At 38.1% G+C, this 144179-nt stretch overlaps 1 protein-coding gene across 1 annotated transcript; it reads left to right on the forward strand.

The window, feature by feature from the left end:
- Positions 1–2173: 2173 nt before the first annotated feature.
- FTO (FTO alpha-ketoglutarate dependent dioxygenase) lies at positions 2174–106768 on the forward strand (the record flags this gene model as incomplete). The annotated part of the gene is given in 11 exon segments (XM_079541211.1): positions 2174–2245; positions 2248–2313; positions 2315–2395; positions 41300–41377; positions 46396–47056; positions 52556–52699; positions 59740–59819; positions 61413–61556; positions 67313–67432; positions 98625–98749; positions 106747–106768. Coding segments are annotated over 11 exon segments (1593 nt in total).
- Between the last annotated feature and the right edge of the window lie 37411 nt (positions 106769–144179).

Genomic DNA, 144179 nt, shown 5'->3' on the forward strand with positions numbered 1-144179 from the left:
TTTTCATTTTTTCTGGTTTCACGGAGGTCAAGAACTCAAACACTTTACAACCACCACTCCACAATGTTTGTGGTCTATTAAATCAAGCTTCAAAAACTTCAGCACAGTAACAGCCAAGGGGGAAAATGCTGATTTTGCACTATTTGTCTCCTGCAAAAAAAAAAAACAACCAAACAAAAAACACCCAACTTTGCTACAGTAATACTACAGGTATCTACCTGCTATTTTCAGTATGAAAGAAATCCACTCACTGACAACAAAGAAACCAAATGAGCAAACAATAGCAACAACTAACCAACAATCAAACACACATTTGTTCGTTGCATAAGTAGACAAAACTGTGTCAGCAGCAATCCATTACCAGATGCAACAAAAACACAGAAATAGTCAAATTGTAAACAAAGATAGCAGGGCTGTGCATGAAAGCCAGTTTTATTAGCAAGACAACGTGACTAGCAAACAAATGGCAAAATAGAGCTGTTATAAATCTAAATTCCAGTAAACTCAGGTAATATTCTCGATATTCTCATGAAAAGTTAGTTGTTTCATAATGAAGAGACAGAAACAAAACATTCAGCTTTCTCCTGTGTCCAAAGGCAAGTGAAAAATTTCACCCTTTTTAATAAAAGTATATTTTAGATACACATAGTTTAAACTTGTAACCTGCTTTTAGGCAAAATAGAACTACAGACATAGCATCTGACATTAAAATTCATTCTGTTACTAACATAAAATAACTGGTGTCTTTACGTTTATTTTCTTCCTTGGGGATCACATTGAACAGCAAATCTGCCCTACAGTTACTTTGTTAATATTAACACAATCTGTTAACATTACTTACTTCCAAGAGACTTATTGAGTCCTATTCAGTCCTCTTGTTCCCCCCCCCAAAAAACCACATGAAATTAACTTCACACATAAAGAAAGGAATTTGCTCCATGTGTCTGGAATTAAACTATGAGAATCTAAAGTAAAGAGGTTAAAGGGCACAAGCGAGAATAAAAAAGGGATTAAAGTTACAGAAACACCAAATTACACACTACAGCAGCTACAAGCCACTACTATCTGACAAATTGCTGCAAAACAACACAAGCAAATTTACAGTGGTGTGGAAGAGCAGATAGCATTAAGCATGAGTGCTTGAAGTAGTGAAGCTCATGCTATAGGCCCACGTTCTCACACAACCCACAAAGCACACTGTTCCTCTACTATGTTCCAATGGGGCAAGAGTGAAGGCGGGAATGTGGAAACTTCCAGAAGCTCTCAGCTAGGGGTGCAATAAGGGGCACTTTCAAGCGATATCTTTAAGACATAAACTTAATTCTTTCAACAAATTTAGACTTTTGCATGCCTTGGCCACAGTTGGGATGATGCTTTCCTCACAAAACCACCACTGTGCCTCTGCTAAAAGGAAAAAAAAAGCAGCCCAGCCTATCACAGTGTGCTCCCAGCCTGCCTGCCTCCTCAGCACACTCCTAAAAGACAAATGACTGCACTTTATTAGCCTTCTCAACTATAACAGCCGCACTTTCTGCTTGTTCAGAGCACACGCTTTCAGCTTCTGGGCATCCTTACAGTGGGCTGCTCTGAGGACAGAAGGTTGCCATGGCTGCTAAGGGGCGGAACGCCCCGCCCTGCTGCAGCTGAGGGGAAGGGAGCTCACCGCCCTGCCAGCCCTACAGAAACACCAACACCAAAGCCCGCCTCTCACCATACAGTCGCTCCTCGGGTTTTTCAGCCCTGCCTCCGATGCATCCCGAGGGGCGGAGGGACGCGGTCTTATTTCCTCACGAAGGCACAGAACGCTCTGGACTTATTTTTACCGTTAGGCGCAGAAATATACCCCTCCTCGAGTCCTACAGTGTTGGCTTTACTAGTTACACGTGTGCCAGGCACCATAGCTGAGAAGGGCCTCAGGGCTACTTCAACAGCACAGCACAGCTCGATGTCAGCATCTGCTTAGGGGTGGCGGGCGCAGCCCTGCTCCTCAGTTTTCTGCGCAGGCGGCAGGTGGCACGGCGTCTCCTCAGCGCCGTTGTTCTCGCGCGGGAGACGCCTGCTCCGTACTCACAGCTCCCGCTAGACCGCGCCGCGTCCTAGCGCTCCGTTAGCAACAACGGCGGTTCCTAACCGCTCTTTTCCAGTTCCGGAGAGCGCGGCAGCGCGCTGCCTGATGGGAATTGTAGTTCTGGGCGGGGCCGAACGGCGCAGCGTCGTTAGGGCCGGCGGTAAAGCGGCGCTTCCTGCGTCCGTGCCGCGATGTGTGCCGGGAGTTGTAGTGCTCTGAAAGGCGGGAGGTGGCGGAGCGGCGCGTGGGCGGGTTGTGCGCGTGACTGCTGCGCGCGGAGGCGGCAGCATGAAGAGAAGAGCTGGGGAGCGGGAGAAGGAACTGAAGGTACCTGCGCCTTGCTTCCTGCTCCCTTCCTACCCCTAGGAAGGCAGTGAGGGCGAGCCCCTGCCCCGGTGCTGCTGCAGGAGGATGGGCAGATCGGGGTTCGCTCGCTTCCGTGTCCCTATAGCAGCAGTAACAGCAGTTCGGGTAGGAGCTGTAGGGAGCAAGGCTCTTGCTGTACGCGCTCGTCCCGCACGCAGCTTTGCTCCGCGGCACTGAGGCGGGCTGTGCGGAGCGGGGCCGAGGGGCCGCGCTGAGCGGAGCGCTCGGGGTCAGCGAGCTGCCGAGGCTGAGGGTTCCGCCACGTTTAAGGAGGGTGAGCAGCCTCGCACCTCGCTAAACGTAAGGGATTTTGCTCGTGGGGCTTTGGGTGTTTCCATTAAAAAGGAGCGCCAGGTGCCGCGTGCAGGAATCGCTGCGGTAAGTGTAAAATCTTGTCGACGACGTGTTGCGTAGCTACACTTCTATCAACCAACTTAAAGCACTGCTTCTGTCTGCTAAGCCCGTCCTAAATAAACGCTTCCAGATCTCCCGCGTTCACGTAGCGCCGTGACCACGCGCCCGGAGCAGCGCTGTTTCGCGCGTTGCAGTGTGCTGCGATCCCCGTGCAGCGCTGTGTTTGCACGGAGCGGCGCGTGCGGGAGGTGCGAGTTTGCAAAGTGATCGCAGGGCGGTGCTGAGCGGGAGGCTCGGTCTGCTGCACGGTTACTGAGAGGTTTCTAAGGTAACGCTTCAGCTTGCTTGCGTGGGATGCACGCTGGTTTTGGTGTTGCTATTAAAGTCTTGCTCTTAGTTATTTCACTGCAAGGATTTGGTCTCGCAGATTGCATCTAAATGCTTTAGTAAATGGAAACTAAAAGGGCCCATTTTCTAATTTGCTTCTTAGCTCTACAGGGCCAAGCTGGCTTTCTTCCTCACAGTCCTCAGCTTTCCCTCTCTGCTGAGAAGTGTTTCAATCCTGTTGTAATCTTTATGTATTTGTAAAAGCACGCACATGTAAACTGTCCCATCTAGTCCAAGCCAATTAAACTGCAAGAAAAATAGACTTTTTTTTCTTTGTACATCCAAGACCAGAATTCAACTATTATTTCAGAGTTTATCCCAAACACATTTGGGAATTAGGATAAATCCTTATTGTTGGTAGGTTCTGGGTATTCTGAAAGGGCAACAAAAGGAGACCTCAAAACGCCTGAGAACAAAGGGTGTGGAAGCAGGAGGGGTTATATGGAAACAAATGAACCCTTTCTCTTAAGGGATCATTGTCCTCCTGCAGTAATACAGACTGGTATTTTTTTATGCTCCTTAACTACCGCTGTTATCTTCGGGCTCCTTGGCACCATGCTAGGTTCTCCCTTCGGTCCCTGAGTTGTTATGTTGTCCACCAAAAAGTCATAGAACTACAAAATGTTTTGGGTTGGAAGGAACCTTAAAGCCCACCTGGTTACAATTCCCCGCTGTGGGCTGGTTCCCAGCTGCTGCCCGGGATCCCATCTGACCTGGCCTCAATCACTTCCAAGGGTGGGAAATGCACACTGAAGGTAGAGGAAGTGTGTTCCTACTGCATTAGCACCGCCAGGGGTTCCATCAAGAGGTCCTAATCAAAAAATGTTCTTCGTTCGCCCCAAATATGAGTGAGGTTAACCCAACCTCTCCTGGAGAGCAGGACTGAAATGCGAGGGAAGCGGTTGGACCAAGGGGCCGGTTGGGTTTGTGCTTCTCCTGGCAATTTTTCTTGTCTGAAGAATTAAATCTTGAATAAAAGTTTGCGTTTTGCAATATTTGTGCGCTGCTAAATGCTGTCTTTCCAAAGCCTGGTAACTGGCTTTAGGTCTGTAATTACGTGATATGCTTCTTTTATATGGTAAGCTGTTCTTTCTCTTAAATTTTCATGGCTATAACCAGTTTTGATTTATGCTGTTGTAGAGGAGCATTTCAGTTCCAAGGATGTGGTAGGGATTTCTTCAGAGTGCAGTGCCGTTATGTAGCATTTTCCAATTTGTGAATCACCCCCATTGGATTGAGTAAAATGGAATGCCCAGTTGAAATTGAACTATATGTGGTGATCCAAGCCCAGGACGGCTCCTTCCTGTAGAAGGATGCAAAGTCATTACTGGGAAGAGGATCTGAAAACAAGCTGGGGAATCATAGCTGGAAGTGATCTGTGCAGCTGTGTTAAGCTCCATGTGTTGGTGGGTTGATGGTTGACGGACTTGGTGAGCTGAGAGGTCACTTCCAAGGATTTTATGACTTTCTTATTCTATGATTTTGTGTTGGGGATGGGTCACAGAGCACATGTCGCCTTTGGGGATGTTGCATACTGTCAAATTCTCTAGTCTTTCCCACTGCAAATGTTATTATGTATAGAAACAGAGCTGTTAGAGGAGATGTTACTCATTAACAGGAGATGCTTTAAAATTCAGTTTTTATTAATCACTTTATAGTTATTTTTATTCTCTTTGCGTTGTTGTCAGAGCTCTGTTCAGCTTCCAGTAAGCTTCTGGTTCCCATGTTAAACAAAAGCAAACGTAAGTGTCTTGGTGGGGAGTCTGATTTTTTCTTCTTAGACTTGGCAAGAAAGCTGCAGTGCTGTTAGACTGTTATCTTGATTAGTTCATCTGTAACACATGGCTGGTTTCAAGACTTTGGTTGTCAAAAATGCTTGAAGTAAGTTTCAGTATGATATATGCCAAGTTCTAGGAACTACGTCTATATACTTCCTCTTGCCACTGTTTGCATATTAAGGCCTTATGACATTGCGGTAAGAAAAATGGGATGCTCAGTTAGTCTGGAGTATTATTTTCCTTTACTTGAAAAGGATTACATTGATGGCCCAGTTCACAATTACCTTGTGTAGCTGTTTATGCTAATTCACATTGCTGGGAAACCAAAACCAGCTTCAGAGAATTTATTCTGCAGACATTGCTGTTATATTTGTACAGCTCCCAGTGCAGCTGGGACCCCAATCCAATAAAGTTATTGCTATACAAATAATAAATGCATCAATATGCACATATCTGAATATTCACAAGGCTTTTACAAAGATATTCATGTGTGATTTCACATTTGCGAGATGTTAGACGAAGTGACAAGGCAATATAAAGCTTTAAATAACCCAAAGCTTTGCATGTGTTTTATTTACAAGGAGTAGCAGGGAACACAGTAGCTTGGCTAGATTTTGATGAAAAGTTATGTTTCCTGCATCATCTTCATTTTTACTGGCTGGAAAAGATTACTTATTTGAGATGAAATATGTTGCTTCAACATATTAATTCCAAGGGGCAAAAAAAAGTATTCTCAGAATACTTAAGAGATTTTAGGATCAGTGATGAGAAATATTACCCAGACCATGAAGTGCATCAACTTCATCTGTTCAGAGTTTGTTCAAATATTTCATTGTTTTCTTGTTTTTTCTTATTCTGCCTTTTAAGACATAAAACATTAAATTTTCCAATTGACAGACTAAATGGATTCCTTTAGGAGTTGTATTTGGGCAAGTTAAAGTTAATGAAACAGCTTAGATACAGTTAAATAAGCTTGTTGTCATGTCATATTTCTGCTTAGGTATGTGGTGTGCGGGTTTTTTTGCAGAATCAGCAGCCAATATGCCAGCAGCAATTTTGGTGGTAATCACATTATTGGTCCATCTCATTATTAATGGGACAATAATTAAGAAATAGTGTTGTTTGTAAAATAACACACGATTTGTGTATTGGAAATGGTCAGGTAGAAACCTTGCATATGCAGAATAAAATATAAGAAAGAATGAATGGCAAATGTTCCTCGCTTTTAAATTCATCACGTTCCTGCTGCTTAAATTGCCTCAGCTGCTAATGCTGGAACCATTACAGTAATGGACTTGGCAAATGAAGGAGAACCAAGACATACACACTTTATTACTGGAGGGGTAATTTTCTCTTCATCTGTAATAGCAGCAGTGCCTAGTATTGATCGGACCATCAAGATACTAATCCTCTGTAAAATTACTTGTTATAACTGAAAATGTGTAAATCCAAATCAGTCTGTGTCCTGACTTTCTACTTACTCTGGAATCCGGAGTGGTAGATGGTTTATTTTTTGTGATTTAAGGCCTTTATGTTGATGGTAGTAAGAGCTTCCTTTGCAAGAGTGAGTGCTTAATCTTAGCAATGGCCCAGGGTTGTCTTTTTGTTTTAACTAGAACATCACCCACTTAATTAAGGAGTGCGTGTCTATCTTCCTTCTCTGAATTATGTTGGTACTTAAACTTCCCAGATTTATTAAACAAGTTGTTTTACATCCAGTCTCTTGTTTTTTGCTGTAAATAAGAACAGATCTATGTTTTACGTCTTGTAACATCTTGGAGCTGAGAATGCGAGAAGAGTGGATACTGAAAACATGAATTTGTGTTTTGTTGTCTGTAGCCCGTAAGGCCATTGCATGTAAGAGGAGCATCAGAGGAATCAAATGCCAGAGGTCTAAGAGGCTTCAGTTTGCTTTGATGCTGGTGGTGGTGACAAAAACTAGCGAATGGGAGCTTTTCTTAGCATGTGCTATATGTGGGTATGCCCTCTTGGACTGGTTATTAAATTTTTTTTTTTTTTTTTTTAGTTTTTCACCTACATCATCTTTTTTCTCATTCATAGACGAGTGTTAAGATTATAAGCACGTCTCTGATACTTGTTACAGCCTTTAACCAAGTGAAATTTTGATTTTTGGCTGAGTTGTGTGCCACGACTATAATCACAGTTACAGTGTACCAGCTGAACAGGTGAACCTCATAGGGCATGGCTCCATTAATCTTGACCCTTCTTCAGACTTAAAATGGACTCCTGCCACATCACAGCAATGGTAGGTTAGGGAGTCCATGCTGGAGGTTCTGGAATTGGGGTGATAAGCAGAACTGGATGATGATTTTGAAGAAATAGGTACTGTGCCATGCATTTTAGGAATTTTTGTTTTGTAGCATCAAGTAGATAAAAAAACATGTTGGTTTTGCCAGAGCATTTATCTGCTTATTCCCTCTCCTTTCTATTTCTGCCTTAATTGAACTTAACGTTTTCTGAAAAGATATTGTGGTACTTTTCTGGGCAGCCCTTCTCTCTACGAGAAGTAAACTTTTCTTCTGCAACTTTACAGGCACTGGTGAGCTCTGCTTTCTGTCAAATAATAAAAGACTAAATAGGACCTTAGCAGATGTTTACAATCCAATGTAAATTCAAGTTTTGGTATTCTACAGTAAGAAGACAGGCAGTGCATTCTGAATATTTACTGCATTTTCTGGTTGTGAAGGGGATTTCCTGTTACCTGCCTTTAAGCAGCTGTGGGGTTGGTTATAATGACTGGTGGTATTCCAAGTCTTTCCCAAGCCCTAAGTGAAAGTGCCAATCGTGGCAATGCAACAGAAGTAAATCCAGGAAAAGCAAAGCCCTTTCCTAGGTTTCTTGCAGTCCGTCAGCTATATCTGTGAGTGATTTCAAGGGAAGGGCAGACGCAATTCCTGAAAGATGAGATTTGCTGATTACTTCAATTCTTCGTGTGCCTCAGAACACTGAACTTTTTCCCCTTCAATTAACGTGTAAACTGAGCAGTAGCTGTTAGCCTAGTTTCAGTTCATGTGTCAAACAGCATCTTCCCTATAACTTTCTGGAGTACAGCAGAGCTTCTTGTGTGATGGTACGGTGGTTTGGAGCATTTTCTTAAATGTACTGTTCAAGTCTTCTGGATAGAAAATGATAGTACTGTAATTAAAACAAGTGTTTTTGAAGTTATTGGAGCGTTACTATGGGAGGAAACTCTTTTACTCTATTTAGTATTCACTTATTTTGCCTTCATACACATACAGCACTTTTAATAAAAGAGTGACATCTATACCTGCTAGAATTTGCTCGGTTTCATTTTGCCCTTTTGTTTGCTGCTCATCCCACCACTTTTATTTAAGACTGTAAAGTTACTTCAGTGTAACTGCGGTTGTCACCTTTGCCCTCAGCTAATCAAATAGTTTACCTTGAGGGAAACATTTATCTCCCACTTTCATTATTATTATTTTCGTAGCTGTAAAGATATATATTTTATGTCTGCAGAAGGCTGTAACAGTGAAACGAGGTATTGATCTGCTGTATTTGGCAATTTCTTTCCACCTTGCCATCGATATCATGTCAGCCTCTGTCTGTACTGTGGTTGACCTCACAAATAGCTCTTTATGTTCCCATTGGATTCAAATGATATACTATTCTCAAAACTAAATCAATGAATGATTATAAAGTTTTTAGTATTATTTCATAAGCCCCAGGCAACTGGTACTTCATGTGGTGAATACTTGAAAAGATATCTGATTAAGAGATGTTGCTGATTCCGTTCAAAGATTTAAAATTGTGTTGAAATCAAACAACCCATCATACTAAGTTCAGGATCTGGTTTGCATATTTCCTTACAGATACTGAAACTACTGAAGCTTCTGCCTGTAATTCACTGGAGAGACTCCAGTCTACAATGGCAGGAGATTTTACTTCAAGCTAAACCACTGCTTCTGATACGTGCTGTGATGAGTGCAAAAATTTAATGCACTGGATCTTAGCAGTCAAAGGTCATGAGTGGTAGTACACTGTGTGCTGTGCTTTGAGGGGGGGAAGCTGAAGTAAAGATCAGAAAAGGTTTTAGTTGCCAGAAAGTGAACAGTAGTAAGTGTAAGCAGCTCTGCAGCAGAAAGCCATTGCTCATATTGCTGTGTAGTCATACACTTGGAGTGTGCTTTTTTCTTTTTGGTACTGTGATGACTAGTTCAGTGGACACGTACCTTTTATGTATGTTCACTGCTCTGTTTTTTGCCTCTGGCATATGAAATGTATACCATATTGGTGAGACTGGTTCTTTTGTTTAGATCTTAGCTCTTTTCTTCGTAACAATGGTGATAGTGAAACATTTGGGCAGGAAGAGGACCTGGAGAAATGTTAAGTTAGCTCTAACTTCTCCCATTCCTTACAGCAGAGTCTATTAAGCTTGGCAACCTTTTGGTATATATTCTTTCATTTCCTAAACTTAAAGCTACTGTTGCGTGAAACATAGCCCTGTGATACGGTGGCACTGACACTGTCTTCATAAATCACCTCTGTGGTAGGGAATTTTTTTTTTTTCCTCTACAAGTTAAAGTACAAAAGGAAGTCTAGGAAGATATTGTTATCACAAGTGAATGGATGGCTGCGGATATGTTGCTTGCATTCTTTATGACTCAGTTGTGTGTATGCAGTAACTCCTGTTCCTTTTGGACAGGATTGGACTACCTGAAGTTCCTGAATGTTGGAAAAACTTCTGAATGTGGTGAAGTATTGGAACAAGCTGCCCAGGGAGGTGATGGAGGCAGTGTCTCTGGAGCTGTTTAAGAATAGCATAGGTGTCATTCTGGGTGATACGGTCTAGAGCCATCATGGGTTGATGGTTGGACTAGATGATCTTAGTGATCTTTCCAACCTTAATGATTCTGTGGTTCTCTAGGTGCTGAGGTGTCCCTGTGATAAAAGAGTCAGGAAGCGATGTAGATGTGCAGTAATGTTATGCTTTTCATTAATGAACAGTTAAGTCAGGATGTCCAGAATTGGGGTCTGGAAACTTCAGAAAAATGCAGAAATATTTCAGGCTTGATTTGAACCCGATTGAGAAATGAAATAGAGGAAGTGAGTGGGAAAAATAGAGATATGATAGCGATAACCATGCAAGTCCCCTCCTGCCCTTCTGGGGTATAGAATGCCTTGATGAGATTTTCCCACATTTATTTTTGCTTTAGATAAGGCCTGCTAGCCTATCTATGTAGGAAAGCCTTGGAATTTGTCCTTTTGTCTGAAATCCATTGGATTATGATTTTATGCTTGTGGTTTCCTTAAAGCCATTCATTGTGTTCAAGAAAGGAAGTTAGTCATCACCTTTCAGTGAAGTGTTGTCTGTATGGTTTGTGCCATGGAATGTGGGGATGTCATCCCTGCCTTAAGGTTTGAGAGGTGCACGTCTGCCTACGTGCCAGAACAATGGCTTTAATGCTCCGCAATCTAAATGTGCTCATCCTAAATACTGAAGTTTCACTTTCTCTTCGGTTTGCGATTCAGAGCTTGTGAATACGTTCCTTAATGCATTGGTGCCATGACAGCAGTTGGCACAGAGCAGTAGTGTCACAAACAGGGTGATGCCAGCGACCCGGTGCCGAGGAACAAGCCGTTTGCATGTCGGTCTGTTGTTCCAGGGCAGTGCTTGGCCCTGGAGGTGCGGGAGAGATGGGCTGCTCATGAAGAGGGCACGAGGAGTTAACCTGTATGATCCTTTGTCAGCGTGATTAAATTTGGTGTCAAGCATGGGTTTGTATGAAAGATGAGAGGCATCACTGTTTATCTAATAATAAAAAGTGTTCCTATTTTTCCTGGAGTCTTTTATATGTTAATAGAGGCGAATGTGAATATGGGCACATGATTTAAATGTATAAGTAAAAAATATACGTCTTTACTGCCAATGAGTTAAAAGTAAGACGTATGTTTTATGCAAAATACTGCAATTTCATTGTTAATCACATTGTTCAAGCCATAACTCCACACCAAACAGTGCTTTTAAGCAAATAGAAAATACTGCTATTGGACCATTTATAACAGAAAGGCTTGGGATATTTAGAGACTGATGCAAAGTGTTTATTTGCGTGCCTTAACGTATTCCTGTGTGGCAAAATTAATATAAAATGTAGGATTACAAATCCAAGTGATTTTATTAACCCCAATTAATAAGGCGCTCCTTTCTTCTTGTAGAGGAATCACCGTTATTTAATAGAACAAAATATTTCCCAAATTATATCTATCATAAAGGCATCGCGTGAGAACTGAGAAATTATTGTAAAATATTTGAACGTTTTTAAATATTAAAAGAAAGAAGTAAAAAAGTTTGGATGTCTTTCTCCTCTCTCCTTCTACTCTGCCAAATCTGGCTTGTTTAAAACAGCTGCTGAGAGTTCTGTTTAACGTTGTACTTTGCATGCATTTGTGATTTGAAATAAGAAAAAGAGAAATTTATGACAGACAGTTTGAATGGCATGCTGTCAGTTTGGCTCTTCATGAATTGGCAGCGGTCTCATTTAGGACCTTGAGATACGTGTCTGCCTGGACAGAATGAGAGCGCTTTGCATGTTCTGCGGAAGACAGCCACTCCTTGCTGCCTCGCAGCACTCACTGGTGCATGACAGTTGCCCTTCATTGCTGTCTGCGCGGAGCTTAACCTCTGACCGCCCACTTAGTGGCTGTGCAGCGGCTGGAGCAGGCCAGGCTGCTGGTGAATGACGGGCATCGGCCTGCAACGTGCCTGTCATTATCGGGCTGTCAGGAGTAGCCTGCCGTTGGGCTCCATCACGGCTCGAAACCCATGTGCAGCAGTCCATAGTCCTTAACTTCCAGGACTGTCAACAGAACGCTCAAATGTGCATAAAAAATGCGTATTGAATATGTCTTTGATCATAATATAGGAAGATATTTTTTGTGTGCGCTAAATGTATTCGTGCGGCTTTCACGGGGCCAAGAGGTTGAATCTGCTGCCATGGTAAGAAGTGAACTGTTGTCTCCTGTGGTCTGTTTCAAATAGCACAATTTAGATTTGAACAGCTCTGCCAGTTAAACCCTCAGCTTGTCTTGCGTATCCTATCAGCTCTGCAGCCAGCAGTGTAAGCAGCACGGTGCTCGACCAGTGGTGCCTGAGGTTAGCTGTCAAACGGCTCTGTTATTTGGGATCTTGCTGTAATGTAATAGTATAGAAGAAGTTCAGGCTACGTGATTTGTGAAGTGGTTGTGAGAAGTTAAAATGGCTGAAATTTATTTCAGGTGCCCCCCCTCGCTTTCTCCCCAGCAGTGTGAGAGAAGATAGGATTTTGCATAATAAAGTAAGAAACTCAAGGCAATGTAAAAGTCTTTTTTTTTTTTTTTTTTTTTTGTTTCTCAAGTACAGAATGCAGTGAGTAAAAGAGCATCAGAATTAATTGCAAAGAGATAGGAAGGATGGACTTCACTAAGTAATAAATGCTTGCTGTTGATAATATTAAACGAGCAGATATATTTTCTAATAACGAATGCTAAAGGCTTTGGGGCTGAACCTCACCCTTAATTAAATGACAGAATTGTAGCACTGCACTAGTTAGGAACGTAAGCTTGGTCTGCAAGTGAATCCTTTTAACTAACTATCATATAGTAACAAATACGGAGAGTGGTTTCATGTTTGGAAGGGTCATATCCTGCTCTAGCATAATATTTACTAGTCACTTGGGCAGAACAAGCTAGCTGCAGTTTATTTGTTCAGTTTCTTCAGGCATCAGATCAGTTTATCTTCTCTAAATATCCCAGTTTCTTCTCATATGAAATGTTTTATCGAAATGACATCACAGTCAATAAATATCATGGTCTATCACAATTCACTGGAGCTTTGTCATAATGGGCAACGTATCCGAAGTGCAATGACTGCATTATCTTGCTAATTGCCTGTAAGATGCATTTTTTTGCCATTTTGAAATGTTTCCGTGCTAATTAAGCAAAGTCAACAAAATCGTAGGAAGTGGTTAGGCTGGTTCGTAGCCCTAAGTTTTCCTTTCATTATATTTTGCTCTCCATATATTTTAAAAACCAAGTTTGTGGTTTCTGTGCTTACAATATCACTTGCAAGAAACATCACGTGCACTGATCTAATATATTAGTCTTAGTTGAAATAGCATTGTTCTTTAATAGCAGTCCAACTCTTTGACTTCAGTCTTTGATGCATTAATGTGCCTCGTCTGAAGTATAAAATGTGTATGTCTGCATCAATGTGCGCGTGTATGTATGCATAAAATAAATGTACAAAGTTCTTGGACAAGAAGAGTGGTTGGTTAGTAGGCATGGAAATAACATTCCTCTAAATAGCTGAATAACAGCAATTATTATTTTTTTAAGTTTTAGTTGATGTTTCTCTCTTAAGAGATCTGTACCTATGGATTACCTCCTGGTGAAGGATAATTAAATTTAGGCTATATATTGTATATAATAATAATAAGCACATAAACAGTGAATGCTTAAATGATGAACCACTGTATTTGATGCTGTCTCTAAAGACAGAATTCTTTGTTGGCCTACATCACTAGAAATATGTTAGCAAAACTAGTAGAAAGATTGCCTGGACTTTTTCTCAAAATAGTGTGTTCTTCCCATTTCAGGAAGATGATTTTTGTTGTTTCACTGTCCAAATCAAGCTTGCATTTCTTGTGGGAGTTAGTTATACTTCTTGTAGCTGTGTTCCTGGGGGAAAGAAAAAGCAAACACATTCTTAGAATCTTTAAGTACTAATGCACTATTTCTCCTAATCCAGGGTTGTTCTTTTGCCATTTTTGAAGTAACATTTCCTTCTACTGCATGGAAGAAACTGACCATCATTATTCAGTTTATTGCATCTTTGAAATTTGTTTGAAAGAGAAGTCATTTTGTTAGCATTGTCCACATATGAAGAACCCTGCTATAAAAGCATCTTCCAACTTTTAGATATTGGAATTGAATGTTTAAAAGCAAAGGGACAGTGAGTAAAGATAACTGGCGTTGTTTTGTTTTGCTTGTGGTTACAGTATCTGGACTGAAAGCAAAATGTTTTAATCAAGCAAAGAAGCTCCTGAAGTTAACTTTGGCAGGGCAAGAGATGAACATGGGCTTTTTATTCCTACTTCCAAAAATGTTTGGAAACTGCATGCATGCACTTGAGAGGTTAGGCATCTGTGATCCTCTTTGGTGTTATAGGAGAAAAATAAATCCTCTAATGCAAAATAAAGGAGGGCTGGATACCTTAAGGGAAGTGCTTTGTTGTCACCTACAATCGCTGCGGTACAAATATCAGCTTGTCACAAAGGTTGAGACCTTTGTAGTGCATTCTTTCAGGATACAAATCTTCTCTCTTCTGGCTTTAATGCAATAGCTGTGAAATATCTGTATTAGGTAAAATAGAGGTTAAGGCACCTTTAGGGCACTGAATTCTTATCTCTTTTTACTAGCAGTGGTGTCAACATGCACTAAAATGTGGTGACCTACTCTCCTCTTTGATAAAAGGAAAATGACCTGTCTACTGTGGTCGGTGATAGACTTGCCCAAGGCAGATTGTATTGTCACCTTCTTTAGTATTGGCATGTAGGAAAATAAAGAAAGGCCGGGATATTTCTGTTTACTGTAGAAGTATTTGACATTTCTAGCTACTGATAAAACACACTCAAGGGTAGAAAGAGGGAACTGGTATATGCATCTAAACAAGACTGCAAAGAAATGCAGAGATATTTTTATTGTGTGAGCCCTTGGTGTCACAGGACACATGATACTTATCAAGAGATTCCTTCTTACAGCTGCAGACACCCAAGGTTCAAGTTGTGCATTTAACCCTGCTTTTTGCTTGTCTGTGGCCTTTTTGTACACAGAAAGCTGACATCTCTTGTGTGGTCTTGAACTTGTGATGTAACTGTGTACTGTGCAACAGACAGAGCTTAATCATGGATGTAGCCGGTACCAGCAGCTTCATGTTTGTGATGTCGTGGAGACAGTTGTTGTCTGATCCTGGATCATTTCTTCTGTAACACTTACAGTTTTGTAACAATTAATTTAGCAGTAACTATGAATCATTGCTTGTAGCTGTGAACAATGCGATGTATAAATAATTTAGCTGGTTTAAGCTCTAGACTGGAAACATCTCAAAGCATTAAATGACTTCAGCCTCTAAGTAGAAGGTCTACAGTGTTCTGTGAATTAAATGAAGGTGGTCTTCATGTTAATTTAAGACTGAAGAATTCTGTTATTCTTTTTATTGATATTTAAGGTGGAATATGTTTTAGAAATGGTTAGCACCTTTGCAAGATGGTGATGTAACGTATAAAATCCTTTTTGTGTGAGTTCCTGCATAATAATTTTGTCTTTTGTTGGGAAGCTCAAAGTTTTTTTTGTTTTTCCTGAAGTGATGAAACAGACCCAAATGAAATGTATTTACAGCATTCTCTTATGAATACAACGTCTTCCCATCACTTAGGAGCTTTATGGGCCGTGTACTTGAATTGGTCACTTGTATCATTTGTTACTTTTCAATTTATTGCCTCAGATGTTCATGTTTCTTAAATGAGTACTTTAACAAAGTAATGGAAAGTGTAAAGTTACTGGGAAAATTGAAAAATAAGTTATTAAGATCTGTCCCCTTCAATGAGCTAATTTGGTTCTTGCTGATGAACTAATGTTATAGGAGTGAGACTCCACTGCACAGCACATTGGCTGCTGACATACCAATACTTCTGTTGATGCTGGTTTGAATTGCAGTACAATATAATTAAACTAGGAAGTTCATATTAATTCTTATTTAAAGCAGATCAATGCAGTGTCGTGTTTAATCCTGAAAGTTCTGGCATTTTATTCCGTTTTTGTAGCCAGAACGATATAACTGTCATTTTCCCAAACACGAAAGCAACAATTTAATCCTTTCTCCTTTCATTACAAGCATGAATTAAAATACATGAATTAAAAAGAGAAAGAACAGTGGAGATGTAAGAAACTGGATTTATCTTGTGTTAGGAGTGTTTCTAAAGGTATCCTAGGAGGTAATAACTAGAGATGGCTTTGCAGAACTTTCATCTTGAAATTTCTAGATGTATATGGAACTAAATAGTACATTGAGTACCACTTTTCTGGTCCTTGTTTTATGTAACTTGATTGAAGGAGCCATTTACGTTGCCAAGTTCAGGTATTTATCGTCATTTTTTCATAATCAGTATTTTTGCTGTGTTTTTTGTTTTGTTTTGTTTGTTTGTTTTAAATATTGGTGCATTACAGAAGTTACGTTAAGAACTGGAGATAATCCAATTCCTAAGAGTAATTTGGAGATTTGAGTCAGTAGCGGAGCTGGGCAATGAGCAATGAATGAGCAGAACAAAAGCTACCAAATAGGGACTTGCTGGAAGATGCCAGAATGTTCATATGAGGTAGTATTTATTTTGGGAGATGATTAAATAAGTGGAAAACTGACACAGCTGAGTGGTGGAGAATCAGTAATATGTGAATTAAAATGCAAAGCAGCTATTGGGTTCCGGTGTGACATTGTAGCACTTATTTGACTGGAATGCAAGCAGCGTTGTGTAAACTATATCATACATGCATTTGCGTGTGTCTTGCTTTCTATAAGGCTTGCTGTCACTCTGAGAAGGAGCTAGTGCTGCAGTGATGAGTGGAGGGCTCAGATGCTCCAATTTCAGTTCTGATCTGTCTGGAGTGACTGCTGTGCTGAAGAGGGCAGGAGGAACAGCTCTTCCAAACCCAGAGCAGGAGAGCACTTCTGCTCCTCTCTTTTTCATTTTTGTCATCTGAAGTCTTATTGGAGGTGGCTTTTAGAAAAAAGATTGTGGTTATGCTGTGTTTTATATTTGCATGAATTCAGATGAGGCTATTTATCATGTAAGTAGATGAACGTCTTTAAAGGCAACTCTTTTTTCATCTGGGCATCTGTTAATACTTGTGAAAGATAACGAGCAGGAGAAGTAAGTACTTCTTGGGGGGGAGGAGTGGAAGGGCTATTCAGGGGTGAAATGTTACCATAGTTAACCAAAAATAAAGTTCCAAACATATTGCTCGAGAATTCTTATGGCCTGCCTGTGTGTAAGCCCCTGCAGGGACTTGGCCATGGAGTCCTTCTGAGAGACACCTGGCTGGAAGTCTGAATGGCTCAGAGCCTCTTCATTTATTTCTTGAAAACTTCTTTTGCATATGGAATCATCCCTTCCCCTGTGACCTAGGCCTAGTTTTTTCTCCTTTCCTATTTACTTTTGGAAATCCTTGGGATTTCCACATTCTATCTGTATGTGCAAAATTGCAGACCTTTGCATGCATAATAAAAGCTCAATGACTTCTTGCCAGTGCTGTGATTATTTCCCATGCATAATACATTCAGTCATACTGTGCATATGCAGTGACAAAACAAGCAAAGGGGAATGAAGGATCCCTATGGATGATGTCTGGGAGAGAGTTCCTGTCTCACTGTCAAACGTTTGCCTCTCTGAACTCCCTGTAGATCTTTCTCCTTGGGCTCTATGCCAACAGCAGCATCCTCCCCATCTGGTCTGTATTGTGAAGCTGGAGCTCACCTCAGTCTTTTTAGTCTCTAACTGGAGAGTTTTGCAAATCTACCAAGAGATAGAAAATGCAGAAGAGGTGGCGTTTCCTTCAAGCACCTTTCTGTAACAGGACCTTTGTATTTGCCACTCTTAGTGTTTTCCTGTATACGAAAAAAAAGTAGCACACTGATTACAGAAACGCTGCAGAAATGTTGGTCAGTTGACTCAGTGCTAAATTCAGGGCTTCTGTTGTGACTGTTCTTCAAAATGTGCCGGACTCTTCTTGGTTAATCTTTGAGCATTACTCAGTTGTGTTTATAGCAGGCCGTATTGTTCTCTGTGCTTCTACAAATGATTTCTAGGCATTACCAAATGTGCAGTAGGAAAAATGTTAAAATATTGGAGGTAATAAAAAATTTAGCTAAGACCGCTGAAGCTCTCAAACTAGAAAATTACCTCAATCTCTGTTCTGACATGAGCAGTCACTGTTGCAGCCTCTAAACTGGGATCACATGCTGCCTGTAAATGTTAACAAGAAGCCTTAGATAACTTCTACTGACAACCCAGTACAGCTTTGTGACATTATGCTGGCAAAACTGTGTGTCGCATTTGTAGCTACATATGTGGGAAGGTACCGAGCGTTTTGCTAACTGTAGTGTTGAGGCAGGTGTCGTGATACGATGTCATGCTGCACGTAACTGCATCCTGGTGAACAGCTTATTTATCTATTTCTCATTAAGTTGGTAAATCAAGTAGTTTTTGCTGTTGTTTTAGATATGAACTGACAGGGATAAAATATAATCTGAATTCTGGCTGGTTTCCAGCGTTTATCAGTGATGAAAAATTGCAGATTAGTCTGCTTATATAATCAGAACATTTACACAAAGGATATATTGTTACAGTTGTCGGTTTAGTTCTGATTATTACTCACTATGTCTATTGCAATTTTCTCATTATTATTGTTATTGAGCTCCATGTGTAATAGATGGAATTACTTTGTCCACCATTTATTTTATGAATAGCCCACAGAAACATCAGTGTTAATAATAATATCCACTTAATGTACACAACAATTTATAGTATGGGTAGAAGAATAATGTGATGCACTGTTCAAATTTTGTTGGCATGAGATAAATGGATCTAGTGCATTTCTATTGGTAAATGCACTGTTAAAATTCAGGGGGTTTAAAAAAATGCAGAAAAAGTCAAAGTGATTGCAACTGCTGTTATCTAATATGTGAGTGAAATGATACACACTCAAAACCATATATTTTTATGTTGGGAGAAAATTTTCCTTTTTGAAAGAAGGAAATGAGCGCATCTGTTTTGCTTATTTATTAAAGATATATTCTGCTAAATAAGTGAAGTAGGTGGGAGAACTTAAGCGATTTGGCTTCTTTGCCCAGTAGTGCAGGAGGTGGATATTAAGTGTAGTTAAGCTAAATTTAACATCCTGGTGAGTTTTACATACAGCTCCAGTTAAATGAGCACCAACAGCAGGCTGTGGAGGGGGCGAAGTAAGGCCTCAACCAGTGTTCCATCATTTGGAATCCTTCCTTTGGGGATTCCAAAAATTCATCTTCTCTCAATTTTCATTTCCCAAATATACAGACTTGAGCAGTCTGAACAGCAGTATCCTTTCTTCAGTCAGTTGGTTGTGCTTTTTTTTTTCCCCACCTAATTGATGGTAGTGGTTTATGTATTTCAGGATAAAAGAGACTGGACTGCCCCTCTAAAGCAGTACTTGAAGATTTCTGTAGGAAGATGTATCAGATTGTACAGTTCTGCAGTTTTGGGACTCCTGTTTGCATACAAGATTTGTCTATTTATCACCCATCTCTGGTTCACCTTTTCCTTTATTTTCTAAGAATTTTAGCTAATTGTGTCATTGAAGCAGAAGTTACTTTTGCTTTTTGTGAATCTCTTGCACTGGAAGACAGGCACCAATCAAATTTTAGCTAAGTAGAAATGACTTTTTGGCAGTCAGCAGAAGCTTCTTAGTCTTTTCTACCTGATTCTGTGGAGCTTCTTCATCTTTAAGATGCCTTTTTGATAATGTCTTACAGGTAGTAAGGATGTGCCCTGGTTTCGTGTAAGTGCATTGAAATATTAAGTCAATACATAGAAGAACAACGTTTAATAACCAGGAGTGTTTTTTTTTTCCCTGAATACAAAAGTATTTAAACAAAATCTCCATTGAATGTTATGTAAAAGCTATGCTGTTTGAATCTGAGAATGTAAAGATAAGGCTTTTGATGTGTTGAAGTATATGATGTGAGAGTAGCAGTTCTGATATCTTCTTTGCTTGGTTAAGACAAGCTTGATAGGTAGAGGTAATAAGTATTAGATTGACTTGTAAGGTTATAAAAGTGTTATACTAGGCTGAAGAAGGGCTTTTGTATCCAAAAATCTAGTTTGACATTCTCCAGCGATTTTGGTTGATCTTACAGAAGACCCAGCTATTACCTTGCCTGTAGCCAGCATGGCCACACAGCAGCCCAATGTATTTTGGGTTACTTGGATCTCTGTGTCCCCTTGTTACATGTTAAATACATAGACACCAGTATATACTTCCCAACAGGCAAGCTGTGCTATGCAGGCTAGTAATTTTTGTTGCTGAAATAGTATTATTCATCTATTGTTTAACTGTGTAGATGCCAAATGCATCTCAGAACTTGATTTTTTAATGCAGTTTACAAGTTATACTTCAACTGCAGTCGTTTGGTTTCACTGAAAGTTTGTTCAGGAAAGTATATTCTCATATCTACTAAAGATATATTTTTTTAACTAAATGTCTACACAATCTTCTTGCCATAAGAGGTCATAAGGACATCTTCAGAGTTGACTTTCTTGGAAGTACTCATAGCAGATTAATCTGGCCATTCTGAGCTGCCTTTTAGTTCAGGGATTTCTATACAGCAATTATTTAGTAGAACTTTGGACTGGCCAGCAGATTGCAGAGGGCTATGTGGTGTGCTGCTCTTAGCCCCCAGAAGTACCTCATGTTTCAGTAGGAGCTGAAATGTTGTGCTCCATGTGCACATGCTTTGTTTCCAGCCAGTTGTGCAGTATTGCCTACTGCTTGTTTGAAACGATCAACAATTCTGTGCAAAGTAAAGGTATGTGGCCATTATGTAATAATTAAAAAAAAAATCACAGCACACATCTGATACTTGAGCAGAATTTTTATTTTCAGTGTTGTTTGGTTACTCTATCAGCTCTTTTCATGGATTTTTTTTTTTTTTTTTTTGCTTACCACAGAAAAATTACATCAAATGCAGGATAACAGAACACTGTCAAATGAAGAAGGTTTTATATGGACAGCATGAGACAGGAACAGAAAGATCCAGTGCACTAATAGGCATGCTCACATGAGCTACCTAGTCCATTGACAGTTTTTTCCTTTGTTCTCCCTCTCGACCCACTTTCTGCCAGTGATTTGTGACATATTTTGCAGGAGATCAAATAAGCCCTTGACACCTGATTGCAATGTAGTGCTTGTTTACAGTTGCATTTTTGAAGGACCTCTAGACAAGATGGAAGGTTTTACTTAAAGTAATTAAATTTGCATTTGCTCTGTGACAGGAATTTTCTTATATATGCATCCTGTTGAGCAACTTTTACTGTAATTGGCCATGAAGTACCAAAAGAAAGATGCAGGTAGACAAAATCATTTTTGCCTACTACTAAAATCTGTCATTGTATTTCAGAAGGACCGGCTTGTATCTGGGTTTGCACCAGGTTCTTTGAAATACAGGAAAGCCTACTTTTTGGAAGGGGGAATGGAGAGAGTTCCCAAACATTGGACCTTGCAGTGATCCCCCTACACTACCTTAGTGGGGCTAAATTTCTATATTGCTTGTAATTAACAGTAATCTCATTTATAATTACTTCTGCCTTCTGAAGCATTTGTTACTGTTTTGCAGTTGTCTGTCTTTTTTTTTTTGGGCATGGCTGCCTTTTGTCTTTGGGCATCTTTTTTCTTTTGTCATCTTGGTTTTCATGATCATAAGAGGTAGATCTGATGTGAGGTGATGCAGCTGTGCCAAGTACTGGCAGTGTGCTCCCTCAGGTTGGCTCTAGGTTGGACCAGATGTGAGTGCTCCTACTTATATCTGCAAAGCTTGTTGTTATAGACAGGCTGCATTTATATGCTGGTTTAGGCAGAATGGATTTTAGATTGAAATCATTCATATGGAAATTTCTTATTTTTTCTTTTCTTTTTTTTTTTTTTTTTTTTTTTTTTTTTTTAAGTTTTGAAGCAATCTTGAAGAAAGAGGACTGGAGAAATAAGCTTTAGTAAAACTGATCATATTCAAACAGGAAATTGGAATTGGATAACAGATTCTTCTGACTCCTAATCTGTACTGACCAACAGGAGATCCTTTAAGAGCTTGCTAATCATAATAGCAGTGATGGAAAAAAAGTAAACCTTTGGCTAGCACTACAGCAATACAAAAGAATGTGTTGTTTTTCCTTCACTCAGCCATTTGTTACTTTAAGTGTTTACTTGTCTTTTTGCCAGCAAAAAATTCTGGAGTGGGCTCTGGCATTAGCTGTCAATTGTGCTTTGTTTGTTAGTTGATGAGTAGGCTAAGAACTCTGCTGAGGCTTTGCTCGGTGGTGTTCCCGTTTTCATCATACAGTCACTCTTTGTGGCCCGAAATGGGATGTGAGTCTCTGTTGTTCTCGGTACTACACAAATGATCTTTCCCAGATATGTGTGAAATGCTGGTGTTGTAACACATGGAATAGTTTGGTTAGTGTTACACAGCCCAAAATTTCTGTTGTCTTTTTTTTTTTCCCTCTTCATGTTATCATTTAGCCATTTAGTTCAGGTGAATAAGCACCAGGCTGTTGTATGTTGGCAGAAATTTCAGTATTTGACTTCACTTTATTCTAGAACCAAATAAATAATTAAGCAAGCATTTTATTTGGGGAGATAGGACTTCTTGCATATCCGGTCCATCACAGAGTCTTTAGTAGTCTGGTAGTTAGCAGCAAGCTTCTCTACTGATTCTCCAGGCAGTACTTAAAACAATCACTGAGTTACTGAGTTTAGTTCTTTACTGAACTGCTCTGTAGCAATGCATGGCTCCCAGGATTCTCACGTTTGCTTTCAACATGAGAATGTCTTAATGTGCTACAGGTCTGTGCTAATTCTTGTAAATCAGCAGCTAAGATGCACTAAGCAGATTAAATGTAAGTGAAGATCGCTGTATACAGTTCCAAGTACAAACTCTGATTTGAAAAATAAGCTGGACTTGATTAAAAGAGTTCACTGTTAGCTTCTTGAAAGCGAAAAACTGTTTGCTGTGATTAGCTCTTAGCAACTTTTGGTGACATGTTATGGCAAGATGCAACCTATCTGGGTGGAGTAACATAGCTGGTACTGCTGGGATTTCTTCTGTCAGTGAAATTTGAAGTAACGTGTCCTGATGTCCCCTAATACCATTTAAAGTGGTTTTACGAGGACCAAGAATTATTTGTGTCTTGCATGACCTGTCCTTATTGCTACTTTTGAGTACGACATAAGTTAGAAGAAGTAATTATTTTCAGCCCGCTGACTACAAGCAAGATTAATAGCTTCTGAAAGGGCTGTAATGAAAGGCTGACCCAACTGGCTTTTGTATTACTCCTTGTTTATCCTGCACTCGTCTCTATCACCTTTGGGCTACAACAGAATGTAATTTATGTTAGCAGTGCTTCGTAGAAGGTGAAAGGGTGAAAGGCCATATTTTTAATGAGGATAGCCCTGATTGGGATTCAGGTTTAGAAATGTTGTGTGGTGGATTACAGTCAACAAAATTCATGTAAACAATGTAGTTGTAGAAAGGAGCAAGTAACTTATCTGATAGGAAATGGGACCTCGTTTTCTTACTGGGCATTAGCAAAGCTCAATTAGCAGAAGTTAAATAACAAGGAAAAGGGACTTGACTATCATAGTGCATAGGTTTTCAAGTCCAGTATACATTTTTAGTTTCAGTGTAGTGTTGGCTTTTTTGTCTGCAAAAATAGGGTGGTTTTTTTTGTTGTTGTTTTTTCAATACAATCAATTTTTTTACTCACTTTGATTCACTTTGCTAAAATACAAAGAAAAAAGCCACAAGCATCCAAAATAAATAAAGATGTGTGTATATATCTGATTTCTGCATGGAACAAACAAAATGACCACTTGTCACAGAGTCATACAATCATGGAACGGCCTGGGTTGCAAAGGACCACAATGCTCATCCAGTTCCAACCCCCTGCTGTGTGCAGGGTCACCAACCAGCAGACCAGGCTGCCCAGAGCCACATCCAGCCTGGCCTTGAATGCCTCCAGGGATGGGGCATCCACAGCCTCCTTGGGCAACCTGTTCCAGTGCCTCACCACCCTCTGTGTGGAAAAACTTCCTCCTAATATCCAGCTTAAACCTCCCCTGTCTCAGTTTAAAACCATTCCCCTTTGTCCTATCACCATCCATGCTTGTAATCGGCTGTTCCCCCTCCTGATTATCTGCTCCCTTCAAGTACTGGAAGGCCACAGTGAATTAATCTTGGACCCTTCTCTTCTCCAAGCTAAACAAGCCCAGTGTCCTCAAGCTTTCCTCTCAGGAGAGGTGCTCCAGCCCTCTGATCATCTTAGTGAAGATCACTGCCTGTCCCCAGAGCAGATATGCTGCACAGCCTCTCTGAGCTTGTCCCTGTTGAGAAAGGTTAACAGCAGAACTTTGGGAACTTTCCTTTTGGAAGGGAAAGTTACATTACATTTGTGAGGTATGAGAAGAAGAGAAAGATTTCTACTCTGTGTAGTCAGAAGCTGATTTTAAAGAACTTGTAGGATTTGGGTTTTCATCACTCAGGTACCCACCCTGAGTGAGTGCTGCTTCCCATGAAAGCTCCATCTCGCCTTTCATTTGTGCAGGTCTTCTTGCAAGTGACAAACTGCTTCAGTTATGTTTTGAAAGGGAACAGGAAACATTTCTACATTTGTGAGTTTCACAAGGAAACAACTTCTAACCTATATACACATCACCTCTATGCAACATACGCACAGGGAAGAATGTCTGAGTTGTCCCCATTAGTTATTTTGTGGACAACTTTGTCTCTCTGGAAGATAATGTTATGAAAAACTGAGCTTTTGTTTGTTGTTTCCTACCATTTAATAACTTCTGTGCTAGAACAGAAAATGATTGTTAGCTTTTCCTTAGCGTAGTAACTGTTGATAGTTGTGGACCATGTAATGGTAACAACTGTTGCGCTAACCAAGACGGGTGTAGGATTTGTGTGGGATTTCAGTACAGAAGTTTGAGAGAGCAGCAGTTTAGGTTGCATAAGCACTGCAAGACTTCAGAGAGCTGCTGTGCTGGAGCTTTTCTTTCTGATTTCACACTTCATGCTGTATCGTGCTGCGTCAACACTGAATATTGGTTTGTGCACTTCTATGACAAGAACTTTTTATTTCATGGTAAAACGTGGAGACCCTCTTCTAGTAGGTGGGACACTGGGCTCCTGCTCCATCTGCAGCCATTTCTGCCTGTCTTTGTTGAGGGGTCAGCCTCCCTCTGTCACACTCTTTCTCTGCACTGCTCTCCCCTGGGCCTTCCTGCTCTGCTGTCTGTTAGCAAGGAATAGAATCACACAGTTACTTTAAAGCAACATAATGTTGGGACTCCCCTTCTTTTCTTCAGTGTCAGTAGGTCTTGAACTATTAATGCAAATCTTCAAAACGATTCTTTTAAATTTACACTTGTTTTACATTATTTTATAATTAAGTTGTAGTTTTTAAAGAGAAGAAAGGAATGGAAGTTTTTCAAGTGATTAAATATTAATTTTATTCACACTTAACCCTAATTTACATTAAGAATGTTAACTGAAAGGCAGATCTTGTGAATTCAACGTTTTCATTTCCTTCTAGTCTTGTTGATGAATAGCTGGATCTTGTCATATGTTCATAAAGGGTGATTGTCCTCTGGGATAGAAGGAATAATTGTGCTGGCTTGCACTTCCTATGACTGTCTGTGATACTTATGTTTCCTAATTAAAAAAAAAAAAAGTCAGTGGGGTTGTGGTTTTTTGTTTTTTGTTTTTGTCTAAACTAAAGCAAAGATTTCAAACAAAATTTTATTTTGGACCATTTAAACATTTTCCTAAGTCTCATATAGTTAATCATTCTTCTTTCATTCTCTTAAGAACTACGACAGATATACATTTAAAATGCTTAAAGATTTTTCTTTTGTTCTTCTGAATGAGATTTTTATAAGCTCTACTTACTTAGTTGCTTCTGTAGAAGTTTTACAAGGCCTTGAAAGCCCAATCACTCCTGTATTGCCCTCATTTTTGTATGTAGGCAAAATTAAGACTGGAGATATATAGTTCTTGAGTTTATATATTTCATATCTAGATTTCACACTCTCATACAAACTTAGAGGCTGATCTGAAGAGATCTGTTAATTCTTGGTAGGTCTTTTTACAGACATGGCAATTTGTCTTGTCCTTGTCTTTGGTCCCTAGTAGGACTCTTGGAAATCTGATGTCTAAGGAATTTTCATGGAAGATGCATTATGGGACAATGTTTATAGAATAATATTGTATTTGAACGCTAGCAAGTGATAGATCTATTACATACAATACTATGAACATGGCTAAATAGAAAAATGTTACAGTGCATGCAACTGCATATAAGGGACACACTGACCTTTTTGTTTTGTTTTCAGAGAATTACATAAATTAAAATGCACCCAGTATACTCTGACTTTTACTAGAAGTATCAGCTGCTATGGCCTATTGCATGTTCAGTGTGTACATGCACTGGAGGCAAACACTTGTGAACAATATGCAGTGTCATTACTTAAAAAAACAACAACTTTTTATTAGAGAGATACTGTAACAGTTTTTCATACTCTACAGTTAGACATTCTCACAAAAGATACAGACCTTTGCATGGTGTTTAATGAATTATTGAACTTCAAAGAACCTTTGAGAAGTAGGGTCTGCATGGGATGGAGCAGTAGACATGAAAAAATGCTGTCCTCAAATGTATCTAGCAGTCAGTAATAGATGCTTGATCAGACAATACGAGCACTGAGTGAATGACGGTAATAGCATTAAATATTTACATATAGCAAAAGCCCCTTGACAGCAGAAAAGAGACAGTTTCAGCAATAGGGTGAATAAAACCCAATGCAATATAGTAGCCTTTCTATATGACAGCCATCCGTTAATAACAGCCAGTATTTTTCCATGAGATGCATGTTAAAGTAATTGCTTGGGACTTACGGTTGTATTTCAGTCTAGCTGTTTTATGTGGCCCTTCAGGAGCCTGTAAGTAATTTCTATTATGCAAGACATCAGTGTAATCTAGTATGGTTGATATTTGAATAAGAATTAATAACTGCATAATGATAATGTTTAATACTAAACAGAAGTACTTTTTGGTCTGTCTATTACTAAAACTCAGCATTGCTCTGCTTTAGCTACAATTACTGTAGTTTTACACTGCAGCTGGTAACAGGAGCTGTCATGTGAATCAGCTGTTCATGTCCAAAAGAAAGCTGCTCTATGGCTGTACTCAAAAGAATTCCTGCAAGAAAGCAGGAAGCAATATGCTTTTCTCTCCTTCCCTCTTCTTCTAGAGCACTTTGATGGAAGTGAACCTGTTCTATTGGTGTCCAGCATGCCCTCATTTCATATTTCTGGGAACTACAAACTACAGCTGTAGAACAGTTGGTATTGCTTGTGCTGTGTTTTCCAAACTGGGTCCCACTTGCTTATCACGTGATTTAGGAAAGAAATTACTGTATCAGAAACACAGTACAGCAACTCAATGTTTATATTAAAGTGACAGCAGATGAATTGTGTTGAAGTTTCCTATGCTCTTTAATGCATTCTGAATTGCTATTGGCTACAAAAAAGAAACATGACTGTAAATTGATTCTTTTTTTAATACTCTGAAGCTTGTATTATTATGATTAACCTAGTAACAGTTAATGATCTGTAATTTCTAATAAAAACAATGTTGAAAACAAAGTAAAATGGAGCAACAGCAAGCCACTTTTTGTTATATCAATTTATTTGTGATAGCAAAATGAGGTAGATTTAAGTGATCATTAAGGTTGTTTGATTTTTTTTTTTTTTTTTTAAATATCATCTAGTAAAGAGAATTCAGTGCAAATGTGTTTTATGTTTTTACTTAGAATTGTTTCCCAGCTTGATGATTTTGTTGTATGAAAGCAATTCATTTCTTAATACGTGGCTGCCTGTGCTGAAATCATCCATGTTTGTAAGTAATCAGCGTCTCTGAGACTATGATCATGAATGTGGAAAGTCTAAGGCCTTGTTTGTTTGAGCATTGATTAGTCATCGTAGATACAAGAGCAGATATAAATCTTTATGGAAAGAAACCTTAATCCTGGAGGCGTAATTTGAGAAGCCACGAGTAGAATTCTCTAACATGTAAGGAATAAGATTATTTTGTTCTTTCATTTGCCATATAGAGTAGGGGCAGTATTGATTCTTGTGGTAGCAGTTCAGGTCCTGAAGTGTGGTGTGGATCAAATATACATATGTTTGCTCTACAGGTTTCTGATCTTTGTTTAGTACTGTAAACTACTGTCTACTACTGAGTGAAGCTTTCTCAGTTGTCTTTCTACGGGATTTTTAATCCTGCAGTGTCAAGGCTCTTCGCATCACAAAATCATATCATTCCAGCTGAAACGACCCTAAGTTGATCTAGTGCAACCATCAACCCATCACCACCATGGTCACTAAACCTTGTCCCTCAGTACCTTTTGAATTTTGATTCAATTGGAAAATAAGAATTCCATTCCAAACAGCCTCAGTAAACTTTCTCAATCCAAGCTTTCGCTTTCAATTTCATTTATAATTATACTGGATTATTTTAGCATTTCTTTTGCATTCTGTGCCTTTTACTTGACCTGAGCCCATTAATTTCTGGGTTTTGTTACCAGTAGGAATTTGTGCTGGAGTTCAACCTGCATCAATCAGTAGTCAGCATAAAATATTTCAGCTTCTTCCTGGACTAGGTTGCACCATAAAGTTCATTCAGTTTGCATTAAGCTAAGAATTCACGTGCAATACTCAGCAGAAGCACAGCAGGACAATGGAAATGTGAAATGGCTGCAGTCTCCATTACAGTAATAAGTGCAGCAGCAGAAGCATACAAAGTGTCAAAATGCAAACAGGGAATCAATGTGCTTAGTTTGCAGTCTCTAAAACACTTAAGCTATGAAACCACTCCGGATAATAAGTCTATTCAATTAAGGAAAACAAACCTTTTTGAAAATGATCTCAGTTGAAGGTTTAGATAGAGAAATCAGCGTCATAAAATACCCAAGTTCTCTTGGGCATAGCGCATGTACTTCGGTACGTACTATTTTCTGTTTCTGGAAGGTGTTTCTCTTTTATCTAGAAGAGCAACTTGTAATAAAAATGTTTAGAACTCCTTATCAGCCATTTAAGTATCTGAATGTTAGAGGACGTGGAGGAGGTTGTCGCATGTGACCCCACGTGCCTTCCCTCTGCAGCATGGCTGCTCCCTGCTGCTCTGGGCTCTCTGCTGAACTGCGTTCGCTTTTGAACTCTTGGTGTCCCATAAATCCTGAGAGACAATCAAGTTAAAGTGCACGTCACTAGGTGGCACTGAAACATCGCCGTATGCCAAGTACAGTCGTGAGCTCTTCATCTGTGCTGCTGGAGCTGCCTGGATTTGTAAGTGTCAGTGATTTGCTTTATTGTTAGGGGGCACTGTAATGTATTCGTCTCCATTCAAGGCAGCCATTTAGTGCCCCGAAACATGCCCTCTTACTGCTCTGGCCTGTTGACTGTGCTTATTTGGTGTAATAATTAGCAGAATTTCTCACTAACAGTGGTACTTACTAACACCTCACATTTTCCACAGTGCTTCTGTACGTGATGGATCGTGCATTCTGTGAATGAAGTTAAGCGGGTCATAGCCTGAGCCCTGTACAACACAGCTATTTTCTGCACGATCGTAGTGAATAGATATATATTAACTTCTCTTTAATTCCCACTGTGTGTAACACAAACAAATGTGAGTCTTTTTGTAATGGACTATTGAAAACTTGTAAGTGTAGAACAGTTAACTTGTCAACTTTCAGAATAAAAGCAAGTGAATGAGCAGCTGTGGAAGGTAGAGTACACTGACTTTTAACAGTGGCATGCTTTAAGAGCCCGTGTAATGCACTGCCAAGGTTTGTACAGATTGCTGTGCTTCATTTTGGTGCAACAGTTCTCTCATGCACATTAAGGGTGACCTTTTTGCTACTGATGTTCAAGCACTTATTCTAGCATTTGCAAAAAGGAAAAAAGGACTTTTTTTTGCTTTTTATTAGCTGGAAATGAATGACTTGTAGAAAATTATTCTGGTGGAAGTACTGTGGTAGGGATCCCTCTCACCTTGTGTTATTTTTTTGCAGATATGGTGGCAAGAACAAATGGAAGTTAAAAATTCCCCAAGAATCAGTAGGCAAAGGTAGATGTTTTTAGTTCAACTCCTAAATAAAAATCTAATGAAACTGCTAAGCAGTGAATTCATTCAGGTTACAGTGATTTGAGGCATTTGTCATATAGAAGCTTAGCTCTGTGTTGAGACAACCGAGGCATTTCACACAGGGCCTCCAACAGTTTTCAGACTGTAAAAGCTTTCTCATTTCTAGTTAAGATGGGGTTTCGAGCGTATGTAGTATTAAACATTGGCCATTAACTGTTGCTTTTGTCTGATAGCACTGAATTTTAAAATCCTCCCAATAAATATATTTATTTATTCTATGTTGATCTTTTTTTTTTTTTCCCCCACCTCTTGTGAGTTCTAGTTACCAGTGAAGTGATTCTCCTTTAAAAAGCAAATAATCCTGCAGTGAATCCAGCAAATAAGAACAAAGGTGACTCTAGCAGCTTTCTCTTAACGTCAGTTCCTTGCCCTCAGCCTCTGTTATTAATGCATCTGCACTGCTGTCACTCAGATAGTTTTAACACATGCATACTATGTGTCAAAAAGAGTGGCCTAGATTTTAGAATTTCAGGTTGAGAGTACCCCAACATACAAAACCACTGCATCGAATTATGAAATGGTTGACTTAAGGTACTGTAGATGTTCTGAGGAAAATGAAATTTATTTTCATATTGAGAATATCCTCCAAGGAAGCAAGAGAGTTGAATTTGAAGTGTTCATCTATTCTCTTAGATAGAGACCTGCCTGTATGCCTTTAAAAATATTTTAATAGTTCAGAACAATCCTTCTCTGTTTTACAGTCATATTTGATTTTTTTTTCTTTTGTGGATTTGTTATAAAGCCCTTTTTCTTTATCATTCCAATTCCTTCACTTGTTCTAATTTACTGTGTGCTTTTGTTGTTCTTATATGTAATAATTTACTCTCTATATTTTAAAAGTGCCCAATTTGTTTGTACACTTCGCTTACTGGATCACTCCATGGGTTCAATTTTTAGCGTTTCCACGGAGTTGACTGATCATGTGCACTATTTCCTATCAATCTGAATGCAGCTTGAGAATCTGTTGCAGATCAGTGTGGCTGCCTCTCTTCATTTGAGAACCAAACAAAGTTTGATGAAGTTAGCACTCCATTTGTAGGAATTGTTCACTTGTTGAATTTGGCAGTTGGGATATTGGGATGTTCATTAGTATAAATCTAGTTTATCTTGTTTATCTGAAGAGACCAAATGGGACAAAGGAAAGCTGTGAGGAAAATTGGAATGGTCTGCTCACCTGTCTTTCTCACCTTCAGAAATCCTATTTGAAAATACAGTTTGGAGAGGGAAAAAGTAATTTTTGAAGAGGAAGAAGACTTGACACCACCAAGCTCCTTCTCATTTGTACAATGCAGGCAGTGGCAGCAACAGGACTATCTTGACTTTTAGGCCAGTTGGGAATATAAACATACGTGGAAAAAGAGAAGCCAAATGTCTCTCCTGAACAAATGTACACAGAAGGCTTAAGAAACAATTTTTGCGCATGGCTGCTTTAGCTGAGTGGCGCTTTTGCTCTGCACAATTAGAGCTGATCATTGCGAGCATTAGAAAAACTTGATAAGAATGAAGCCTGTATATGCAAGAGGTAAAAGTGAAAACAGTCTTCACAAAAACTAGGATATTTTCTTAAAAGCTTCAGTTGGGAGGAAAAAAACCACCACAAAGTAAACAGTTCTCAATTCTGCTCAACAAATGTATTCTTAAGCAAAATGTTGACTTACATTATGAAGTGCTCCTTGGTTTGGCACAAAGCAAAAGGCTCAACAGTTCTACTTCTTTCAGAGTAGATTAGTGCTCTCTTGTATTTTATCTGTTAGCACATCCTATGCTTATTCTTTAAATTGTGCAATGATTTAAGGATGAAATGTGAGTGAAAGAAAACTGAAGAATCCTTTCTTTTACTGTAATACATTGACTTTATGATTGTGCTGTCAAGATACCAAGTAGAATGGAATACAGATCCCGACAACTCCTGTCCAAGCTCATTTGAGCTGTGATGCAGAAGAGTTCTTAATACCAGCTTTAAGACTCCAGTGAACTATGTTCTTACAGAAGCAGGCCAGTGCCTCCTGATTCACTGACCACAGGTACATGGCTAAATGATTGAACAAAACCAAATGGAGGAATAAGATGCATCGAACTTACAATCAGCGTCTCTACTGCTTGCAGTTTATTTGGCTAGGCTGTATAAGCAGAAGTGAAGGAAATATGGATGATTCATTGCAGTCTGTTGGGAACCACTGAACTAAAACGTATCATTTAGAAAAAACATCCGAACTTGATATAAAAAGAATTCTCTTGATGGCAAATTCATCTCATGCAGTGGTACTCCTCTCCAGTGCTAATTATCCTTGCTTTTAAATTGAACTCCCTGTTTTTGGTCTGAACTTGCCTAGTGTTCTTTCGGACTCTGGGTTTTGCTAATCGTCTGCCAACTTAATGTTAAATGTTAGCTTTCTGTTCCCCATGTGGCTTATTATGGAGGCTGTGAGCAAAACAAAGCCGTCAAGCTAAACAAAATTAACTACAGTTGAATTTTGCACTACATCTGAATTGTTCAGTTTGAGGGTTTTTTTTCTGTAATTCATTCTTGCTACAAGAAGAAATCCTCTTCTTTCAATGAATGCAATACAGAAATATCCTTCTTCAATTTGGATGCCCAAAATCAGTAGGGTTTTATTAATAGTTGTCTTATTATGCCAAGGCAAGAACTGCGGTTTATAGGTTTAAGTGAGTGTTATTGTCGTCATTTCACCAGTGGTATTGGTTATTAATATTAGATTATTATTATTACATTAAATTTATCTACCTTTTGTTTTCCCTTGGCTGTAAAGGATGACAACACCATATTGGCTTTGTACTCGTGCGTAGCTTTAAAGATGTTATTTGTTGACTGTGCTTTTTCAGAAGAATGTTGACAATCTGTATGGCGCCACACTTGTGAACTGTGATCGCAAATCCACAATAGCTGCCTTTAAATGGTTTTGAGGACTGGACAGGTGACTTGCACAGAACTTCTGCTCAAAGGCTTTTCTAGCATGAGAAACATTTATAGGAAGGTGTTTATTGTGTCCTTGGAAAGGACAAAGTACCAGGATTGCAGGGAAGAGGTGTCAGGGTGCTGCTTCTGCAGCTGAATTCTGGGGGACCTTATGTACCCTTCTGTTGTCTGCAGTGATTTTGTGAAGTATGATATATAGTCTCAAAAATAATCTCAGAAGTAACATTTAAAAGCTCTGTATTTGGTGAAATGCGACTAATACATGAGGGGAGTGTTCCTGGAACACATTTCTTGTTACCCTTAAGGCTTTGACGGCCTTACCATCTTTTTATTATGGAGTGAAGAAGCCTCTTAAATAATTAAATATGATGTCTAAGCTGGTTGTAGAAGTCTTCAAATTTTACCAGATTTGTGAGTGCTTTTATACTTTTTGTGGTGCCTGTTCTACTAATAAAATCTGTGGAAAATAACATTTATTCTGTTAAAAAAAAAAAAAAAGCCCTACGAAGATGTTCAAGTACTATGTAATAGACATGACAGTTACAGTTTGTGAAATTTAATGCTCTAGCTCCTTATTGATCTTTCCTGCAGATGACTTCATGGCACAAGCATTTGCACTTAGCACCTGTTCTTTCTGCATTAACACTATCTTTGGAATTGTTATCAGGGGAACATTGGAAACCAAACTTGATGCTAAACTTAGGGACTTCAGGATTTTTATTTTTTTCCAAGCATCCATTTTATTTTCAGTTTACTTTTGACTGCTGTTTCTTCTGGGGGATATTTTAACACGTAAAATATAGATATGGTTATAGACCAGGATTCCTGCGAAGCCCAGTATTTCCTGGAAATGATAAAAAGCTGCAAGAAAGTTCATTGCATCTTTGATCTTGCAGGTGGTTCTGATAGTTCATCTGTAAGCGGTGGTGTTTGCCTAGATCACATGAGGAATCTTAAGAATCAGCTTTAGTAATTTGAATGGAAAATATGCAATAGGATAAAAGGCTATAATCAACTGTACCCACAACAGAAATTGCAAGTTCAGTCTTGGTTTATATCTCAATTTCAAAAGGTATCACCTTGATCAACAGGTCTAAATTTCCCACAGGAATATGGTATTTTCTTTCCTGCAGCCAGTTTTCTTTCGCACGCTGGTTGGTGGAGGGCATCTCCAAAGAGGAGTTGTCAGAAGTCATAGCTGATCGCATTCCTTGTAGTGACTTCAAAGCAATTGTTCTCTCACGACACAAATCCAGATGTCTGCTTATTATGGGGCATGCCTTCATGCATACATCTTCTTTTATTATGTAAGCTTAGTGCTTTGAACTATTTCTGTAGAAACCAAAGGTTCCATCTTAAGTGAGGTACAAATGCATTGGAGGGAAAAAAGACCTCATCTTAACAGTGTTGTTCAGTGTGCAGGCAGCGCTGCCAAATGTATTCTCTTTTCACTGTTGACATTCCTTATAATTTATTTTTACTTTATCTGGTTTTAAAGTTTATTGAATCCTTTTCTATGCTAAAGGATTGCTCAGGATTTCACACCTGATCAAACCACTGTACTTGATTCCTTGGGACTGGGTGGATTTTGAGGTATTTTTGATGCATTGTGTAAAATCAGCTATTGGTGACAGTCACTAAGAAAGGTCTCTGCCTTCCAGTTCAGTGGAGGTGATCTGATTACTTGGTTAAGAAATGTGGTTTCCCAACGTATATTAACCATTTTTCTACAAAACTATGCAAAGTATGGCAAGCAGAAATGCCATAGTATCCTTAATCAGTTCCTTGTGATCCACAAACAAGATATTGATCCTAAAAATATCCACCCTTTTAAGTATTTTCTTTGATGCTTGTGTGCTCTTGCCCACATATAAATGTGAATTAAAAAAATTGGATACCTGATGGAAGCTTGGTTGTTTTCACCTGAAGTTGGAAGGTTCTTCTTGTCAGATACAGCTGATCTGTTTGCTGAATGATGCCCATTGGAAGAGGATACACAAATGATACAGGGAACAAGGAATGCATGTTGGTATCAGTATGATTGCGGGGATGGTAGAGGTTTGAGAGGTATGCTGAGGAGGCTCAGGGACATTTTGTCAGCAAAAAGAGGCTGCATTTGAATGATTTATCATTTAAAATTTCTATTATAGTTACATAAAGTACTAAACCATGTGTGACATATCTACGCTCAACTGGATGAGAAAATTGCCAGTCCTGTTCCATTAGCAGCCACTGGCCAAAAGAGTAATGTTCCTGTAGGTTAAAACAACAATTAAGGGGCACTTAACATCTCGAAGCGGTCAGAGGGGGGATACTGTTAGCAAAGACACTTTTCACACATTGCTAAGCTGCCTCAGTGCATAAATTAACTTGTGGTTCAGTTACATCAGTCAAGTATGTTGTATGTATGCATGACTGGTCTGTGTGTGTGCCAGAACCTGGGCCTGCTGATTTATGAGGGAGGCGAAAAGAGGCTGAAATGAGTAAGTAAAGCCAAGCAGCACCTTCACAGGAGAGAGCATCGAGCAGTCCTTTAGACAGCTGCTCAGTTACAGAGGTTGGTGGTAGGGCTGAGGTCTGCTTGCATCGCAGTGGGAGAGCCAGATGCATGGTGTTGTATTAAATGACCAGCAGGCTCAAGTACAGTGTTGTTCAGAAATGGAGTTATGGGCTGTTAAATATCGCTAGTCATAGATAATCTGAACATTTGTTTATAGAGAATAATATAAATTCTTGTCATTAAGATGAAAATGGGTTTGGCATATAGTATCGTGGGGAGGGTGGAGGAGCTGTAGGATGCAAAACACAGAATAGCGTGGTCAGATGCCTGCCAGTATTTCTGACAGAAGGAATGTAGCACAGGCACGGCTGTTGGTAAATCTTGACTATAATGAAGGGTAATCTGGAAACATAACATTTTCATGTGAATAAACGGTGCTGTAAAATTGGCCAGTCCCTTAAGATCTTTTAATGAGTGGCATTTACACAAATAATTGGAAGAAAAAAATTCTGAAATCTAATATATGTGATAATGGAGAAATAAAAGCTGTAATAGTGCACTTAGAATGTATTTTTTATTACTCTAGGTTTGCTTCTGACAGAACTGTTCTTAGTGAGCCACTTGAAGGATCTTGGTTGCTCTGAAGTTTTAATAGGTAACACTTGGAAGGCTTCATACTTTAAAGAAATGTCAAATTCAAAAATCACATTCCTACCTTAATAGATATACCAAAGTTGGTTGTGGGTTTTTTTTTTGTTTTTTTTTTTTTTTTTTTAAATAATCATGTGAAAGAATGTTGGGGGATAAGGCTGTGGAAGTTCCTGTGAAGTGATTGCTTTTTTTGTAAATGGGATCTTATTATGGTATCACGGAATTTTGACCATATAAATTATTTAATCTTCCTCTTTTCTCTTACTTGAGAGGAACCCTTTTCTTCATCAGCAACCTGAAGTAAATCCTCATTCTGTAACAGTTAGCTTAAAAACAACAACAAAACCACACAGACCCCACTGTGCATCTTTATGGAAGGAAAAAGTTAATAGAAGGGAAGGGCTTATGGAAAGGCAAATGTTTGTGTCTGAGCTTGAGGTTGAGTTCTGTTGTGAGAGTATGAGTTTTGTGTGGGGGAAGTAAGGGCTACCTTTCTAATTCTGATAACCTCCTGTGAAACGAAGAGCTACTGATGAAAATAATATGGAGGTGGAGATGATACTTCTTTCATCGTTGATTAGAGGCCTTCAAAAAACAAACAAACTTGGACCAAAACAACTACAACCCTGGGAATTTGTTGACAGTACTATTTTCAGCATACCTGGCACACTGGTACTTGCCTGAGGAGGTGATCCAAGCATTCAGCCTGTTCTCAGCCTTTTGCAGAATATAACAGATGGTCGGTCCTCAGCTTATTGAGTATATGATATCCTTGCCAATAATGAAAATATGACTGAGTGAAAATCAATAATTGTAGAAACAGGAAGACAACAGGAAGATAAATGCAACAGTGAGATGTTTGGTTTGCCTGAATTATCTTTCCATGCATGTTCTCTGTAGTGGGATTCATCTTCTGCTTTGTTCTCTCTAATGCTGACTGTAAGGTGAAGGTACGTACCCAACAGCTGAATGCAAATTGCTTGCATATGCTGCAAATGCACTTGTCTGAAGTTTCAAATTGCCCTCTTTTCTGCAGTATCTTTTGTGGGGGGAATAACGAGATGTACCTTTTCAGAGCAATGAGGAACAGCCATGTTTTTGGGAAACGGGCTAATTAGAATAAATCATATATTGTCACTGCTTATAAGAGGGAGTGCTTGTTGTAGAACTGAAAGCCAACATGTCTAAATATTTGATAGGCATTATTGTCTGTCCATGTCTTGGATCTGCGTCTGACTTTTTACATCTGTATGGGATGTTGCTCCAGGCCCGGAGAGATTACTTGGTGTAGTAAAGCTGATGTTTTCCCCTGTGTTCATGGGAAATGCAGGGCAGCAAACAGCCCTGGGGGTTATCTTGGAGGCGAATCCTGCTGGCATTGCCTTAAGTTGGCTTCTGTGCATAATTGCAACTTCTACAATAATTTCTTGAGTGCATTTTATACTAAGTACTGGAAAAACAACTTTTCCGCTTAATGCTTCGAGATTGTTTATGCGTTAGAAGTTGTTGAGATGTTATGACCTTAAATTTGTTTTCAGCAGTAATTTCAGTAGTACTTGAGTGCAGTTACTTTTCAATACGCTGTTTCAACCAAAATAATGATCAGTCAATTGGAAGGAGAAGATTTGATGAAACTCAATAGAAATTCTACCTTTGAGACAAACCTTTGTAGCATAATTATTGAAGTTCTCTTTTACAATGAAGTGAAACCTTTTAAGAATGGCATTGACAACCTGCAGGAAAATGTCAGCTGCAAAAACAAACTATGTACATGATACTGTATTTTGATATGTGACTTTGGTGTGGATTGGCTTTGTTGTAATTCCTTCTCCCGTTCTGTAATGTTCAGTGCACAACTTCTGGTGCCATGAAATAACTTGTACACATTTTGGTTGAGAGATTCTGCTTATTGCTATTCCATGTGCTGAATTTTATACCCAATCATCTTATCAGTATATCCGTTTATTACTAATGCGTGATCAGATACTGTTAGTATCTCCAGGAAGTTCATTGGATGCTCTAAAATTGAGTATTAGTGTTTTGATATTCATTCTGGTCTCTGAAGCCCAAGTGCAGCATTCCAGAAAGTTCCCTGGAGAAAGCACAACGTGTGCTGATGTTACAGGGATGGTGCAGATGGCGCTGGTTGGTAGTCTATGAAGCTGTTCAGCAAGTAGTGCATCCTATTTTATTACACTGGCCTATAGCAGCAGAGGTTGATGCTGGTGTTACGGCAGCAGAGGTTGATGCTGGTGTTACGGCAGTAGAGGTTGAACTTTCCCACCAACATTGTGTTACGTTTTGTTGCTGTGTGACAGATGGCAGCAGAGGGGCAGTCTGACATGAAAGCGCGTAGGAAGAGAAGGTGTGTCATTGAATTACTCCACGTGGAAAAAATGGCGCCCATTGGCATTCATCAACGCTTGCTGAATGTTTATGGAGGCCAACAAGTGGATGTGAGCACAGTGAGTGGTGGGTGGTGCGTTTCAGCAGCGGTGACAGTAGTGACCTTTGCTGATGCAGATCGTTATGAGCATGGCATGCGGGCTTTTATTCGTGGCTGGCCGCAGTGCATAGTTAATAGTGATGACTGTGTTGCAAAACAGCATGTTGTAGCTGAGAATTTGCTGGATCAAATAGTGCTCTTTGTATCTGTTGTGGTTTCCATGGAAGTAAATAGGAGGCATTACTTTCAGAGTGGCTCATGTATGTGTAAAAATCTGTTGTTTAAAGCATAAGAAATGATGTGGATGTGTGAATAAACTGTTCTGGCATCAATAGTTTTTAAAATGTAGGAAAAAAAAAAAAAAAACAAAAACAACAGTTTAGCAGTATATCTTTAAGATACCTTCAAGGAAAGGCAATTTTTTGTATGCGAGGGTTTACTTAAGGATTAGACGCGCTCTGTGCAGTGCTTATGTAGCAGTGCTTACACTTGGCGTCAACCAGCTGGCGCAGCTAGATCTTCAGACTTCCTTTTTTTGACTTTTTGGAGGTACTAGAGAGTGGCTGATGCTTCTGACATCCGTGTGACAGCTTCTCGCATAGGAGATGAGCAGTGCGTTCCACCACCCAGCTGTGTGTATTAGTCTGTACATCAGCTGAGGCGCGGCACTTAGCCAGATCTGACAATCACATGTGAGCGCGTACTACCTATACACAAGAGTGCATTTCAATGTTGTGTGTGTTTTTGCCAGGAGGCTGAGACTTGACAAAGAAATTGTCAGAATCTCTCTTCTTCCCACCTCTTTTTCCCACAGTCGAGCCCATGTTTGAAATGCGGGATTTTTTTTTTGGCTGTTTAATGGGTTTTATTTTACAGCTGACAAAAGCAATCTAATGTTCTCAGTGATTTCATGTAATAAAATTGTAGCAAGCTTTTCATAATAGAAAAGAGTTATTGTTTTGGAATATACAGCATATTAGCATGTCATTTTCTGCCAACATAATCTGAAGCTGCATTATGCTCTGCTTCACTTGATGTCAATATATAATGTGTCCCCAATGGAAACTAGAGACCTAGAAAAATTACAGTTCTGCTTTCCAAATTCCAGTGCTGCTGTGTTGTCAGTCTTGTAAGAAGAACAGCAGATTGTGAATGAGGAGATGAGTATGTGAGAACTGTCTGCTCAGATTTCTATTTGGCTGTGCTGGTAGTTATAAACCCTAAAATCTCCTACACTGCTTTTGTAATTTAAGTCTGTCAGTCCTCTGTCTTGGTGCCTAAATTTCAGTTGTTTGCCACCACTGAATAAAACGTGTTAGCGTTTTTCATAGTTCACCTGTCCTTGTGTAGGTGTTTGTTATGAGCCAGGAGTTGTTATGTATACTACTTCCCCTTCTTCCCTTTTTATAATAGGATTGCCAGAATGTAAAAAAATCTGTTTTCAGTGTAATGTTCAGTGGAACATACTAAACAGTTGCAACCTGAAAAGATTATGAAAAGGAAAATTTATGAGAAGAATAAGAATTGTTGCTTTGTAATGATGAGCTCTCTATGGAATAAGCAATTTGCAGTGACATCTAAGTGATGAAATATGCAGTTTTTTCTGCATAAATGTTTTAGAAAACTGTTAGTTATCTGTTCCTCCATTTGTTTTTTGGTTATGATGATTTTTTCCATTTATCACAACCATATTCCTTTAAAAACTGTGTTCCATTGTCATCTGTTCTTCCTCTTGCAACAAGTTTAGAGCGAGCTGCAGTTTAGTTATTTTACTGGTAGTGCTCATGTAGCTGAAAACATTGCGATAAAAATGAGAATTGAATGCTTTTGTTATTTGGAATGCTCCAGATAACGAAAATGGCTTTATGATCTTTCAGTTGTATTCCTATTAGTAAGCTTTTGTTAATAAACAAAGCTTTGATAGAAACCATGAAAACAAAAATAAAAAACATACATCTGGGAAAACTAAGCTTTTTTTCGTAGCAATTCATCAGTGACAGAGTTGGCTAAACATTGGGGGAGATTCTTGAAGCAGAGGTGAAGAGAAAGTTGAGAGATAGAGGGGCAGAGAAAACCTGCATGCAGTCAGCTGGATCTGAGGTCGCTTCCAGCATCAAACCAGAGTTTCTGCTGGAATTGCACAAGTTGATAATGGAATTTTAATTATTGTCAGTGATGGTTTTCAGTAGATGGTTTTCTGATTGTTGTGTTGGTTTTTTTAGTGTTTTTCATTCATACGCCCATTTCAACAATCACTTTAGAATGTGGCCAGCATTTAGCCTCATTATTTTAATAAACAATTATTAAGCCATTCCATGGCATATGTCTCATATCTATTAGATCCACAAAACAAAGTTAAAAAAAAAAAAAAAAAAAAAAAAAAAAAGTTTCAGTGTCCAAACTCAGCATAGGTTTGAAGAATAGTGGACCAACGTGGATTTTCATCTGTGTAATAAGGTTTGATTATCTAAGGAAGCATTTGAGAGGAAAAAATACTCATTTTCTCTGAAATTACTTCAGGTGAATTGCTGTTAAGTGGAAAATCTTCACTGATTTTTGCATCTATTTATTCTTTGTTTTTCCAGAACTGATGAGAAATAATGGGTCATCTGCCTTTTTAGTGCAGCTAGTTTTCTACTTCCTTTTATCTTGTTTCTTAGTCTGATTTTGTGTTCCAATATTCTTAGTCTAACTTTGTGCTTCAATTTTTCTCCCCAAAACAGAAAAAGAGGCTTCTTGAAGAACTTGGAGAGGGCAAACTTCCATACCTGACCCCAGCCGATGCTGATTTCCATCATTTGGTAATGTATTTCTTTCAACTGTACTTGTTTTAAACTAAAGTGGCTGTTTAAGCTTTAGTGTAAGACACACTATGAATATTTTATATGATAGAAGTATCAACTGTTTTGGTTCTTCATGATGACTGGTAAAAATAACATACTTTCAGATGGTGTGAAATAACACCTCTAGAATCAAAATAGTCATGAATGAAAAATTCAAACTTCATTTGTTTCTAGGATTTTGACGTGAGCAGTTTTTCAAGCTCAATTTTGCTTACTTCCATATTGGAAGCTATGGGAATTTGTATTAATAATTACTGAAATAAAAATCTGTATTATAAGAGTAACTAAATGTCTTATTTATTTTCCCAAGGTGTGTAGCCATGCAACTCATGTAACAATTAATCACTGTTTCTTATGCTTCATGGAAATAAAGCTAACTTTGTCTTTCTTTTAATGTTTTTGCAACTTGTTATATTTATGATTTGACAAGATTTGGCAAAATAGGAAAAATATTTCTTGGCTTAGTTCTACTTTTAAACAATAAGTAATCCTTAATTTTCCAGAGAAAAGGAATGGTGAAAACTAAAATGCATGCCTCAAATGAAACCAAACAGAAGTGAAAGCAGGCATCTTCAAATGAAAGTTTTGAGGATTACCATGAAATGAGTAGAAGAATATTCTGTATCTGCCTTGGATCTTTTTAGGTCAGCTAGAAACCATATGGCAGAAATTGTAAGTTAAATCAGATCAAATCCAAACACAGTAAGATAAAAAGCATAGGAAAGAATCTCTTAAGTTGAACAGCTGTAGCGTTACAGGAATGTCGCCCGCCTTGCATTGACATATGGCTGTATGTGGTGGCAAACTCCTCACTTGCAAGGATGAATTTCTCTTTTGCAGGATGTCAATGCCAAGAAAAGTTTAGCACATTTAGAAATTCTTCTCTTGGACTCTGGATTACAAGTCAGAACAAATTTATCATAGGATGGCAGTTGTGATATTGAAAAGTTTGTTTATTTTCCTTACATTTCTACTTGATTTGAGTTCTAAGGTGCTTAGGAAAAGCATGGTTTTCTATAATCTTGGAGTGCGGACTGTAGTGAATGTAAGTTCTTGGTTGGGATCATTACCAGCTGTAAAAAGACTTGCAGACTTTCTGTTGTGGTGCACTTTTGTGGGAGTGGGAAAGGAAAGGTGACCAAGATCTTGTTAGAAAGAGTTTCCTTCTCTTTTCTGAAAAGAAGTTATTTCCAATCTTAAGCCAGTGTTCAGGAGGGCCTTTCTACTTTAGAGACTCAAGCAGCCTGCTGTTCTCTTCTTGCTACTCCTGTAATATATTCCCTCCTGATGGCTTTTTATATCTGCTCTTGCCCATCATTTTTTCCCCCCATCTTTCACATACGCAGTCTTACAGAGCTGACAGGAAAAGAGAAGCTATTGCTGAGGCTGTCCATCTTGCCTGGTATTAGGAATTTATCTTCATCTCATTTTCTTCTACTTAAAAACAAAGAAATCTGTCTTACTCGTGCCTTAGTGGAGTTCAGATTCGCTGCAGTTGCATTATACAGAATTATAGTTTGTGTAGTGTCTGTATATTTGATAAACATCATGACTTTCAAATTCTGTCTAAGTTGGGAATTGTTGCTTTCATCAAACATGCAGATTTTACAAGTTCTGTGGTGGTAAAGAGTGGGTAAGAAGGGTAAGAGCTTGAAGTCAACATATTGGCAAAACAGAATATCGCATGTGATAAAGTTCAGTTTTGGAGTCTATCTTTTCAGGAGAGACCTGCCTTGCTTATGTAAGAATCTGCCCCTTCTAAAACAGAATGCTTTGAATGTGTTGGAAGGGTCAGTTGGATTGTAATTGAAAAGCTACTGTCTACTGACAGATATGGAAATGTACAGTCTGAACAGAGCTAAGCAGTTCCATCACTAGCAAAACTTCACTGGCATCTCTTCCAGTAGGTTTCATGGCTGATGAAGTGTTTCAGAAATGGCCCCCAAACAATTGGTGGAGCAATGTAATATTTAAGAGTGCTTGTGAGCAAATAAGTCTGTATTAAAAAAAAAAAAAAGGCAATTTATGAATATGTGAAATACGAACTTATTTCATGAGGTATCCTTTCATTTATTAAGGGACCCTTGTTGCTGATTTCCAGCTCTGTTGTCCCTTTGGTTTCCTCTGTATGGTGACTGATACGGAAGTCAGAACATAGGTACACAGGTATACTTGAAATAGTGTGTGACAGTCAGATGGAGAATCAAGCATCACATGTGCCTTTTTTTGTCCTGTGGTTGCCAGTCACAAAACCACTTCTTTTTTTTTTTTTTTTTTCCTCTCAGGGAGCAGTGAGTTGACCTTTAATACTTGCTGTCAGAGTTACAACATGCAGTACATGATTCCTCCCCCTTCCCCATCCCCCCAAAACAACGAGGTGTCCGGTATGAACCTAGCGTTCACCCTGTGCTCTGATCCCTTAATGCCTTCCTTATGTTAGACATAGCACGACGACTCGTTGGAGATTTAAAGAAGACCAAACTGTTTTCTTGTCATATGTCGGAAGCGTGTTTCCATTTCCTGACTTCTGAGATAGCAGTGTAGTTTTTCTTTAAGGTAGAATCTTCAGTGCAACATGTAGAATGTAATAATAAAGCAGTTCTTCAGCATGTAATCTTCAAACATCATCCAAAGGTAGCGTGCTTCTGACTCGATCAACGAAAGGGTGCGGGAGCCGTTACCTCTGCAGGTTTTTTTTGGGGGTGGAATTCAATATTGTTACTTTGGTTAAAAAATAAAAAGTGGTGTGCTTCCTTTCTAGTACATGATTTCAGGCATTTAATTGCTGTTCATCAAATTGTTATTTTCCTGCTTCTCTAGTAGTTTGGAATTGTATGTGTTATTCATAGCAGTGCAGTGTGTTTAGTGATACAATGAAAGATAGTAAAAATGATTTCTGTATGTCAAGGTAGTCAATATCGTGATTGTTGGTTAATCTGAGCTGAGTATATCATATCTGCAGAATTATGAAACAATTGATGCAGTAATTTTATGTCACAACATGTAATATTGTTATGAAGTATGATTATGAAATAACTGTAATTCCCATCAACCTGTACCCACGCATCTGACTGTAGCCTGTTCCTGTAAATACATGAAATCTGCAGTTACTACCTTCAGTACTTTGTCATTAAGGATTTTTTCCTTGTCCTGCTCAAATACTACAAACAAAAAGCACAGTCTGAAACAAGTTGAGTGGTTCATGACCTCTGAAGGAATTGTTCCAGGCTCTTGGCAATTCTTTCTCTAGTTTATTTTCAGTTCTTTTAGTGAAAGTTGGGGTCCAGTGTTCTGTGCTGCGTGTTGTAGAAGGACCTTCAAATAAATATCTGGAAGTATTTTCAAGCTTTGGTATTTAGAGTTAAGCATGTAAATACTCTTGTCAGAAATTATTATTATCTAAAGATACTGTTATATCAAATTAACTTTTCCCCCTTTCTAGGAAATTACTTTTCAGAAACTATAAAAATGTGTGAAGAAAGGGAGTTAGCTTCTCTCTAAGAACTGACAAGCAGTGGTGTCAAGTTCCTCAGATGGACAGAGATTTATATTTAATCATTACTGCTAAAATAGGCTTCCTTTTGCATTCACGTTCTTACTAGATCCATGGTCATATAGTCTTCTGTTAAATGTTGTGACTTAAGGTGATGATGCTGATGTGTAACTGCTTGCATGCAGTAGAAAATGTGCATACTGAGTGACTGGTTTGTATTTTTAAATGCACCTTTTGAAGTTTCTTTCCTGAAAGTCAGGCTTAGATCCCACTTAAAAGAAGGAAGTATTAGTGAAATGGTTTTGAGCTTGACTAGGAGCCCACAGGTGTATTGTAGACCAATATAACGCTTTTGTGTTAGATTTTGTTTTGTTTAAAAGTGCTTTGAATGTAAACTATTGCATTGGAAAAATGTTTAGATCGGCTGTATGCATCTGTGCGCTCTAGCCCTGTTCCCAGTGCCTTCAGGTTTCACCTTTCTTTATTTCTTTTCCCATAGCACCATCAATATCTACTTTTCTCCCACAGCAGTGACTTAGTGAGAAGAGGAAATGAACTTAGTGAACAGTTCTGAGCTTCCGAAGTATTAATTGACACCCAATAGAGTCACATTGCAGCTTTTCCCTTACTAAGAGCATTAGTTTGCATCTGTTTCTGTTATCTACAAATTTTAATGAAAAATACAGTTAATGTTGTCTACTTAAGAACTTATTCTCTAGTGTGTGTGTTTTGCAAAACAATCGCGACAGTAGTTAAAGATGATTTACAGGCAGCCAATAAAAGCTGCAGTTATGTAATGCTTCCTTAGAAAGTCATATTAATGAAATAAAATTCCTCCCTGGAGTGGGAAGCGACGTTTTACATGCAAAGAAAGATGCTGTTGATTAGCAGTGCCATGCTTTGCTGGGAGTTGCTACGTACAAAACCTGCTGAATTCTGATCTCCAGGTGGTGTGGTCAGATGGAGATGTGAGAATGAAGGATGTTGCTGGTGGGGGGATGAGAGTAAATAAGTTTGGAAATTTTTATAATCAAAAAAGAGCAGTTAGCTGGCATCTTGATGAATGTGACAGTAGAAAGGTTGTCAAGGATAGAATGGACTGCCAAGGAAGACTTCGAAAGAGGTGCAGTGCAGCAGAATGTTGTGGGTTTGTTGTTGGTTGTTTATTTATTTATTTATTTATTTTTGACACATTGTATTTCAATTTCTGTTATTTTTAGTACATGGATAGTTTAGGAAATAATTTAGTGGGGAAATATTGGTTGTAGCTGGACAGTTGAACTGGGTGATCTTCAAAGTCTTTTCCAACCTTGGTAATCCTATGATAAAGTAACAAATTCTGGCATCTGACATCTATTTCTTTACTATATTCTAGACTCATGCTTGATAATTTGTCCATTTATCCCCACACATTCTTGAATATGCCAAGTACTTGTTTAAAAAAAAAGAAGTAATTTTCTGTTGTTCTTGCTTTCTCCTTTAGCAGACGACAAGATATTCCAAGCTAATTTTCAGAAAGTCGGATACAGTACCTGAAGAGCTCCATCAAATGGTTCAAGAGGGCTTTTTGACCTTGCGGAAACACAATTGTTTTTTTCAAGATCTTGTAAGGATCAAAGGAAAAGATTTTTTTACGCCAGTGTCTCGTATATTAATTGGAAACCCAGGATGCACTTACAAGTACTTGAACACAAGATTATTTACAGTTCCTTGGCCTACTGAGGGTTGTGAAATAAAATATTGCAGTTCTCAAATACATGATGCTTGTAAAGCATTAATCAAACTTAATGACTACTTGCATGTTGAAGCAGTCAAGGCATTACAAGGACAGAATCTGTTAGACACCAAAGGTATCAAAGACACTGCTATAGTAGATAGGGAGCAAAATTTTGCTACTTCGCCTATAGAGAAAGGGTCTTTTTCAAAAGATCAAAGCAGTTGTTACGTACCAGAGGATGAGTACACAAGTCTAAATAACAGAACATCTTATAACTTGACTTTATTAAATTATATGGATCCACTACAAATGCCATACTTGAAACAAGAGCCTTATTTTGGAATGGGGAATATGGCAGTGAGTTGGCATCATGATGAGAATCTGGTTGAGAGGTCAACAGTGGCTGTGTACAGCTACAGCTGTGAAGGTGAGTGCTTCTCAGCTTTGCAAACATAACACTAGAATTCAGACACTTGATTTGAATTTGTAAATGTTACTTTGGGTATCATTTTTCAGTTGACTTCCAGTACTTCCAAAAATCCTTTGTTTCCTTCAAAACATGAGGAGAATTCACATTGATTTTTAGAGGCTTTAGCTAAAGACCATTATATAAAAAGAATAGCTTATATTTTTCATGTGCGATCTGTTGCTAATTTCTTTTTTCGTCTTGAAGTGATGGGTTGCTTTTCTTACTTAACACTCAGCTAAGATCACCATGTCTGTTTTCTTAGACATAAAATATCAGTCTGCCTAGCAAACTCAGTAAAAAAAAAAGATTCCCTGACCAGTCAATGTCAGATTCTACCTATCGCATCCAAGTAATGTAATTAGTCTACTTGATTTTCTAAGCATAAATAAACTGTATTTTAATAAGCCACTGTGGCACTTGAAACAATGAGGATCTGTAGAATCCCTTTGTATGAGGAAGCTGGACCTTTCAGAGCTTTACAGCTGGTACAGATTTGCTCTTCATGGAGGCAGAATCCCCAATCTGTTCAGAGTTTAAACAGCAGGAGTCCTGGGAGCTGAGTGATCTTATGGCATCCAGGTAGCTCTTTGACTGCTCAGAGACTCACAACCTGGTTTGTGTGGTTTTCTTTTTACTTCCCTTTGCATTTTGGCATCATTTGTTATGTGGTTATTTCATGAAGTGCTATTAAAGCATGTAATGCTATAGATGAAATAACTTTACTTGCTTGTTCATTTGTTCACTTTTTGATGCCATAGTGAAAGCATAATGTTGGAAACCTTATTCAGTGTTATTTAAAGTAGAAACTGCTTTTAATGAGCCAGTGAAGAAATCTGACAGTCAGCACAAAGATGATGGAACAAGCTGATATTGTAATTAGCATCTGTTTCTTTTATTGTTTCAAGTGTCAAACTATCACAGCCACTTTGCATGAAGTATGTTTTAGAGCAGCAAAATAAGATAAATGTTTTGCTGAATGCTCATCTAAATAGTAGTTCCAAATTTTGATCCATTTAGGATTTATAGTAGTACATTAATTTACATACATCACATGGGAATGTTGAGGTTAAAAACATGTTCAGGATTTTAAGATAGTAAGCTAATAACCAATTCTTGTTTCCTGCTCTATTTATAAGAGTGAATTGCAATCCAAATACTGGTAGAAAAAAAGTCTTTTCAAAAACTGAATTTTATACATGAACATATTCTGATGAATATCTCTTGCTCCTGTCCACGTAAGTTTTGTTGAGCTTTATTGCTCAGCAGAGCATTAGCTGGTGCTAAAAATGTCTTTTGAAGTAGAGGTGTTTCAGATACCAACTCAACAGAGATGGAGTAACCAAGTCACTGCAAACATCCATCATTTTCTCACCCAAATTTCCCAGGAACTAAGTTTGAGGTTAGAGGTGTAATTTTTCTCTGGATGCTTCGTTGTGTCTTGTTTGGCTTCTTTCTGTAGGAAGTAAAACAAATAAATGAAACAGCTTTGTTAGCTGGCAAGGCAATGTTGAAAAGCTTAGCAGAGCTGAAGTCAGTTCTATTGATGAGTGATCCAGAAGGAGCTCTCAGGCTTGTTCCTATCAATGAACCGGATGACTATTACTTTGCTGCAGGAATTGGGAATAAAAATAATTCGTATTTACTACTGATGTCGCTCCCTTTCTGGGTTTCAAAAATAAGATATTCTGAACTGGTGGAAGTTGTTTTGAATAGCTGACAAATAATCTTAGCTATGTGTTGCTTAATGGATAAAAGTCATGGAGTAGTGTTTTGTACAGGATGAGAACAACAATATTAAATGGCTTCTAATGTCGATAGTGTAGTAGACATATTGCTTGTTGAAAGAATAGAAATGGTGCATAGAGAAATGTTACCTTGATATATTTAGACACAGCATTCAAGGTGAAAACCGATACGAGCAACGTCAACAAATATTCCAATTCTTGTTTTTTGTGAATGTCAGTTGCGAGAGAAAGCAAGCGTTATGGATATAGATATATAGATTATTAGTGCCTAACTAACCTCTTCTGTTGTGGCATTTCAGTAGTAAGGCGGATGAAATATCTCTGGGTAGAAATTCATTCTTTCCTGACAGCTACTGAGAAACAGAGTATGCTCTGCTTTTTTTACTTAACTTGTACATGCATGTGAAAACTGCTGTGGAAGACTGTAATAATTCTGATGTTTATTTCATTAAACCTTGAAAACGTGCCCAAATACTTCTAAGTTCAGGAAAAAAAGTCTGTAAAGGATTATTATTTTTTTCTATATTTATTTAATAATGGTCAGTTGGATTTAATGACTATACTGGATGTTTACATCCTTGTTTTAGTAATATGTTGGCAGTGATTCCATCCTCTCAGAAATAATGTTTGATTTGAAGTTATATTTAGAATATAGTCTGAGAGAGAACATTTAGGTTTCAGACTGCCAAAGACTTCTTGGAGATTTTGGTACCAAATAGCAAAGAAGCGTTTCAGGGCAACTTTTACTTTCTTCTGCTGACGAACCATAACCAAACAAGATCTGGGCAAACACAAATTTCTTTTTGTTCTAGACCTAAACAGGACCCAAAACTGACAGGACCAGGTCTTAGAGCTGCAGACTCTCCAAAATTGGAGCTGTCTACCTAAAGCCTAGTGAAGTGGCCGATTTTATTCAACTACATTCTCTTTCATGGTTCTATCCTTAGTGACAGGTTTGAGCTATTATGTTGTGGCAAGCTTGTTACCCAGTTGCACTATTTTGGAGTACAAGTATAAAGGTTTCTTGCAGGCCAAATTCTATAACCATTAACAGAATTCAAATCTGCAGATAGTTTAATCTTATTTCCTCATTAATTGCTGCTGTGTTGGACCATTTCTGTACAGTTTACTCCAGAATAAATGGATGTTCTTAATGTGCTATGTAGATGTAAGGTCCACATGATTTATTCTCATGTACCTAAGGTTTAGATGCATTCAAATGTTTTCACTTACATATGAACTGTTAACTTCTATACAGCATTCAGTCATGCCCGAGGGATGACAGAATTTTATAAAAATTTCACGTTATGTAAAAGTTTGTCAGTGCTACCTGGAGATACACCACAAGTGTTAAGATGGGCTTTTTTTTTTTTTTTTTTCCACTTCTCGAATAGTTTGCATTTGAAAGCTAGTAGCAGCTTGCTTCCATTTGTTACCAAAATAGCATGGTAGGAGCAATCAGTTTCAATTGCTGCTGATAATTATAAGGTGCAATAATTGAGAATACAGAGAAAAGGAGCCTGTGAGCTACATTTGAACTCTGTACTTAAGCAATAAAAAATTTATCAAACTGCAAAAAATAAGTCATTTTAACGAGCACATTCCAAAGGTGCTGGATTTATGAGGAGACCCCAGGAAACTTTCATTGAAATTGCTGTCTCTGATTGTAGTTCTATATTTTATTGGTGCCATATTGTGAACAGTGCCGCTGCCAAAGTGAATGGGAAAGCAGCATAACAGAGAGTTAACCCAGAAAGGTTACCTCTTTTTATAATATCCATGATGTATTGCATTAAAAATGCCTCGAAAGCCATCTTATTTCCAGTTTTCAGAAAACTTTTTTTTTTTAATTGTTACAATTTATCCAAATGGGTCAGAAAATATGAAAGCCCCTCAAAGACTTTAGTATTGATTTTTCTGAGTGTTTGCTCACTCTTGTTTTCTCATTTGTGTGTTCCCTGATAGAAAGGCCTAGAGCTGCTCCTGAGCCAGAGCTGCAGCCAAAGGAGAGCAGCAGCAGTCAAGAGGAGATGTAGGGAATGGGTTTTGCAGTAGGAGTGTCAGCTGAGGTCTGAAGATCAGCTTTTTGAGATGTTTTGGCTCTCTGCTTCCTGCTTCTAAGCAATACTGAATTGACACAGGAAGACAATTTATTAATTATTAAAGGTTATCTCCAGCTAAACAAACATTGCAGTAACAATGTGAGAGGAATGACTTGAATGTTTTGGAAGTGAGAGTTCAAGGTCACTATATCTGCACATGATATAGTCAGATGATAAATCTGTGTCATGGTATTTTTCTAGAATTAAATGAATACTTATGTTGTAGAAAATCTTATACAAAAGCACATTTGCAATGGGCAGTGAAAGAGGCACATGAACTGCTGCTAACTAACAAGCAGTAATTATGCATTCTGCATTGTTGATGACTTCTAACAGTTGACTGCCAATCTGTGCCAGCTGCTTATTAAAACTTCATCCTCCCTGTGTCAAAATGCTCTGTTACATTAGCCATAAAAGTGTTACACCATGGCTCCCAAATACCTTGTTATAAATGCTGGCTGTATCTTTCAATTTGTACTGTGGTGAAGTAAGCTTCTGAAAATAGTTCTGAGGGATTAAGCTCTAAATAGTATTTTTATGCAGTGGATTATTTTTTCCCCAAGCTCCACATGTTCGTGTTACTTAATGATAAGAAAAGTGTTGTGACTAATGCATTGAAGTTTCATGGCTCTTCCACATTATCTGTCATGTTTGACTAATAAATTTGAGAAAAGAATGACAGATAAGATTCCTAGATTATTTCGTGAACCTCGTTGGTCTGGATGCAGTGTTTTGTGCATATAGTGGAAGTGCTAAGTCAAGCTTGAAGTAGTGGTTGAGCACCTGGTGAGAAGGCAGGACCAACCCAGGGGTGCTCAGGTGCAAGCAATGTACCTGATTGGAAGGGGTGGAGCCAGGATCCACCTCTTCCCAGACCTCATTTAAGGGTTGGCAGTGGAGGCAGCAGGTCTTGCTGGAGATTTCTGCCTACTTGAGGCCTTCCAAAGGTAATCAGCTTCTTTCCTTTGTTTCTGTGTCCCTGACTGTTGCATTTGAGCAGATCTTCACTTGCTGTAGCCTTGGACATTGCTGCTATGCTGTCATTGCTGCACTTCCCATTGCATTACAGCATTATATGTGCACGTTATTTCACTTTGCTTCAGTGTATGATTTAGTGAAATTACAAATATATAAACAAACCTGCAATTTGACTTGAAATGATTTTTAGAAGTCAGCTGTTCTTATGTCAGTGATCCACCTCTTTCATCTTTTTCTTTGCTTGTAGCTCAAGTAATTAATGAGAAAAGCTGGTATTTGTAGATCTCCTGTTATGCGTATCGATAGTGTCAGAAAAACTTAAGTCCTTTATGGACTTTGGTTTGACTTTTACTTTGTAGTTAACATGAAGTTTTCATCGTAGTAAAATTACTTGCAAGAAATTCTTAATCTCTTATGATATTTTAATACTTTTTTTTTTTTTTTTTTTTTTTTTTTTATCTTGGAGAGGTTGCTTACACCAGATGGAGATTGTGGAAAATTTAAGCCTATTCAGTCTGTACGATGTGGGTTATCATTAAGTGTATGTTGTTAGACCAGGTGTTGTATTTTATGGTTGTCATCTTGTCTTATGATTTTTTATGTTCCTTTTTTCCCCTTGTCTCTCTTTAAAGATTCATCAGCTGAAGAACCGAGTGATTGGAACCTGAAGGGAAGAGACCCAGCTGTTTGGCACGTAGGCTTGAAGGTAGCATGGGACATAGAGACACCTGGATTAGCAATACCACTTCACCAAGGCGACTTCTACTTGATGCTTGGTAATTTTCAAGGGCTGGGAAGTTGAATGTTCTGTTGAAAACACAGAAGCTGGTAAACTTCCACTCCTTTCCTTCAGTTAGTAGTCCTCCTAATTTAGCAGAACAGATCTGCCTTGAATATAAGGCAAACTCCTCCTATTCTGACCAATTCCAATTGTTTTTCAGGAACTTTCTCTTACTGTGTTTCTTTTGCTTCAATGAAAAACAAAAACAAAAAATTGAGTGCTTTTTCCCTGTCTGTTGTACAGTTGGAGTTGATAGTTCAGGTCAGACTGTAAAACATAAGTAGGATTTCTTCAGATTTTGTGAGAACTTGAGCTGTCCCTGTTCAATTCTTAGATTTGTAGATGCCAGTTTTTGTTGTTCTTAATGCAGTTTTACTCAGTAGCTCTTAAGAAATTTGTCTGCCTTGTTTAACAACAAAAAAAAATCCTGTTTATGAGGTTTGGGTTATGATTTGGCTACATACTACACAAACAATGACTGCAGCAGTGATAGTTTGGTTCCATGATTCCTGAGATATCCCCTGTACTTGTCTGTGGATGTTTTATTGGTCACCTTTTTTAGACATGAAGACACAACATTCCCTTCGTTCAGCTGCACTTTTCAATGTGTGTATTTGAACATATCCATTTCCCGGTAGTGGGATTAAACTAAGATCATAATGAACAAAACTGACATGCTTTAAGAGTGAGACTCAATGTCTCATGTTCAGAGGATTGGAAAAAAAAATGCAATTAAACTGAGCTCATTTACTTGAAGCTGAGCTCAAACACAGAGGTTTTCCGGGTAAGTTGAGGACTTTGGTTAACACTTGTTGGCACAAAACTATTATTTTCTCTTTTGGCTTGTGTTTTTCTTGTGTTTTTGTTTGAACAAATTGAATCATAACTCACAGAATCAAAAATATGAACCAACTCTGACATGGTTGTGTTTGCCTGCAAAGCCAACCCACTTAACAGGCACCTTAGAAGAAGGAGAAGCATTTTGTTCACTGTTTGTGTGTTGGGAGGTAGGTACACAGGACTCCCTTAGGATGGTGTATCACATAGCCAACTTATTGGGCTGAACAGTTTTCTTCATTTTACCTTCTGGCCTCTCAACAACTACGAACAAAGTTTAATATATACAATATCCTTGTCATCTTAAACAGTACTGTTTTTTATAGTTTCCTCATCAAATCATGTGCATCATTGTCAATGAAGAATCTGTGTAAAAACTGGGATGCTTGTCTTAAGTGCATTCTGGGATGCACTCCCTTAAGTCTTAAGGGATGCCTTCATAAGTGCATTCATACATGAACAGAAAAAGTGTTATGATGTGAGCTTCTTTGATACAGTGGTGTAGATGTGCAGGTGTGCCTCCCCTTTTGTGTTTGGGAAGATATATGGGGCAATAGCATGGAAGAAGACAGGCATTTCTTATATGAAAGTGTAGTTTAGATGGCAGATAAACATTCCTAGAAAGGCTTATGAATCTGCTCAATTCTGGTTCAAGCATCAAGTAAAACTTTCATCTCATCTTAACTGACTGGAAAGTTTGTGCTTAATCAGCTTTGCTGGGGCAGCAAATTCAGAAGGAAAGTAATAAAGCAAGGAGTCTGACCACTATTTGTATTGCACTGTATTGTGAATTATAGTCGACTGAGTTACCAGACCATAAGGATATTTCTCATTCTCGACGGAATGTATGTACTGTAACTACAGTCTTGGGAATGCTGCATGAAGGTTGGCTCAGAAAATTAGTTTATGTAACAGAAAACATGATTATCGTGTTCAGATTGAAACAAAGGTTGTGTTAAACATTCTTCAGAAGATAATGTGTAAATCACTTTCTTATTAATGCTTCACAGAGAACTACGGTTAGCTCTGTAGACCAGGTGTTAAATGGTCTCTCATGCCTTCGCGTTTTTCTCTATTACTTAAATAATACATATAGGTAGATGTATTTGAGTGTTTCTAATTGGCAGTCGTCTGCCAGTATTCTCAAACTTGTGTTTAGTTTCAGTGTACGTTTTAACTGCCTTTATCGTGTTCTGTTGCTTGAGGTGAGAGGCGGACAAGATTGGTGGATGTATACAGTTCTAGTTTTTTTATACCATACTGGTTTTGTTAACCAGCTTCTCAGGGGAGACATCTTGAGGATACGTCTAAAGGATAAAACGTGATTTTTTTTTTTTTCTAAGAGGTAGCTTGACAGTAGAGAACACAAGTCTAGCTTAATTTATCTAGTCCCTTTAAACATCAGGCCTTCCAAAACGTCATTTCAGTAAGTGTAATCATCTTGCTGGCATTTTATTAAAAGCAGTGGAAGCAGCCTGCAGAGTAGAGAATGTAGTATTACGATGAGTGTTGCACCTCAGGGTATCAGCTGGCAGCATCTGTTGATGTAGAAGGGACCAACTGGTAGGACTGTGCTCTTTCTTATGAGCTTTGATTCATCCAACTGGAGTGACTAACTTGCAAGCACTGCAGGTCTGTTATTTCAATTTCTGAAATGGTGTAGTGCTTACTTCTTTATGTTGGAATTGTAAAATATTGATGTGTCAAATTCAGTATGCTGCTTGTAACTGAAGTCAGATTCTAATAATTCCTGAACCCATAATATCTCAACTGTTTCCTAATTTTGTCTTAATCTAGTGTATGGAAACATGGTAACTTAATGATTCTTTGAGAAGAGTGCAAATACAGAAATTAGTGAATCCTAATCTATGGGTATTTCATAGTACTATAAAGGATATTGAAATTTGTTTTTGCATTTCTGGTAGACATTTAGGAGTTCAGCTTGTTCCCTTCTTCAATACCTCTTCTATTCTGGGAGGGATTTAAATAAAATGCAGTCTTAAAATTTACACCTTCGTTCTCAGCATTCCTCTTCAGTTTAAATAATAAGCCACAATACCTGTTGGTACTAACCAACCGTAATGTGATCAAATCCATGCATTTGAAGGTATTACAATACTATTAATGTATTTTACTTAATCACAGTGAAACAAAATGCATAATTATTCAGTAATTTGGGCTTTTTTTGAGGTTACCCTTTCTTGATACGAAAAGATTTGCTGAAGGTCTGCAAGTCTACTGCCTAAAAAACCTCAAATCTGAACTTTATATCACTCACAAAACGGAAACACTTTAGCCCAATTTAGAATAATATATTGGTCTGCAGAGGAAGTGCATACTGAACCCTGCTGTCTCAAGTACACAGTCAAGGGGTGTCTAATATGAAACGTGTTGGGTGCATGCAATAAATCCAAAACGTGCGGAGGTGAGCAAAGGGCCCCATCTGCTCTGCCCTAGAGCATGCTTAAGTAGGGTTGTCATGGTCTTAGTATTAAATTGGAATCTTTCCCCTAATCTTTGACTTAGACACAACCAGATTGGCAAGCAGATTTACAATTTTCACTAATTTTCCTACCATGACTTCAAAACGTATTTAACAAAAATACACTCTGGACTTTTTCAAAGGGAGAAGATTTACTTTTCTGCAGCTGTTTCCCATAGATCAAGCTCTTGCTTGAAGGTTAGGGTTTTAGAAACAGCATGAAGATGAATTTGGAATCTTATACCCCTCCCCACCCACTAGCAGATTATAGTCGAAGGAGCATCAAAAAATTATTTTCATAACCATCTAGAAGGTGGGTGCACACATTTCAGAGGTTGGCTTGTGGTTAGAGATAAGTATTAAATGGAAGCACTTCCGCGTGTATATAATAGCTCATTAAACTATTTCTAGGTATTTAATCTGCTTCTATTTCCACAAACTAACTTGAACCCTTTTTGCTCCCTAGCATCTTGAATGTGTTGGAGTTTTTTTAACCCCATGGTTTTCTCTTGACTCCATGTTTAATCCAAATGCTATATTCCTTGATTATTAAGACTTCGAACCCCAGAAACTTGTTGTTACTGAACTTTGATCATGAAGTTTGGCAAATTCCAGACATCTTAATTTAGTTCAGCCTCTCAATTCATTTGGTGTTTTGTTTGTGCACACTTTCTCGTTTAAAAATTAAAAATATTTCTTAATTAGGGCCAGATCATCCTTCTAGCTTTCTGATAGGAAAGACAAGTGCTGCAAGACAGACTCGATTGACCTGTAACTTTTTGTGGAAGGAGACATAGCCTTTCTGGTATTTTCTGCTGGCATACAGTAAAATTAGCTTGACTTGGTTTTCTGTTGTTGAAGCATTACTAGGAGATGGGTGAAAGAAGAGTTGGTTTCTGTCACCTCTTCTCAGTCACTGTAACTGAGTCCAAGACGGAGTCCCTTATGTCCAAGAGTACCACCTGATTTGTGAGCCTGAGTAGTCATAACTGTATTAAAATCATTTAGTGCTCCTAAAGTCAGAAGAGGTTGGTAAAATGGTATGTGTGTAACTTCTTCCTGGCAGTTACTGCTATCTTTTTTAGTATGGATTTGCAAGTCATCAGCCAACCTGAGTGCTGTTATGTGTGTAGTTGCGTAGAAATTGAATTGATACGAATTGTAAATAATGGGAAAATGATCTTGTTTGGAAGTTGCACTATAGCATAGTAAAACAAACAAAAAAAGGCAATAAGAATTCACTTATGTAATGTAGTTACAGAAATGAATAGCACGGGTTAATTTCACCTGTATTTGTAGGTACTTGGGATGAGTGGAATATCCAGGCTTTGGCCTGTGCTTTAAACCCACTGTACATTTTACCTGCTTTGTGAAATTAAGAGGAATGTCCAAATACAAGAATTCTTCCTGAACTTTTTAAGAAGTTAATAAAGACAGTGTAAACTGCTGTTGCTGTTCAGAGCATTTTATGAAGTGTGGTTTGTGCCTTCCTGAGAAGTTCTTCAGCTAGAGGAGCTGCATTTTTGGCTTTTATTCAATGCTCCTTTCAGTAAGGATCAGCTTCAAATTTATTTCTTTTTATTTTGCAGTTTGTTACTTAAGACAGTGATGTACAGTATGCAGTCATTATTTTTGTGAGTGATTTGACTCATCATTCTACCGATGCTCAGCCAGTTAAGTAGCAGAATTTAAATATTCATGCATGTATGTGCATGCATACATCATACATACTCTTTTTAGTTTGCTCTTTTGAAAGAGGCTGCACATGAGCAGGGATAATGTCTTCATGCCTGTGATGCTTTATTTGAATAAGTCTGAACTCCTGCACTTTTCCATGCAAACTCTAGGAAGTTTATTTTCCTTAGTGGTTTTTTTCCGTGCCAGTTACAACTACACATGTCTTGCATGGATCAATGTATTAAAGCACCGTGTACCTTAAACCTTTTTGTTTGTGGATATGAGGAATAAGGTTCTATAACAAATAAAAAATCCTTTGCGTGCCCGTGTTTTATACAAGTTACATTATCGGAAGTTTCTGTAGTTGGTGATTCTGTGAAAAAGAGTTGTATGCATTTGCAAGTAATTGGATAATCTACTAAACAGCCTCGTGTCTTTTTGGTGTTACATCTGAAAAGTCAAAATCCTTTTGCACCTGACCTCTAAATTATTTAAACAGGTTTCAGGTTGATAACTGTTTTCCAAAGTGGCTTTGGCCACCTGTATACAATCACACTTGTGATTAATTTCTTTTAATAAATCTCACCCAGATTTGTCTCAGTAGTCCTATAATGCGATCTGACCATAAGGTAGCAGATGATTCATTGGGAAGTGTGGGCCAGAAGGTGCTGGAAGTAAGAAAATAAAAAAATCCATTTACAAGAAATACAGATTTTTGCCATATGCACTTGTGCAGTAAATAGTGGTGGTTTCCTTGATTCCTGGGCACTTCAGATATAAAACTGAATTTATTTTTCTGGCACTTGAACATCGGGCATCTGTTACTGAGTTTTGTTACTTTAACACAAATGAAACTTTTAGAATATTGTTAGTAAGAACTGATTTGAACTTAGCATTCACATAATGGAATTCATATATGTTTTAAGAGTTTTTTGATAAACACTGAAACGAGATCTCAATGCCAGAATCCACTGGAATTTGTAGCGAGATAAGGACCTAATGTCTGAAGGCAGAAGAGATGCCATACAGGCTCTTATCTAACCACAAATGTGGGAGAACTGAAGATAAATAACTTGCCTGCATGCAGCTTTCAGAGCAGGAGGGATGCAGGGCAGTACTGACTCCAAGTTAACTTGTTTATGGATTTATTAATCTGTACTAACTTATGTAAGTGTAATTCAGGACTTAATTTACAGCACTTGTCCATATATTCTCCTGAGCCTCTTTTTGAGTTTAGAGGGCCACATAATTTTAACACTGAAACTGAATTTAAAGCACTTCGTGAATGATGCTCAACATGACATTGAATGTTGCTTCTAGATGTAGACTGAAGTTCTTCAGGGCAGTGTATTTCCTCTAATATGTGCTAATTTCTCAGAATTTGAGCTTTCTGTAGCTAGAATAATTTCAATGAAAGTCAAACCAAGTAGATTCTGTCTGCAGTGGTTTTCAGAGCAGAGTGATTGCACTGTTTTCTGGCCAGCTTGCCCACTGTAGTCTTTGGCAACCCCTGGCCAGCTACCAGAAAGCCTCAATAAAATGTCAGGTTGTTACAGCAAGTTGCACTTTCTGGTGTTCCCAATTTTTTCGTTCTGAGCTGTGAATCTCAGAAGAAAAAAAAAAAAAGATAAAACAACATGTCTTTTGTCTTGTGTTCCATCCTTTTTGTCCTTCTTTTTCTTTCCTACTTTTCCCTTTTTTTTTTTCCCCACAAGAAATGTTTTATTGTTCAATTTTGAGAAAAAGAGAGTTGCAGTTTCCAAGTAATCTTTCATTTTACATGCCTATAAGGGGTGGGAAAAACACCACCTCTAAACTAGAGAAACTGGGAGAAAGCAACTGTATCAGAGTTGTTTGTAACACTAGAACAGTGAATTGCTATGCTCTGCTAAGCACTACGAAGATTCTACTAACTGAATTCTTCATTTCTATCTGTAAATGCTTAGTGTAATGTCTTTTATCCTGGCTGCATATCAGTTGGTTTCTCTGAGTACATATATAATTTTTCCTGTACTCAAGGTTTCCTAATCTTTCCCCAGATGATCTCAACATGACACATCAGCACTGTGTTCTGGCTGGCTTTTCACCTCGGTTCAGCTCCACTCACCGAGTGGCAGATGTGAGTATAAAGTATGGTTTTCTACTTGGTCATTTGTCAAACTAATACTCCAGTACTGTAAATGTAGCATCGTGTTGCATCTGCCTTACCCAGAACTGCATTGGATTACATTTAATCAGACTGTTTCCTTGAACCACCGTTATTTGTTTGTAGTTGGATTGAGGTATGGTTGTTTCTGTTATTAGTAATTTACCTAAGTTTACAGTCATTCATGTAAGATGTGAATTAGGGATGTGCTACGCCCCACCTCATGGATTGCTTAAAAAAGTAGAAACAACTATTTTTACCTGAATTTTTTTGTTTGTGTCCCACTCCTAGCTGGCAGGTGTTATTTATGATGAGGTAGAAATGCTCAGTGCACACATCACCGATATCCACAGGCTAAAATAGCCTTTAGAGGAGCAGAAGGACTAAGATGAGTCGTGAGTATGCTTTAAGCTGGATCCTTCTGCATTTTGCGTGTTCTGGGATGGAAGAAGCAGGGAGATGATAAAGTGAGCCCCTTCAGCCAGTCATTCTGGGTAGCAAGACTTTGGCATTGAACTCAAGTGTAAAGATGCCTTTGATTACTAGACCTCCCCATTCCTTCTCCTGTCCATAGTTCTAGCAAAAGTTTTCTTTATGTGGTATTTAAATGGCAATGTATACAGAAATAAAATGATAGACTGCATTGTAAAAAGATATTAAAATTAAAGCGTATTAAAAAATTGATGCTTTATTTTTTGAGTAAAACAAAAGGTAACACTATTGAAGCAAGAGTGATACGTGTATCCATATACATTTTTTTTCTTCCTAGTTTGTATAATAGTAGAAAAGCGATATCATCAGGCATTGGCAAATACAATAAAAGTTTAATAAAAAAAGCCTTTATTTCCCAAATTATACTCTGCTTACTTGAAGTGGACTTTGGCATAAAGCAGTAATGCACTGTGCAGTTTAAAAATCAATAGTTGTGAATATTATCTTATTTTAAGAGTATTCTGACCTACAGCTTCTGTCTGTTATTTTGCAAGAAAATGCATATTTTCAATTTTAAAACTTCTCTAAGTGATTGTGCTCTGTTTTTGTAAACTATTGTGGTCTCAACCAATGTATAGTTTTTTGAAAGGGATTTTAAGTATTTTCTTCTAGTTTATTGAAAGAAATTAAGTGAAAACAAAAGCAGCATAATTGCAGATCTGTTCTGTTCATGTTACCAACATCTTCTAAACAGACAACATTCTCAGACTGAATATGAAATTCTGTTTAAGTTTTACTGGGAGCCTGTACAACTACACACGTGCAACTGATGGAAAATGCAACCATATTTTTATCTGCCATAATTATAAAGTAAATTGAAAATTAGTCGTATTTTCTCCAATCTATGGTTACTGATTGGTTATGTTGAGCGGTCTTTTGTGTAGTTTATTCTAACAGCGCTATAAACAAACCAGTGGGCATTAAGCTTTTGTTTAAAAGATCATAAAATGCAGTTACAGAAATGCAACCCTTCTGCTCCTTCACTTTCTTTCAGAACTAAATGGTTCAGTATTGCTTCAGTTCAGTAACATCTGTGTTCTGACATGGCTCAATATCTGTTCTTATTCTGTTTAGTGTTCAAGAGGAACACTGGAATACATATTTGGACAGTGTGAACTGGCACTCCAGAATTTACAAACTGATTCTAATTCAATGGCTTTATCTCTGAAATCAGTGGAAACTGCAGTTGTAAAGCAAGTGGAAGAAATACATAATGAGGTGAGAAGACGTGCATTGGAAATGCTGCAGCTGGGTTCTGAGAGGTGCAGTCTGGTGCTGTGTTCAACAGCTCACAAAGCGTGGTGCTGCATAAGTTCATAATGTGCTTTTTATGATTTATTAATTGTTTACAGCCACTGGGAGTAACTCAGATCTGATACTTTCATTGCCATGAAGTTTTCTTTTTTGACTCTTTAAGATCCCTCTGCTGGTAGAGGTAAGGAGCAGTTGGTAGGGTTGGTTTCGTTGTGCCAAGTCTACCAAATCATTGCGTGGTGGACAAACCAAATTTCTGGGAGAGGTGTGGGGGGTGGAGGGAATGGAAAGAAAAATGCATGTAAGATGTTTTTAATTGCTTGTCAGATATTAAGGTAGCTGCCATTATAATTTTTTTTTACTGAATGGCAGGTGTGAGATGATTGTGAATGTCTGCTTTAAGGTGCATCCTGAAGAAAATGTAATGGAAATAATCGTAACATACTTCAAGTCATTCTGTGCTATAAAACGTACAAGGGTAACAGTGCACTTCTGTAGAAGTTTGAACCTGACAGCGTTTCATGGTTTGAAGTCTTAGCAAGCACGTTCATTTTAAAACCTCTGTTTGGGGAGACAGTAGAGATGATTTCTTTTTTCTGGAAGTAGGCAGTATATGAGGAGTGCAACTTTGCTTTTTCTGTGTTAATGACAGCAACATGACACAGTAGGTGGGTCTTCTCATGGTGGTGACATTTCCAAAGCTGGTTAGTTACTTTTTTTTATTTAAAGAAGACATAGTTGAGGCTATGTGGTAGGAGTTTGAAGTGACGTTGTGTAGTTGGTCTGGCAAGTTCTACCTGAAACAAAACTTTGAGCTTTTCTTAACTAAAGCACTGATAATCTCTTCAAAAGCAGCAATAGAAAGCAAAGCACGAATCTGAGTCAGTTTTTCTGAAGTATCAATTACAGCATTTCTATGTTCAAACATTTTGAAGGAGCTAATCTTTACTACTACTAAAATAAGTATGCTCAGCGTTGTATTAGAACATGTGTAGTACTGAAATAATTTTGATTGGAATGAGATGTTTTTGTAAAGGGTTTAAATTATCTGCTGAGGAATGTAATACCGTGCGTTGCTACTGAAACTTGGTAGAACGTATTTTTATTTGTTCAAAGCTGGTAAAAATGGGTATAGTGGTAGCAAAAGATTTGCACCCTTGACTTTTAGCAGGACAGCTCTTAGAGCTATTTAAAGAAGTCTCATGCATGCAGGGCTTTACAAAACATTAATCAGGCTCAGTCCATAAAACTATACGCATATGTGGTTTGCACAGCTAGGGCCACAAGCACAGCTGGTGTAAATTTGCATGGGTCCTTTCACATCAAAGCTCTGTGCCGTTTACATCAGGTGAGAGACTAGCCCCTGGTGTTTGCAGTCACCTGAATAATTTTGCTGTGTGACATACAGGGATGTTTCCTGTTACGCATATGGGATATACTGTAAGAGAAATCATTGTTTAACTTGTACATATTGTGCAGTTAATCTTAGTAGTCACATACGCTCTATATTGCCTTTGAAAAGAAAACCCACTTGCCTTTTTTTTATTTCCTAAGGTCACCTTTTCACTTGAAGTACAAATTTCATATGTTGAAATACAATTCAAATTTCATTTATTAGCTGAGCAAGTAGACAAAGTTTGCTGTTGCTCACTGTTGCGTTAAATACATCTTCAAACATCACTGAGGGGAAAACATACAGATCTGTGGGGCTAATGCAGGTTTTGCATATGAAAACTTCCTGCATTCTTTTCTTACTGTATGATAAATCTTTGTATTTTCAGGCACATTATTGAGGTTTTAGTCTCATGTTGCATATGAAGAACAAGAGCATGTTTTCTTCCTTTAAAGAATTAAACTGGTTAACTACTGATGAAAATGAGTCTTTCATCTGATAATTGTGATGATGACCAAGTGATTTGGTCACTTTTTTCTTTGCCCTTTTAGTTCTGTTATTTTAAGTACAAAAAAAAAAAAGAAAAAAAGAAACTGAAGTAGCTAAAGCCACATACAGAATTGATGAGGAACTGTCACCCAGTTTTGCCTTTGAATTTCTGTTTTGGTATGCAGCTTATCTACCTTTGGACCAGAGATCATGGGCCAGAAATTGAGTAGTGTTTATTTGCCTAGAGTAGGTGATACAGTTGCATTCTACTTACAAATGTCATAACTGAAGCTCCTCACATGTTTTAATTCAGAGAGAAAGAGCCTAACAGCACATCTGAAAGAGTGAGATGTGATTCTGTGCCTTCACTTCTGTATTTCTGGACAGGAAAATGGACTTGCTATGCTGAAAAAAAGGGAATTAGAACTGAAGATCTGGAGTAGAGGTGTAGTTTTAGTATTTCTATTTTTGTGGTGAGTAGGGAGACCTCTAAAAGAGTAGAGTTGAGCATCTGGGGAATGTCTTTTCTGATTGCTTGTTTTCCCGGAGTTCACTTGTTGGAGACCTGTCTTGGATACAGGTGATGTTAGGAATGAAGTGCAGTTATTCTTTAAAGCTATCAGATTGCTGTTTGGCCAGTAACCTGTTTTTGGGGTGACAAAGACCCATTGTTTACCTTGCTGAGAGAGCAGTTGTGTGCAGAAGCCTCAAGGATTCTTATTCAGCAATGGTAACCTAACAACCACAACTTCTCTATGAAATAAAACACCGAAAGAACTTTTTTAGGATGTGTTGTGTTTAAAATATGTCAGGCTTTGAAGTACTTAAGTTTGAAGAAGTGAGGTGTTGTCCTCACTGGGGTTTTGGCTCAGCCCTGATTATTGTGATGAAAATTTGAGACTGAATTGGTTGCTATGTCACTCCTGAGTACAGTGACTCTTGACTACAGCAGATGTGTTTTCATAGCAGCAGTAGGTATATCCCTCGCAGTTTGTCATTTGTACACCTGCAGGGTTGTGGAGAAGCCTGGGTAGCTCAGTCAAGGGTGTGTGATGTTAGCTGCTGGGTCACTGCTAAGGAAGGGTTGCAGTGTTTGCAGCAAGGAAGGTTAAAATGCTTTAGCATGCCATGCTGAGCCTACAGCATGGTTGGTGGCTGGACAGTACAGGAGAGCAACATATAGATCACTTACATCTGTGGCATTTAATAACCAATACCTTTAAGTAAGTGACTGAGGAGCACCACCTCACAAAATGTCAAATGCCACTGTTGGCCTTTTACTACTCAGTATTGACTATAACCTAAAAGTGGCCTTTAATCATCACCAAAGGACAATCTGAAAATCTGCTGAGGTTAGATGTATGAGGCCTGATTCTGGGCTTTCTTTCACAGATGGAAGTCATAAGTCAAAAATTAATTAGAAGACAGAAATCTTCCTGGAATGTGCAACATATGTATTTTCTTTCCACGTTAATATGTTTAAGTTTCATCCTGTGCTGTTGTGTGGACTGCTTTCTTATCTGAACTAAAGCTAGCTGTATTATGTAAGATTCTCTAAATTAAACTCTGGAAAACACTTGGCAAGAAGTTAACCTGCATGTTTTGTTGCAGATGAATGTTAGTACCTTTACCTTTAGTTCCACTAAGGCTAGAATTGAGTTTTTATTTCTCTAGCATATTTTGGTTTTTCTTGGTATAGTTCCTCTTCTTCATATAAAGAGGTGGATGGAAGCGAGCCTGTATGATTGCCTTCTTCCTGCAGAAAGAGATTAGTGACTGGAATTCAATTGAAGAGTTATGCTAATTTAGAGCTAGTGTTAATTTTAAAGTACCAAACAAACTTAGTATAACTGGTATCTCTGCAGATTTTTAGCAAAAGTATGCATGCTTACTAATTTCTCAAGTATCGGTGATAGAGGAATTTGTGCCTCATCAAGATGACTTTTTCAGAATCAGCAGTCACCTGGTCAGAGGCAGCAGCTCAGCTGTCAGTCTGCTTGGTGGCTCTGTTGGTGGGTGAAATGTTGGTCTTCTCTTCCTCCCTCTTCTTTTAACTCAGTTTAAAGCTAAATTGAGGCGCCATGAGATGAATATTGACCTGAGTGTGAAATCCCCAGTATGTGTCAGTCCACATCACTTAACAGCCACATTGTGCACCACAGGTGGTGCTCTGACATCTGATGAGATCAGGTATCCTGCAGAAAATGAACTAGCCTGTTGCTCTTGTGTTTGCTGTAAGGGATCAAGATGCATTAAAGATTTGGCCAAGATGTCAGACTTGACTTAGGCTGAAATTACAGAGTAATGTAACAGATCAATATGATTATAGTTAAAAATCAGATTGACTGAAATAGGTTTTTATCACGATGAGCCATATTTTGTAGCATTGGCTTTCATTTTCTTAAAAATAGTTTTTCTTTGATTAATGGCTTAATGTGATTCATTTCCTGAATCATATTTGCCAGGTATCATGTGTTATTGCCCTCTCAGTGAAAGCAGCCAGCAAAAATAGAGAAGAAAAAAGGAGTAGTGAGTACTCAAAGCTCTTGTTGAATTGTTGGCGTGCTCAGCCATCCTGAAACATTGTGTACTGATTTTTAATGAAGCATAGCTTGGTGCTTCATAGGCAGTAAATACTACTTCAGCTGTTTTTATGAAGGGCGTGTGTCCCCAGACTTCTGTGCTATGAGCCACTACTGTTACAGTCAATTTTTGAAAATATTCTAAGGTTTGCATCTGTCAACTAATCATGTTATATTTTACTAACAAAGTTAATGTTTGTTCTAAACATTTCAAACTTAAGTTTCTTTTACTGCGGTCATTAACGTGCATTGACCAAGCATTGAGTTGATGTTAGCAGAAGCACTCTGAGACTTCTGTAGCCTGCTGCAAAGAGTTCAGTGACAGCTTTGGGCAGTTTTCTTGACTCCTTCACCTTGTCAGGTTGCCTTTGTTTGCTGTGGAGTCAAGCAGGATAAATAAAATCTTTTGTGGAAGCAGGTAATGACTAAAGCAACTTTGAACTTGGTGTGAAATGCAACTACCACAACAAAAATAAGTTCATAATTCTAAAGGCTGGAACTATGGATTGCTGTTAAAGATAGCAATCAGGCTCAGCAGGAATTAGGGTAAACAGAATTATTTTGCTCGAAGAATATTTGATGAGCTATGTATGACTATCATCATCTTAAGTCATCACTTAAAGCTGAAGAGCCGCTCATATGAAATTAAAAACCAACAAACAAACTACAACATACCGTATGATTTGTATTTCATATTCTGAATAAAAGCATTGCTTTGCTTGTGATAAAGCTTTATTGCACTGTTGGGATAATGTTTTCTTTGTAAAGCACAGTTTCCACATAAACAGAAAAGCAGTCTGGCCAGTTCTTTCCAATGTGCCGAGCAGCAGACAGCTGCCTTCCACTCTCAGTATGCACAGGGCAGGTTGGCTGTACAGGAGGTTCAGTAGAGGGAGCATGAGCCTGGCCGCAGCACTGCAGCTCATCCTGAGCTGCTACTGGCAGCTTGTCTGGAAACCAGACTGGTTGGTAAACTTGGGGAAACTATTTTTCATTATAAAGCTGTGCTCGTTGTACATAGCAATTGACTAGGCTGTATTCTAGCACAATTTATTGCTGCAATTTTATTCTATATTTTGTATTACTAAATAAAAATAACAACTGTGCATAAAGACGTGTTTAGAGATGAATGCTTCAGTAGTCTTGTCATTTTCCAAAGGATTGTTCAGTTACATCTGTACTCATATACTACCCCAGTCCAGCCCCAGTTAGTGACAAATAAATGATTTACACAGCCATGTGTTTTTGTCTTGCAGGTCGAATTTGAGTGGATTAGGCAGTTCTGGTTTCAGGGCAAGCGGTATCTGAAATGCACTGACTGGTGGCTTAAGCCTATGGCTAAACTGGAAGAATTTTGGAGAAAAATGGAGATTATGGTAAGTACTGGTTTTATAGTCTGAAGCTTTTAGGAGTTTAATTCTGAGAGCACTAACAGTTACGTTTTTAATTATACTGTAGTAATAGGATTTCTGCTTTATTCAGAACATATGAAAAGTAGAATAAGTGTCAGCCTTCCACTGCTTCCTCTTGTTTCTCTCCCCCAGTAGCCAAAACAAATATGAACAAAATAAGATCCAAAACCCAAGAGGATATTTTAATTGTTTCCTGACTTGGCTTGTTTTTAAAGTTTGGCATTGTCAGAAGTTGGTGGGCAGATACTGCATCACACCAACTGGCATCTGAAGCTGTGCAGTGCCACTCTTCCATTCGGCACCAAGATAGACAGCACAACTCTGCCAATCACAACAGCGGTGACTGTGCCTGGGGAAAGCTCAGGGTGAAATCTGATGATGTGGAGGTGCACCTATCTGTTAGTAGTTCATGGGTGCAATTAATTACATTCTGGCTAGGACCAGCTAGAGGTGATTAGTTTTTTCAGTAACTAGAAGTGGGGTAGCTGCTGTGTTTTTGGAAGAACGTCTTTGCTTTCCTTCAACACTGTCTGCGTGTCCACCCTTAGCTCGCTTGCTGTTGAGAAGTAGTGACTCAGGTGGGAGACTTTGCAAGAGTTCAGCACAATTGCCAATATACCTGCTTCTAGATCTGTAAGCAGAAGGAACTACATGGGCAATCATGTCTTGCTGGTATCCTTACATCTCCATGAGAAGCTTCTTTTCCATCATTTCTGCTGGTCACTATGTAAGCCTCAGCTTGTCCCAGGTTGTCTTGGAGGAGTTTGTCCTGTGGTTGAGGATACTGAATATCACTTGTGCTTGAAATTTTTTTTAATTTCTGGAAGCACAGTGCAAAAAGAGGCTGCTATTTGAGTTTTGAGGGAAATGTTACTCTCTAACATGTTCACAAGTATCTGGAAGCTTTTCATGGCAACAGCTGATTTTGACTCTGGAAAGTAAGTGTGGGGAAGTGGGATGTTTGTATGTGAAATCAGTGGCTGTGAGGAATTGCTGAACTTTGGACTGTCATACAAAAAAGGAGGGAAAAAAAATTGGACTTGTTTATCTTCGTATTTTTCCTCATCTTTCTGTTCTCAAAATCAGCTAATCTGGAGTGACCTTTATCATTAAAAAAAAAAAAAAAAAACACCCTTTGGTTTGTTTTTCTTTCAAATGACAACTTACCCTCTTCTAACAGAGGCTTAGATGAGGTAGAGACAAGAATGTTTGATTGTTATTTTATATCCATTGTGTGTTGAGAACATGGAAAAACAGCAAAGCAGGGAATTCTCTAGGGTTAGGTTTTCTGCAATTGGTGTGACACTGCCATGTGTCTCTAATTAGAAACATGGTGGTGTCAGTGTATCTCCTTTCAACAGGCCTCGAGATGATATTTATCAACGAGCTGATGCTTGGGCCAAGACAGAAGCTGCTTCCAATTTAAATTTTAAAAATTGCTTTAATGTTTTATGACTTATAATACACTAATCACAATTAATTTCAGCTATTGACGGAGACAGAAGAGAATGTTAATTGCGAATGTCTGTTTTGTTGGGTCTCTAAGTAAATCTGATGCTTACTGTATTTTGGACATGGGGTGGGTTGTTTTTTTTTTTTTGTTTTTAACCTACATTTTGTCCTTTGTGTTTCACGAACTGACAGCAGGGGGCAATGTTGAGCCGCAGTTTTAATGCAGCAGGAAGCACTGACTTTATAAAAATGCATAGAAATGGAGCATTAACATCGAGAATTATCCCTGTTGCTTCAAGTTAGCTGTAATCTGTAAGATTCCATAACACAGGAAATCAATTGTGGGTTAACAAATTCAACAGCAATTTAACATAAAAAAGTGCAGTGTTTTGGTGCATGCTTAACTTCCACAGCATTAAGTTAAATCAGAAAGGTATTTCTGAAGGTCCCCAGCAGTCTGCAGGCAATGCTGTTTCCCGAAATTTATTTGAACTGAATAACTCTTTTAAAGGTAAAAACAATAAAATAAAAAATTCCTTTGTGTAAGGTGAAGAATGCTTGAAGTATGCATGTCTTGCAGTTGTGAATCTTGTCTTCATAGAGCGTTAACCTTAAGAGGAACTATTTCTTAAAAGAAAATTCTAAAGCGGTGTATTTTTCTTTGTGTGAGCTTAACAGCTCTTGACTGGAATTTTTTGAATGTGTCTGGAGTAATACAGTGCTGGGTTCCCTGTGTGCCTTTCTTTCCCTTGTTTGGTAATGCAATTGTAAAGAAGGAAAGAAAAAGTTTTTTCCAAAATTTCCAAACCTGCTAATTGTAACTGCTCCAGTATCACAGCAAAGTGCAGTGCCTCAGGAATTCAAACCCAGTATCTTCAAACCTTTGGGCTCTATTTAATGTTTCTGTACATTATAGCAAGCACACCATTTTATCATGATGTTTAGTCCTGGCATTTCTTTCCCTGAGGATAGTTTTACTTAGAGCTCGCTCTTGTGATGTAAATGTTAAACCTTTCATTTGAATGACATTCTGATAAAACATCACATTTCCTGCAATATTACCTCATGAATTTATGAACCATTAAATCTAAAGCAGTTTAACCAATCTTCTTCTTTTCCCCCTCCCTTGAAAATATGAAGGCTATTCAAGTGTTTGAGGTGGGTTTTTTCTTAAAAAGTCATCCAAGATTAACACGTTATCATGTGCAACATCAGGATAAATGCTTGCTGAATTCAAAGGGAGAGTTACCATTTGAAAAAAAGACTGTACAAGCTTTGCTTTCTGAGCAAAGAGAAGTCTGAAAAGCTGAAATCTCATGTGATGTGAGGAAGTCTTGCTGTAGCTGTTCTGAGATTCAGTGGAGAGACAATTTGTCTCTCAGGGTCTGATATCATGCAAACCTCGCAATCTGACATTTATTTTAGCTATGGAAATGTTTCAATGCTGTGCCAAATCAGTAAGCACTGTACAAGTCCTACAGCCTTTTTTTTTGTTGTTTATTTTGTTTCAGGCTGATTCACATTTGAAAAAGTAAATCAGTGGAATGAGAAGTAAACATATGTGATTAAATTCAAATACCAAATCTTTAACGATTTCTTTTTATATATCCAGTGTTCCTTTTTTTCTTTCTTTTTTTGTCTTTCTTACGATGACCCTGGTAGTGCTGTATGGTATGAATTGTATTTCCTGCTCTGACAGTCCATTTAGCAACGTAGCAATGTATTTATATGGCAGTTGGCCTTAATAACCTTTATTGACTTTGGTGGGTAAGAGCCAAGACTGGGATTATTAAAATGTATCAGTTTCCCTGCAGTATAAAAGCACAACATATATAATTATGTTAGGTAGGTTAGGCTCCATTTAATCCCACCTATTTATGCAGGAATTTGGCAAGTTGAAAAAACTGTAGTTCTAAAATACGGAGGGAAAAAAAAAAAAGAATGAGCGACTTAGCTTATTTAGCAGCATCGCTGTTAAGGGTTTACTTAAGGGAAATTTACTTAAGGTTTACTTAAAGGAATGTAACATAGATCCTAAAGAATTAATTTTTAATGGTGTAACTGAAAAACAAGTAATTGCTACACCATTTGTTTCACTTTTCAGCATCCCAAAATATAAGTATTGATACTGTTATGCCACGTACCTTTTGATTTACAAATGCTGTGTGCAAACAGTAGCGTGCACATCCTGTGCAGTTGTAATGAGCAAACTGCCATTCAAGTTAGCTGATAGCTCTGTGCACCACTGGTTCACCTTAATTTTTAAGTTCCTGGAGAAAAAAAGAAAAAAAAAAAAACCAGGAAACAGTACATTAACTTATCATAATACTTTTACTGTTATTCTCAATGCTATATTTTATCTGCTTATGCAACTGAATAGAAATCAGGAAGCAGAGATATTTTCATTTAAAATTGTTTTTCTTTCCCTTCTGGGATCTGTTTCATTCTTCGGTACTAATGCTACGTATGAAGTATGCTGTAGTTTCTGCTGTAAGCCACTGTTGTCATGGGCTTATAGCCTGATGGTCTGGGCTGAAACTTGAGCTCCAGAATCCCAGCCCAGGGCTGTAATATATTTCTTCTTTCTTTTTTCTTCTCCCCCCCCCCCCCCCCCCCCCCCCCGCCAAATTAAAACAAGGGCTTAAATATACATTTATATCAAGGCATTTCAGTTCCAGAATAACCACTGCGAGCTATAAGATAAAATGTGCTTCTAAAAGGAATTTTAGAAGGAATTCTCTTAGCTTTTCTAGACTTCAGCACTTTAAACAGCTAACCAATTATACTGGGGGTGAAAGAGGGGGGGAAAACACACAGGAAGATAATGGGATCACAAACATGCTGGTTGTTTGTTTAACATTTTCAGAAAATGCAGAGCAACTTTACTGATGTTTGAATTGCTCTGACCTTGGCAGCCAAATTTCAAGAATTCTGAGCTATGATTTTAATTTCTTCTAGCTTTCCCCTTGTGCTTGGATACTGCAGCGTCACACTGCGTTATTGGAGGAGCACGTGGTGATGGGTGATAGTGTTTGCCTAATGAGATGTAAAATGTAGGCACAACATGGGAGCTAAAAGACCCAAATTTTAGCCATATCTCTTGTCTTTTGGGGCTGTTCTTATCTGTTTAGACCAGACCCTTTAAATAAATGTATTTTTGGCAGGTTTTATTGTATGTACACCAAGAGTCAGATATTCCTGGAAATTTATCTTTGATTTCAAACAACAGCAAGACAACCTGATCCCAAGGACTTGTTTTTCTTTTTTAAAAATATTTTTGACGTTATTTTCTTTGACCTCAATATTTTTAGACTTCAGAAATAGGAGAAAGGATTCAGCATTGTGTTCAGTCAAATCTTTTTCTTTAAAAAAAAAAAAAAAAGTCTTGCACATCTTTCAGGGAAAAAAAAAATATTTACAATTCTGAGGGAATTCAGTCTTAAGCTTCCAAAACAAAGTGTGTGCTGAAAGCACAAAGGGCTGTGTTTATGATTCTCTTTGAAGTGTTTTTGCAACAGGATAAGGAAAAATTTAGAAACTGTCTGATAGTGTTCAGGGTAAATACTTAAACCCCTTTAGAGAATTTCACACACAGATACTGTGCAGCAGAAAAAAGGATACTTATGTTTCCTAAAGCTGCTACAGCCTACAGCTTTGTACTTAAAGACAGAGGTGTTGAATAGAATTCTACTGAGGATACATCCAGTGACAATATCTACAGGAACATCACAGCAAACCAGTGGATAGCACTTTCTATTTTTAACCCTTCTGTGAGCTAGTTGATATCTAAGCTGGGTTGATGCGAAGCTCTCTAACATTTCTATTATACACTGGAACTGCTCAAAGGGCGTTCTTCCAACTCACGTAGCACACTGCGAAAATTGCTCTGGAAACATTTGAGATTGTGAGGCAAAACGGCGTGAGCCAGGAAGAAGAGTTTAGGACAGGTGACCTCACCTTATGTCCTACAGGGGAGCGAGATGCTGTGCCTCAAAGAGCCCCGGTTCAGAACAACTGGAGTGCTTACTCTTGTGTTAAACTCTTACTATAATAAGGCTGCTTTTTCCCTATGTTTGTACACAGTCAGATGTATATGACCATGTGTGATACACTTGCTATAAAATGAGCTCTGTGTTTGGATTGTTCTTCTCCCTGGATGCACTCAAGGCTGGGCTGAATGGGGCTGTGAGCAGCCAGGTCTGGAGGGAGGTGTCCCTGCCCATAGCAGGGGGTTGGATCTAGATGATCTTAACGGTCCCTTCCGACCCAAACCATTCTATGGTTTAAAACATAAATATGTGCTACACAGCAGAAATCGGGAGTCATGCAAGTAGGTTATGCCCAAGTTTTGTACCCAAATTGTTGTATAAATTGATCCGTGTCTGAGCTGAGCACAGTGACTTGCACTGGATGCTCCATCCCCCGCAAGTGTTCTCAGACTGGATGGCTTGCCAGATCATGCATATGTATGTACACACAAATGCATACACAGGTGTCTGTTTTAATTGATTTTCTAGTATTAACTTTGTAAATTTGTGTAGATTTAGGATCCTATAGAATTTTCCTTAGGTGAAGAGCATTTTATAGAAAATAACACTGGGGGAAATAGCTTGCAGTTCTCAGCAGCAGGAACAGCAAATAGAGGTTATAGAGGGTGAAGACTGCTCTTGGTAGCACTACAAACACCTGGTGTGTGCCAGAGAGAGGAATATCAGGCCAGAGTTCCTCCTGCGCTCCTGTGAGTCAGTATCAGTGCTGGGAAGGTCTTGTTATACCCTGGTATTGTCCTTCTATTGTCAGTGGGAGCTGTGATGATTTCAGTGAAAGTGAAGTTGGTGTAATTGGGCCGCAATAGATTGTATAGAACTCGGTGCTGTTGGCACCATTTTCTCCCAGAATCTTGTAATGCTCTGGAATAACACAGAAGTGTTTTGTTAACAGAGAGCTGCTTGATTTATAAGGCTTATTATTTTCTGTGGAAATGGTGAAGCAGTATGTAGGTTGCTCTTAAAGTAATGCCTCCTATTTCCATGGGAACTGTAACATATACAAGGAGCACAGTAACACTTCTGCACGGAGCAAACTATCAGTGACAAACATGTTGTTCAACACAGTCAGCACCATTAGCTCTGCATTTTCACCAGAAGTGAACAAAAGCCTGCATCCTGCTCTCATAAAAATCAGCATCAACAGAGGTGTGTGTACCTGTGTTGTCACCACTGCTGAAACACTCCACCCACCACATCCGTGTGCTCACAACCACTGCTTGGTCTCCATAAGCAATTCAGCAAGCATCAATGAATGTCACTGGGTTCAATTTTTTCCTCATGAAGGAATTCAATTCCATATTCTTGCTTCCTACGCACTTCCGTGTCAGATGCTGTTTGGTCAGAGTGCCCCTCTGCTGCCATCTGTCACACAGCAACAAAATGGAATGGAATACTGGTGGGAAAATTCAACTTCTACTGCCATACCAGCAATATCTGCCTCTGCTGCCATAGGCTAACATTCTAAAAAATAGAAGGTGTTACTTTCAGAGCAGCAATGTAGTACTGAGCTATTGCTTCTCTTGTCCAATTATTCATTGCAAATCCTCTTATGTTTCTCAAAAGATTTCTCATAGTATAAAAGCTGAATAAAGGACAATATTTGCACATAGATGATTTCTTTTTCAAATTAAATTTCCTGTGTTTTTGAAATGTCTGTATCTACAAGTTATGTAAAGTTATCAGCTATATAGAAAATGATTTCTAGTTCTTATTTATGCTGTCACAGAGGTGATAAGATACATGTTTGTGAAGATATAATGTTGGAAGAAAAATTGGGCTTCTTGAAGCTAAATTACAATGGTTTGGTGGGAGTCAATTTTAACGTTATCTCTATAAGCTAGGGGAAGTTACTATTCCTAATGAATAGTATCATCTATGCTGCTGTGGTTATAGTTTTTTTGAGTGCTACAGACATTTTTAAACATGGTTTTATTTCTGTTGTCTATTAGTGGCTGTGTGCCCTTTCAACTTCTCAAATGACTTTTGTAAACTAAGGTGACATGTTCCAGAAGTTGCCATTGCTGCATTGATACCTTTTCTTTCTCATTTAATTGTTGGTCCTGATTCCTAACAAGATCATGGGGCAATTATGTTTTTGCAATCTGGTTTTTAATAGTTGCTTCATCTTTGATCAGAATTACAGCTCTTATTTTATATAAAGAAATAAAATTTGCCATAGGAAGCATTATGCTCTGTTGGATTAGGTGGTGATTCTGTCTCTGACTCTGTTTAACTTGTGCAAGTAACTGAAGTGTAACTCAACTTGAAGATCAATCTGGAGATTAAAATTCTGAAGTCTTATTTCGGTTTTAGATTGCAGGCTTGTTTCTAATCATAGGTTCCTCATCAATGGAAGGAGGTTGTGATATTTTTGCTATAACTAAAAGAATTATTTATTGGCTGTGTCCTATGGAGAGAATGTTTTGCAGTTGAAAGGACACAACAAATTTCTGCCTCCCCCCTGCCGTGACTGGAAATTGTCTAACCGGAGCCACATTTCAGATGTTTTGTTTTTATTTTCAGATGGGCAAGTTGTGTCCATTGAAGTATGATAGCAGGAGCTTGCTGTGTTCTGCCTTACCGTGGTTCCCTCCAGTTCTAGCCCTTAGCTGTTTTTGAATACATCCTTTTTGCACTTTTCTTACAATACACCCTTCTACTTGATCATTCTGAAGATCTAGACATAATAGAATATTTTCTGAAGCAGGAAAATAATTATTGTTTTTTATCAAATATGTCTAGTTAACAACAGATTTCAACAGATCTTTTTGGACTGGTAGGGAATCTTAACACTGATAGTTCTTACAGCAGAGGCTTGAATATAAAGTTCAAGTGTAGTAAAAAAAAAAATCTGAATTGTTTCTGTGACATAATGGAATTTAGTATCACAGTCAGACTAATGATGTGTCTTCTTAGGAGTTTTTGTACTATAGACTGATTTGGGGGAATGGTAAGAATAGGCCATATCTATGTTTGTGAGTAAGCATGCATCATGGAGAGCTGTTCAAGATGAATCTACTTTGATGCCTAGCATGCAGTATTTTGGGAAGTCTGCTGTTAATAACTGGAAATACTGCATCAGTTCATATTGTTTAGCTGCCTGGGGATCGATATTGTTCTGTAATAAACTGAAGTTGATTATTTTATATACATGTGTATATATCAATTCATTTGTATTCTACTAATTGTATTTTTGTCAGTCTTCAAGCTGTTTGCTACCCACCTGAAGATTAAAGTTTCACAGGATTTGCTAGCTAGCAAGAAGGCCAATGGTTTCACAAGGATTTGGTAAGACTTAGCATGGATAGGTGAATTGGAAGATGTTTTCTTCCAGACATCTTTCATTCAGACACAAAACAGAGTAAGTTTACTCATTGCCCTCTACTGCTCCTTCTCATTTTCTTCCCAGTTTCCTGCTTCCATTTCAAGAAATTATTTGCAGTAGTATGACTTCAGTATTCACCCCTTTGCTCTACACTAGTGATTAGTTACATTTCTGGTGGAGGATTTGAATGGAAATTAAGATTAGCCTATGTGAACCAATTGCTGGGCAGTGCTGAAGCACGCAAAGGCTATGCTTCCTAGAATTCCCTGATGCTCATGAGTAGCTGAAAATCTTTCAGCGACTATGCTTCATTTTTGTCATCTTCTCTCTTATGGGTAAGATGAGAGAGCACCATGGTGTTACATGTACAGGAGATACACCTATTCCCAGGGAAGCAATGATGAAGTAACGTGATATTCTGTGTTCTGTCTGTGAAGATGCTCAATGCTGGTAGTCCTGGCTGTGTGCTAGTTTGAAATGTCATGATACTTCTGGAAGGAATAATAAAGAAAAAAAAAGGAATGATTAATGTTTCTCACTCTTTAAAGTCTTCTCATGTAATTGGTATCTTCATTAACACAACGTTAAGGTAGCTGATGTTGTCTCTGATTCATAGCAGAGAGAGGTTATTATGGCAATGGTAGCTCTACAGTAAAGGTTTTTCAGACCATTATTTAATTACTGATCTTTAATTGGCTTTCATGTAGGACATACTTGATGCGCCTGTTTGTAGAACGTGTTTATGGTTATGGTCAGTTCCAGTAGTGGTCATTTCACTAAGGAATTTTGAGTTTGCAGCATTGAAGCTTGAGGGCAGGGATAATGATGGAAATGACAGCTGAATCAGTCTTGGAAACTCATGAGATTGACAAAAACATTGAACAAAACAAAAACAAAAGTCCCACTGGTTTCTCTGAGAAATTTCACTGTTAAGAAACACAACAGAGGACCGATCCTCTATTTTTTCTTTCCTTTTTCTTCATTTTTCATTTTCTAGTTTTTCTGGTCAAATACAAAATACTGTAATTGAATCACTGCATTGGCTGGCTTTTTCCAACAAAACAGCAGATTTAGGGGCTTAACTGCTAGTTTCAAAAGTAATATATAGAGAGAGAGCATACAAAGACAAAAATTGAGCACACAGATATATAATCCCAAAGGAATAAACTGACTTGTACTAGACAAGCTGAAAGCTGATTAAAATATTTCTCATCCTTTGGGTATGCAACAGTTTTTGATGATGGAGAGTGTATTAATATTCAGCTTTGCTGCTGTCGACACTTCAGACAGGTCCCAGGAAAGACTCTGAAGTGGACCAGGTTTTCACACTCTGCCAGAAATCTTTCTGAGACACAGAGCAGCACCCTTGTACCAGTAACAGCCAAGATAAGCATAATGCTGCTTAGCTATGTCTTTATTTTAGAAATTGCTTTTAGACGTTTTGAAAGGATTGAAAATTTTAAAGAATTCTTTTCATGATATAAACTCATTTAGATACAATAAAGGAGAAAGATTAATCTTAATTGTTTAAAAACAAGGCTGCTCTAATCTATTCAGTTTAAAATCCATTTGTCAGAGTTCTTTATAAACATACAAAGATTGCAATACTAATATAAGAGACTGAGGACTTCAGAGACTGCTCTTAATGCAAATGTTCTCTTAACTTCGTTTATTCCCTTGTAATTAATACCTGCTTGCCAGACCAGAATGGGGTGTAAACAGCTGCTTTATCAGCTGATACTTCTTTTGTTGGCATGCTGACATATGGGGTGTTTGCTTTCTACCCCCTCCTCAGTGCCTAAATGTACACAGTATCTCTGGAAAACATGTCACACGCTCTGTGAGGTGCCTTTAGGATGGCTCCAGGGCTAAATACTTCCTGTAATAGGTGAAAGAGCATGGCTTAATCAGCTTAGTGAACTTAATTAAGCTGTACTTTTTCTTATGGTACAGCCCTAAAGTATGTTTCAATTAAAAAGTGTGTTTCATGGTTGTGGAGTGACACAAGTTTGGAGAAATCTGGTGAGGTTTTATAGTGGGCTTGAAAAAGGTGAACTTTGCTAGTTATTCTGTAGTATGAAACAGTGAATAAAAGGAGAGTGCTTCTTTTACTGAAGATTTAAAAGGGAAATGCTAATACAGTTCAGAATGCAAAAGCTTCTCGTACTGAAAATGTTTATTCCCCTCTCCCGTCTAATTTTAACACTTTTTTACATGGGAAGAGCTGTCTGTGTTAATCCCAACTTACCCTGCCTGCGTGCAGTTGTGTCACCAGGCTTTGCCTACTACCTTCTTCACTCCTTGGAAAAATATTAACTGGTTTGGTGTCATTATGAGGATGTGATCTTCTCTCCTGTGATCTCTGTGTCTCAGCAGAAAATGGAATTACAAGCTTAAAGTGATTTGAGCTGAGTTGTTCTTCCTTGAGCTGAGTTGTTCTTTGTGTTCTTCTTGACATGCTCTATGTTAAAGAGGAGGTCTGATTTGGGGAAGTGAGCAGGAGAGCAGACAGCAGGCTGCCAGCAGTATCCAGAGGAAATGTGGGAAGGAGGATGGGAACAGTTCTGTTGGCATCAAAGATGATCTGAGAGAGGAATCCCAGGACAGGAGTATTGAAAAGCTGTGGAGATGGGAAACTTGAAGCTGAAAGCATAGGTAGAATGGGCTCCTGGGTACAGTGTGCCTCCTTCCAGGCAGGATATTGTGGGTAGCAATCTCTTTGGTGTTTTTTCATCCAGTTTTAAAAGCATATATGTTGATGGAAATTTCCTTCTTGATGCCTTTAATGTAATAAATGTAATGCTAGATTTAATATGCTACTGGAAAGCCAAGCAAGGGAGAAATGGTCCTTCTTTCAGCAAGTAATAGTTAGGTGAAATACAGAAAGATACCTAAGGCATGTTAAGAGTGATTTGATTTTAATCTAATGTGTAAAATAACCTAGGAAAAGAATTCAGGAAGGTAATGTGTGCTGATTTTTAAAAATGTAAAGGGTTATATAATGTTCAAAATGTGTGGTTGTTTGGTTTCATATGCTTAAACACAGAGACACACATATATTTGTACACATATGTTGTACACAGTGCTTCCACAGTGCTTGAAGATGCAGAATCTTACTGAATTGATAGAATGTGTTAGTTTCTCATCTTAGTGCCTCCCACTGGCTGTGTATAATTCTCTGATAGACTTTGGTGTGGTTCTTGATTATATGGGGTGTTATAATTTCCTGATGACTGATTATGTTATTTATAATGCAGAAGGTGTTAATCCTTTGGTGATTAACACTCTATTTGAATTACCAGAGGTCAAAGGTACAGTTTTTTATTTGGTCTTTTCGCAGGCTTTCTTCCTTCTACTGCAGGTTTTGTTCATTCTTTTTTCTTCTTTTTTTTTTTTTTTAATCTGAAAATTACTTTGAGATAAGTCAGGGCAGTGGGGAACAAACAGAGAAGCATCCTCCTTCCTTTGGGACCCAAAGCTGTTCAAGCTGAAGTCATGAGAAAGTAAATTTCCTTTACAAGAAATAGATCCTCCAGAAGTTTCCTTAATCGTTTTGGAGAGCAAATTTATTAAAGACTGTATTTAATACACACTCACACGTACTTGGATGGTAATATGTACATACGTGTAAATATGTACAACTGTCATTTCAAGTGGTTTGGAGATGCTCTAGAGATTGCTGGCCAGCTGTCAGCTACTCTCACAGTTGCTGTGTTTTACAGAATTAAGAAGGCATTTTATGGGCCTTGAAGTCTTTCAGAGCTTGTGAAGGGATGGAAGTTAACCTTATCCAAGTATTTCTAGCCTTGTTAAGACCACAGTCGTCTTTGTGTTTTGTTGAGCTGGTCTGGTTACAGGGCTGAAGCTGATGAGGGAAGGTTGTTGTATACAACCCTGTGCTTGTGTAAGCATGAATGTGCCTCCAGGATAATTCACTTTTCTGCAGGTTTTCTGAATTGCCTCCAACTTCAAAGGCTTTCTAGTGGTCTACATCAGTTGACCCAAGTGTGTTATTGGCTTTACACACTGTTATGAATATGGCTGTAACACATGGTCTTGACTGGAGAGGCTGAAGCAGATGCTTTCACCTTCATGATGTGGGAATTCCATCTACTGCAAATATGGGAAAGCATGGGGATTTAGGAAGACCTGCATGAGTTCCTTCACTGGTGTTTTTCCACACTAAAACCTTTGTGCTGATGAGTGAAGCTGCTAGAAGCCAGTTACAGAAGCATTGTGTTGGTAGCTGCTAGCCCTCTGAAGTGATTAAACCTTGTATATAGACAAAGAAGTTAGTTAAGGAAGGAAGCATTACTATTAGGAAGCAAAAAATGAAAGGAGAGTGGCTCGCCTGGTGGGGTCTGTGTTTGAGTGTCAGGCTGTAGTATGTTTACAGTTCCAATTATGCTGATCTTGGAAATCTAAGGGTCTGCCTCCATATTTTCCAAGAAGCATAACCAATCCTGACTTGTTTCTTGAAGAGAATTTAGCATCAGACTAGGTTGATTATTAGCAGTGAACATCTAGAGGAGCTGGAACCTGGGTTCACTGGCATCCAAAAGCTCTGTTTTAACTCAGTCGCTGGCTGTGGCCTTACTGCCCGAGCTGCTGGATGAAGTCATTCAGTCTGTCAGGAAGTTGGAACAGATTATAACAATATATGTTTAATCTGTGCACCAAAAACTGTGGGTGCTCAGTGCTGCTCTGTGATGAAAAGAATGTCTGTTAGGGATGCTCCAGCTCTTCATACGATGATTTTGTTTTACTGTGCCAGCTTTCTCTCTGCTGTTCTCTGGTGTTTTGCTCCGAGCTTTGTGAGGTGCTAAGATTAGTGCTGTTTTGCTTTTGTCGAAATCTTTCATGTTTGCTGTGACAGATAGGTGAAAAAGTAGTATTTGTTCTGCTCCAGCATGTAAGGAATCCAGCACAGACACTGAGGACAATTAGTCCTATGTTGTGGGATAAAAAGCAGACATGCTAAAGTTGTAGGGGGACTTTTTTTCCTGTGCGTGCTCCTAGGGGGATCTTTGCATATAGCACTGTGGCTTCCTACATGACTTTTCTTTTTAAGATTATTTAACTTCTGTTTGCCATTCAGTTGCTGGCCTGTGGTTAGCTTTGTTTCTCTTGCACAAATACAACACGCTGCACTGGCTTCGTTTCATTCCCTTTTTTTTCCTTTCTGTTCCCTCAAAGTTTTGCTCACGTTTTAATAGTTCCATTTGAGTTTAGCTGTGTTTGTTCTAGTTCTGCAGAGAGTGAGTAGTGTGGTACTACAAAACGTGTGGGAAGCAGAAAGGTTTGGAGGTGGGTTCAGTAGCAGACAGAATTGAAGGCAGACTGGTTTGTGAGCTGAGCAGAGAAATGCAGAGCATAGCAGGAAAGAGGGAAGAACAGGGAAGGGAAAAGGCTGAAGAGTATAATAAGGGTAAAAAGTGTGCAGAGAAGTATAAAAAATCTTGGAAGTGCAATAGATACTTGAACAGGAAGAGTGATGATTTATAATCTGGCAGTGTACTTTTAAAACTTCTTTTTGTAGTCAGCATAATGAAGCTAATGAAAGTATCTCATCTTTCAAGTCATTATTCCTTTGCTTTGCTCCCTGAGGTGAGAAGAGCAGCAGTTGGTGGTAGAACAGGAAGGAGAATACTTGTTTTTAGGGATCAAAATATTCTCAAATTGCCAGTCTAATTTTAGTCCTTTTTTGGGGGGATCTTGGGCCAAATACTGTGGTTGGTTCTTTGTCTGTAAGAACTGTAAGGAATTCATATGAAAATCTGTTTTTTCCTGTTGAAATTCACCTGTTGGGCTGCAGTTTTTAATATTGCCCTAGGAAGATACGTAAACTATAATAACAAATAGCCACTTAAAAATGTGACTCGTGCGAATGTCCTTTTTTCTCTTTATATGTCAGAAATGGTTTCGTCTGTTGATAAATTTCTGAATCACCTTTCTTGAGAAGCTGTTCTGCTGTGACTTTGCTGTAGCAGAAAGTCCAGCCTTAAATCTGCAGATAGAACAATTGCAATGGTGTGCTTGTATGAAATTGTAAGCAATGAACTGCTTGATTAAAAACACAATATCTTTGTGAAAATTGTTCCTTGTTTTATGTAAATCGAGTTTTTACTACTCCGGGTGAGGAGGGAAAGGAACTAGCAAAACAAGGAACATAGAATTGAAGTTCTAACATTATAAATGTCAGCACTTCGAATGTGAATGGTAAGATCCAGCTTGGTAACCAAGATCTGCTTCAGGAAGGATGGAAAAGGTTGTTTGCTGACATTGCTCATATACCTACAGCAATGTATTTAGAAGCTTTTTTTATTGAAGATTATATTGTGTCTAAATACGTATTATATTGTGATTTTGATGGTCCTGTTTCAAAGTCTGCTGAGATCTACTTCTGTTTGAATATCATGAACAGCTATTTCTTTACTTGGATTGAACCATAATTATTTGCTGAAGTGCTGTAATCTCTTCTCAGAACAACTCTTTGAATGGTTGGTAAAATGGACATTGACATGATTCTCATCATTAGGGCTAGGAATCTGTTACTGTGAATCTGTGATGCTCTTCTGATGACACTTTTCGTAAGTAAAATTCATACAGTTAAGTTACTACACAGTCAAACTGTGACTGCTGTGGTCAGAAGACAGCAGGTTTCTGTATCTACAGTGTTTGAATTGGTCCTCCAGTTCCTGGTTTCCCAAGCATATAAGTGATGGCTCCATTATAAAGGTTTTAGATCACATTGACAGCTGTGGAAATTAAATGTAGCCAGCAAAATCTTTTTTCTGTCTGGCCAAGCAGAGGAGAGAACAAGTGAAAAAATTCCCTGGGAAAATTAGTTCTTGTGAGGAGTGGAGGATCTCTTCCTTTTTGCTATATTAATTTTATTGCATTCTCCAATAAATAAGACTAGCTTTGGTTTCTTTATGTGTTATTCACACACACGTTTATCATTTAATGACTTGGAATATGGCTTCTAGGCCACGTTATAGAACACATGGCTAAACTTTCTCTAAACACACGGAAATTTTCTCTTCAGGATAGCTTCCAGGACAGTTGCAGTGATTGAGAATTGGAAGGAGCTTCAAGATGCCCTGAAAATCTATGAGAGAAAGATTGGTAGTTTCCTTGAAATCTCTCTTATAATTTACTATGAACATAAGTATTACCTCACCCTGCTTTAAAGTACCTCGGTATGTTGAGTCTTATGTAGGAATCGTGGTTTCAGAGCAGCAGTTCTGACACTTGCTTCAGCACATCTGCTCACTCCTGGTACCTGGTTCAAGCCTGTGCTGCACACTTCAGAGGAGACCAAAGGATTCTGCCTGTTCAGGTGGCTCCTTCAGCCAGGGCTTGGGGTACTGGAGCATGCTGCTCTCAGTGCGCTCCCACTGCTCCTCTCTAGCCCAATTCTTTCTTGTTTCCACGGCAACTTCTTAAGTAACTCCATCTAGCAAAGTATTCTCTGTAGCAATTCGCTGTTAGAAGTAATTTGATAGTCTTTCTTGTGACCTATACCAGTCACTGGCTGTTTCTATTTGAGCTGAGGACTCGAGGAGAGTAATGGAGTACTTCACTGTTTCATTTCTTGCTTTTTTTTTTTTTTTTTTTTTTATGTAGGTAATGTAGGCTGTGGGATATTATTTGTGTATTTTAAAAATCAGTGTATTGTGACCTTTAGGATCTATAGACTTTTTTTTTTTTTTTTTTTTTTGTGGAAAAGCTCTCTTAAAAAAAAAATGTTTATTGCAAAGTAAATGGTTGAAACTGTGCTGCAGTTACATGAAAGACACAAACAGACATTCATTATTTCCTGACTATGTAGATTTTATGGGAAAGTAAAGGAAGCAATGGCTGGGTGTCATTAAGAAGTAGCTAGTGGAAAGCAGTGAAATGAGCAATGAGACTTGTAAAGTGTCCTGAAAACTGAAACACCAGTGTACAAAGTACTGCTTCTCCTTGCAGATATGGGTGCCATATGGCAGCGTTAAGGGGAATGTGGAGTAGGAGACAAGAATCCTATTATTCCTCACACTTCCATTTGTTTACTGTTTGCACCTTCCTGTGCACAGTGTTTACTGACAAGGCACCTGTCAGGCTCTCTGGAGTTTCTTTAGTGCCATTCCAACTTTGGCATTTCTGATTATAGTTAGTTTTTGTAGTAGTTGTATAATCAGGGTGTTTGTGGGTTTTTTGTAACTAGATTGAAATCCATATTCATTTTCAAGGGCCATAACTCTTCCTTCTCTTACAGCCTTTCAGTTTTTCCTTTGTTTTCCTTAAAAAGGCCATCTGCCATGATTGTGGTATTGCTATCCTTGAAACTTCTTGGCCTGCTCTTTTTTTCTTACTCTGTCTCTGGACCTCCTTCTGTAGCTGCTGTGTGTATCTTTGGAACTAGATGGACTGACTGATGGTACTTTAACACGTGATGTTTAAAGGATCAGGTTTCTGGAAAGACAGTTCTGTGCTTTGGGTGTCTTTGGAAGGATGCACCTGAGAATGTAACCCATATCAACTCTACATGAATTTCAGTAGCTGCAGAAATGTCACGTTCTCAGCTGCTTCACCCTTCCCATTTCCTAAATAACACACACATCCACTGGCCAGAGTTTTCGTAACTTATAATACATTTTGTGTTAATTTTGTATTTCTCTGGAAAAAAAAAAAAATCCTTAAAAATCTTTAAACTATAAATCTACCAATAGTCAATAAAATTGTCTTTGTTTTAATAGCCCGAATTCTAGCTCCTCTCTGCTTTGCTGTTTTGTGTTCTGTTTGCTGAAGTATTCTTGAAAATTTCCTTTTCTGATGACATTCTGAAGTTAATGGTTTGTTTTTACCCCCAAAGCAAGTTGTATAGCATGCAAAACTGGAGAAAATATGCTTAGCTGCACTCTTCTGCTGTTACTTACCCAAAAGCTGGGGAGGACATTTCTGTATTTGGTTTTGCCCTTAGCTGAGGCTATCTTATAGCAATGATTGCTATATCAAGAGAGAACAAGAGAAGCTGCATTGAAAGGGTGTATAGGAGGCCAAGAAAATTGCACAGAATTTAACAAAATGTTATAAAGGGAGCCCTTGAAGCACAAATTTCGTTTGTTGTAATTCTGATTGTGAAAATTAATACTTATTTGTCAATCACAGCTTATCAGTCTGCATAGTGGTCATACTGGTGTTATCACAAATACTAAACGACCCCCTCTATCCACTTTCCTGTTTTTAGCATCACAAAGAATTGCATTTTTTTTTGCACTTCTGCATTGCAGGGTTTAGTGCAAATACTTGAACTTTCCCATAGTCTAGGAAACATGGCATTTTAAGAAGTATTTCATAGCTGAGAAAATCGCTGCTATGCTAGTATAATGATTTTGCAGCACTTTCCTCAGTGGAACACATCATGGGGGAAAACCATCCAAAGGACATTCTAAGTTCTGTTCTGTAAAGAAGTGCTCAAAATGACATGCAAGGCATTAGGGGATAGAATCCACCCAATACAATCTCAATTTTAGATACAGGGGGAAAAAAATGAAAGATGAAACTATTCCCACTAGAAACATTGTAAATCTGAGAAAATATATAAGTTTTCCTCTCTCTGACATACATCAAAGGCATAAAACTTGAGAGATTAAAATATGTTTTTAATCTTGGTTTGATGAGCAAAACTTTCGCCATAATATTTATTATGAGAGGCTCAACTTGTGTTGCCTCTTCCCTTTGTTCTGTTTATATATGACTTCCTTTCTTCCAAAAAAGTAGGAAGTATCGCTTTCACAAAGCCGAAGGATATTGCAATGGTTTGTTCATTTAAGCTGAGTCGTAGGCCCACGTGGCAGGCACAAACTTTTCTTTTATTGTCCTGGGTCCCAGAGGAAGACCAAAGCTTTCTGATGGCTTCCCATGAATGCCTTTCATTTGTGGAGGAGTTTCACTAGCTTATGCTGACTGTACGAAGATCAAACAGGCAGGGAAATTGTGGTTTTGAGAAACTTAGCCAAGATCTTTGTTATTTTCTCAGAAGTTTTTCTTCTCTAACCCTGTTTTTTAAGGACAGTATTAAGACAATTCATTGTAGTGATGGATGGAAAAAGAGCTTGATGAATCGTTTTCTGTTTGAGTACTTTCTTAGTTACTAGAAAATTTGTCAGTGTATATTATGAAAATGCTAACCATAATTGCAGTCCTTCTTTATTGCATCTGGAATCAATGACATCCAAAATTAAGCATGAAAAAAATGTTGTGGCTTCTTGGTCCTGCAATTGCATCTACACTGGGACTGTGCACCCACAGAATTTTGCTGAAATCATGCAGGTTTTGCCTGGGCACAAAGGTCTGTCAAATATATTTGATTACAGGAGCTGACCTATTGAAGTCTCTTTCGTTTCAAGAATAGTTTTTTTTTCCAGTTTTTTCAGCTTTCCTCTTAAAGATTTCCATTTTGCTTAGCTGTTAGTGAACGTAAGTATTGGAATGAGATATGCAGACCACATCTTTTTAACTGCAGTAATGGCATGTTTTGTTAGCAATACACAGATTTCATTGTGTTGCTCATGCAAAACCTCATGTTTTTCATACAAATTTAGGTTTTGGTGAAGGATTATTTCAATAAAACTAAAATGACTTAGGTTTCTGAAGTAAAACACGTAGCATCTATAGAGGTCAGATGTAGCTGGAACTTGAACAGCTGTACAACATGCATCCTAGATTGTTTTTAATTGTCTTCCCTTTCTCTAACAGCAGTAATTCTTGTTTATATTGTCAAGAACCTTTCTACCAAGTACAAGCGCACCATACTTTAAGGTCACATGCTTAACCCTACTGCATGGTCACAATGTAAATGTGACCCTTTGTTTTCATTAATGTATGAGGGGTGGATGCAAGGCAAGGCTGTTCACAGGGCTGAAATAGCTTATTGTAAAAGTGTCTTAAAGAGAGCATATTTTGTCTCCATACCACAGTTGTTTAGCATTACTCCTGTGCACCCAACCGGCAGCCAGTTTGGTAATGGATTTTGTGTCATTTTGTTCTTTTGACCTGTGATACTTTCTTTGAATTCACCTCAAATAATAAAAACCAAAGGTTTTCCTCCTTTCTAATATCCTAGAAGTAGTAAACAAATGTTGAACTAGTTTGTTTTTTTCCTTTATGTGACAGTTTATCAGTCACTGTTAATGCATTGCTGTAGAGGGATAAGGTTGACTTTATTTAAAAAAAAAAAAAAAAAAAAAAAAGTCAAAATAATGCTCGGTGTTTTTTCACCAGTTGGAAAGTAAATAAAGCATATCTTTTAAAATGACTTCAAGAGATTTCAGTAAGTTTGTGCCTTTCTATCTCTAGTTACAGGTATGGTGGAAAGATGCAGTTGAAATCTTCTGGATTATTTTGGTTTTGATGGTCTGGAATTGGCCCTGAATCCCAAGATGTTTGGAAAATTCAATTTGAATTACTATTAGAATATGTGATTGACATGTACAGTTCGCATAGTAGGTCAGAAAAGCTGAAGTTGTGCTTTTAAATATGCTTTACTGTTTCAAAAATGAAGCTGATTTGTTGGATCTTTTTGTTCTAGGTTGCTTACTTTCATTAATTATTTTCAGCCATTAATTTAATGCCATTCATATGTACTTTAGAGAGATGTGGATTTATGCTAATCCACAAATTCCACAGACCAAATATTGAAGACAGACACATTTTTCATCAAATTAAATGTTTTCCCCTTTAAAAAGAGAAATATCTCTATGTACTATATGAGCAGTTTGGGTTATTGCTCATGTAGGCTATCTCTCTTCTTTGTGAGCTCCAAATACTGTGAAATGTGATTTGTCCTGTGGTGCTAAAGCAAAATGTGAAGTATGTAGGCAGTAATTGGGCTAGAGACGTGGAGCTGTAGTAGAACTGGTCAAGGTGCCTCTTTGAGGCAGAACTTGTGCTGTGAGAGAGCAGACATCAAGCTCAAGCTGGATGTGGTTCTGGCAGCCTGGTCTAATGGTTGGCAACCCTGTATGTAGCAGGGTTGAAACTAGATGATTGCTGTGATCCTTTTCTTGGTCCTTTTCAAACCAGGCCATTCTGTGATTCCACAATGGTGTGATTCAGCACCTAGGTCACCTGCATGATGTGCTGATAAATATCAGACTCTTCAGCAAGTGACTTTTGATTCAGAGAGTAGTTGGTGAGTATATGTGCACAGCAATCTACTGATCGTACTGTTTGTTTTCTTTGTTAGGCATACGAATCTCATGGTGAAGTTTATCTTCCCCGATTGAATGATTTTTCACTAATCAAAATTGTTTGAGTAATGATTTTCGATAAGTAGTGAAATGTTCGGATGCTTGGCCTTCTAAGCTGTTAAATCTCTCTCAAGCCTTTATCTATAAAAAGTGAATGTTCATGGAAAATGAATATAGCAAAATCACAACATTTAGAGCTTAATTAACTGAAAATATTTAAGAAAAGTTTTTTGTTTTAGTAGTTGTTATGTTTTTAATGCACTAGAAGGGGACAAAGTAAATGTTAAAATTTTCTAAATTGATTTATTTTTCCCTTGAGCTACTCCCTCTTCTATCCTTGTGAGCATCCTTATAATTGTTGGGTTAATTACTTGATAATCTGCCTTTTAAGGATGAAAAATGAACCTTTTATTTCCTTTCTCCTGAGGAGATAAATTAATTACGGAGGGCTTTATTTCTCCCTTCCTCGGAGTGCAGAAGAGAGCAAAAATCCTTCCCCAAATTCACAATGAAGTGAAAACGCAAACCCATGTGAGAAGGAGACCAGGGAATATCAATGGAAGAAAAGTGGTGTTTTAATAGCAGAGACTATTGGCGCGCTGATACTTGTCATTCGCTCCAATCTGCATCTCTGATGGAAGGGAAACACGAACAAAATCCAAACTTAACTCTGTCAAAACAGCATAATCAATAACTGGCCGTGGTTTGCATTAACCAGTTTTCTAGAGTGTGTGTTTTACAGTTGTATCGTGTTCAGGAGAGGGGTACGTAGTGAGAAGGGCTCCCATCCCATGGCATGCTGGAAGTCAGTCTGTGCACAGTCCCTTCTTGGAGGAAACCAGCGAGGCTGTAGGATGAGCACAGCAGAACTGAGCCTGCAGGTGTACTGTGTCTTCTGTGCATGCCTGCACCGGGAGCCTACAGGCTTGCACACTCAGAGCAAGGCTGAGTGTACTTTGCATTTAATTTGTTTGTTTTAGTAGGAGGTTCTTGTTGTAAAAAGTGTAGGCTTCTTCTGAGCAAACAAATCCATCAATTTGGTCAGACACGATAAAGAAGCATTACCTTATTATGAAATGTTACCTTAGTTAGCATCTTACGTGTACCTGGACTACTGAATTCATTTTGCAGATTTCTTTTTCTGTCCCTTTTGCCTTGACAGCAAGTATGTACTGCTGCCCTTACATGAATATGAATGTTAAATCTACATGAAAGTGTGCTGCGGTGCTACTGGGGTAATGAAATTATTACTTGTACCAAATGTGAGAAAACTCCCTATTGTAAACAACTTGGTGAGAGTCCCATTACCAGAGGGTGATTCATAGACACGGTACCTTTCATACTGTGAGGACGATAAAGGCACTGAATACATATGTCACTAGAAGATATGTGGTTATCTTGTATGTGTACTGAATTGCTACTAACTATGCCATGTGTCCTAGATAAACCGTGCCCACAGGCACTTCTGGACGTAAGTTAATTTGCTTGTAGCTAGCAGCTTCTTCATTTTGCAGTATTTAACTCATTCAGTAACTTAAATCTCTGTACTTGAAATTATTTCAATAGAACTAATGTCACCAAGAATGTCCCAAACATTTGCACAGTTTTTTACAAGCAATTGCGCTAAAAATTATTGTGGTAAGGCGGCAGGTGGTTTGATGGCAAATGGCAACAGGTGCAGACTTCAGTCATGTTAGTGAACATTAGTGCTCAAGACTTTCTCCGTATGAAATATGTACTTCAAGGAAATCAGTGATATGGCTGGTTGCGCTTTTAGCACTAGCACCGAGAGTTGCAAGCAAAAATGTGATCACAAATTCTGTGTAGCTTAGCATACTAAGGCTCCAGTATGAGTCCAAACAAAGTCTTGCTTACCTTTAGAATTATTTTGTTGGAATTGGTGAAATTATATGAGGGTTCAATTCAAACTAGTATTCATTTCAAGTAGACTTCATTTGGGTTTTAGTGAGATGGCATTACCCACTTGAGGCTTTGAAGCCTGTAATTTTTCTGTTCTTTTTTGTCCCTAAGCATCTGGTAATGTTAATTTTGACATGCGAAGAAAATTGCACTTACTTTTGAGTTCTTTTGATATATTTTTTTTTTTTTTTTTCCAGCAAGGTCATTTATATTACAGTTCGTCCTTGCTTGGAACTGCACATAATCGGTGGTGAAAGCTGTTCACTTGCTGAGCAAGCTCATACAGGTTGAACCCTGTATGTGTGTGATTCGGTTCTGCAGAATGTAAGCTGTCCCAAGAGCTCATCAGTGGACTCAGTCTTGTATTGCTTCTTAGCTCAACTGATTTCAGCGATAGTGAATAATCACTGAAGCATATACTGCTGTGCAGTTCTTCAGAACTTAAGTGTTCAGTGTAACTACTGTTTGCGTGTGACCAAAATGGGAGAAGGGAGGTGTATACAAAGGAGTGAATTATTACAAAGAACACTTTCTGCTTCAGTTCTTGTTCAGAAAACATATGTTCAGCCATGCAGGCAACAGTTGGGGTAAAGACACACTGTAGGTTTGGAAACAAAAGGCATGTTCTTTTCTTGCATTCACAATGTTTTCAAACATATTCACTTGTTAGGGACTGGCCTGTCAGCTGGATCTTCTTGCAAGCCTGATTTCTTTTTCCTGACTTCTTTCAAAAGCTTTTTCCCCCACAATGTTTTACACTTCATATAATCCACTATGCATGGTAGGCCTGCTTCTGTCTTTGTGCTATTGATTCAGACAGAGGTGGAGGGGCTGTGCTCTGGGAGAATGTGGCTAAAGGGTAACCTTTCACTCACCCATACATCTGAAGGTGCAAAGCCACTCTTATTTCAAACGCTGTGAGTGGGTCAGTTGCTCTTTCTTGATGAGTTACTCTTCACTTTTAGCGCGCTGCCAAACTGGTTAGTGCAGCAAAAAGATTTTTAAAGTGCTGTTCTTTATACTTTTTTTTTTTTCCTCCAGACTTTCAGATTATCTTTGTAACTGCATTGAATCATCCCATAAAGTTCTCTCTCTGCTGGAAATTCATTCAATTTTGTTATGCCAGAATTACCTAAAACTGCTTTGTCATAATATTGTTTCAATGCTTTTTTTGTACTTTTCCAAGTATGTAATTCAAGACTACAATATAGATAGAAATATATAGGCATAAAAGTAATGGTTATTTCCTTTCTTGTGTAGGAATAAGCTCTGCCTAGTTTAATTTATGACCTTTAAACTCATATAAGTCCAAAATGTACTGCTTTAGCTCCACAGGTATAGTTAAATGGTACAACTTTCTAGTGCAGACAAGACCTAAAGTTTTTATGGAAATGTCTAAGTGATCTACTCTCTGTAGGTTTTTCTAGGTCAAACTACTCATCTATCAAGTCAGGTATTCATCCTTTGTTGTCAGCAGTGAATACCTCAAAGAGAGACAGAGCTTCCTACATTTTAATGCGTGTAGGTTTGTTGTATTTAGAGCTTAAGCATATGTCGAACCTCAAGCATTCTACTCTATAATTGGGTTATGTACTTGCTTAGTTCAGATGTGCTTAAGTGCTTTTGCCAATTGTGTGCTACTGAGTATAAGGGTAGAGAAGAATCTGCAATTTGGCAATGGTTTCCAACCAGAAACTTGAGACTTTTTTTCCTTTTATCCTACAAAAGATATATTAAAAAAAAAAAAAAAAAAACTTCCATAAATTCCCTATTCTTTTATATTTTATTCAAACACAGTCAAAGTATTTGACCCAAATATTAAGTAACAAATATCAAATAAACTATTTTAATATTGTATATTTAATATTTTAATCTTTCTATCTACTTTAGCATCCTTTCTGACTCTTTAGTAACTTATTCTTGTATGAATTTCTTGTCTTAGAATATGTCAATGTTTCATGTAGAAGAAAAAAAAAGTTGTGTTATACCAACTTGTGGATTATTCATGTATTGTGTTGGAATACTGTTAGTGTTAGCTGAATTCAGTGGCCTGGGAAATTACCACTAATGAGCGTCCAGTTATTAGGGTTTCCCACATAAGGTCCTTCAGAGCATGAGGATAACTTAGACAACTAGAAAATCCACTGCCAAGAAAACTCTATGTAAATATTTTCTAATGGAAGGTGCCAGCAAATGCATCCTTGCCAGCATATGTCAAAACTGCCAAAAGATCAGTGAGGATAGGGATTAACTTTTTAGCACTGTCATCTTAAAAGCCTTGACGGGGAAACATTATTTAAACGTTTTTCTTGACTGAATATGACTGAAAAGATGTTAACGGTAGATAAAACTAATATAAAGTAGCTAATGATAGTGACACGTATTCCAAGTCTGCAGCTTTTTCTTTTCGCTGAGCTCTGTCAGGCATCCCTGAGAATACTACAGCTTTAAAATAAATTGGCCTACCTTCTCAAATGAAATTTGATGATTTGTCTCCAGTCTGATAAAAGAAAGCACACGCTGGTGTATTGCCTTCTTTCAGGAATTTTTTTGTTTTGTTTTATTGGCTCTTTAAAGGTAAATTATGTTTTAGATGTTGCACTGACTTCTTTGACTCTCAGGAAGAAAACAGTTAATAATAATTTCTTCCCTTTCAGCTCCCATGAGCCTACCTTCATTGTACAGTTTGCGTATAACAGCTAGTAAGAGTAGAGTGTACTGAATCTTAAACAAATCTATTAGGATCACGATGGCAAGAAACTGGGAAAATGGCAGGAAAAAACGAACAATGATTTTGTAAACCCTCCAAAGGTCAGAAAAAGGCTTTCAGTAAGTATGCAGAGGCTAGAAATCAAATCCCATTTCCTATCATAAGAAACCAGTTGTTTTAGCAGCAGTGGTTAATGTACTGTATGTGAAAGATTTAAGACTAGTTGGAAAGCTTTGCTTCTGTTTTATTAGGCTGCTATTGAAAAGCCAACAGCATAACTTCAACTAGGTGCTTTGAGATTTCTTAATGGGCTGTCAAGGGCAAGACACCAGGTCTGTGCTATACTAGCTCTTTCCTGTACATTAAAACAACAGGGGCCAAATGATCATATACAGAAGTATGAATTACTTGATGCTTTCTCTGTTCCATATGGTCAGCCATGTCTTTGGCAATTAATCATGTACAGAATCAGTTGAGTGCTCTCTGAAGCATTGAAGTCAACATTTAGTTGTACCTGTGCCAGTGGGGGCAGTGGGGGTTGCAAGCGTAAAATAGCAGCATGAGGAGCTGCTGGCGCCGAAGTCAGAGCAGCTGGCTTCTATAAACAACACTTTTTTCCTTTTTACCTTTTTTCTTTTTTTTCTTTGACAAACATGAGCCATTTTTCAATATCATCCAAAACATGAGGTTGCTGAGTGAAACTGTGATATCTGGCATAGTGGATTAATAAACAAAGGGCAAAAAATTGGGTTCAAAGTGTCCAAATTCCTGGGTGATAACTTAAACCATACTGGGTACTTCCACATATCAGTGAAAATGAGTGCATTTACTCATAAAATATAAGGAAAAAAAAAATAATAATAAATTAACAGTAAAGAAGAAGTGAGCAGCGGTTTGTAAGCAATTACTGGCTTTTTTTATGGCATGGAAGTTATGACATGTTAAATTAACATGGCTTAATAGATTTCAGGTTCTATTTTTCTCTAAAAGGCATGCTGTTCTGGTTTTGCAGACTTCCATCGGGAAATTTTTTTTGCACTAACAATAACATAAAGTCACAAAAATAATGAGAAACAAAAAGACTTAAAAAACAACAAAAAAATTTCAGTCCTGTTTACACATCTCAAACTTAATGCTTTTCCTTCCTGTATTTATTATTGGCTACTGAGAGATGACTGTGATGTTGAAGTAGAATTGATTAATAAAGATTCAGAAGCCCTATCCTATTTAAACTCATGATGAGTAATTTCCATCTTAACTCTAAGTGAAAAAAATTCGTTTGTTGACCTAATAAAGTGGGTCCAGAAGATGAACTGTCCCAAGTGCCACTTTAACTTTAGTTTAGACTGAGGGCTAGTTTGTTTGACAGGATATTAGGCTTCATGTCTCAAGCTACATGTTTCTAACCTTGAGAGGTCTGTGTTGAAGGGAGGAAAATGAAACTTTAAAAGACTAAAAAGGTACCAGTGTGGTTGTTGGAGTGTTTAGAAGTTCCTCTTTTGTTCATTTTTTTCATTGGTAGTGGCTTATTTATGTTCAGACAAAGTTTCTTCTGCTATGCATGAAGGCAAGTATACTTGTAATCCTGTTACAGTAGCTATAACATTAATAAAAGGCATCCTAAGATGGGTAGTAAGACATGATCATAAGAGTTTCTGTTCAGTCCCATGTCACTGATGTGTTTTGTCAGTGGGAATGAGATGAATATGATAGTGGTCTATTAAAGTCTTGTCTATTGCCTTTCTAACTCAATAAAAAATATGCCCTGATGGTTGCTGCCAGGGGTGTCAGTAGAGCACTAGATTTATTGCCACTGTGCCAGGAAGAAGATAAAGGACGTAATTTGCTAAGCAATCTGTAACATATGAGACTATTGCCAGCTGATATAGATGTATGTATATCTATTTATGTACATATATATATGTAATGTGCTTATATGGGTTTGGTTTTCTTGAGAAGTGGGTTTTTATTGTTAAGGCTGTGCCATTTAGGAGTTATAAAGGAAATTCCCTTACTGCTTTAATAGATCAATAAGGAAAAAGGGCAAGATGTGTTTGAAAATGTTCACGGTAGTGCTCATTGAGGAGACGTGCTGACCAATGGGACGAGAAGTTGTTTCCCTCTAGTGATAAGCAATTTGTTTAATCACATTTCTTAGGATGTTCAGGATATGTTTTTGCTAGCTCAGGAAGCAGAAGAAAGAAAGTTTCAACAATCCATAAACATTACCACCCTCAAGAATCTCTGTGAGCCCAAAGATGAGATAAGACAGGCTGTAGGGCTGGTTGTGCTGTTTGTTTATTCTGCTGTCCTGAGGTCCCAAGTGTGCTGAACAGCACTGAGCCGGTGCGGAGTCCAGAGCAGCAGTGTGAAGGCTTCACTCAGCATCGTGCACAGGGGGCCTCTGCAGACAATTATCTGTCATTAAAGAGCATTAAAAGAATCGAGACACGGGGTCAGGTTTTCTTTGATGAGATGTGCAACTATAGGGATGTTCAAAACAAGGTCACTCCTGCCTTTAGAGCAGGGTGGTATTGGCTGGGTTTCTGTTGGATTTTTATCAGTGTTGATGTGAGGAAATGGCTTTCCCAGCTGATAAGATCTTTGACCGAGTTTCTTGAACCCTTGACCTTTATCAGTCAAGGTATATATTGAACCCCCCCCCCCCCCCATTAAAAATAAATCCCGAAACAAGTTATATGGAAAAAAAAATCTTTCAAAGGAGGGTGTTTTGTAATATAGTTTTACCCAGAATGCTGCTTTATCTTACACAATTTGGGATTTTTATTGAGACAGTAGGAATGGCAAGTTATTAAGAAATGTCTCTGTAAAAGCTACATATCAAACCCTGCCCTCGCATTCCAGGCAACCTTGCTGCCCTTAGCACTTGTAGGAAACAAGTAAATCAGTTAAATTGCTATGAATCGTTGTTGTATGTTGCTTAATAGTACTATTTCACCCTCGAGGTAGCCACAACGTGCTTGCAGGGCTCTGTAAAGAAGCGTTTATGATGTCTGTGTCAAACTGTGTTTGACTTCGTCTGTGTACATCACCACAGGACTGAAAGGTGTTAGTAGAAGTCTGGCACAATATAATTGTTCTCTCCATTAAAAACTGAAGTGTTTTGTTCCCAGATGTAGCTGTAGATGTGGGGGACTTCAGTACCAAAGTGGCAGTTTTGCCAGGCTGCCAGCATTATTACAAAAGCATTGTGTGACTGGACCTTTGGGGAAGCGGTCACCCATTTTTGCATTGCATTCCAATGGCATCCTCTTTTCCTTAGGAACTACCAGTTCCCTATGGTCTGTGCTTTACACACTTATTTAGGGGATCTTGATGTTTGCAGTCTGCAAATAACTGTACTTTCAGATTTGTCAGGCAGAACATCGTTAATCTTTGTGGCTTTTCTGCAGTCTTGGAGAGAAATAGACTTACGCTATCGCCAGCTTTCCCATCTCTTGGGGATTTCCTTATTCTGCTGTGACTAATACAGCCACCCAAAAATTCTGAAAGGGAAATCCTAGTGTGCTGTGCTCTGCTAGTACGGTGAGTCTGATGGTGCTACTATGCAGAGATAAGCCTAACTATACTGCTGTGTCAAAAATCTTAGAATACAGAAGATAAGACCTTAATAGGCAAATTTATTTTGAATGATAAGGAGAGTTCACGTTCATCTCTTGAAGAATGTACACATCTTCATCTCATGCGAGTATGTTTTGAAGACCTGTGCAGGTGCTGCAGATGAGCTGAGGATCAGGGTTGGTGAAGTTGGCAGGTACTAGAACTTTTGGAAGAGATGTTGTAGGTCAGTGCAAGGGAAACCCAGGTCAGAGAATCTTATCTGAAAATACTCTGTCTTCTTGTTTGCTTTGCAATGTCATAGCAGGGTCAAGAATGTGATCTGTACAAAGTTATGGACATCGGGTACTTTTTTTTTCCTTTTTTGTGCGTGTGTGTGATGGTGTTTGTTTTTGTTTGGATGATTTTTTTGTGTGTGTGGTTTTCTTTGCCTTTTGGAAAGCCAACTAAGAGAAATGGGAGGAGAAGGACAAGATGGATGCTTTGTAGTCTTTGTCATCTGATGTTAGGAAAATGTTTTTCTATCTATGTGAATCCTGGTGTGCTTGTCGTTTGCAATTCTTACTGTGGTTTCAATGTCACTGCTACTTTACATAGCATAATATGCATATTCCAAATTCTGGGGAAAAAAAAAAAAAAAAAATCCTGTTTTCACAACCTGGAGATAATGATGATTTATCATACAGGATTCCTGGAGGAATCTGTCTGTACATTTGGGCCAGGCAGGCTCTAAAAGAAACTGTGTGCCATGCCTGTTGATCATGTTGTTCGCTTGAGAGAGGCCATGCTGGAGGTAGCAGATGATATCAGTGATACTGGAGTTGTGTTTTGAAACTGCTCAGGTTTGAAACATATTTTTAGCTTCCTTTTCTGTGGAAAAAAAACTAGGTTTGCATAAACATTCTGCCCGTTTCGTCCCATCCTTCCAAAAGCGTTTAGATACTTCGGTCTGTTTGTAAAACATACTAATGAAAATTACAGCATCAAACATAAATGAAAATCAGCGGCTGATTAAGGTGAGAAAGGCAAATATATTATTCCAAATGAGTGAACAGATTGCAGCTTGGACTCTTTTTCTGTTGTGGTTGGACATCCAGCCAGTGGAGGTCCACAGCACAACAGCACACATGTTGGTAGAGATGGGTGTCAACAGATGCTGTTTTGTCATGAGGGAGTTCAAGTTTTCTGACTGGATGATGAAGGACAGATGTGCACTTTTGTAGGCCCAGCTGTTAATGCAACGTTTGGAAAGGCCAGTATCTTGTGTTCTTCAAAGGCTGAATGTAATTCTACTCTACAGCTAGGTCCACTGCATGTATATATATATTTTTTTCCCAGCAATTTGTAATGTATTCCATAAATGAAGGGGAAAAAAAAGTTTTCCTACCTGTTTACTTGAAATATTTCATAATAAGATGAAAATTGAGCATGGGTACACAGTAAGAAATTTACTTCAGGAGACACAATACAAACAGGAATTGCCTTCAAGGTTAAAAGGGTAGGAGGGGCTCTCCCCATGTAGTAAGGCAAACTCCTTGCTGTAGTAAGGCAAACACTTCTGATATGATGTGATATAAGAAAATGTTTAAAAGAGAATGGAATTGTATCTTAGGAAAATGAGCTAGAATGCACAATGTCTTACTGTGTTACTTAAGGCAATGAGATGTTAAGGTTTACCTTATGTGCCACGTACATTGATTAAATACCAAATATATGGTGGCCATTTCTAACCATCATTTACTGTATTGATTTGTCAGCAGTAGAGCTGTAATAAAAAAAAGTATTGATTTACTGTCCTTATTTGCTTATGGGCTTTTTATTAATTTTACACATTGTTTCCTATTTCCAGGTTATAATTTTAATGTGTTTTTTTCCTTTTAAGACGAGCCTGGTCCTCCAAGAAGTTAGAAAAAAGGAACAAACTGATGAACAAAGGAATGAAACCATCAGCTGCTTACTGCTACTTCTTACTGAGCGACAAAGGCTGCGTAATGAATGGACAGCAAGGTGAGAAAACTGAGAAAAACAGTGAGATAGTGAAGTTAGAAACAAGCCTATAGAACTGCTTTGGGGGAGGAAATAAGTACCCCAACAAACTGGCATTTAAAACAAGCCAGAAGTTTAAATTTTTAACTACAGTTTTTCCCTTAGTAGAATAATTAATGTGTCTGCTTCTGAATTCAGAGTTCCTTTGTGAGGTGAAATGCTCCTTTACTGTGCTTATGTAGTGCAAAGTAGGTGGCATAAATACTTGAGGATTACTCTAAGGTTTTCCTTATGCTAGTAACAATATGAGCAATTTTCCCAATGGGCATGGCAGGCAAAGACGTGTCCATCTTGTCTGTTTTCTTCATGGTTTCCACGTTTCTTGTGGTGTCCTTCTTGAGTTAACCAGATGGCGTTCAGTAAACTGGACTATCTGTATTCCTAGAGTTCTCATTGTGCAATTGTTTTGTTATACTCAAATTCTTAAATTGAACATACTGCCATGGCAATAAAGCAGGTGTTTACACTAACAATTTTTGAAGGCTGTTTGTGTATGTATTTGAAAGCTTATGATATTTTTGTGTAGTCAGTTGAATGCATTTGGAAACATGCATTTGTTCCTTTAGTCTTCTTGTAAATAAGTCAATTCAAAGAAGAATTTGTTATATGCCACCTTGTATCTTTCCAGTATCTGTCATCTTTTTAGCTACCAAGTTGAAATCACCTTTTTCATATTTCTAAAAGCTGTGGATTTTTACTCATGTAATAATTTCATAATTTTTCTTACTTAAGATAAATAATTACATAAAAATGATAGACTAGTAAATACTTTCTTCTAAATGCACAGCCTCCTATAAAACCAGGAGATGTCCTGTGCTTGCAGTGAAATACAGCTTTTAGTTAAACTTCTCTTTCAGACTTGTTTAATCAAAATCAACTCTATTTGGTAGGATTTTTTACCTATGCTAGACCTTAGCAATTGAGAGTTGTGTATTTTCTTCTAATATCTAATTTAGAAAAGCTCCTGATACTTGAGATTGACTTTAAACTGTCTGTTTAGGTATTGGTTCTGGCACTTGGCTGGATTTTCTATTCCCAGTGTTGTATGGACTTTCTAGAATCACAGAAAGCTTTGAATAGGAAGGGACTTAAAGATTAAGAGAGGTTTAGTTAAAAACATTAAAGATTACTACATAGTAGCAGAAATTAGATGCTGTAAATTATAAATTTGTTTTCTTATGGGTATATGATTTTGTATACTCTGAGTTAAGACTGAGTTAAGAACTCAGAGTCAAAAAGAGTCACTAAGGTGAGTCTCTATAATATTGTTCATATTACAATGTAGGATTTGTTTCCTTTTAAAGGAATTCAAGTGAGTTTTATTGTTTGTGGGTTCGTTTGATTTGGCTTGTTGTTGTTTTCTGGTTTTTTATTTTTTTTTGCCTGCTGCTACCATACCAAATAATGCAAGTAGTTTTGAGTCCATTGGAAATTGAGAAAATCGCTGAAGACTTTTTCATTGGATTCATGCATCCTTCTTGTGAACCAAAGTAAAAGCTTTCTAGAGAGAGCAAAAGCCTGAGTAGTTGTAATGAGTGGAATATCTTTTTAGGTTTGTTTAGTTTAACAATAATTTCCTAATATACTAAGTCATCAGGAGGCATAGCAATCTAGAGTCATTTAAAAGCAATGTGGTTACAGTGTTTCTGGCCTCTGCTTTTACAGTTCCCAATTTAATCAGCGGCTGGAGCCAGTGGTGCAGTTGTATCCGCAGCCTTGTCTGACACAGAAATGCCAAAGCTCTTGTGTGGGGGCAGGAAAAGGCTTAGAAGCAGACAAAGTGCAGGCCTCCTTGAGACTAAACACCTGAAAGAAAATTTCAAGAGCACGGTGCCTTGAAAGTTCTGAAAGTGTCCTTTGAGTATTAAATATCCATAATCCTTTTTCTTTCCATTTGATGTTTCCCATCCCAGTGACCTATCTGAGTCTCATCCATATGATCTGCATGAACAGGCTGTTACAATACACCTCCCTTGGCTTCATCAAAGCTCCTGCGAGATGTCTGGAATGAGGCACTGGCTGTGGTAGCCATCAAGCAGCAGTGGTGAAAGTTATAAAACGTCCGCCGTGGTGCTGGCAGGGCTGCCCATGTTTTAGAGATCAGCCTATTGTGTACTTTGGAATTACATGAGAAAAATGTGCTTGGACAGGAAATAATTAGCACTTGTCAAAGGGCAGGCAATAGGTTACAGTATTTTACTTTCAACAGGCTATCAGGGGATCAGCTAGATTAGATAATAGAATTTTTTTTTTTCCTCTGGAAGTTAAATACAGATGACTCTAATTACTTTACAGTGTGCATTAGAGAGCACATTATGAATAGTACAACTCCAAGAAATTTAGGTCAATGAAGGGAGGCAGCTGGCGAAATCTTTACTCACACTTGGACTTAGTAGGTAGGTAAGCATTCTGGTCTGTCATGTGTTTTATTTGTCACGGACGCCTCAAGATTTAAAAAAGAAAGAATTCTGGAAATTGTTAGTTCAAACGGATTGAATCTTGATATTTATATTTTTTCAGAGGAAAAATGTCGTCTTAACTGTTTTGGTGTGTCACTGTCTACTGAGATCAAGCACGTCCTTGCATCATTTGTTTTTAAGTCATACCAGTGTTTCTGCATTAGCCAATTGCAAATACTCTGAGCTCCTATTTCAGCACGTAGCCCCATCTGCCCATTAGTACACCAAGCCTTACAGCTGCCCTTTCATACACTATTTACTTGAAGATGCCGTTGGTACCTTACATAACTGTGCAGGTCTTCCAAGGATTTGAGCAGTGCTGAGTGGCAGTGATCCCAAATACTTCAGGTGGGACTCACTGAATGTTCTCTAAGTGTTAACAGAAATGGTCCAGAGTTCCCAAAGCCTCGGATTTGTTTGTGCTGTGTGATAGTGCCTGATGGACAGGTTGTTATAGCTGTAAAGAGCTGCTCAGCCCTTTGAACTGACCCCTTCCCGACCTCGGCTGGAAGAGGTCCCCCCTCAGCACATCGAGTTTGGGGAGCCCAGCTCTACTGTAACCAACGGGGGGTCAGGGAGCAGCTGTGGGTTTGGGGTGAATCATGCAAACCTGCCTAGGCTGTTTTTTCACTGTATGATAATGAAAATTGTTACCAAATTATATGGAAGTTTAACAGCAATAGTGGGAAAGAGAGGGTGGAGTCTTTTGCATTGGGTTTGATAAATGAAGTGTGAAGTTACCCATCTGGCTCTAGACAGCCCTCTTTTACTCCACGAAAAGGAAACATTTAAAAATAACCATGGTACATCTAGAATCAATGACCCATACAGAGAGCTGGAATAGATCAAGATTTAATGGTGACTGTGGAAGAAATTATCATTTGAAAAGTGAGACAAAGGATGAAAAAGTACAGTTCAATATCTGCACCTGATTCGTTTTCAGAAAAGGTCTTAATATTTTTAGTCTGCTAATGATGCTATTGACATTTTTTTTCTATTTTACTTTTTAACTGGAATCAGAAAAGTTGTTATCCTTAAGAAACAGTTTGGCCAGAAAATAGTTTTTTAAAAAAGAGTACTTGAATTTCTGGAGAGAATGTTTCACTTTGCCATGTCAGCAAATGCCCAGCAGAACTGGGCAGTGTGGTTTCATAAAAGTTCTCTCATTTCTCCTCTTAAAGAAATTTGTATCGAGTTATAATAATATTGCCCTAAATGCTTGTGTGTCATACTCTGCTTAATTATTAGGGTTGTTTTGCTGTATTTTTTTTTAATAAATACATTTACAATGAAGCCAGTTTGTCATCAAACAATGATAGATTAAATTAGAGGATAATGTTTAACTACAATGAAAGTTTTAACTCAGTGGAAGCATTTTTTAAAATAAGTCTTCATGCAAAAAAAAAAAAACAAAACAAAACAAAACAAAAAAAAAACCATCTAGTCTGAAATGGTTTTATTATGAGGCAGACTGCTGTCCATTATGCTGTTTCATTGAGTGCAATTCGCATCATGTCTCTAAAAGGAAATTCAGTCAGCTAAGGGAAAGTGTAAATTAAGATCTAATGAGGGAAAACGTTTGAAAGGAAAAATAAAAGTATTTGTGATAGTATTATTTTCATAGTTGTGCTGGTTAGATTCTGGAATTGTAGTAGTGTTCTCTCTAAGCCATCACAGTAACAAATTAATACAGTGAAAACATAATAAATGGTTTGGACCAAAGTAAACACAAAATTGTACTGGTTCATGAGATGGACAGCAGAGAAGTGTTAATTGATTATTTCCTGTAAGGATCAGTAGCTTAAATCCTTGGCTCGTTGAAATGGCACAGTGAACAAAATCTATTTTGTGAAGTCTTTGCTACAACATATGCTAGATCAGATCACTGTGTATTGTAAGAGTTGTTACATTCTTCCATCTTTTCATAGCTCTTCAAAAAAGAACTTCTTATTCATGACAAATAGTATGAACTTCTGGTTTCCAGTCAAACCTCAACTGTAGTTCCTCACTGCTTCTTGGTCACCATACTTGATCTTCTCCAACCCCTCTGGAAATATGTAGGTCACACCAATCTTTTACATAATGCTGTAAAGGTGCATATTTTTTCTAGGTAGAGTAAGTGGCTTGTCCTACTGCTGAGATAGTCTTACCTCTCAGCAGTGATAGTTGGATTACTACATGGATATTTTGTATGTGAATTTGTTACAGCTCTATTCATATTTGCCTGTGCGTAGTGTGAGAACTGAGTCCCAGCCTGCAGTAGTCTTGTTGGATTCAGAGAACAAAAAAGAATGTGAGAGTAGAATCCTAATGAAATAGTGTGCACGTAAAGCAAGACACAAACAGGAAGATTTTGATATATTTTGTTGTTCTGAAGAAAACATTATTTTTCTTGTGACTGATCTCTTTCACGCTTAGGAAGGTAAATGAGGTGAATCTTGCTCTTTGCTCCAGCAGGAGAAAGTGCTGGATTACTTACAACTGCTTCAAGTTGTTTACATCTCCTGTGATTGTTGTGTGTGATCTTAGAACAACAGGTGTTTTTTTTCTATTGGGGAAATCCAATGTCTGTTTTTCTGACATCAGTAGTGATCTCCACACACACAGCTCTGTGAACTCCAGTGGGATTTCTGTTGTAACTGTCCTCTCCAGACAGCACGTGTGCCAGCTGGAACGGTTACTCAGTGAGTTAGCTACAAGCATAACAATTAGCAGCAAACTAAGACAAATTTTGAGTTCTCCTTTATGAAATTGAGGGGGGAGAGGGAGGAACACAACAGAAAATTTGGATTTGTTTGATGTTTTGTTTGTATGTGTGTTCTTTAAGAGAAGAAAAACTATTCAGCACCCATTTTGAAAGTGAACACGTTGTGATTTTGCTGCTGAGTGCTGTGTGTTACTCAAGAAGATGCCTTGAGGCAGACTGAAAAACAGTCTTGGAGCTTTTAAATGAGTGTAGGAAACACAGACTTCAATGAAGTGGTCAGGTCAGTTGCTGTAGCCGTGCTCAGACATCAGCTACCCTGGCTGCCCTCTGACTTTTTTCTAGTTGCCCATTATCAGGTTGCTTTGCTTCATGTGCCACTCTCTGCTCTCTGCTCATTTTCACCTGTTTTGTACTAGAAGTCTTTGAAGCAACCCAGCTTGGCATCAGTAGGCATGAGTGCTTCACAGGCCAGTGGAAATACTGCTTGATTAAATGCTGCTCTTGAGCAACCACTCTTATTTTCTTTAAAACTTTTTTGACCCTTTACCCTTAAAAAAAAACTTTATTTACAGAGAATTCTACACTTTACCTTGTGATGTCATTATAGACACAGCAGATAATAGTGTAAAAATGCTCTTTGATACAAGGACTTGAAGCAAGTAGTGATATAGGATGGTGCAGTAAGAAACTCACCAAAGTTCAGCTCTGTGTGTGTGCCAGGCTCTTCTATTACGCCACGTTGTGAAGGATTGTTTACACTGAGGTTGTTACCACTTTAGTTTTAATGCTCCATTACTGTAAACCCTGAAGAGGTGCATCATCCCATTGCTGAATAACTACAGGTTATTTTTGACGTGTCGCTCTTTGGATTTCGTGCTTTTCTTTTTGATATGTTGAAAGGATTTTTCAAGTGATGCTTCCAAAACTGACAGATGGCATAAATTTAATCTTTGTTTATAGTGCAATTAAAGTTTCCACAACTTAAAAGTGATAAATAATTTTCCTACTCTACCAAAGTGCACTTAGTTATTTTTATGTTTTAATAGTTGGGCTAACTTTTTGGAAGGTTTGGATTTATTTCACCTGGACAGGCCTTTTAAGTCAGCACAGGTGACATTTCCTTATTTATTTAAGCTTTTGTGCTCATGGTACAAGAAAGATAGTTAGTGTTATTTTTCCAGCAGTTTGACAGTGATTTACTGACTACCACTGGGAGATCTGAATGCTGGAGATGCAGGTTATTGCATTTCCAGACTGCAGGATACTGGGGAGCGAATAGATCACAGAGGTGACAAATTTATAATCTGTGGAGACAAAGCGTTAGCCACATCATCAGACAGTTGAACCACAAACTAGTGTTAGCATCAGCTGTCATCATTCCTGTAAGAGAGAACAGTGTGTGCCAGAGGCAAGGGAAAAGAGAGGGGCAGGGAGAATCCTGAGCATTGTGCAGTGCTCCATGGCTGCCCATTCTAGCTGAAGGCATGGTGTTGCAAAGAGAATGAAGAATACTCAAAGGTGTATTTGGCTTTATCCACTGAGGTTTCTCCTGCACTGTGGTCGTGGTATATAGTATGCCCCAAACACAGTTTGCAAACTTTGTAAAAATCAAAACTGTCTAAAAATACTCATTTAAAATTAAATGGGTCTAAAGATGGAATTCTCCCTTACATTAAAAAAAAAGATATCTTATTCAATTGGGACTTTATTTTTTAATAAGTTGTCATCATTCAATTTGGTTTTATGATGGATAAAGCTAAATGAATTTGGTGAAATAACCTGTATGGATTATCAATGCAAAAAACAAACAAACAAAAACAACAGAGGATGACAAAGACTAGTCCCAGCCAAATGACACGTGTTTGTCTTTGCATGAGACATGTGAGCAGATGTTTACATAAGTTCATGACTTCAGTCCTAAATGCTGTCAACCCTGTTATTAAAGTTTTTCCACACATAAAGAACTTGGTGGCTCCAGGGATTGGTAATGAAATACGAAGCCTTTTGTTTTCAGGTCAATAGTTCAAATGTGGTTCAGGTAGATAGTGCCAAAGATTATTCCCATTGGATATCTGAGTTTGATGGCCTATGTAAAATGCATTGGTTCCCCAATCCTTGTAGGCAGGTGTGTATATCACATAAAGCAACTGTTACAGCTGACACTAATTGGTACCCTTGCCGGCATTCTGAGAGCAGCCAAAAATTAAATGGATGTAGACACTGAGCAAGATGCTGTCAGTGCCCTAGGCTGCCTAGAGCATGGCTGTGAGGTAGCAAGAAGCCAATGGATGTCAGGGCTGACTGAAAGCAGGAGGGCGTTGGTCTGTTGCATTGCTCTGTATTTTGACTTGCACTGAAAGTTATGGCAACATAGATACACATACACAGATCATCCCACACTGCTGAGGGAGCACTGTGGCAAAGCACTGGGCAACAGCATGGATAAGAGGGAAGTGGAATCCAGCAGTGGGATGGAGGTGTAACTCATCAGAAATTAAGAATAACTGGAAAATAGAATTATTGCTTATTTTGACTTCTAGAGAACTCTTTCTGATGTTCTAACAGTTTGTTTTGGCTATAATATTTTACTATTTATTTTGTCTGATTTTTCAATTCTATATGTATAGTTGTTGGGGAATTCCTAAAATATAAACTATGATAATGTTTGAAATAGCTAACAAAGGAAGTTGTCATTTCTTCCTCTTGAGATGTTCTGTAGAATCAGAGATCTTAGAGACCTGTTACACAGCATGTGTTGTTTTCATATTCTGTCTTATTTTTGTAAATGACAGCAGCCCTAAATGGGATGTGTAAGCAGCAGTAGCAGAAGAAAATCCTACTACAGATTACTGAAAAATATGACTAGTTTAGCCAACTAAGACCACCTATAGAGGTATGTAACACTCCAGATTGTAATTTATAACCCTTAATTATATTTCCATATCATCATATGCTTAGAGATTACTCAGCCTGGGTGGGTGATGCAGCAGGTGGGACTCATAGGTAAGAAGCAGGTTGAAGTAACACAGCTAAACATCAAAAATGTAATTCAAAATTGAGATAAGTGAACCAAAAAGAAAGCATGAGTTGTATCCAGAGGGTTAACTGAGAATGAGACTTTCCAAATGCAGAGTTTGTGGGGCAGATTGGAAAAGGCTGTGAGGTATTGAAGTGAAAGCAGTAATATCAGGAGGAAAGAGAGAGTTCAGAAAATTTTTAAGATCTGCACGTAAGAGCTTGTTCCATTCTTTCTACAAAGTTAAGCTGAACGGTTCCATCAGATATGCCTGTGGATCTGCTGAAATTAGATTCAGCTCCAAATTATGCTGGAGAGGGTGTTTGTACAACTTTATTGGTCTTTCACTTCTTGCCAGTTGCATTTGAGCAAGTCAGCATTTTCTCATTTTTATTTTCTGTTCAAAATTATCAGTCAGATAACTTCTGACAAGGTTCTCTGTACTACCAAGTAATTTGTGAGTGTTGTGGTTTAACCCAGCAGGTGGCTCAGCACCACACAGTGTTTATTCACTGCTTCCCTCCCCCAGTGAGATGGGGGAGAGAATAAAAAGAATAAAAGAAAAACAACAAAACAGAACTCATGGGTTGAGATAAAAACTATTTACTAAGATAGAGAAAAGGAAAAGGAAAATTGTAATGACTATATATATATGAAAAAAAATATATAACAAGAGATGCACAAGTAATTGCTTTCCAACCCATGGCTGATGCTTTGCTAGCCCCCCAAACAGGGAAGGAGAGCAAGATGAACTCACACATCCTTCAGAACCCCTCCTTGATGTCATATCTCATGGAATATCCATTTGGCTGATTTAAATCAGCTGTCCTAATTCTGTTCTCTCCCAGCTCCTTGGGTCCTTTGCTATGAATGGTCTTGGTGCTATGCAGCACTGCTTAGCAGGTGACTAGAAACACTGGTGTTGATATGAACATGTGGTTCTATCTCCTGAATCATACCAGACACTCTGAAAGAAACAATTCCAATCCCAGCTGAAGCTATGAGAGCGATAGCTGTGGAAACAGAATCTATCTGAATTGAGTCTACACAAACCCGTAACATGTAAGAGTTATTTTGATAAGCCAGGTATCATTCATTGAAATAGATATTCCTGTTTGGATCTGAAAATAAATATTTGGTTGTCTGAAGTGAATTTCCATTATTGCAAATACACAATTTACAATCAGGAATTTTCAAATATTAGATTTTAAAATTGGCCATTTCTGCAAATCTTACTGTCAGTGCATTGATTTGTTGAGTAAATAAGTTGGTAAATCCTGTACGTTATTTGAAATCTTTTCCTAGAAATTTGATGCAGTTAGTCATTATTTTGCAGTATCTGTTCAGTTTGCTTTCCCAGTAATGTTACCCAGCTTTCTCTAAGCTGGATAAAGGAAGTTCTTTTTTTCTGTTTATTGAGCCCCAAACAATATTTTAGTTAAATTTTAGCAGTAGGGTATCTAGTGATAGTGATGGTGCCATACGGCGTGCTGTATTTAATAAGGCCAATATTTGGTCTTTCTGACTTCTGAAAAATCTTATAGGAATGACTTTCAACCTTTTGGTAAAGGTGGATTTGAAAATGTGTTTGGGAAACGAGGCATAATTGATGTATCCACTCACTGACTGTACAGCATGTCTATTTTAAGACATAATTTACCTACAAATGGCCTAATTATCTTACATTAGGCCATCCTGAAACCACGTAGGTATCTTACCTTTGTTTATCTTCGGAGATGTGTACCCATCCTAAACCCAGGTCTCTGGTTGTTAGTGGGCAGGAAGTTGGAGGAAAAGCAGAAGAGGATTTGGGAGGTGTGAGGGTGTCATGCTGGAGAAGGTTTTTAACTGTTTTGCTTGCCTGTAGGTGACACTGTTGCCTCATTTATCTGTACATTTTCACATATCTTGTCCAGGGACAAAAAAAAAAAAGTTTCATTGAAAGAATTTGAGAGACAGTCGGATAAATACAGTACACTAATGTTTCCTTAAGCCTTAGTTAAAGCGCAGAGTCCTAGATACAGCTAGATTAATGGCATGTTCTTTTTCCCAAAGATGGCAGCAGCTCATAACATTACTTCTGATTAACTCACTAGCATTGCTTCTTTAGCGCGGTGTCCCCTTGACAGGCAAGTTGCTAAAAGGATTGCTGTGCGTGTTTCTGAAGACTAATGTAATAAACCAGGATGACAATATGCTGCTGGAAAAAAATATCTTAATTTGCTGCTAAGTTATGGCAATATAAAGTTAAAATGTTTTTCTTTACTCCAGTCATTTAAATTAATAATGTGTGCCATTAAGCCAAATCTCACAGAGGATTCTTTTTCCTTTGCTATTAAGTATGCTGGCTGTGGAGAAGATGAAATATTCTGTGAGGCTCGAGCAATCTTCTGTCTCTGAGCTACGGTGTGCCTGCTGCCAGATGTTCAGGTGCTGCTGCTGCTGCTTTGACATGTATATCTCTTCCAGGCAAAAACCAATATATACATCAGCCCAGGTGCGAGGTGGCCTTGCCAGGAAATCTGCCTCCTCCTAGCTGTGACACTCGTCCACTCCCCGTCAGAATGTGTACCTTAGGAGAGGATTGCAATTAACCCCTGGAAAGCGCGGGTTTCGCTGAAGTGATGTGCGCAGTAATGATATTGTTAGCTTCCTTAATTTCCAGTTTCACCATCAATTATGCCATGTGTTTCATCCAGTTGGTGCTACCCTCCCAGTGTTAATTATAACCTACAAGACTGTTACAGTTAATTTTATGGCAAGCATATTGTCTCTTCAAGGCTCCGCGGCAGCTCATAAATTATCTTGAAGGTAAAATGTAACTTGGGGAACTAGTTATGAAAATTCCATCCATCTCGCTTAGGAGGTGCAGCTGCTACTGTCAGCTGCCTAGCCACCGCGTTGTGAAGGAATTACGGTGGGTCAGGCCTGGCGGCTCAGCCCGGGCTGTCACGGCACGGGAAGGCTGTCCTGGCCTGTCAGACAGGGGCCTTCTGCCAGTCCCTGGTGGCTGTGCTCTGCAGGCAGCGAGAGGCAGGCAGGGCAGGTGGATGGTCCCCAAGCTGTCTCTATTCATTACTTTACAGAAACTTGCTTCAGGTAGGCAGGTACGGAGACCTTGCCACCGTTGTCATAATGTTAGGCATCATCCGCAAAGTGCAAGATAGATAACTCTATGAACAACTCGCTGTTCTGCTGGGCTGCAGCAGCCGGGTGGGGTGATCAGCGCCGCAGCCGCACGTGAAATAGCTCGCTGGTTTGTAAAATGACTGCGGGTTTAATTGTAGCAGCCGCCTGCTTTTGGAAGAGCACATCTGCTTGCTTTTATTTTGCGCTCACCGTGTGAGGAGGCGCGATTCCACTGCGAAGCGATTTGTGTTAGAGCTTCGCATTACGTGAATTAGCATGGTTCTGTAGTGGAGTTATGACATCTGTGTGTGTATCCTGGTTTTGCTGAAGGAATTGCAGACTTTTCTATGGAGAAAAAAAAAAGCAACTGAGTATTTATAACAATGAACTGAGCATTCAATGCTACTTACATTTTTGTATTAATCTAATATTATTTCTGTAATGCCTTATTTTTCTCTTTATAGCAGATATATAAGGCTACCGTAAAATATAATCCCTCATCCTGCTATCTCTTCCTTTAGTATTTAGAATTTCAATAGTTCTAAATGCTGTCAAGTTTGGGGTGTTGGGTTTTTTTTTGTTTTTTTCTAAAGAATGAAACCTCAGTACAAATCAAATTTCCTGTGGAGCTTTTTCTCTTCCACTCTTTTACGTTTCAAAAGGACTTCTGTGTTTACAGTGCTGTTTCCTAACCTCATTTACAGCTGAGAGGGCACATGAGAAGGAACACTGAAAGCTGACACTGAGCACATTTCCATAGGCAACCGCTGTGCAGATGTGAATGTACAGACCATTGTGAACGGGTAAACGTTGGGAATTCAATTGAGGAGAAAATGATCCAGCACAACAATGAAAACCAGTGAGGATAATGCATCTAAATATGTGTTATTCATTTGTGTTGACGGTCTTCATTCAGTTTAATTATTAGTACTTCATTTTAATTATTGTTCTTTTTACAGTGATAATTTTTTGAAAAATAATGCTGACTTTGTAAATTGGGTCTTGTATACATTTGCAAAGTGAGAGAAAAAGGCTGATTAAAGAGTGCATATTAGCGTACTTCTAATGTGTGTTCATTGTTGCTTTCCCCTTGGAATTTACTGTAAATGTGCCTTGTAATGTCTTTTAGACATTCTTTTCCCTGAGGCATCTCTGTCTTTCCAGAGTCTGCAAAGAAGAAGCTCAGAAGTTTCAGCTGACCAGAATTTTGTATTTGTTTGTTTAGCTTACATGGAGGAAACCTGTGCATTATGCACAGCCGTGGGCAAAGTGAAGTGTGAAGTCCAGATCACCTCAAGAGCAGACCCAGAGGCATTGCCCCTCAGAGGTCAGGTTCCTTCTGGGCTTCATTCTCCCCTCCCACGGAAAGAGGTAGGGGAGAAAAAGGATAACTCTGCTGCTAACATATACCCTTAAGTGTGGCGTTGATGCACCTGGTCATCTACGTCATTACCTCCTACGCTGCAGGATGCCAGTTCCTTCACAAAGGTTGTCCATCAGTTTGCCAAAGCACTCCCTCCTCTGTGGGCTGTTAAGCACCACAGCTGGGAAGTATCTGCTATAATACAATTCTCACTAATTTTTTTATATATTTGCTAAGGTAGGGGACAGAGAAGTAGTCTGAGAATTTGATGTCTCCTTTTGCTTTCTGAAGGGATGATGAAACTGTTGAACATCTGAGAGCAATATTTATTTTACATAATACTGTATGAAAGTGTTTTAATTATCATCATCACAGTCTCTTTTTAGGTTAATTTTACATCATCACATCACTAAGTCTAAGAGAATTGCTTTTGATCTAAGTGCAAATAGGAAGAGTCAGGATGCAGGTCCAAGTATATGTTCTTTCTGACTGGTACTTTGGCATGTATAATAGTCATTAACAAATTAATTCTCTTTTAAAAATAAGAACTCTTTTGTGCTCTTGAAGAAGAAAACCTATATCAGAATGAAATGCCTTTGTTTCTTGGTTTTTGGCCAATTTTAGTAGGAAAAAAAAAAGTCTGTTTGGAAAGCAACTGAACAATATACATAGCTAACTCCAAAAGTAATGCCTCCTACTTCTTTCCATGGAAACTACAGCAGGTGAATAGAGCACAATAACAGTGTCTGATAGAACAGATTCTCAGCTAAAAAAAAAAACTATTTTTCAACATAGTTCCCACCATTAGCTGTGCATTTTCACCAGTGATAAGCAGGAGTCTGCGTCCCAGTTTCGCACCATCGGAAGTGACCCACTGTTTCATAGCTGCTGTGAATACAAGAATGTTGTTGCTTGCACAGTCCAGCTCCTTACTGTGCTCACATCACATTTTGGTCTCCCTAAACATTCAGCGAGCATCAGTGATTGTCAGTGAGTGCCATTTTTTCTGCATGGAGGAAATCAGTGACACACCTTCGTTTCCTCTGCACTTCCATGTCAGACACCATTCTGTCAGAGTGCCCCTCTGCTGCCATCTGTCACACAGCAATAAAATGTTTTGCAATACTGCTGGGAAGGTCCAACCTCTACTACTGTACCACCAACATTCACCTCTGACATCGTGGGCCAATGTAATTAAATAGGAGGCATTACTTTCAGAGTAGCGTCATACTATTGTGATTTTCATTTTCCAGAAAGAATATAGTGTCTGTGAAGTAATAGGAGATGGAATAGCTTAAGAATTGACCATGCAATTGTTATAGGCAATAGTTTTTAAAGAATGTTTTTTCTTGCTAAATGTGACTCAGTGTGGTTTTTTGTATTTTCAAAGCAGGAAGAAAAAGGATTTTTAAAATAGCCTCAGTATTTCATAGACCTTAGACTCCAAAACATGCTTGATTTTTTTCGTGATTGCAGATGCTTTTATATATAAGACAGTCATTTTTTGGTGTTAAAATTCATTTAAAAACTCAAACATTAACCAATTGAAGTGAGCTATCAGCTAAATGAATTTGTAGGAATGACGTCATTTTGTTGCTAAATTATATGTAAATATTGAAAGGATTAGAATCAGTGATAGCCTGCAGAGATAAGTGCTGAAGCTTAATGCTTCAAAATTTTTATAGAAATCATAATTTTTAATATTTCTAGTAGCAAAAAAATAAAGTAAATTGATTTTTCTGCTTGGTAATAATTAGAAGTCCCAGTAATGCAGGACGATCTCTGCATGCATTGAATCCTCTGAAATCAATGGAGCCCTCAATGAAGTTGATCCACCTGTTCATTCAGTTTGCCCCATGTAAGCAATACATGGTCACTGGTCTTCTCTCCTGTTTTACACCATTGTAGCACTATATATAATGATGTGAAACATTTCCTTTATTTCACGACATTCTCATACTTTGATATTCTGGAAAGATCAGTGTCCTTCACTGCTCAGCTGGGCCTTCTGGTGATCCACCTGCTGTTTGTGTGTTAGAGCCCTTTTACAACTTGCCTTGGCTGAGAGGCTGAAACCTTTCAGAGTGGGATTGCTTGGAGTACCACAGTCGTGTGCACTTTTAATTGTGCAATTAAAGTCACTGGATCAAGAAACAAATTCTTGATGCATGTTTGTTTCCTGGCTCAACAAAAGTATTGAACAAGATGATTCCTAGAATGTATGTTGTTTGCTTTAAAGGAATTTAAATTGCAAATTGTAAACAGAATTGCTGCTGTTTAAATTTGAACCTGTTAGAAGCAAACTACTGTAGGTCCATGTCTGACTTCTGCTCAATAGTATCGTTATGAAATACAGACTTTTTTGTCTAACTAAAGCTTAGAAGCATTACGTTAGCACACTCACACTGTTGCTGATTTTGAAAAGTGCAAATGGACTTTTTCTGCACACTAATTGCAAAGGGATGCGGGAGATACAAATGCAATAAATCCTTTTTCCTTCTGCTTTCACTAATTTTTATCTTAAAAAGGAAAATGTAAGAAAGCAAAATACTGTCAAATATGAGAAGAAAACACATCTCGTTTTTGTTTGTATGCAATTCTAAAAATGGAATAATTAAGAGGTATAATTGGTTATGAATACGGAAGAAGAATTTTGCCTACTCACTTTTTGCCTAGAGCTTTGTGCTTTATTTGGGCATATTACCTTGCACGCACACACACACACGTACCCCTACAAGATTTATTGGCGTTTGTATGAAAAAATGAAAGGATTTTCATGTTTTGTAAGAAACTTAATACACTCTCGCAGATGGCCAAGCTCAGGTGTGATTTTAATTATGAGATAAAACAAAGCTCAACACAGTAGGAAGTAGTCTTAATAAACGACCTGAAGCTTTTGTCTTCATGTGTCAAAAAGCCTTTTTGTTGCATGATGAAATACTATTTTTATAATTTTTTATTAACTGTTTTTTAAAATCTTGGGAAAAAATACAAGGGCTTCCAAAGCTCATCTGAATTATTTTGGTCCAGAGAAAAATAAGAATGTTCACTGAATTTCTTGTTTCTTCCCAATATGTTTAGGCTTCTGCATGAGAATGACAGGAAAAAAATACATTAACAAGGAAACGTGCATGGATACAAATTATGTTTTATCTGCTTACAAATAAAACCTCTTCTCGTTGCGTGTTGTTTTTGCTTGTTGATGAAGCACCTTGCTTAGTAATAACAAAAACTGGGAGGGTTTGCTGAACACTCATTTCTGATGTTGTAACATCAGAAATTAAACATAACTTAAACCCTACTTTGGTATTTAGCCTTCATTATTAAAATAAACATATTATGATCCTGTTGTTAAATATTTCTGATATATTGCAGTAATCTTGTATTGTTTTTCCCTTAGTGGGGAATTATGAGGACCTCATGTTAGGACCTCAGTGTCCTGACAAGCTTAATTATCTACAGATAATGGTTTTCAGCAGTAGCTGTTCTGAGCATCACAACCTCACTGTTACGGGCTTAATAAATATTTGCAGACTCAGGTGCAGAGCACCTATGTACTACAGAAACAAGCAGCTGGGCTTGCTCTCCGGTGCTATACATCACATACAGTGCCTCATTTGTTTTAGAAAGCCTAATGGCACAAATGGCAGGCTTTGTCCTATGGTGGATGGTGCTAGTATGTTTACTGTAGGCATGCTAACTACTCTTTTGTGAGTCCTTTCGTTGTCTTTTATAATTCAAAAATAGCTTGGAAAGCTGCAACTCTTGGAGCTTCTTGACTGTTTATTGTGTATTGATGGAATGGTTAAAACCTTTGTTTTAGAGATCAGCACTTCTGTAACATGACTGGCAGCCTTCTAGGCTTCAGTTTGTTGGCTGCAGAGACACGATGGGAAAGCTTCAGCAATTAATAACGCTTTTCATTAATGATTTCATAAGATAGGCATATTACATGTTACAGTGCTATGTTCTTAGTACAGAAACCTCTTTTGTAATGGAAAAACTGTGTATGCTAGTGATATTTAAAAATGTTGGGATAAGTGGCCTCTTATCTTCACTGACGCTTGTAATCTTGTTCAAACTTCAGAATGCATTTAGGTTTACACATGGGGCTGCACTGCTCTCTAATTTAGTTGGTGATGCATGTTGACTTTGAATGTTAGTATGTATGTATAAATTTAAGGAAATCAGTCATCTCAATTAGAAAATAAGAGCACTATTCCATCACTTTATGTAATAACAGGTAGAGAAGCTTAGCTTAGAAAGTACATTTTGTAAATAGAAGCTGTAATTGCTAACTGCTGTATGGTTTGATTGACTTGTGTCATGAAAGTAGTAATACTTGAAACATTACCCTGCAAACTATCATTCAGTTCAAGAAAAATTATTTCTCTTCTTCATATGTTTCTCCATAGATAGCAATACTTTCAGCAAAGGCCTAAAAAGGAAATATATTTCTTCCTGCAATTTCCCTCCCTCCCCCTTGCCCTGCTGTCCTTCCTCTTAATCCTTTCTTGTTTCTGGATTGTAAGGATTACATTGTACTGATGTACCTCTCTTCCGGTCATGTACATGGAGGTATAATGGAAGTGATAGTCTGGAATTATTGAGCAATGACATGTTTAGCTATTCATCGTGCGCTGGGTGTGGGAACATTAGAGAAGTGCAGGGTTCGTACCCTACATTATGATTGAAGTGAGGGTTAGGATGTTCCTTAACAAACTAACACTTGTTATAGTGGCTTTGGTGAAATCTTGAGGAAAGAGTTTTTGTTCATATTTGTCACCACGAGTGTTATAGATTGTGTCTTTCTACTTGCTAACACTGCTATGCTGATGGGCTCCTGCGGCTGGCCATGCTGGTGGCTGGGTGGCCAGGCCGTGCAAGTGTCCTTAAGGTCAGATAAAATCCAGAGTAGCCAAAGTATAGTATTTAAGTATAGTCCACCAGCAGTCTGTAGTGCTGTTTCCCCATCAGAGAGAATACACAGTGCTTGCTTCTCAATTTTTAATGATACAGCCTTAAAAGTCACTTGAGTAAAGCGTGCATGACTTCTGGGATTAAAATTCAGCTTTAGATTAATTGCAATTGTATTCGCTTTAAATTGAGTGCACTTCAGGATTCTGCTTGTAACCATGCTGTTGGTAACCTACGTCCTTTTGAGTCATTAAAAAAACATAACCGATCTTCATCTTTTTTTTTTTAATCTTCAATGTAATCAAGGCAAGAAGCTTTTGACTCACAAAAATAAATGTTTTCAACTGTTTGTTGTCAGATCCCACAATTTTCTCTACAGCAGGCTTAAATGAAACAGAAAACTGATATGCTGAACCACTGGAATTGCAGTCTTGTAATTTAGAAATATCCATTTTATCCCTTATAATTTCTTCACTAAGATTCTTCAGTCTGAATCTGCTATAGGTAGGAGCCAAGACAAACAGAAAGCATTTAGAATCATTCAGAGCAGTTTGGATTCCATGAGAATGTAAAGCCTTGGCTTTGGTTCATGCATCTTACAAAGATCAGGAGTGCATTTAAGTCATAATATTCACTGTGGCTACGTGCTTCTGTAACATCTGTAAGCTTTTATTTTCAAAATTATAAAGATGTGAAAATAAGTAGGCAGTAAATTCTCTTAATTTGCCAGCTAAAGAGCTTGGTGGAAGGACCTTTACCTCCCCTGACATAGTGCATATAATGAACTTTTTCCAGTCCTTGCTAGCAGGAGCTGGAACACAGCAATAGCATCAGTGTGTAAAGGGAAGCTCAGGTGCCTGTCTGCTCTGCGTGGGGCATTGCCCTTGCAGGACTGACGTGTGTTACGAGCTGTGATCTCTTAAAATGCTTCTGAATGCACAGCTAACTTGCTGTGCTTGTTAAGGTGTTGCAGCAGATAGTATTTGCAGGAGTAAGCCATAATTTTGCTCTTTCTCTCATTTTGGTGTGCTCTTTCTAGACCAGCCTATTCAAGCTGCACATGCAAGCACACATCTTTGTACTCAGTTGATACCTGAGTCCTTTCAGGGAGCGGTTTGTCAGAATAACATTTAGAATTTGTCTCGCTAGCCCTGTCGTTTTACATTAAATAACTTGAAATGCAGAGTTTATCTTGGACTATTTATTCTATGTTAGATAGCACTTTGAAATTCCTGGATAAAATTGCTAGGTAATACATTTAACAATTAAAAAGGAGGAACCTTCATGTTTGCGAAATGCACGTTGAGAAAGCAGTATGGCAAATGCATTGTAATAGACCTATATGGCTGGGAGTTGGAGCTTTTAATGATCGTAGTTATCTGTTGGTGAATACCTTTCAGGTAGAGGTATAGCAGTGAATAGAAAAACGCCGTAATAAATAGAAATAGATAAATGGAGAACGTGTCCCTCACCACAGTGTGTATATGAGGATGGGCAGATGAAATAATAATCAGCAACATCTAGTTTAAATGCACGTCACAAAAGTACACACTTATATCTGTCAGACTGCAGCGCATATTTCTTTGTGCAGTAGATTAGTACCTAGTTTTCTGCGTCTCGTAATGTTTGCTATGAATTTCAGTTCTCAGTAGATGAATGCAGTCCAACAACCCAAGTAGTACTGACATCCAGGATTTTAAATACCCATAGAAGTTCTTTGTCATCCATAGTAATGACAAATTGATAGGAAGTCTTTGCCTCAATTGAAATACACTGTGTGTGGAGGAACTCTCAAATAGGCTTTGAAATAGCTTAAAAACACATAATTTTTGCAGAAGACCACTAATACTAGTTATTAAAGCATCAGTGTAAAATGCATGTTTCTGGAGTAGGATAAAGATAACGTTTTGATTTGTAGGCCAGCAAAGTTTTGGCGGCAGGTATCTAAAGACTTAGCTCTTTAAAATGTTCGCTGATGCTCGCTGTACTCCTGTACTTAAAGATAGTATCACCCATGAAAGAATTCTGAGTTAAAATTTTGTTCTTTGTTCCCACTTCAAGCTTACCTTTGAGAAAAACAGTTAATAAACAGATTAACGGACGATAGCAAATAATTGCATTCTGCATAGCTCAGTTTGTAAGTGTTCACACCAATCTCTCCAGGCATTGAGAAGAGATAGTTTTAAAAGAGCATGGATGCTGTTTTGTTGGCTGAGAGTGTTCTAATTCTACACAGAATGAATCCAATGGATTACAAACTCAAGAATTAATACTTTTCAGTTACTGCACACATCTTACTCTGGGGCTAGATAACCTTAAGACACCCTTTCCACATCTGGGGTCAAGCACCAGTAAAAGTTGTCTTATGCTTAGACTTCATCTGGGCTGGCATTTCTGACAGACGTGCAAACAGATGCAGGCATTGTTGCTAATGACAGGTGATTATAAGTGGCGTGGGTGCCAAGGTAATTAAACCATGCCTTGACAGGAACATTTGGTGATACGGTATTTCAGCATTAGAAAAATTGTTGCAACACATTTTTCCCTGCTAGGCTGTAGACCTGAATATCATTCATTTTGATTCTTTGGCCACAGTACTCCAAATCTGGAGTTTTACTCACTGCTTGAAGTATAGAAGTATTCATTGTACGAAAATGGGCAAAACCAGCCAGCTGAATAGAGCTGGTGCTTGTGAGAAGGGTTTTGGAGCTTGGATTTGAAGCATCTGGTTCTAAGAAGCCTTTTAGCATATAAATACAGTATAAAAATCCAGCACGGGAGGATTGAAGGTGTGTTATCTTCCTTCACGACAAGATAACGGCTACTGTGCCAGATTTATGAATGGCTGAATTATTGTGCTATTCTTTGTTATATATTTCTTGTTGGACATCTTAACTGCTTTTATGGCTGCAAATCTTAGTTTCTAAATCTAGTTAAGGTTTTGCGTGTGAGTGTACTTTACAATAAAATAAAGATTATTCTCAGAACGGAAGTAAGGGTTGCTTTAGAAATGATGTATTTTACTTGATATTAGAGTTCTTAGAGACTTAAGGTGGTGCATCCTCAGATCGTGGAGCAATTTCATAGTTTAAGATGGCTTTATTCCTCATTCAGCTGTGTTGTGTTGGTTTTTTTGTTTTCTTTTTTACTGGGAGTGAATAATGATAAAGTTCCTTATTTATCCTGTATTTCCCAGGAACTCCTTATTTAAAATGAATCGTTTGCGTAGTGTACAAGAACTGTGGAATAAAATGGTGACAGTTCTATAAATGAATCTAAACTGATTTCGTAAAATGGGGTATGTCTAGTTTAAGGATATTTTTCCATTATTCTGAATGGAATTCTTAATGACTGTAGGATGAAAGTCTGCACTGTTGGTGTATCTTTGATATATTCTTCAGCTTTGTAGCTCTGGTGTTTGATATAACTAATCTCAGCTAAACTTCAGGACTTCAGCAGCTTTGGGAGAGGTCCTGCCTATCGGTCAGTCGGGATAAGAATACTTTCACTCCTCCTGTTGGTCTGAACATCTCTAAAGCAGCACAGGAAGCTGCTCCAAATAGGAGACCGCATGAAGTATAATGGTAGCACTTGGGTTGAGTAGGGTTGAGTACACAGCAAAGAGAATTGGGAATGTAGTAACTTTTTTCATTTTAAGCTGGAGCTTAAAAATTATATTTAAAACATAGTGAAATCCAATCAGTTTTCAGTGTTTATTTGAAAAGAGTTAAAGGGTGTGTTAGATACCTTGCTTCCACATTATTTAGAAAAGAAGGCAGAATAGGGTTAGATCCATTAAGATCACAAGGCAAATTTTTAACACCCCCTGTTGCTTTTGTTCCCCCATCTCTTGGGCCAAGTGCCCCAGACTTCTATCTGCTGTTTCTTCCAAAGACCATGCTAACACAGAGTTAATGTGCAGTTCATACTTTTGTAGAATTTCCAGCCTCAAGGCTCTGGATGGATTCTGGCCAAAATTTGCGTGGTCTGAGGATGAAGTATGTTGGATGGAGTCAAGTATGGTGGCAATAACGGTGTGCCTCCTGTATACCTAACAAACCATAGAAATGCCTTTGAAAAAACTGAATTAGGGGATCATTTGTGACGATAAAGCTGAAGAGTGGGAAAATATCTTCAGCATTTTTGATTGTAAAATTTCTACATGCAGGAGCATTTCAGAAGTTTTAAAAAGCTGGGATGCTTTGGGATGCTTTCCCTTGTCTTTAGCACAGGCTATGCAAAATATGATTCCTGTTTTCTGTTTGTGTCTTGTAACTATTAAAGGAACTGTTGGAGAGGGAAAAGGATTTGAATTGCTATAGGTGAGGGAAGCGTAACATATAGAAACAGTATTAGTGTCTTATTTGGGTCCATTATGAAGTGAGTGTGCTTATGCATGCAATACTCTATATAACCTTTGTTGTAAGGGTTTTAAGATTTTAATGTGATGTGCAGGTAGCCTTGCAGCTGCCAGTTTGTTTTACTTCTGATGTTTCCTGCTTGTTCCTGAAGCAGATATAAACTATGGATATTTTTTTTTTGATCTTCCATTTGCCAGACTTTCATTATATCGTGGCTATGGTCCCAATGTCAGCACATAAAATGTTAAACATCGCTGGTCTGAAAGAAGCTTCTATTGTCTTCTACTTCTGGTGCCTGGGGATTCTTTGCAGTCTTGCAGTGGTGGTTCTGTCAGCGTAATATGTCATGAAGCATTTCTCAGTAATGACAGACATTGAATATGAGTGACAGGAACTCTGACCGAGTGAAATGGGTTCAATTACCAGAGATGTAGGGTTACCTGAGATAAAACCAAATGGTCCAATTGTGCTCGGGTTTGACCCTTTGACACCCAGCTACCCGGCAGCAAAGACAAATGGCTGATTAACCATCCCCTAACTCTCCTTTTCTGTGATAAACTTGTTTGGATTTCCTTGTCTGAATAAAAATCTAAGTGTGGCATGTTTCTAAAAGGAAATATGATAGGAAAACAATGGGTACTGGTGCTAGTCATTTTCTTCCCTTACTGACACAAAACAGAAAGCTGTCATTCTATCTTGGAATGTATCTAGGACATAGTGTCCAGAAATCAATACAAGATAAATGATTGCTCTCTTAACCTCACCTTTCTTCTGCTGCCGCGGTTACGTTGCTCCTGTTCACCTGTAGCCATCCTGACGCCAGAATAAATGAGAGAACCTGCTGTGAAAAGTATCTTCTTGGGGGCTTTGTATGGAGGTTTTTGTGGGTTGTTTTTTTGGTCAGTTCTTTGTTTTTTGTCAGTGCTTCTTTTTTTTTTTGGTGGTGGTTTTGTATTTTTTTTCCTTTTCTATTTGGTGGGAGTGCATGTGGGGGTTGCTAGTCAGCATTGAGTGCTGTTTTACACTTGTTCTAGTCCAGTGCCTACAGCTCCCAGATAGAGTTATAGCAAGCTCCCTAATTAAACTGTCGCTGTCTGCCCTCACTTGACTGCCTTTACAAAGTCATTTAACTAACAGACATTCCTGACTATTAAGGCTAGGAGCAGCGTGTCTTCAGTGCTGGAGATAAAATGAATGAAATTTGTTAATCTCCACTGACACTTGATCCTAGATGTTGAACTAACACTGTTGCACCTGAACTTTTTCTTTATTGTAATTACTTCTCGTGTTATTATTTCATAAAATAAATTGGAGGAAAATTTCAACAGGTGTTAAAGTATTTGAGTTGATTTATGGATGCTGAGTGAATATGGCATTCATCTCATGCATTCTTCAAAAGCACCTTTCAGTGGATGTTCAGAGCTGGATTCAAGGATTGTGCTAGTAGAATACTTTAGTAAGTTGATGCATTTTCTTCATTGTAGAGGAATGGCATTTCTAAATCCTAGGCTTTTTATAAGGACAGAAAATTTAACCTTCATAATTTTATCCATTGTTAATTTGAACAAATACTTTGAGTGAAATATGAAGACATTTTAAAATAACACATTAAAATAATTGTATGATAATAGTAAAAGTAGTTAAAATTACAGAGCAAAATGCAGCTCTTTTTAAGGAATAAGCATTGAAAAAGAAAGACTTTTATTTTTGTTTATATATTTTGCTTTATCTTATCTCCTGTATTTGTTCTAAGTTCTTTTTCTCTGATTCATAGATTTTAAGGCCAGAAGGGACCATTATATCATCTAGTTTGACCTTCTGTGTATCATAAGACATTACATTTCACTTGGCTGTCCCTGTATTGAGTCCAGTGATTTGTTCTTATCTTTAAATGCATGTTTTGAAATTGTGTCTATTGGTTTGAAGGCTGCGGGGAGTGGAAAATCTACCAATTCTCTTGAATGTAGTTGTTAATCATCCTTCCAATTTAGAATTCCTAATTTCTGTCTAGTCATGGAATCATTTATGTGGGAAAATACCTCTAGGATCAAGCATTTAAATGTTCTCAACCATCTTTCAAACTTCAGTCCTAACCGTAATATTTTCAGCTAGATAAGGAAAGCAACATTTGTGTCCTGTGTCTTCTCTGAATGGAAGTACATAGGTTGCTCCAAAGGTAGTGCCTCCTATTTATTTGCACAGAAACTGCAATAGATACAAAGAGCACAATAATAGTATTTGATGGAGTAGATTCTCAGCTCCAAAACACTCTTTTTCAGCATAGCCCCTGCCATTAGCTCTGTGTTTTTGCCAGTGGTGAACAAAAGTCTGCATGCCAGAATCGTAATAAGCTATTCAGTTCCGTTGTGTATCTGTGCAGTTACATTATTTTAGAAAATTATTCATTCGTTTTCTGTTCACAAATATTAAATCTACACCACACAGATAGAATTCTAGGGAACTTCTGCTGATCATCAGGTGTTATCAGTCCTCTGTTTTTAGCATTTGTCCTTTACAACTAATAGTTGACAACAAAGGTGTTTCCCTATTTCTTCTTGAAGAAAAGATCAGATTTTGATCAGATGGGATTGGATTTCTTGAAATAGGATTACTTGTGACCTTTCTGCTTATCCCAGAATGAGCTTGGATATGCTTCTGTATGCTGTTATACTTTTACAATAGATTAATACTGAACTTCAGACTGACTCAGCAATACCTATCTACACAACACATCTTGTCAAAATAGTCTCTTAATTGCTCACATCTTCTAATCTCTATGAATTTACAATCCCAATGCAACTTTTGTGTCAGTCATTGTCTCCAGTGGAGCAGTGGTATTGCAGCTGAATGAGAACATGATGTGGAGCTCCAAAAGTATAAGCCCACTAAGTTTACTTGAGCGTAGTCAGAAAGTTGTACCATTCATTTGAAGAAATACACTCTGCATTTGTTTTATTTATTCATGTGAAGTGTGCCCTGTGTTGTGTAGAATTTACTGTTTTAAGTATACATTCCTGAAGTAAAGCAGAAGTGAAGTTAACTAATCTAGGTAGGGCTTTTCATAGAATCATAGAATCACCAAGGTTGGAAAAGACCTAAGAGATCATCCAGTCCAACCGTTCACCTATTCCCAATAGCTCCCACTAAACCATGTCCCTCAACACAACATCCAGTATGTCTATGTTTTGTAGGAATACAGATGGCTCTATTTTCAATTTTGTGTGTTATTTAAAAATATATATATTTTCTTATAAAACTAACAAGACTGGCAGAATTCTATGAAAGCTGCTTCACTTTGCAGATATGATTAGTGATACGTGGTTGACTCATGTCTCTGAAGTGGACATGAACATGTGTTAGCAGTATAAAGGTGCTGATAGTCATAGTTTATTCGTCATTCATATGAGCAACTCAGTTGATGTAAAGGAACTTAAGCTGATGATCATTACTCTGTTCTGAGGGCAATGTGTGTTCTCATGTTTTAATGTATTTTCATTAGTGCGAGTTTCTAGTGTTGACACAACCTGAAGGTGTGCAGGACCCTCTTGCCTTGTAAGAAGCACTTTTTTGCATTAAGTACACCACATGCTTCAATCAGTTTGGTCTGCTGAGGGGGCCATTGGTGACACCTGGCCCAGAAGGATGCCTGTCCTTGCCATGTCAGCCAGGAACAACATATCGCCAGAATCCAAGGGAGATGGTTCTCTTGCCTGTGATTTCATGCCAGCAGTGTTTTAGAAAAAAGCAATCCAGTGATAACTTTCTGTTTCCCTAATGTAGTCATTGATCTTCACCCAAACCTGAACACAAAATATTCTTGTAATGAAACTAGCTTGAATTTAAGCTTCTCATGAAGTACACTTCTGATGAGTCCTTCTGAACCATCTTCAGGGCACCAGTTCTGTGCTGTCATTGCTGATGTGGTGAGGGGGCCTTCTGGGTGTTTCTTTAAGCCCTAGAGGAGTTAAATCAGCAAATCCAGGAGGATTTTGTGCACGTGCATTTACCTGGAGATTCTTGTTGTGTAGTCCCTTTTCTAGCGTAAGAGAAACTGTAAGTTAGAAGTAGCAGTATTTTTGTCCTAGCCTGCATAAGTAGTATTTTAATGTGACATTAATTACAAATTAACCCTTCTTCCAATTTTGGCTCTGTTTGTGGTACTATCATAGGTTTTGCATGTGGAAAATGCCAGCACTTAGCAATAATTGTGTGTTAGAATTAATAAACGTTAGTAGTGTTTGCACATGACAATCGTGCTATGATTTACAGCTTTACAAAGAATTGAATGCTAACCTGTGTTTTAGTAAGCAGATTGCATCCCATTTTATAGGTTTCAGGGCTGAAGGTTAAAATGTAAGCATAAGGCTTATGTCTGTGCTAAAACAGAATACGGTGCAGTTAAATTATCAAGTGCAGTCTTCTGAATTCAGCCTTTGAGATGCTGGTAAAAATTGTCTTTATATTAAAAGGTAGTAAATGTAATCCTTGGCTTAAATGTGATGTTCTCTGACTGTAGCATTGATTTTTATAACTCTTATACAAAGTGCTGGAAAGGAAAGAAAATCAGAACGGAGCTGTCTGCAAGTTATTATATTTGGGTTCTATCCTGTAAACTTATATCAATAAAGCTGACTAATCTGGAACTATTTTCAAGAGATACTTTTTCTCTTATTCATAAAACATTAAGATTTATTGTTTGTGGCATACCCTTGCTGGTTGAAGTGGTATGCAGCCAGTTTTTGCAGCCTTAATTTTGTTCCCACTGAAGTCAGCAGCAAAAATTCTTTGGTTTTTGGGGAGGTAGGTGATCCATCATGTAAAAGTTAAATATGGCAAGGAAAGAATATGATTGAGAGAATATTCATCTGGTGAGGTGGATATCTATTGTGATGTGTCTTTTTTATATAACTGTCATACCACGCTAGTTCATCAAATGTATGTTGTAGAAGTATGCAAATCTGAAAATTAGATTTGACCAGTAGGTAGAACGACTCAGCTTTATTGAGGAAATAAGATACCTCGGACTTTTGGAGTAACCCAAAATATTTTTTTACTTCTTGTAAGCTACTCTGACAATGTGTTAACTAAAATAATGCAGAGTTAATACTTCTAGGATGTAGTATATTTGCATGTCATTAACTTGTGTGAAAAGCTGAGGTCCACTAGTGGAAGCTAATTGATACAATTTTTGTATTAATATTCTTAGAAGTTTTGGAAAATAAGCTCTTCATTTCTTTGTAGTAAGAGTGATGCTTTATTGCAGGGATTCTACGGAAGCCAAGTAGCCTTAGAAAAATGTTGTGCTTTGTCAGTTGCTCTGCAAAATGGAATTCATTTTGTTAAGAGACTGCAACTTTTTCCATCTTTAAATACTGTGAGTAGCCACCAGCCTCAGATAGGATGGGGGGATGCTCTGGTCTGGTAGGTCTGCAAGCTGGAGCAGCTCTCAGTAGGACTTCATTCTGCGGGTATCCGTAAATGTGTGCAATTCTGCTAATTCTCATTTTAAAATAATTCTGTTGCTTTAAATCTGCGGTTCCCCAGTTTCATCTGTGCAAATAAAGCTCCTCCTGCAAACCAGCCAGGAAAACATATGATACCATTTGCGATTGCAGAATGCGGCGTGCTGTTCTCCTGTAATTATAATGGCCGGAGCAGTGTGGGGTTGGTTAGCCTTCCTTAGCAATCATTAATCTAGCGAGTCTCGGTTCCCGCGGCCCATCTTGGAGAACAGCAGTCCTTGGCGCGAGGCACCTTGGGCCGTGAGCTTGTTTGGAGCGAGGGCTGTTTGCTCCGTGCTGCTGCTCGCTGCTCCCCGAGGAGCCGCCAAGGCTTTTTCCCTGCCTTGATTGCTGCTTGCCCTCTGCCTCCCGCTCGAGCTTGTCCCTTTATTTCTCCTTGTTGTGAAAGTTTCTTTCTGTGTGACTGGGAGTCTGTTTAGCAGACCATATTGCAAGTGAAGGTGCATCGTTTGTTGCCTGGTTTTGGCAAGGCTGGGCAGTCAGCTGGGATGTAATTAAGGCTCTGAGAACAGGCTGTCTTCTCCACAGGAAGGGCATGTTAGATGTTGCTGGGATTTGGGGCTGTCAGTTTGGCCAAAGCTGGAAACTGAGAGCTAGGGACAGTGATCTTTTCTTTCATTTATAATCCCTTTATGTACAGTGTGTGCACTTGGCAAAGTTTACATATAACCTAGTGGCTGAAGCTTACAAGCCAATGCGGCTGAATTAGCATATGTTACATGTATATTTTAGTAATATTTTAAAGCAAGTGCAAATTTCCAAAGTGAATTATGCATGTATGACAGAAATAGGGTTGTGTTGCATTGGGTGTCAAATCCCACAACTTTTTGTCAAGACCATGGATTTTACATTAAAAAGGCAGAGAGACTAAACGAGGTAAAACAGTTTTAATTTTTAACAGTTTGGTCCAGCCCAAGGAACTGCTCTCTGACAGTTATAACTGACATTTGAATAATTGGATTAATTCAGAGAAGGGCAAATCCGGTATTGATGACTGAGCTTGTTCTATGTATTTTTTAACTTAAGGATGGAGCTGAATGGTTTAATTATTTAAAGGGCGCATCATGCAATATAAAATACTGTGGTTTTGAAACTTTGGTCTAAATCGAAGCAGGAAAAATATTTGCATTACTTCATTCTTTACATTTACAGGCTACAGAAAAATGTAACGGATCTTATTGTTCTGTGCTTTTTAAGCCAATGTAAAGAAACTGGGAGAGATGGAAATTACCCTTTGTGGCCCAAAGCATCAGCAATGGAAACAAACACCATCGAGTTGACTAGATTCCAGTCTTTTTTACAGACATGTAAACCCTCAGTAATAATCACATCACTTAGCAATTGCAGAATATTCAATTAATGCTATTGCATGAAGCATGTCTTCCAGTTTTCTAAAACCACTACTAAACTCTTATTTAGTCTTCCTCTTTCCATGAGAAAATTAGTACTTAAAGTAAATGTTTTTACTCCACTGAAAGCATGGCTAGGAAATCTGGCTGCTCTCAAAGGTAGCTGAGAAGCTCATCTTGATTGTGGCTGTTTACCCAGCAGAGCATTGGTGGCATTAACACTTGAGAAAGAAGTGCTGGTGCACAGCTTATGATACTAGCTGCCTGGAAGTGAGGTATGAAACATGCCTGTGAAATGACATGTGCATAGATGAATGTAAGACAAGTTCAAGTTCTTTGTAAAGAGTTATTTTTAAAGGATTTTATTGAGGTATTGAAATATTTTTATCTTGCAAAACAACTCAGTTACATCTTTCCTAAGCACACCTTTTTGCCTTAGTGAATTTACATGTTACATCACCATAAATTCTTTTGTGTATGATTCTACCACTATAGATGGTAAGCAAACATACTCTTTAAGCTAGTTTTGTACATGGCAGCCCTGAGGAGTTTCTGTACATTCCTGAATGCTTTTTCATTTACTTTGCAAACAAGGCGGTCCAGCTTTCTTGTATCCAGACTTGCATTCCTTTGGGAATTTTCAAAGCCTTTTAAAATTATGGGGGTTTTGGTGGTGGCTTTTTTTTTTTTTTTTTTCTGGGGCAGTCTAAGTAAGTCCCAGGAGTGAAGTTGCCATCTGTCCTCTATATTAAAAGAATCTTCTATATTATATACCTGATGGCCTTGTCCCAGAGATAAATGTTGATAATTAAAAGGACAACATTTGTCCTTTATTCTAAATAAAAATGTGTTGTTCTGAGCAGTTACAGAGCACGTGAGTAATTTTAGGTTATTTAAACCCATATTTCTAGGCTCTTTGTCACTTTGAGGTTTCTTTTTCATTCCACAGTTTGATGAATATTGGAAATATATTGAACAGTGTAATAATCTAAGCATGTACATGTGTGCTTTAAGGAAGGCTGAACAATTCCTGTAGAGTAGAGATAAATTATTATTGGAGAGAAGCATTTCTTGTGGTAGGGAGCAGAGAAGGCAGAGGGTTGAGAGTGGGAGATCTTGAGACAAACACCTATTTGGGGATTATTTCCTCCATAAAAATTCCAAGTTAGAAACTTCACCTTTCCCATCAGGAAAGCGGCCTATTTTGTTGCACAAACTTCTTTTCCAATACACATTTGCCCAGGAACAATTCTGCATCTTTACACTTCAGCTGTAGCTCATTAGTGCCCATAGTTGCTCCCAGTGGTCCCTCCGTTCAGTGAATATCATAGTGCATGTGCGTTCAGCATACAAAGTACCCATGTTCTGAACACCGTGTTTCTGCAAGTCAAGAGTGGTAATTTGTAAGGAGCATCCATGTTTGTGTCTTCAACGCTGTGTCTGTTTGGGGTTTTAATACACTGATGTAAAGATGAACGTGTCTGTCATAAGAGTGAAGGAAAAACAGGGGTGTTGATGTTGCTTTAATAATCCCTTGTGCTGCTCTCCCCTCCTAATGGTAAGCAGCGCCTTGCCAGCTCAGGCCAAGGATTTTGTAGCTGTTTTGCACAGTGCTGGACAACAGCAGGTACCGAAAGTAGAAAATGGTTGTAAGAAAAGCATAGACTGATTCTCTCTCTGGATACTGATCCAGCTTAAGTGATCTGGGGATAACAGTTTCTGCTGCAAAGATGTTATCTTTGCATTTAATGATCCTGCATGGATATTTTTCTGAGTGAAATTATGCAATTATTTTTTACTTGCGTAGACTCTTAATATTTACAAAATCTTCTGTATATTAAAAAAAAAAAAAAAAAGCTATCTCCTTATCTCCTTTTACTCATTTTTCTTATGTGAGTAAATAGCTAAAAGCAATTCCCTCAGTAAGTTTATTTATTCAGCTATGATTTTATACAGTTCCATTGCATCCTCCTACTGTGGTAACTTTTCTGTGCTGAGCAGTCTGTAATGTAATCATTCTTCAGAAAACCTCATTCCATGTCTTTGGTAGTGGTGTTTGCTCTTCTTTCTTCTAATTGCAGTGTATCTGCCTTGAGGAGAGGAACCCAAACTAGTCCTTGGTGCTTCAGCATCTAACTATAGACAAGCATCACTGTGCACTTAGGAGTTCGTTTTTCTTCCTAGGTTGAATTTTTTGTTAAATGAAATGTAGAAATTGTCCTGGATGATTTTGTTAATTATTGTTTTCACAATCAAGTAGATATCTAGCCTTCAGGCATAAAAGTGTATCTTCATTCAGCTGAGTGCACCATAAAATGTACTTGGTTTCAAGTGAAGTCCGATGAGAGTTTTTTACCCATCACACGGAAAAGAATGAGGATATCTATGATGTTGTTCCTAGGCAGAATTTGGGTGCTGTGGTATCGGTGTACATCCAAAGGAACTTCAAGTATCTGTTCTAAATTGAGATTGTATTCTGACTGGAATGCCTTGGATACAGAACATTTATGAAGAAGTTAATTTCAGGAGCTGGGCTAACAATAGTCCTTAAAAATCTCTTATCCCTGTGCCACTTGGCAAAGAATGCATTGTACCACATATGGCAGCCTATGCCTTGTTCATGGGGTAAGGAAGAAGAAAGCTAATACTAATTACAAGGGTAGTTGCATACACTGAGCTGTATAACTCAGACTGGATATTGAACAGAACGCAGGGTCTGTAAAAGTTCTGCGGGATTTTTTAAGGCTTAAAGGATGATCTTTGGTCATCTGGGGAACCACTTACAGAGAGCTAGTCTGATGTGTGCCATTGCATAGGAGTGACTGAAAACTACTCTGTGATTGCTATGGCTTTTTAAACCCAAGTACTATTATCAGAAATGTTTTTATTTCAGAGCTGATCAGTTGATTATTCCTTCCCTAAGGACAGACAAAAAACTGCTTAAATCTGTTTCATTCATCCGGGTGAGGTACTCTCATTTGTTTGTGTGTGTGCCCTCTGGTGGCACAGCACTGCTATCAGGCCTGCTGGAGGGCTGGCTCAGGGGTACCCCGACACTGGTTTTCTTTAAGTCTTATGGTACCCATGATGGAACATTACAGGAGAAAAAGCAAGTGTCCTGATGCTGAATTACTTCAGGGTTGTTTGTATAACCGTTTCAACCACCTACCCTTCAGTTCAGTAGTATCTACGCTCATCTTCACAAGTGTTTCTAGACCCTAAGTTTGAGATTGATTTTGAATGTTCTTCAATTTTGCAGTTTACCTGCTGGCTCTCTGGGTGGAAAATAATCAGTAATGAACTGGCATTTCTTTTTGCACGAATTTAGTTTCTTCTCTAGCCACCATCTCCTGTCTACTGCTGGGTGGGAAAGGCTTGAAAAAGCAACAGGTAATAATGACTCTTAGAGGTGTCAGAGTGAAAAGTGCTTCCAGATAAAGTCTTAATGTCTGTGTGGATTTACCTGCATTTAAAAATTTTGAGGTTATTTTCATTCCAAGATGTGAAAAGTGCAGGTGTGAAATAAGCCAACTTATTGTGTATAGAAAGTAGAAAGAGGCCATGTGTAAAGAGTAATAATCACTGCCAAAAAAAAAAAAATTATATATATGAATCTATATATGTGTAAAAAGAAAAATATCATTCAATAAAATGATGCCCATGTATTTTAGAAGATATTTCTAACAGCTGTGTAAAAACATTAATTCACATAGGGGATACAGCTGTAGGTTACAGACTAGCACACTTGATGGAGGTTAATTTTCAAAGAGTGCTGCTGAGTAGGCACTTTTGGGTGCGGAGAGTTTACCACTGATGTGATGAGTACAAGAGGCATATATTAGGCAGTTACAAGTGGCTTTCTTCATATATCCTTCTTCAGCTTCATAAGAGCTGCTCGGTCTTCTGTTGATACCAGGTTGTAATGGTAACAGTACCTAATGATGAATGATATTCCATAGTGTATAAAGAATTGTTGGTCCCTTTCTTCTTCAAATCATCCTTCGCAGTCTTTTCTTTACACAAGATGCATAACAGAATGGGAAGCTGTCTCCAGTTATAGAGAACTTTATCAAAACCTCCTGTTCCTCAACAGCTACTAATGCACTAAGCTTTGTTACCTTAATGTTTTCCAATCATTAATACTGATTATTGAAGGTTTCATCCCTGTTAATAGAGGGCACGTTTTAAATTTTAGATCATTAACATTTAAATAGATTTTAATTGTGAAATGTAACAAATTTATTCAAGTAAAGATTTAGGTTCTTCAATTAATTTACATTTATGCATTGAGATCTTTCACTAAGGCTATTCTCATAAAACTTTAAGAGTCCCAGAAGGATCTCTAGTTTTTAATCTGTTCATTTTACTCCTTCTTTTTTCTTCATATTATGCCTTTAAAATTGCTGGTCTTTTTTCCACATAGTACTTAACAAAACATTTATTTTAATCTTTTGGGCACAGTTTTGTTCCAGCAGATTTATATAAATAATGATGTGAAATCTAAAGATGTGTGTGTGACTAGATTCTAAATTTGTTCTACAAGTTTTGGAATTGATCATCATCTCCATTATAACATACAGAAAAAAATAAGTGCCCAATGATGGAACAGGCAAATCGAGCAAGGAACCAATATCTGGGAATACTGCTCCATCCTCACAAGTTTCAGAAGCCCAAATGCAAACAGGTAAAATTAGTTTGATATTTTATCTCATCCCCCACTGGAAAATTCAGACAGATGTGTTCCTATGTACTCCTTTATCTCAGTCTGGTATTTCTCTGGAAGTATATTGTCTAGGATGTAGCTACTTTACATATACGTAGCATATGAATATGTAGGATAAGTTTCTAAAAATTCAGTATGAAGTTACTTAGTCAGACTGCTAAGTTAAAACTGACTTGAGTGGTATTAAGGTAAAATACAGTATCAAACAGGGACGAGCAAGATGGAAGAGAAGGGAACATCTCAGACTCTATAGTGAACAACAGGAAGAATATGTCTTAAGATGTTAAGTTTCACTAAGAGAGGAGAACAGCTTCTTGCTTTTCTTAGAAACAACTGATCAGCTCATCATTGCATATGTATGCTCCCAAGTAGATCACTGGAGAAAAATCAGGTTTGTATGTTGCTATATGTTCATCGTGTTCTGTGAAGTAATTTTCTGCATTCCTTAATTCAACATGCAGAACCAACTCAAGGGGTTGTAGAAAATAGATCAATCCTTTACAGTTTTTAAGTTGATAAGCAATTCAGAAAGATATTTCAGGGACATCACAGCCAGACATTCTGTGGATGTAGGAAAAATAAAAACTGAAGTAATCGTTGAAGAGGAACTTGAGATCTAAAATTTGTGGGGTTTTTTTTTTTTTCCTTATGATAATAAATATCAGTGTTTTGGGAGGACTTTGCCAATAAGGATTGAAAAGCTGAGAGAAAAGAGAAGGAAAAAATGGAAAAGAAAGGGTGTGAGGGGGGAGGCTAGTAGTCAGTTGACACAAAATATGATGCAAAGGACTCACTACTGGAATTTACTAAACATTAAGGAACAAAAGTGTATACGTTTCTGGGGGGTAACCTGACTTGTGCTACAAAAAGCAGCTTGTGCCAGAAGATGTAGTGTTTTTCTTGGTAGTGATTTATTCTGACAGGCTATATTGATTTTAATTGTGTAAAAGGTATGACAGAAAAAACAGCAGCTTCAGTGTGATGCTGGTTACCAACTCGTGGTTAACAGACTTCTGGGTACAACTGTTGGCTTCAGTGCTGGCAGCTTGCAGAATTGGAGTTATTGTTTGTGGGTGAGAGAAACTCATTTCAAAGTGTGGTGTCCTGGTAACTGGGGGAGGATGTGGAAATCTTCACTGGATAAATTTCTTTACTTTCTGATAGCAGTCTTCTATATGAAAAAAAAAAAAAGAAAAAAGAAAAAAGAAAAGCAAACAAAGCTACAGAGCTTGAATTAATATGCATAGAGGAAATTGAGCTAAGCTAGAAAGGGATGAAAATTACCTCAAAGCTTAAAAACAGTAAGAATTCAAAACAAAGGATATTTCCCCCACAGACATAGAGTGTTTTATAAAATGAGTTTTTATTTAGCATTTCAGCAAAATATTTGCGTTTCCATGTTTATGATTCTACATCTGTCCATCACCAAACACACGCATGACTTTATGCCTTTGAGTCTGAGCTTATGACAGAAGTCAATCTGATTTCCAAGAAGGAAGGTCTTTCATAATAGAGCATCTTGTTAGTATTGGGCTTCTGCTAATGTGAAAATAAGAATATTTACTGCATAGGGACTGAGTTCTACCCATAAAATATCTATGAAGGAAATAAATATTTTAAAATGGGAGCAGTGAAGTTGTATTGGCACTTCAAAATGAGGTCGGAGGCTGGTTCGTCCTTTAGAAGTATCTGTGTTCTATTGCATATGGACTGCATGCACTGAACCTTTCGAGACAAAGTAGCTACTGTTACTTTATTGCAATAATAATTAAAAAAAAAAACCATAGGGTATTTTATTTCCAAAGATCTTAAGATTTCTATAAATAGTAGTATAGAATTCAGTATTATGAGAAAATGAAAGTTTTCAGAAAGATGATTTATTCTATCCAGACCACATGGCAAAGGCACCAGAATAACATCTGCCTGGCAAGTTAATTCATACTACTTTTAATGAAGACAACCTCTTTAAAATGAGCAAGAAAAAGCAGTGCTTCTGCAAGATAAATGTATCTTTTTTCTGGTTGAACCATGCCTAATATAAAAATATGTAAGAGTGTACTTCAGTGTGTATGTACTTAGCCTTAATGCACCAAAAGCATGACATATGTAGAGGACAGGAGCTCCTACAATCTCAGCAGCCTGCTGTCATCAGCTAGGATTCCTGTTGTTCTAGGTTGCATAAGGGAGGCTGAAAGATACCAAACCCTTGCTTCAGTATTCATGTACCTTATATCAGAGATGTTATGTGATCTATCATTTCAAGACAGGCTACTAAGAATAATAGGACTTTCTATTAGTCCTCTTTCCTGCTTGTTTACAACAGCAACAGTGAGAACGCAGACCTACTTCCTGACTTTGCATAATCCCCTCTATTGGTTTGTGCCTTAAGAGCAGTGTTACATTCTGGCTTTGACTTTTCTTTTGAAGATTATTGATTTTTATACATATTCAAAGTGTGTACTTTGCATTAATTTTCTGTACATATTAAGTCCCTGTTTGTGATGTCTGGATGCATAAAAGAAAGAGAAGAGCAGGTCATTAACAAAGCACAAAGGAAGGGATATAGATTTTTGAGGACTCTGGATGAGAATTTCTCTCGTGTCCAGTTGATGTATACTGAGTACCTGTGATTAAATGTTGGGAGATCTGAACTTCCATTGACCTTGCTGGGAACTGACGTTGTTTCAAGTGTGTCTCCTACCATTTAAGCGACGCCCAGGTTTCTGCCCCAAATTACGCATAGGTTTGTGTAAATGGGTAGGTTGGATAGTTTGTACTCTTCACTCAAGTTGTTCTGTCTTCAGAACTGCTGATAGATTAAACACGTTGTGTTTTGCTATCCCTCTGAATTTGCTGTAATTCAAGATTTAAATTCCAAGGCTCACAATGAGAGCACAAGAGGTGTGGTTTATCAGGGAGTGGCCTCCTTGAGTTAGACTGGAATCTGATTGAACTCCAGCTGTTTCTGGTGTCAATAAGATGATCTCACAGGAAAAGTCATCCCTAGATGCTGTGGAATTAAATATTCTTTTTAAGCAAATGGTAACTTTATAGTTATATGTATGTACACAGGCAAAGTCAGCTGTGTGAGATGCAAAACTTGGTGGCTCAATTTCCTTGTGAAATCTTGTAAGGGAACTGAGATTCTGTCAGATGAGGGGAAACCAGAATGATAAATTCAGATGTTTTGATACTAATTACCTAAGAGACTAATCAAGAAGTTAAGACCTCTGGAGAAGTCAAAATTATGTGGATTTGAATATTTAAATAATTTCCTTGGTACTGAGAAGCAGCAACTTCTGTCCTGTCTAGGTTCTCTTCGTTGTGCATGTGTGTTAATGTAATTAGCTTTTCATTCTTTTAACGTTTAATTCAGGTTCAGTCATAATTTGTGGCCTACAGGTACCAGGGCCTTCCATTTGAAATTAATGTTTACATCAGCATTATTCTAAAAAAAAAAATCAATATTATCCTTCACAGTTTAATATAAAATAGTGACATGCTTCTGTATGTCTGCACCAAGCTTTGCTCATCAGGTTGTTGAGCCTCTATCAGTCTGACCTAACAAGTAAACAGAAATGAATCAGGATACAAAAGATTGCCTTTAGCAAAGTGGAAATGTACCTGTGAAACCTACACATTATCTGCCTCGTGATGGTAGATATCAATTTCAATGTCTTCTGCCCAGTTACAGAAGTCCATACAATTGGCTTGGGAAGCCACACATGGTAAGATGAGCTCTGCCAAACACAGTGTGAACAAATTAGGTAAATAGAAGTTAGGATTCGTTGCAGATAAAAATGTACAATTGCTTCTTTCTTCAAGTGGTACACTAATAGATGATATTTGCATAGGATGTGCTTGTAATGGAAATACATCGATCCGAAACAGTATTTCTTACCAATGCTATTCATAGTTTTGCATTGAGTTTTGATATTTTAGCCCTTTCTGTTAAACTTGTTTGAATGAAAATTAGATAAATTTTCCTTTCTTTCTGACCTAAAAGAGTTCATTCCAGTCTTTCCACTGAACTTGCTGTTTTGATTAGTCCCCTAATTGTAGCTCTAGTGAACACGTTTGCATGGGGAAAGATAGAAATAAATACTGTATCTCTTGTGCAGAGTGGAGTCTCTGCTAAAAATAAAGCACAGACTCTGATTGCTCTGTTATGACATGATTTCTGAGTCCAGCCAGTTCAGACAGGTCTGCCTGAAACTGTAATCAAGCTGATTGTATTGCATTGGTATTCTAATTTCAATTTGGAATTTTGCTACATAATCTCCAGTAGGTTATGTCTAATCTTTGAGACCCAAAAGCTTTGTATAAACTCTGGATTTGCCCCCATGTGTCTCTGCTAAACTGAGATGTGTCTTCTGGCTGAGTTTGCAGAGACATTAAATTACTGAGTAAATCAATACAGCGTCGTTATGTCACTGTATCTCCTTCAAAGACCAGCTCAAATTTTGTATGCTGTAGCTTTGATCCTTTTCATTTAATTCTAAGTACACTTGTTATTATAGTAACTGTTGTTTGTATGTTATTTTAGCTTTTTACTTAAGTAGCTATTTAGCAATTTAAATGAAAATGTAATTAGGTTACATCTGTTTTACATGCATGTAATACCACGCAGATGTAAACTTATATTAAAGACATATTTTCTTTTTGGCAAAATGACATAAAAACAAAATTGTAGCAATCATGCAATACATCTTTTTTTTTTTTTCTTTTTTTTTTTTTTTTTCTTTTTCTGATAGTGTACACAAGATGTATTCCAGTGTTTATGTTGTGATGGCAACAGCCCTTTCTATTTTTACAAGAGGCAGCACGGGAAGCTAACTGATACAGCCGCGTATTTTGGTTGTACAAGGACAAGTTGACTGCTATCCTGGTGTAAATCCAACGGAACTCTGTTGTTAAAATCTTTACCAAACTCATCAAATTCAGTAACTCAGTCTTTCTGGAGCCAAATCCCATTCTAAGGGTCTCCACAGAAATAAAGAATCTTTGTAGGTTTACACCGTTATGAATGAAAGTGATATTTGGCTTTCAATAGCTTTATTATAAAGATGAACTTCCTGCAGCACTGATCTCACAAGGTGCTGAGTGCCTGCAGCTATCGTTGAGTTTGATAATTTTTTATGCCCTGAGATAAGAGATAAAAGCTGTGGATTCAATTCCAGCTCCCTTTGTATAGGTGCTGTAGTACTGTCTTCTTAACACAGACTTTTTCCTGCCTTGTTTGCTCTTTGCTTTTCTGAAAGTGGGCTCTTCCAGGCTGATTCCTGCTCTGTGCTTGCACGCTGCCTAGCACGATTCTGGGATTGTGAGACTGGTGTAAGGCAAGTTGGGAGGGTAAACAAGGTAGGGTACCTGGCATCTCCCTACTGATTAGAGTCTTGTAAGCCCTCACAGTTTCTTGGTAATAGCCAATTTGTCTATCAGTAGGTTAAAAATACTGTGTCATTAGGTTAAAAATACTGTGTCGTTAATATGTTTATTCTGTAGAGTAGCACTGTTTTGATGGTAAGAAATGATTTGAAACCTGTGTTAGTGAGACTTACTAATTTAGCATTGCCTTTCCAAGCATAGGTTCAAGCTAATTCATGCATTTTACCTATGGGAAAGATGTATTTTAGTAGACTATTATTGTTTAATCATGTATTTAAGATCAATAAGTTTGCCTTTTAAAGAATAATTATTCTCTAAACTTAAGAAAAGTCTTCCATTCTTCCATGTTTTCCATATTTCTTTCGTGTGGATGTTTCGGAGCCTGATTCTGCAGGCAGATGAAGACTGAATGGAGACATTGTACAGTGCCATAGTCAGTATAAATTTAAGTTTATCCCTGTTCCTCATTATTAAATACTTTAGTGCTACATTTTGCTGCTCTCAAGGGTGAATTTGATCCAAAGATTGTCTCAGAATAATATTCAAACTGGTCGTTTATTGCTAAATTGATAGGAAGCCAGAGAGATTTGGTGTTACAGTATTGCTCGGTCAGGCCTGCTAGTTTTGCTACAGTTTACATTTGTTACAAGGCTTGTATTTCAGTAGTGTGTAACTTGATTGCTTTGAAGGATTGCTTTGTTTAAATTAACTAAGACCATGGCTTATCCATGAAAATCCACTGTCCAGTCTAGGCTACAAAAATATTGTTAAATATTTCTGTAAATATTAACAATTTCCTAAAATTTGCATAAACGTACAGAGCAATTTAAACATGGTAAGGTCTTTTCACATACACAATGCTTCTATTCCACGGTCATCATTTCATAGAATTTATCTTCTGTTTTTGTGCTAACCGAGCTGGCCCAGATCAGTTTGAGGCATAATGGTGCTCTCAGATTTCTTCCTTGCATCGACAGAGGAGGTGAGCTCTGCACTGGGGTGCCCTGCTCACTTCTTATGGCAGCTCCAGATAGTAGAGGTCTATGTGCTGTGCCTGCTCCTGGGCAGCCCTGTCTGCCTGTATTACAAGCAGATTGTGGCTGCTCTGACTGGCGAGGAAGGCATCCCAGAGATGTGCTGGTGAGGCCCATGCTGCTCAGGTGCTTGGTCTGGAACCCGCCACTGTGCCAGCCCTGCTCCCAGGTGTTCCTTCATCTCCTGGCGTGGCTGTGGTGCAAAATAAAGATACTGAGCACGTTCTGTATTTCTAATTAGAAATAGCATGTCTGTGGCAGCAAAGAATGCATCTTCATGATTAATAATTATGAAAGCATTTGAGGTAGCGTATGACATATTCCATGTTACTGCAGTGCTCCTTGCTGACAAGGTAAACGAGTATCTGTTGTGACTGCCAGAGTGGGGAAACCACACTGAAACCTGGACTCAGGATCAGATCATGTTTTGCTAACAAAACAAGATTGATTTATTGTGTTACATCAGGGTTAGATGGACCTAGTACTGCTTCACCACATGCTATTTCATTCCCTTGTCTACTAAGTATGCAAGTACAAACAGCTTTAACACAATTCTTTACCTAGAAACAAGCCTGAGGCTTCATCCAAATACTTTTAGCATATGAAAATTGAGCTGCTTTGAACTTGTATGTTTTTGATAACTGCTTGGTATGCTTCCTGAAGGATCACCTGTAGGCTTTTCTTTCCAAATCCTAATCCCTTTGATTAAGTGCCAGGACAGATAGCTCTCATTGAATAACTCCAGTCTCATAATTCTTCCTTCATTCAGGGTTGAAAGGGAGCTGCTCAAGCTTCAATAGGTAAATCCTCAGATTTAGTAAAAGTAATTCAGACACTTAGAAACTGAAATTGTTTTATTCTGAAACAGGGTTCAGATAGGCTACTGAACATTTGCATACCACTTGCTGCCAGAAGCTGCAGGATGAGAAAACAAAACAATTTTATTTATATATTTTTATTTTTGCAAGAAGGATTAAGAGTAGGAAAACTTTGAGAACAGACTTTAAAAGACAACCTGGCATGGAAATGTAGACCCAGAAATAGGAATACAGTTACTTTGCTTGACTGCTCGTGTTTTGTTTTTCTGCAGGATCAGACTGTGGTGCCGGGCTAAACATTCCATTCCTTCCTTAGCCCTCCTTGTTAATAACCACCAAAATAGCGAGTGTGTAGGGGAAAAAGTCTCACTCTTTTTATCTTTACAAGCATGCCTGCTGGGAACAAACCTGAGCCAGGTCAAGATGCTTCTATTTAAGTGTTTGTGGCAGGAAAGTGTGGCAGGAAATAGAAATAAACCTGTTAGCTGCTGGTATCTTGCACTAAGAGGTAGCTGTTGCATATACATCTTTGTACACATCAGTTGGTGCATGTGCGTAATAACGAAGCTATGTTGTCTTTGCTCTAGGAGTTATTGTTCACCTAGAAAATAAGAATATTTTCACATGAATAATTTCTCTTTGTTAATCCTGGTATGACTAGAATAGTTAAGAGAAACTCCAGTCTGTTCATCTGACACTGATTTTCATAGCTGCTTTAGCCTGAGAAATGGCACCTTTAGTGGAATGCAGCCTGCTGAAATAACAGATAAAATGGAGCATTATAGCACAATTCTAGAGAACTAGCCTGTTCTGTGAACAAGAGATGGTGCTTGCATTGATTATAACCATACTTTGCTAGATTTGTGCAAAAACAACTGGGTGCCCAACCATGCACCTTGGCAGCTGTAGACTTTCAGTTCAGTCTTAAAACTAGGTGAGTCCAAAATCCCCCTGTAAAAATGAGGTTGGAGGGAAATTTAGTATGGTGAACCTCTCTGCCTCCCTTATATGTTGCTGCCATGGAAGGCTATAATGTTATTTCTGCAGCTCTTTGCATACAAATGATGCTAGGCATTTGAATAGACTTGTTACCATTTAAAAAAAAAAAGTTTGTTCTGAATTACAGACCTCAATAATGAAATCTAAAGAAAGTCAACCTCCGTAAGTCCTGGGAAGTTCTTACCTTTCAAGGGAAAATGATTTTTCAGCCCGTTCTTTCTCAAATATCTTGCTTCAAACAGGCATAACAGTCCCTCTCATTATGAATCAGCACTTAGCATTATATACGCTCCTAGAGGAGGTCGTCTGTCTAATACGGTGAGGTTTTGCAAGTTCTTAACTCTTATTTTTTGATTTCTTGGCCAATTTGGTAAGTTAATCCAGTAGGTCTTACAATTATTATTAGGGCAGAGACACTTTGAGGGTTCTGGTTAATAGGATAATAACAAAAGTAGTTCGGTTAAATAAACTTTGAAGCAGAAAGCCTGAAGGCCTCTTGTTATTGCCTCGTTAACAAGAAATGTCGTTAAGTTATTATTACTGTCCTGTGGTGGTTCTCTCTTATCACTCCTGCATTCTGATCAGCAAGGATAGTCAATGAAATAGCAATAAATTTTAAGAAATTACATGTACCTTTGCAGGACTATAAATTAACATTGAAAAGTGAGATTTAATATTTGAGCATACGCTTTTGAAATGGAGAAAGATTCTGCGCGTTCTTACGACAAAGCTTTGGAATGAAAGCAAAACTTTATGACAAATTTTATTACACCTGTAAATCTGAGAGCTTTGCTATAGTTTTTAATTTTTATTTTGCCTCTATAACTATTTTTATACCCTTTTTATAGTCGACTGGTCCAAGGTTTAAAATAAGTTCTACTGGGAGTCTATGCCCCATTAGTCTTTTATAATAAAACGTGGACCTGGCTAAAATAAAACATGATGCCTTAAGAGCAATTAAGAATGGACTTCTGTAGATAACTGTAACATGAAATACAATCACTGTTTTTATTAATGGATTTGGGAAAAGGAGTTCCATGATTTATAACAGAAGAGTGGGTTACTTTACATTTTTATTTCTTTTATTTTACATCTCACTTTTCAGAAAACCTTTTAAGACCCCTTGAAATAATCAAATTCTGAGTTTCAAATGTTTATCATATTAACATGAGCCTTGGTATCTGTTTTATTTAGGTAGTGCTGTGATGTCAGCTCACAGGGTGTCTTTTTTTCTTTTTTTTTTTCTTTTGCTATTACTCATATCCCCTGAAAGTGTTATTTTTGAGAGAAAATCTTGTTGAATGTTTTATAAGAGTGATAAAATGTAAATGCTGTGCTTTGTACTTTGTGCCATTATAATAACGGCAGGATTTGTAGGACACAGGCATAATCTAGTGGGCATTGTCAAGAGCACAAAGCATAGCATCTCATTAGCTCTTAGGTTCTTAAAAACCCTAAATACAGTTGACAGACATTTCTCTAATAGTATAATACTGGTTTCTATGCAAATATTAGACTAAGCTTCTAATAATGTGAAGTCTTTAAGATCTGTGTTTAATATGGCTGACAAATGAATCTGCACTGTTACACTTGGAGAAGTTAAAGTTTGTTCCTTCAAAACACGTAGACTTAGAGGAAAACTCTCCTGTTCAGATTTTAATGGAGGGTTGCAAGCGAGGTACAGATTTGGCCTCAGTGCAAATGAGTAGAGGAGGAGCAGGGAGTGAGAGGCTGGTGAAATGCTGATGTTTCTTGTCATGTCCTCAAGTCTGTAAGCGCTGCACTGATATTGCTGCTGAGCTCCTTTAGAAGCTCTGTTTTTCAGGAATTCTGAAACCATCCTCTGAGTTTCTGCTGCCAAATCGGTTAGCTGAGGAGTATGACACATCTGCCATTTATATCTCAATATGCCTCTTCTGGGACTTGCAAAATCTCGAGTCTCCACAATCCTGGCTGCACAAATTTAGAAGCATGTTCTCTAGACTTTGTACCAGTATCCTTATATCTCAAATAAGAAATAGATTAGAATGTGTTGGTATGTGTGAGAAAAGATTTGAATAAAGGTAGTTGATTGTGTCTTTCAAACTTGTTTTTCCCTAGCAGAGCTTGTGGATATCTTGGAAAGCTATTAGCGTATAAAGAGAAGGGCAGTAGCCATTTTGCATAGAAAGACTGCTGGCCTTCAGCCTGTGCAGGATCAAGGTGGACAGAATATGTGCCTCAGAAACGGCAGAGCTTGCATTCCTCCAGGCTGGGTGAGTTAGGAAGCCTAAATCCTGATGCAGCAGAGCTAAAATTCATGGCTGATGTTGGCATTTGGAAAAGCAATCTAAATAATGTTAGCTGAGCCTGTCTTAAACTAAATATACATACAGAGCTTATATACAGTATATATTGATATTAATTCAGCATATATGCATATATTGTGTACTTGGAGGGGGGGGATCCCCTTCTGTCCACTGTAATCAGACCTTCCCTGGCTCACACAGCCCCATATTTTTGGAGCATGCTGGCTCGTGGTGTGGCCAGAAGTGTCACTCTGAGCTCCTGCTGCTGCTGGGACCTGGCTGAGCAGCACTGGTTGGTCTCCAGGATCTGAAGTAAATCCTGGTGGAAATCTGTATTGGCCTGTAGACTCAGAATTCAGCCTTCGTGTACAATCAAAAGCACATCAGTCTCTGTCTTTGAGCAAAGTTCTGTGGATTTATCCACTGATTCATAGGCTGGAGTGGGAGCGGCCAGGATTTCCTCAGCTTAGCCTACTGCAGAAAGGTAATGAAGAGTATTAAAGGCAAAGTCAAAAAGTTTTGAAGGTGTGTGTAGGAGTCTAGTGCACAGATGCTGTTTACGAACGATAGGATTTGTGCTCCGAGTTCATTCCGTGCAGCTCTGAAATGTACCGTGGAAAATCTGAGCAGGCTGAAGGGTAAATAGCCTGAGGAAAAGGTCTGAGATAGATCCAGCCATCCACCTGTGCAAATCCACATACCCACCTCCAGAAGACAGATGAAAAGCAGAATGACTGGATGGGGTTCTGTAAGCTTCCAGAAATATCTTCCTACTCTCCGGAGTTCTGTAGGAAAAATTGGTCAGTCATACAGCAGTGTAGCGTATGCCTCTGAAAATAATCATCAAAATGAGTAATTACTGCCATTTTACTATGGCAATTTATCTTGTATTAACAATATTTTCATTCTACCTTTACTGTTAATATCCACATGGCCAGTTTCCAAGAGGTAGTTTATTGTTTATGCTGTGAAAGTGTACTCTAATACGATGTTTGTTATGACGCTGTCAACAGGGTTGGGAGAGCTGCACAATGATTTAATTATGACATTTTTTTAAACATTAAAGCAATTAAAGGCGACTTGCAGAACAAGTCAAACTGTTAACTATGTTCCTACAGCTAAAAAGCTTTGTCAGAAACAACTAGTTCCTATTTCAGAGAAGGGGAGTGGCTGTGGTTGAAGGCAGGGTATGATTATTGCTCATCATAGAAAAGTTTTTCTGTTTTTTTCCCTCTTTACTATAATACAGTAATTAAGCAGTTTCTATAAATGCAAAAATTGGCCCTTTTTAGCTTTTAGAATTTTAAAACACTTCAGA

This window comes from Tetrao urogallus (assembly GCF_951394365.1).
Source record: "Tetrao urogallus genome assembly, chromosome: 12".
Lineage (NCBI taxonomy): Eukaryota > Metazoa > Chordata > Aves > Galliformes > Phasianidae > Tetrao > Tetrao urogallus.